Source organism: Camelus bactrianus, chromosome 7 (assembly GCF_048773025.1).
Source record: "Camelus bactrianus isolate YW-2024 breed Bactrian camel chromosome 7, ASM4877302v1, whole genome shotgun sequence".
Classification (NCBI taxonomy): Eukaryota; Metazoa; Chordata; class Mammalia; order Artiodactyla; family Camelidae; genus Camelus; species Camelus bactrianus.
The window spans coordinates 10,841,230-10,984,589 of record NC_133545.1 but is presented as its reverse complement, the minus strand read 5'-3'; the positions used below and the strand labels follow the sequence as shown (position 1 = coordinate 10,984,589).

Sequence of the window (143,360 nt, the reverse complement as noted above, 5' to 3'; positions counted from 1 at the left end):
TAATACTGATGGCCCTTAAGAAAGCTGCCTTAATTCAAGTCCTCTAAGAAGCTGATACCAAGCTTGGGTTAGTCTTGCGAGGGATTTATTAGAGAAAATGGCTGTGGGAGAAAATGGGAGGCGGCTGGGAGATGGAGATCTGTGACCCTGACGGGAAGGAGTGAGGTAGGAAAAGGAGGCAAAGAGAGGAAGGAAGGAAAGCAGGTCTTAGGCTGCAGCACAGTTCTAAGAAATGGCAGCAAAGCTGGGCAGATCCTTAAGGCAAAGGAGAGCTATGAAGCTCTGTGTCCTTGTGGCCCGCCTCTCGCCCTAGCCCGCTGCTTCAGGGCCAGGGCAGAGACAGGGATGCACTTCCCTTGAAATGATACCCCTGCTCTCTGAGTGGGTCCCTGGGTGGGGTAGGATGCCCTGGTCTTCTTGACTTGCCCCTCCCAGCGTGGACTCTCCATGCTATGAGCAAGCCAGGAAGAGGAAGGCTGGGGACTCGTCTTCTTGGCCCACTGTTCCTGGAGTAGAGAGTCCACGCTATGAGTGGGTGCTGGGTGGAAGAAGGGACCCCAGACCTCGGGGCTGTAATGGCCAGAAACAGAATTTCTACACTGCAGGGCTGGTGGGGATGAGAGGGCCTGGCAGCCTGTCCCTCCCTGGGGAGAACCTGGGGGATCCCTGAGTTCTGGACCACATCCACGTGGGTTAGAGCTCCTGCCACAGAGCTTGGGCTGGTGGAGGCGGGGAGTCATGGCTCAGAAGCCACCGACTCTCACTGCTCCTCCTGAGATTTAGTAGATTGTCTTGAGTGACTGTTTCTCCATTTGCTGTATGCTCGTAGGATAATTTTCGGAGGTTTTAAATGCTTGTTCCTAAATTTTCAGGTTACGGTTTTTTCTCTGGAAATCAGATACTTAAAGCTCCTCCTGCTGCCATCTTGGAAGTGACTCTCACCCCAGTACAACCGTCTACGTAAAAGGCAGCCAGACCCCGGGCTGTGACTTGCCCACTCCTGCTCTAGCCTCATTTTGTCCCGCTACAAAAGGGTGACCATTCTGGGGATCCTGCTGAAGCTTTAAGCTTTTCTGCAGTCTCCCTCTATGTTTTTAAAGTTCCATCTACACAGACACAGCTTATTGCTGAGACAAAAATTGGTTTTGATCCCTGTGAAGATTTTCGGCGTTCTGCTGTGGCTCCTTCCTCTCTGGCGGTCTTCCTCACAGCTTCTAGCTGCCTTTGTTTCAACTTTTCACTTCTATCTCATCAACTCAGAAGATTTACAGGCTCTGTTTTTCCCTCCTCATTGTGTGTAGACACTGCCCCCATTTGTTTCTGACTTGAGACAAATCAGAGCCCTGTGCTGCCTGTTTTCCAGTGACTGAGTTGTGTCATATATTCCATTTGGTTTTCACTTGTGCAGAGCAGGATTCTAAATTTAATGGATAGATTTCAGTTCTGGGAACTGCAAATAAAAAATATTAAAAATCAAAGAATAAAATAAAAATAAAGAAAGGACAGGAAATAAGAATTGTAGTTGAAAATGATGTGAATGAAGTTGAAGGAAGAGAAATTTCCAGGACTTAGCACATAGTCGATAGTCAATACTGTCAAACGCTTCCAAGACAAGCAGGCAGAGAAGCGAACGTAAGTTCTTCCCCCGGTAAGTATACAATGCTAATCTTTAGGGAAATAACTTCCTAAGAGTATAAGGAATGGAAGTATTCCATGAACAAGTTGAAGGCGGCATCTGAAGGAGTGATTTCTCTGTGACAAAAGCAAGTGTGCCTTTATATAAAGACTGCTCGGTTCTAGGAAGTGGGCACGTCACAGAGAAGCTGCTCACCGGGAAGAAAGAACCTCGGAGAAAGCCACATGCCTCTGCTCTTTTCCTGATTCTGCCATGTGCCAAACGGTCCTCGGCCTCATGGTCCTTTGTCTCCTGGGTGCAGGTAAGTTCCTGTCCTGATCTTGTCAGCCCCCTGCTCGTAGCCTGTTGTCCATGTCAGCCGACTCCCTTAGGGACGAAGGCTCCAACTTCTGTGTGCTTTCTTCACAGGCTTCCTTGAAGCAGAAGTCACCCAGACTCCCGGGCACCTGGTCAAAGGGACAGGACAGAAAGCGGAAATGTACTGTGTCCCAAGAAAGGGACACAATTATGTTTGCTGGTATCAACAGATCCCAGCAAAAGAGTTCAAGTTCTTGATTTCCTTCCAAAATAATAATGAACTTGATAAAACAGGGATGCCCAAGGAGAGGTTTTCAGCTGTGTGCTACCAAAACTCATCCTGTACCCTGAAGATCCAGCCTGCGGCGCTGCAGGATTCAGCTGTGTATCTCTGTGCCAGCAGTGAATCCACAGTGGTAAGTATTAGCTGATCTTAATGCACAAACTCATCCTGGCCCAGCTCAGGAAGCAGGTGGTGTAGCAGGTTGAAAGAGGAAATAACAGAAACTAACTAGAGCTGTCATAAGCCATATGGAAATTTCTTGCAATGTTAAAGCATATCCTATGAAACCCCAAAACAAGAACATAGGATTTTCTCTGGAAGAAACCAGACTGAAGTCCTGAACCTGTGACATGGCACATTCGACAGCTCATTTCTTTTCCCACTGTGTTGGCTCCGTTTGTTCTCCCTTATTATAGACCGCCTCCTTCATTTCTTAAATTGCGTAGTTATGAGATGATTATAGATTCAGACGTCAGCCTTCCAGCCACATTGAGAAGGATCAGCCTTCTCTCATGCTAGATTACAAATCCAGAAAATAGGAAAAAAAAAAAAAGATTCTGTTTTGCTAAAAACTGTGCTTCTAGAAAACTCAACATTAGCCAAATGGGTTGAGTTATTTTGAACAACATGGCAGCTGAGAGTCTGTGACTTTGACCTTATGCATCAAGAATTCCAAAGAGTGGAGTTCAGTTCTCTAATTAGGGGCCAGGACACCCAAGAGATATCCACCACGTGGGAGGGGTGAAGGATAACTTGCTTTTGCTGGATACAAAAAACCTAGGAAAAGAGAAAGGATCAGAGGAGCGACCAAATCCTTAGTTTTTAGAATAATATCAGACCAAGTGAAGACTCTGGTTAATTTCTTTTTTAGGAGTTAAATCCAAGTCACACAAAAAGCGTGCTAATTTTAAGTGTGATAATGTCAGACCCCTCCTCCCCCCGGTCACTAATTAGCTTCTATGGAGTTGAGGAAGGAGACAGATGAATATGTATGTACTCAGTGGAAACACATCTGATGTGCAACTGCAAATTGATATGCAGACAGTTGAAAAGCCCTCAGGTGTGTGGTCCAAACTGTAGTGAGACAATAATTCCACATCAGTGTAGGTGAAAGCAGGCGTTGTGGCTTTACCCCTACCTAGGGAGATCCATGCAATTCTGTAGAGCAGATAAAGGATTCAAAACACCTCCTCTAAAATTTGATGATCTCTTTACAAAACTGATTATTTCTATGCCACCCACCACTCATCTCTAGAAAAGTTTGTATACTCTTCCCAGTCACATCTGCTCTTATTTCAGTATAAGCTGAACCCACTTGTCTTACTCCCAGAAGTCCAAATATACTTTTGTCCCAGGCAAAACTTCATTCGGACCCCTTGAAACAGCAGCTCAAAAGTGAATGTTCCTTACTGTCCATTTTTGCTCTTCTCCAAATCCAAGTCTTACTCAGTAACTAACCCCTTTGCTTTTGTCACAGAGGAGTCAGTGCTTTGAATGCCGTCTTCTGCTTTGGGGGGACTACTTCCATTCTTATGAAACTATTCTTCTGAGGACTAAAATTATATGCTTGCTGGGACAAAGACTTATTTCTGTTTCTCTGACTGGTGTGATCGCTTTGAAGCATTTGCCAATACTGACTATACCCTAAGCCCTGGGAAATTCTCCTCCCTCAGCTTCATTCACATTGTTTTCAATTTGGTTTCTTATTTCCTGTTGATTCTTTTTTTAAATGCAATTTCCAGGACCTAAATCTATCCATTAAATATTCCCTTTCCCAGGAACATTCTTCTTGTTCTATTTAAATTTTAACATGTAATTTAATAAAGTGGTCTCTCTTTTTTTTTTTTTTTAATTAGTTTAGCCTATTAAGAATCTCTACGCAAAAAAAAAAAAAAAAAAAAAAAAAAAAAAAGTGAGGTCTGAGACCACCTGCCTCACTGAGGGTTAGGGTAAGCAGGTAAATTCTAGGACAGAGTCAGAATTTCAGAGTCAGACTTTCTGGAGGTGAGTTATAGGAGTACATATTATTTTTCCAAGCCCCTGGCGATTTTTGTTCATATTAAAGGTTGAGACCTTTTACCAAGAGAAATTTGTAAGATTGATAAAATTACAATCCTAGTGTATGGCTCTACAATTTTCTTCTTGCTCTTACTTATTTTAAATTTTTTTGTTTTGCTTTTTTTGACTGGCGTATTGTTGATTTACAATGTTCCGTTAGTTTCTGGCTCTCGCGCTCCTGAAGCGTACGTTTGTGTCAGGTTTTAGTCCTTCCCTTCCAGCACTTCCCACCTGTCCTATCCCTAACCACTCTCCTCTTTTCCCTTTTTCCTTTTTCATATGATTTCCTCAAACTTCAACTTCCCTAAGAACCCTCACGTGAGACTGGAGCCTGTTTACATCCTCCATGTTACAAAATAAACAAGAGGTCCAACATTTGGACGAAGGAGTCCCCCTCTCCTGTAGGCGGTGCCCCCGCGGCTGGGGGTGTTGCCGAGAGAGCCCAGAACTTCCATTCCTCTTCGCTGATGAGCATCAGACACCATTGCTGGAAAGTTCATCCTGCCGCTGATCTTGCCGTGGACATCAGGCTCCTCTGGGTAACCCCCTGCCTCCTGGGGGAGGTGACATGTTTGATTAGTTCAATCAGCCATAAAGCTTTTTGTGGGATGAAGATGGAAAGAGGGGAGGCTTGGCACGTCCCAGCCCAAGCTCAGGAACTAAGACTCTGTCACTGGAAAACAGTAGAGATTTTTGAAAAACTGGACAAAATTTGTCATGTTAAATATTTATTGGTGCATACTTCTCTCTATTTCGTGCTCTGTAAGTCCTCTATTGTCTGCTTTAAATACAGAACTTTACTTAATCACCAAGACAAGCAAAGGAAACACTTTATTTTCAGCATAAGAAAACATGGTACCAGGAGTTCATTTCTTTTCTTAAACTAAAAAAAAAAAAAAAAAAAAAAAAGAGGGATGAAGAAAGAGAGAACCCAGTTCTGTCTCTGTCCGGCCAAAAGGGCTGTGATGTTTACACCGTGCTATGCTGATTCTTATTCCTTCTGGAATAATACTGGCTTTGTCCTCTGCCTAGTGCCCATGCAGGCAGGTACGGATGCCAGGACTGAAGACTCTGCAATAGGATATTGCAGAGACGGTGGAAATAGAGTTGGATAAATTGGTCTGGAATTTGAGAGATAGATCTGGTCCCCAACTATTGTTCATTAGAAACATCACCTCAAAGGTTTATCTCAGTGAATATTTTTTTTATTGAAGTATATTCAGTCTACAATGTTGTGTCAATTAGTGAATTTTTTTTTTTTAATTCTCATCACACAACAAATGCTGGGCACCTACAGAACACTGTTTATTATCATTTTCTTTGATGAAACAATTTCAGAAAATCAAAAGCAGACAGATGCAGGAAAGTCATTTCACATTCATGTGTACCAAGAAGTCCACCCGCACCAGGATGGAGTAGAAACCATGTGACTACAGCATTTTCTGCCTTTTGATTTTTACAAATTATTTCAAGCACTCCAGTCCCTCCCCTCCCCACCCAGGAGGAGGACCAGACAAACTGCTACGAAGATGCAGGAGGGGCAGTGACAGCGGCAAGGGGTTGGTGGTTAGAGGGTGTTGGAGGGACCACCAGATGAACCCCAGATCAGACCTGAGCGGGACTGCAGGAAGAAGCTTTCAAAGCATGCACACTCCTTTAAAAGCACCTGGCACGTGTTTTAGAGCGATCCTCTTCCGAATGTGCAGCTTCTGAGGGAAAAAAATAAATAAGTTAGGAAGAAGGCTCCTCTGGCACGTGAGTAGTGGGAAGGAAAAAAGAAGAAAAGGGGAGGGGGGACTTACAGAGTCCTGCAAAACAGAAGAGAGTCACAAAGTAAGAGGACTCACAACCCCCATCATGAAAAGCAACCAGCAAAGCTACAAAAGTGTCTCCACTTGCTCCAACAGTGGAAAAGGATACCATTAAGTTGAGCGTATTGTGAAACACCCAGCATCACAAAAATGAAGAGGAAGGTAAAATCCATGGACTAGAGGAAAATTCACACCTTTTACCCCTCCCCCCACCCCAAATAATCACGAGTCAGAAAATAATTCCAAGTCTATACACACAACAGAATTAAACACACTCAACAAGTAAAACCATGGGTTAAATCCACTCCACCTGCCTTCACTAATCACGGTCACCTTAACACTTGCATGTTCTCTAAGCAGCCTGTAGTCTGAACAGTAAGATGTTGGCCTGACTTAGTTCCCAGGAACTTGGTGTCTCAGCTGGGTCTACTTCAGCTCAGCTGGTTAAGGTGGGATGGGACCGGCCGCCCTCCCGCTGGGCATGCGCGGGGCGCCCCGTGACCTTTGACACACGCAGAGGCCGGCAGCTTAGTGAGGCCTGCGCAGAATGGTGCTCCCGCACCTGCCAATCACCTTTCCCCGCGCTCCCCACGCCCCACAGCGCCCTGCTGCTTTAGGCCTCATCCCATAAATACCGCAGCCCCTCGCTGTGCGGGGGGGAGGGGGTGAGGTTTTTTTTCTTCCGTGCTCTCTCTTTGTCTATCTTAAGAAGAAACTCTGCCTCAAGTCTCTGCGTCTCTGTTTTCTGTGCCTCGAGCAAGACAAAGCTAGTTCAGTAACAGGATAACCCAAGTATAACCAGAAGCTCAAAAATTAAGAACAGAAAGGGGGAAAGCAGGGAGACATTTTTTTAAAGGTTGATTGAACTCAGGAACTAGATCTTTCCTTTCTTTTCTTTCTTTTTCTTTAAAAGACAACTCTCTAAAGAAGTGAAGGAAGAACTAAACTAAAACGTGAAACTTAGGGATTGAAGGAAGGCAGGGAAACACCTAAGAGAACGAAAATGACAAGTAAAACCAGCCAGTGAGAAGGTGGTGAAATGAAAGGGGAGCCTTGGTGTGAAAGCAGGATGGGTCTGTACTAGTCCTTGCCTGTCCGCTCGCTGCGTCACAGGCCAATACCCAGCCTTGTTGAGAGACAAGGTACTGGGGCAAGGAATAGCAACTTTATTCAGAGAGCCAACAAACTGAGGAGGGAAAAGGGGAAGGGAGGCCGGAGGGCTTAAGATTAAAGGGTAAAGGTGGGTTGCAGGCTTCTTGGAGCCACCTGGCCTTAAGGAAAGCATAACATTTCTTTGTCCTGCTTATTCACGTGGGCGGGATCACAGGGCTCCTGCAAAACTCCGCATTGTTAGCTCTCATCAGTTGTTAGCAGCAGTTTTTACTTTACCTGTCTTCTCTCTGCTTATTTGCAAGGTTTCTAGGCTGAAAGAAACTTCTCTACAAGTAACAGAGCTAATCGGGGACTGCGGGATGGGAGCTTTCTTAAGGGAACTTAATGGGCTACTTAGGTACAAGCAACGTTTCTCTAGTGTTTAACTCTTGACCTGCAGGGCTAAAGTAGAAGAATATGAAGGCTGAAGAATGAGGGAGGCGCTTTCAAGAAGGTGTTAGTTGTCTTCTGTTCCAGTTCCCCGCTGTCACCACCGTTCCACAATCTTGTGGGGAAAGGGGGCAACAGCCACTCGTGCTGAATGGGGTGGAGGAAGGGGTGACTGTGGAGTGGAATTGATCAACCTGAAATTGAAAGTGTTCTTTGTGTCTGGTGTTTGCAGGTAGAGGGACCCCCCCCAAACCAAAAAAGCCCACCAAATGGGTAGACAAGGCTGCTTACCAAATATGTGGGTTCTTGCCCGCAGAGTGAGAAAGAATTTTCAAATGAGGCAGAAAGACAAAGTGAAAAACAGCTGCTTTTATTGCTTGGAGAGGGGAAAAAACGAAACACTCGAGTCGGGAGCCGTCTGCCAAGTAGCCGGTCAGGACAGCTCCAGCTCCCGGCCGGGCTGCGGGGTCGTTTATTACAAGGTCCTTCACCATGTCTTCATCCTGGTGGTGGCAGTTTCGTTCTGCTAGTCTCCATGCTCCCTCAGCTCAGCCCTGAAACAAAAGGCACTTAGCAGAAACTTAGGTGGGAACAAAGGAGGGGATATTGGGGAGTGTCTTTGGGATCTAAGGAGCCTGTTGTGAGATGAGAGAAATCTCCTGTTCCTCATCAGCGGGGCACTTCTTTCCCCTTGTTAACTGTCCAGGGTCAGTGAGCCTGCCTAGTCTCTGTCAAACATCGTTGTCACGTTTGCACTGTGATCTCTGGTTTTTGAACGACATACCCGCACTTAATGACAACACTGAGTAGGAGTTAGACAAGAATAACAATTAGTAAGAGGGACAGGCCAAGCTTAAAATACCCAAAAACATTGACTGGACCCTTTGTGGGACCCAGGAAAACAATGCAGAAAACCAGTCTGCCTGTTGAGACCCATTTTGATGGTCTGAAGGCTATTGTAGCCAAACTCCTGTCGAATTCTGCCAATGTGAGTTCTACATCAGAGAAAGAACTCACACAGGTGCACCATGTGGAGTTTGCTACCAAGAGGCCCCCTCCCTGCTCAGCAAGCATATAACCTAACGCATAGCAAGGACCCCTAATGGACAGCAGCTCCTGTCTGCTCTGTTCCCTACGCAGTCATGTGCCCGTGGCATATTTTCCTGACAACACACACATCTGTGTCCTTCTGGGGCACAGGCTACAAAACCGTGGAAGAGAATATCTACACGGCTGTCTCTAAACCAGGGATCAGCGTGATTAGCGCAGATCAGTAATGTACTTTCTCCCTTTATACCTCGCTGAAAGCGGAAATCCTCCTCACATTCTACATACTCAAAAGCATCTTTAATGAAATAAGGAAAAGAGGGTCACTAAATAAAAACACGGTGGTTTCATAGCATCATTTAGTAGATGTATCCACCAGACCCAATAGACTTTTCTTCGGGTGGTCTGGGGATTTCTAGACCAACACAGGGAGATACTGGAAAAATCATAAATGGGGTAAACTAGTGGGTTCCCATGATGACAAACAGAATGTGATTTGGGATGCCATATCCAGCTGTGAGATGGATTAGCAGAAGAGGCTACTGATGCAGGAAATTCTAAAAAGTATCTTTCCAAGCTGAGGGAAAGGAGGAAGTTCCCAGGAGGATAGTCAAAACACTTAGAGAATAACATGCTTTCCTTACGTACCTTTTTTTTTTTTTTTTTGAAGAGAAACTTTAAATCATTCAGAGGCTCTCCAGTCCACTGCCTGTTAGTTTCCTCCACCCTACAAGGCGCCCCTTGGCCCTCTGCTGTGGATGCTGCTTTTAACAGGTGTGGCGAAGCCACAGCTTAACCCCAGCTGCTTAACTGATGACTGTGCGGTCAGCAAGCCCTCATACGGCCCCCTCCGGTCCACTTCACAGCCAGCGGGTGGTTGGGTCCTTGCTTTTTCCAGCTTTTAAGGAGGATGAGGTGCCTGGGTTAGTTGAAAAGGGTGCAGGGTGACTTCAGTTGGAGAGACAGACCTGTTGGAATCAAAAAGTATAAACAGAAGTTAGTATAGTGGCCATCGATTTGACATAGTTAGCACCAGCTAGGTCCTTTAAAGCATCAATGATTTCCCCGCCTGGGCAGACACCTGGAATGGCCTGCCGTCCAAAATTTCAAAGGGGCTTAAGTTTGTTCCTGGGAGCCACTCTGATCCTTAGCAGGGCAATTGGCAAGGTCTCATCCCACACGAAACTAGTCTCTTGACTTTTTTTAGCAATGCTCTTTTCATGGATGACTTCTGTTTTCCCTGTTGATTGTGGTCTCCCAGGTGAATTAAGTTTCCAGTCAACACGCAATGCTTTAGACACTTGTTGGGTTATGCTGGAGACAAGCAGATCCGTTGTCACTTGGAAGGGGGCTCGGCAGTCCGATTGGGGGATGATTTCTGTAAGGAGGACTTTGCTTCAGAGACATTTTCTGCCCTGGTGGGATATGCCTCCACTCATCCCGAAAAAGTATCCATAAACACTAACAAGTATAAAGTTTACTGTGGCTCAGGGCATTTGACTGAAGTCTGTGCGTCAGTCCTCAGCGGGGCACTGTGTTCAGCTCCCATCTGCGAGGCATCTAGTGGCAGTCTTCGGGTTATTTTTAGATCGGATCGTGCAGTTCTGACTGACTTGCTGGACGGTCTCTTGAAGGTTAGGCCCTCTGATACACTCTGAGTCCATTGTGAGGTGGCCTCCCTCCCACGATGGGCACCGTCAGCAAAGTGTCGTTAACGCGGTGTTCAAAGGGGCGACAGGGATCAATACAATTCTTGTGCATGACATTTCCAGCCGGGCGAGGTGTGATCAAAAGTGAGACCCCACCCTTTGGCCCTTTCTTTGGCCCTTCTGAATGTTCTGGCTGATATTTTGACAAACCAATTTGCGGGAGCAGCGGACTCATCATGGCTTGGTGGTCACCTTCCTCTGCCACCTTCTTTGCCGCTTGGTTAGCTAACTGACTGCGTTTTTTATGAGTCTCACCTCTTTGGCCCGGGCAATGTTTATGGCCACTTGTGAGTGGTTGTGGTCCACTTCTAGCAGTGATGGGACTTCAGAAGCATGTTTTATGTCTTTATTATTTGAGGGAAAGAGGCCCCTCTCTTTTCCAGACTGCCTTGGGAGCACGTACTGCAGAGAATCCATCACAAGCCTGTCTATATATTTGCTCTCTTCCCTTTGGTGAGTAGGAGGGTCCTTGTCGGAGCAATGATGTCTGCCTTCTGAGCTGAGTTCCCCGAGGGCAGGGCCTCAATTTCTTCTAAGTTACCCCCGCATACCCAGTGTGTTGACTTCCTTGATCCGTGAACCTCCTCCCACTGATGACCAGTTCCAAAATTCAGCTCAGCCAGGGTTCATCTGTTAGGCCTGGTCTGCTGAAGTATGCAGTAGCTCGATGACAGGCAGGCAGTCAGCCATGCTCTGGGGATCATGCAGCATTCGTTGGGGCAATGTGGCTGGATTTAGAGGCAAAGTGACCTGCACTCTTACACTGGGATAGTCTGGGAGAGTGGCTTGATACTTTCCATTCTCCCAGAAGTCAGCCAATAGCCCCTCTTTTGTTCTAGTAAAGAAAGGACATGGTGAGGGACAGACACTGTGGTGGGTTGTCCCAGGGGTTAATTCTTGGATTCCTGAAGTATGCCACGAGTGACAGCCAAAGGCAAGAGGACCCTCCTTTAACTGTCTGATCTAGTTGTTTTCAGAAGTAGGCGACAGGTCGCAGGATGCGTCCCAGAGATTGAGTTAATACCCCAAGACTTACGCCCTGTTTTTCATGGATGTATAATTTGAAAGGGTTTTTCAAATCTGGTAGCCTCAAAGCTGGGGCTGAGATGAACTTTTTTATGGTTTCAAAGGCTGTTTGGCACTCTTTTAGAGCCTGGTAGAGGGACTTTAGTATGAGCTTCTAATTCTGTTGGATATAGATCCTGAATCCTGCCATTCCTTAAAAAAAAAAAAAACCCCTCCGTTGTCTGCGGCCTCGGGTACTCCTAACTCTGCAGTCGCCTGTTTTCTGTCAGGCAAAAGACCTCGTTGTCTCTGGGGAGAGCAAAACTCTGATAAGTGACCTGCTGCTTGACAAACCTGGGCCTTTTTCAAAGAGACTTTCCATCCACATTCAGCCGAACAGTTGAGAGTTTTAATGCTATTCTGTAGATGCTTTTCATGCGTGGCGCTCACTAGCAGCTCGTCATCCGCCCATCAGAGCAAGAGCCCTTCGTCTACTGTCAAGCTCCTGAGGTCCTTAGCCAGCACTGCTCCAAACTAAGGAGGAGAATTTTGAAACCCTGAGACTATCCAGCCACACTGTTGCGTTCCCGGTGTTTCTGGGGCCTGCCATTCAGAGGCAAAAAGCTACTGTAACTCTTCTGCAGTAGAGATGCAGAAAAAAAAAATCATCACAGGGTGCAGGTCTTGGACTAAATCATGAATGGCCCTCGAGTCTTGAACAAAGAGATACTCTGCTGCATTTGGCTTTTTAACCGGGAGGATGGGGGTGTTGTATGGGGACTTGCAAGATCTGATGAGTCCCATTTTAAAAAATCTCTCAAGAATTAGCTAGATTTCCTTTTCGTGTTTCAGAGGATAGCTTATGCTAGGAGTCCCAGCGTCCTTTCTCGATGGGATTTGTGTTGGCTTTGAGTTTTCAACCTTTCCTGAGGTACCATCAGGCCACACTTCTGGTCTTACCTTTTTGCAGACCTCAGGGCAAAGAAGTCTGTCTCCTTTTCTGGGAGAGCCATCTGTAGGTTTAAAATGTGTTCTGGCAGGACCCGTATATCAAGTTGTCCTGGTGAAAGTCTCACTTGTGCATTTAGCTTTACAAAGGAGATCTCGACCCAAGAGGGGACTAGGGCGTTCAGACGTATACAAGAAACTGTGTTTAAATGTCAGGTCTCTTAATTAACATTGCAATGGTTGTAAAAATGATAGGCTCTGTGCTTCTCCAGATACCCCAGTGATGGGGGTGTACTGGGATGTTCTGTGTACCATTTTGGTATTTAGCATGAAATGGGTTTCACCCACATCTGCTAGAAGGTCAATCAGTTTGCTCCCCACTGTCAGTTGTGCCTGGGGCTCCAGTGGGGATATTTGAATTGGGTGCTGCGCATCCTGGAGAGGCCCTGGGTTCCCTCATTTATGATCCAAGCGTTCCTCCCTCAATACCCTTTTCTCCTCCTCAGCCCTCTTTTCTTTTGTCTGGGACATTCCCTTTTCCAAGGTTCCTCCTCTCTACAGTCAGTGCACCTTTCCTTGCCTAGGGGGAACTTACCTTTCTTTTTGGGAATCCAATGCTGCAGTCAGAAAAGCGGCTCTTTTTTTTTTTTTTTTTTTTTTTTTTTTTTACCTTATGTTTTCTGCTTCTGTTCTCTGCTGTTGAATATCTTAAGAGCAATATCCACCAACCCAGAAGGATTGATTCCAAAGGCACCATCCAGTTTCTGTCACTTTCTCCTGATATCTGGAGCACTTTGTCCAATAAATCCATGTTTACCATTCTAGTGTTTGGGGCCTCAGGGTCTGCTTAGTGTAACGCCTGGTAAATTTTCCCCGAAACTCGGAGGGGTCTTCACTTGTTTATTGCTGAATCTCTTGAAATTTTTTAGGCACTTTTGGCTGGGTACCCCTTCCCAGAGTCCTGCCAGGATGGACTTACAGTAGTGCGTGGGGCATCCCTTCATTAGGGTCCAGTGTGGTTCAACAGTGGGTCCTGCCAAGCAGGCTTCAGGTGTGCCGTTTGGATCCACTCGGTGGCGCTCGTGCGCTACCTCTAGCCTTGTAGGTGACCATCATCTCATTGCCAGTAAGCATCATACTGAGACTATGAATGCCTGCCCATGAAGGGTGGTGGGTAGCGAAAACGAAAATAACAATTCTGTCCTTTGGAAAGGGTATTTTCTATAAGAAGTTCACTGTCCTTCCAGTTAAATAAATCAAAGGTTGGAAATGGACTGTGCTTCACAAAACCCAGCTGACTGGCTCTTCTTATTGAGGCTTTCTACAGGGTAATGGGAAATTGCCCTGCCCCAAAGGTGGCTCCTAGTCTGAACTGAGTGCCCTGATGGGTCTTAGATGATGACTGGAGACCAGGTCCCTTTGCTCCAGGAAATAATGCAGGATTTTCTGATTGATGCCTGTAAGGAGGGGGGAGCCAGTCCTGCCAGTTCCCAAGCTTCAGTGTCAGGGGTTGTGCTTCAGGGACAAGAGGCGATGGAAGGGATGGATGTCAGTTGCACAGGGGTGGTGGGAGCAGCTGCAGGGACAGCTGGCACGGCCCGAGGGGGATGTAAGGTTTGCAGCGACATATCCTCACTCTTGCTCTTTTCCCTGCTCTGCTGTAGAAGAGATTTTCTTGGGTTTCTTTTCGGATCTTTCTACCATAAGATGGCAACTGTATTTTTCTCATCCTGATGTTACAACATAAATGCTTGCACATAGGGAATTTTATCTTTCCCCCTACTCTTTCACAGAATAACTCTAATTGTAAGATTGTATCATAATTCAGAGAACCTTTCAGAGGCCACCATTCTTCAGATCCCAATGAATAATGTGGCCACACGTTGTTACAGTAAAATACCATCTGTTCCTTAGTCTTTAGGTTCATAGCTATAATCAGCACATTTTTCCAAAAAGCGACCTAGAGGGCTTTCCTTAGGGACAGATCAGACGTTCCCCATCTTTTAAAAACAAAGTCAAGAAAAACAAAACAGTGCCCCCCAAACCACATGCTAGCATCCAAAGAAACAAACAAACCAGATTGGGCAGAGTCTGACAGGGTACCCCCCCCACACACAAATGCAAAACCAGTGGGGCTTATTCTGGCGAGGAAAAAGGAAAAGCCCGGAGTGCAGGGGAGGGGAGTTTCTGGCTGTGTACGTGGAAGCAACTTACCTTTCTGCATTCAGTCCTTCGACTCCCAAATGGCAAGTCTTTGCTCCAACTGCTGAGCACCAGGGTGGCCGGCCCTGCTACAAGGACTTTTGAAGGAGGACCTGCAGCACAAGAGGTCCTGGAAGCTGCTAGGGGCTTGCCCAGCACGATTTCCCAGCCGGGGCCAGCTGGCCTCCAGCATCAAGACTCCTGGCTGGCTTGTCAACTTTTGTTAATGAGTCAGGCTCTTACCACTCGCTGCTCCACAGGTCAGTAAGTCAAGAGAGGTGTTGGGGCAAAGAAGAGCAACTTTATTCAGAAAGCCAGCACACTGAGAAGATGGCGGGCTAACGTCATAAAGAACCACCTTAATGTTGGGTAGGATTCAGGCTGCTTTTATTCCAAGGAAGAAGTGGGACGAGGGGGGTTTAAGACTAAACGGCGAAGGCGGGTTGCGGGCTGCTCAGAGCCACCTGGCCCTCAAGGAAAGCATAGCATGTCTTTGTTTTCTGCTTGCTATCCCAGGGCTCCTGCAAAACTTCCAGTTGTTAGCAGTTAGTTTCACTTGATCATTCTTCTCCTTGCTTATTCTAAGGTTTCTGGGCTGACAGCAAACTCATCTACAACAGGTAATAGCCACTTGGGACCACGGGGTCTTTCCTGAGGGGACTTAGTGAACTATTTGGGCCAATCAACGTTTCTCTAATGTTCAACCCTTGACGTGCCGAGCTAAAGCAATAAAACGCGTAGGCTGAGGAAGGGGGGCGGTTTCCAGGCGGTGGTAGTCCTCTTCCTCCGCTGCTGCAGGCCTGGAGCAGTACCTGGCAGCGAGGGGGTTAAACATACTCTCCGTTCTTGTGTGACAAGAGCATCTGTGTGCTCGTCCTCCTGTGAGCAAAAGTTACCATGACGAGGAAGGTGAACCCGTGAGCCAATCAGAGTGAAGCTCGGGCCTGGAATGTGGCAGTGCTGACAATCGGGCCAAAGTGCAGAGTCTGGGGAAGGAAGACACAAGGTGGTGGTGCCAGTGATTGAGAGCTCCGTTCTCAATCTCCTCATCTGCCAAACCGGGGAGACGGTCTGGAATATCTCCAGGATCCTATCCAAGTGTCCATTCTAGCCGTGTGACAAATTCTGCACATTAAGCCAAGGGGGAGCCCCAGGGCTAAGTTCCTTTCCTCATTTGTCTGGGCTTGGAGCTGGAGGGAGACGCCCTTCCCACTATGGGCAGCCCGGTGATCTACTGGGTGGCCCTCTGTCTCCTCTGAGCAGGTGAGTCGTGGCTTCAGGGAGCAAATTCCTGCCCCATAAGGTGCTGAGCTCCAGATCTAAGCCTCTCCCCGACAGCAGCAGCCCTGAGACACCCTCCGGGGCCTTGTTTCCAGAGCGACTCCCTTTCTTCCACAGGCACCGTGGATGGTGGAATCACACAGACCCCAAAATACGTGCTCAAAGAGGAAGGACGAGATGTGACCCTGGAATGTGAACAGGATTTTAATTATGACACCATGTACTGGTACCGACAGGACCCAGGACAAAGGCCGAGACTAATCTACTTCTCACTGTCTGCAAAGGATGTTCAGAAAGGAGACATGGCCGAAGGCTACAGTGCCTCTCGGGAGAAGAAGCCGCTCTTTCCTCTCACTGTGACGTTGACACAGAAGAACCAGACGGCTGTTTATCTCTGTGCCAGCAGTATAGACACAGTGAAGCAAAGCCACCTCCTCTTTGCACATAAATGTGTCCCAAGCCCTGCGTCCCCACCAGGTGGCGGGGCTTTTCTGTTTTTGATCCCCTGATCAGAACGCTTTCTTCCTCCTCAACCAGGCATCCAAAGCAGCGGCTGCATCAACACACTTTGTGCAATGGCACGATGCCTCAGAGAACCACCAAGCTGATTTTTAAATTACGTGTCTAAATCTGTCTACATCAGAAAGAGGGAGAGAGGAGAGGTTAATTTTACAATCCAGCTCTTTTTTACCAAATCGTGGAAAACAAAAATGAACACAAAATGGTCCCTTCCTTCGGAAAATTAATAAAAGCCCAGCGGGGAGAGAAACGTGTAGAAACACACTGTTACCGAGTATCATATACTGTGTGCATGCGTCAGAGGTGTGAGTGGAGTGTGCGAAATAGCACGGCCAGTTCTGTCTGGTGACATCAGGAAGGGCTTCAAAGAAAAGGCAGGATGTGAGATGAAACTCACACGGTGAGCAGGATTTCACGAGATGGACAAGCACGGACAGACTGACACGGGCTTAGGGAACCACGGCAGGAGAGAATCAGGAGATAAAAATCAGGAACAGATGATCACAGCCCCCACCCTGGAATATGGCAGTAGGAGAACATTTGGAAAAATGAGTGCAGCAACAACGTTGTTCAACAACATTGGGTTTCTAGCTCCGGTGGACCTTCCTTGGATGTGTGCAGAGAAACACCGAGGAGACTCATGTAACTGTACGCTTGGCACTTGGAAAAGAGTTGAGAGAGATATTTGCATGACTAATCAGCTGACAGGTGGTCAGTTTTATTTTGCAAACGGTCTCAGTGTCTTCTGTATATTTTCTCCCTCTGCGGTCTGCCACCCATCGAATTGGAAGACAAGTATTGTTAGTTCTTGGGACTTCATTTTTTCACAAATATTTATTTGATCGTATAATTCTGTTTCTAGCAATGAATGACAGACAGTCTATATTATTCAAACTGCATACAGAAGAAAATGCTGGACTAGTATATTTTAAAATAATTCTTGGAGGCATCCACGAGCCCCAGTCTCTTTGGTGTGGCCCTATGTCTCTTGGGACCAGCAATTTCTGGGGAAATGGAGGGAGCCCCTGACCATTACATATAAGCCTTGGCTCCAGGCATTTTGTTTGGATTCCCTTCTGAACCTCGCGTTAGCTCTGGCTTTCTTCTCCCACGTATTCCCCCATATATTTATACAAAGACCGAAATGCTGAGAAACAGAAGCGGGAAAGAGACACTCACCGCTGAATAGGATCTAAAACACTGAAATATGGTAGGAGGAGGACTCCAAGGCCCCCCCCCGCCGCCCCCTGCAGCCAGGGTTCTCTGAAATAGTAAGAAAGTTGTTGGAAATGAGATGGAACTAAAATGCTTTACTTTACCAGGGCATTGGCGTAAGATAGTCATGAAATAAATATTTCATTGAGAAGATGAGGAAGTGTCCTTATCAGTGTGAAGGAACACTGAGCTTCTAGCCTGGGATTTCTTATGCTCACCTTAGTTCTAGTGATTAGCCAAGACAACTCACGATTGTTATTTGAGGATATGTTACGGAAGGCAAGAATTACCTATGGTATCATTTAATATACACAAACACGCCCTCGTCCTTACAGAAGGCTAGGAAATTTGTTTCAGTCACTTCAATGATCTAGGTCTCCGTTTATGTTCTTTAAAATTAGGAGTCAAATTAGAACATCTGAGACCCTTCCAGCAATGCTGGTATGGTTCTTTGATTGAAAGAGTGATGGGTCATTCTAAGTGAAGTAAGCCAGAAAGAGAAATAAAAATACCATATGAGATCTCTCATATGTGGAATCTTAAAAAAAAGAAAAGGAAAGAAAGACAAATGAACAAATACAAAACAGAAACAGACTCATAGACATAGAACACAAACTTGTTGCCGGGGGAGAGGGGTGGGAAGGGACAGACTGGGAGTTCAAAACTTGCAGATACTGACAGGTGTATACTTAGAACAGATAAACAAGTTTATACTGTACAGCACAGGGAAATGTATACAAGATCTTGTGGTAGCTCACGGTGAAAAAGCATGTGACAATGAATATATGCATGTTCACTTATAACTGAAAAATTGTGCTCTGCACTGGAAATTGACACAACATTGTAAACTGACTATAACTCAATAAAATAAAATGTTTTTAAAAAGTGATGGACCCTGCAGCATTGGCGACGATGACCACCAGGGGGCAGGATACAGCACCCTCAGGGTTAGGCCGGCTGTCATCCATCCTCCTAGGGGTGGAGAAGGGAAGATTGAGGGGCAAGGTCAGACCTTTCTTCAGAGGCGTGGTGCGAGGCCGGCACCTGAAGATGCTGCTGTTCCTGCTGCTTCTGGGGCCTGGTATGAGCCTTATTATCTGAGGAGCTTGGGCGAGTGTGCACACGAGCTGGCTTGGGTGATCGGTAGCCAGACTCCGGGTTGTTGATGCTGATCAAGGTGGTGGGGGGAGGGGGGCAGCCATGCTGTCTGGAGGTGCAGAGGGTAAGGCGACAAGGCACCAGTCAGGGGAGATGGGGGATCATGATCCTAGGAAGTAGGACGGGAAGATTGCACACAACAAACAGGATTCCCTGGAAGCGGGGAGAAAGGTGAGGGCGCGAGGCTGTGATGTTCTGCCTGGCCCTGCTGGCCTCTCTCATCTCCTTGACCTCTGTTTCCGCAGGCTCTGGGCTTGGCGCTCAGGTCTCTCAACATCCGAGCAGGGCTATCCGTGAGAGGGGAGCCTCTGTGACGTTCCAGTGCCGTGCAGAGGACTTTCAGGCCACGATTATGTTTTGGTATCGTCAGTTCCCGGAACAGGGCCTCACGCTGATAGCAACTTCTAACCAGGGCTCCAATGCCACGTACGAACAAGGTTTTACCAAGGACAAGTTTCCCATCAACCATCCAAGCCTAACGTTTTCATCTCTGACGGTGACGAGCGTGCGCCCTGCAGACAGCAGCCTCTACTTCTGCAGTGCTAGTGACACAGCGCTGGGCGGAGATCAGAGACCCAAACAAGAATCCTGCAACAGCCCCTCTCCCCGACCCCGCCGAATGCAGGGAGCCCTGTGGAAAGGGGGCGTGGGAGAGAAAAACCACAGGCTCTCTGACTGAGACATCTGTGAGCGTGAGCGTGTACAGAGAAAAAAAAATATCTGGGTACGGAGTGTGGAGAAGGTTTGGTGTTTGAGAACCAGCAATATGGGAAAGGACCTGGGTCTATAAGTGGCCGACTGACATGGAATTTCCCTGGGCTGAAAATGATAAAGCCTGGGTTTTTTTCCCCTGACTCTACCATATGGTAATCATATGTTCTTAGATAAATCAACACATAATCCTATGGGTAGATTTCAAAATGCTTCTATAAAACACTGTGCATTTTTGTAATAAGTGTTGGCACTAGTCTCTCCAAGACAATTCAGCGTTGTCTTGTCAACATCCCAGGCCTGCAAGATAAACAGAATCATAAGGCAGCCAAGCAGAGATACTGACTCAGGAAAGAATTCAGTGATGTGCTATATATAGTGCTGTGGTTGATGAAGGGATGGGTTAAGGCCGGGTGGGGTGCACCCTCTACACCTCGGTACGGAGCATGCCAAAAACCTTCACAGAGAAGGTGTTGGTTGAGCTGTCGCCCAACGAAGGTGTCAGAGGGAAGAGAAGGCAGAGGGAGTAAATAAAAGACTTCAGACCTGTCTACAAAGCCAGCGATTTCTATCAGAAGCCACAAGATAGTAAGAAGAGCGTTGAATGTAAAGCCGTCAGAAAAATCCTTTCCCAGGAAAAACCATACATTGATCACAACTCTTATATGACCCAAGAAAAATAAGCGAAAGATATTAACATATATTTAATTGAAGAATCATCTATGATCAATAAACACATGAGATATTTGACTTCACTGGTGATCAGGAAAATGTGAAGCAAGACACAAAGATACGTTAAGTTTATATCCATTTGATTAGCAAAATATAAAAAGCTTAGAAATAAAACCTGTTAGAGAGGGTATGGTTCCACAAGATTACTGGTGGGAGCGTAAGTGATGCAAACAACTGGGAAGCCCTTTGGCATTATCTCACAGAGTTGATCGTTCCTTTGTTCCAGCAGCCAGCAGCTCCACTACATCTGACATATGCGCATCAGATGACATAAATGCAAAAGCATTCTAAGCAGTACTATTCATGATGGAACCAAGGCACACATGCATTGATAAGAAAGTGAATGACTAAACAGTAGCACATCCATGTGATGGAAAACGATATACACCAGTCAAAACGAATGGTGAACAAAGTTATAGGTCATCTTGGCGATATAATATGAGGTGCAAAAACTCACCCTGATAAGATTTTGTAAAGCATGATGTATTTTATATAAAGCTAAAACCAACTAAATCAAGCAAATTATTTTCATGACCACAAATAGATCAGAACAAAATCATATTAAAAGAAAAGCAAGAAATAGCTGTTGTTGCGTGAGCTGGCTTTTCCCAGCTCCCAGAAGCCGCTGGTGCACATCCTCCCGACTTCAGTGTCGGTGGCATCACGCTGATGGCTTGAAATCAGCCGTAGTGGGGCTGCGTGCAGCACAGCAATCCAGGGTTCTTGATTTACTCTCCTCCAGGGAGCTGGCTGTCAAATATTTCTCAACACTCACTGGCAAGGAGGATTGACCCGAGTTCAGAATGATGTTTGTTCCTGAATTATTTATTTTGGAGCAGGGGAAGAGGTAATTAGATTATTATTTACTTTTAATGGACGTACTGGGGATTGAACCCAGGACCTTGTGCCTGCTAGGCACACGCTCTACTGCTGAGCTCCACCTCCCCCACCCCCGGAATGATATTTAATACGGGGCTTGGACTGGGAGTGGCAGGAGCTGGGATGCGCTAAACTTCAGTATTGTCAAGGTCTACCTCGCACGTCACTGGACGAGTCAGGTAACTAGTATATTTGAATAAATAAAAGAATGTGCATGATAAACAGTGCCTCTGTGTTATTAGCCACGGCTTAAGATTAATCAAATCCTGTGCCTATGAGATCAAAAAGGAGAGAAAATTAACAACAGAAGAGATGAGAGTCCGTGGAAGGGGAGGATGGAGGGTATTGTGTCGTGAGAACCAGGGAGGTGGCTCGTGGACACTAAGTGTGAACATGAAGGCGTGAACACTAGACCTTGACCCTGACCAGAGTGGAACTGAACGGAATGACTTGATCAGCTGCTTTACTGGGACTCCATTCTGGAACATGGAAAGCAACTGGACTACTTTTGAGTGACAAATAGTCAATTTCAAATAGTCTTCAAATATTTTAGTGGTTTTTTAAAATCTGTAATTATCTCTGGTTCCTTTTTTAAAAAAAGTTAACATTCTTTGGTTTTCCTAACAAAAATGAACTGTGGCTAACTTACTACAGGTGGTGAGAATTGAAGCCTCTATTACCATATATTTAATGGTTATTGGACTTTTGGGAAAAGTATGAGAAAACACTAAATATTATTCTTAATGATTTACATCAAGATTTGTGTGTAATTTACAAAAACATTACTTTCTCCTCATAACAAGGGGCAAAAAACTCTTAAAGATTCTTAGAAAGATTTTAGTCTACATTAATTTTGAGGGATGTCGAAGAATGTGATATGGAATTTAACATAAAATTTAATAGGAGACATTGAGGTTCTTTTGTAGATAATTTGTTTTTAGAACAGTCTTAGGTTCAGCAAAATTCAGCACAAGGTACAGCCATTTCTCATTTTCTCATTTATCCCTTGCCCTGGGCTTGAGGTTTTAACTACTTAACTTCTGTAGTAATTAATGTTTGTTCTTGCTGTGTGTGTGTACACTGCTTTTTTTTTTTTTTAAACCATCCTGGCTACATTTGTGAAAAAACATTGGACAGTGTGGAAAGGGCTGAGGCAGAGAACAGAGTCAGCCCCTGCAGTGACCCGGGCAGGCGAAGCTAAGACAGTGGTGGCTGTGGTAATAGAAATACTGAAAAATGAGAAATTTAAAACAATTAGGAAATAAGGAAGAAAATCAAAGGACTTGGTAATTGATTAGACACGAGAGGCAATAAATGGGGAGGATGGGGAGGACTATCACACCCAGATGGACTCGGAGGATCGAGGGGGAAGGTTTCATGATTTATTTAACACTGGGCGTTACTTTGAGACAGAAATCTGACCAGAAGTATGCAGAAAGCAGTTGTATGTTCAAGACAGGGACTCAGTGGAACTGGATGAAGGTAAAAATCCGGGACAATTTCCATAACTGGAAGAATGAAAGCGCATTTGATCCTTTGATGATAGAATATACAGAGAGCAGAGAACTTAGGACAGCGATCTAAGGAACCATGTTCACCTTGAATGTGGCCAGAAGAGGTTGAGAAGCAAATTATACTGATGAGCCACCAATAATACTGGATTAATGATGAATTGCGTCCCTAATTACTAGTAACAGATCTCTGCAGGACCCCAGCAGGTCAACACCCCGATGGCTGGTTCTGCTCTGATACTTGGGGTGCCTGGCTGCTACTGCTGCACAGTGTGGAACTGGCCACTGCCCACTGACCACAGAGGAGTTGAAGGCAGTGAGAGACCAGAGGGCATGGCATGAATGTGCCCCCTTGACCACTAGGGGGGGATGTGGGTCTCTGAAATACACCTGCGTGTCAGGAGCAAGCAAAGCCTTCCTCCACCTGAGATGAGTTGGTAGCGCCTTCGGGGCACTCAGGTCAGACACATTAGACACTGGCGGTGGAACCCTGCGTAATGACTAGTCAAATCCAGTTCACCTGCCTTCACTACTCAAGGGCACTTTAATTGTTGAATATATGTATATTTATGTATGACGGAGGCATTGTGCTGTACACTAGAAATGGCCACAACATTGTAAACTGACTATACCTCAATTAAAAAAAAACTTAAGACTTGCTGTCCTCTAAGTGGCATGTAGCCTAAATAATAAGACATTTGCCCAAGTTATTTTCCAGGAATATGGCGTCATTTGCTTGCTGCTCAGCTGAGCCCAGAGTCAGCTGTGTCTAGTTGGAGCTGAACTGGTGAAGGCTGGTTAGAACCAGTGACCTTCCAACTGGGCACATTTCCCCTTCGTGACCTTTTGCCTCAGGACCAAAGAGTCCATGCTCTTTTCATGCTAACCACCTCCGTTATGAACACGCAGAGGCGGGTGGCTTAGTCATGCCTGTGTAGAAAGACGATTCACACACTGCCTTCCAACCGCCTTTCCCCACCCTCCCCATGTGCCCTGTGTCTCAGACTATCCGGCTTCTTTATTCCTTGTCCCATAAATACTCCAAGCCCCTTGCCTTCGGAGAGGTGGATTGGAGATCTGTTCTCCCATCTCCTCACTCGGCTGCCTTGACAATAAACCCTATTTTAGCTGCAAACCTCAGCTTCTTAACATTTTGGCTCACTGTGCATAGGACAATATGACCCTGGTTCAGTAACAGATGGGAGAATGTTTGCAGATGTCCTGGGATGCCAGTAGACCCTTGAAATATCAGGATCTAATCTTGAAGTGTAACTCCCATACCATGTGCCACATATCCAGTACCTGTAGTTGTCCGGGTCAAACAAAATTGATAAGTATATAAATGCTACCACCATTTCTATTCAACATTGTGCTGAATTTTCAGCCTGTAGAATAAGAAAAAAAGGGGAGAATAAGAAAAGAAAGAAAAAAGATGACTAAAGGCAGATGACAAGTTTAGAAGACCCAAAGGAATCTAAAGAAGCATTGCATTACTTATAACAACATTTAATAAATTTACTGACTTTAACATAAATAAAGTCAGTTTATTTCTATATACTTGCAACAGTTAGATATATTTTTAAAGGGAGAGCATTTACCAACAGTAAAATTATATATTAAAAAACCCAAATCTATTAAAGACAAGCAAGACTTTAATTGAGAAAATTACTCAACTTCAGAGGAAGGCATTTTGAAAATCTGAAATAAGTGAAGATATATAGCATGATCATGAGTAAGTTAAAGCAATAGTAAAAGCATTCCGATTTTGCACTAACATCTGTGTATTCAGCGCAACACTGATCAAAATCATAAAAGATGTCATGAAATTTGATAAAAGGAATCTGAAATTTAAGTGGAAAAGAGAGGGAAGTTTAGAGCAGATAATACTAATGAAGTAAAAACTGAGGTGACTTTCCAATCATCAAATTATTTTATAATTTAAGATAATGAAAGACAAATGGACAAATGGGAACTAATGGATTTAAAAAAGGCCCATGCATATACAGGCACTTAATATATGATGGAGCCATCACTGCATGTCTGTAGGGGAATAATGCCATATACAGTACGGTCTTCGGGACAAGGGGTTAGCCACAGAAAGATTAATTTAAGCCACTTCTCTGCAGCATAAGCAAAAATAAATGCTAAAAGCATTAAATGCTTAAATGCAACATTCAATATGTTAACTGGTAAAATAAAAAATGGGAGTACATCTTTATGAACTTGGGCTATGGGAGTCTTGTTTATAAAGAATTAAGATGCATAACCTCCAAAAAAGAAAGATAGACTCTACCAAACTAGGAATATCAACAAAAAAACTTTACGAACAGTGAAAACACAAGCCACAAGTTGAAAAGATATTAACAACACTGGCAAAGTTTGGTATCCAGAATGTATAAGGAATTGTTACAAAGAATATCTAATCCCCCCAAAATGGACAAAGGGCAATGTATAGAAACACTAGTGGCCTACAAATATAAAAATGTGTCAGCCCCAAGGTGGGAAGGTGCAACTCAGTGGTAGAACATGTGCCTAGCATGCACAAGGTCCTGGGTTCAGTGCCCAGTACTTCCATCAAAATAAATAAATAACCCAATTTTCTCCCCCCCTAAAAAAGAAAAATATTGTTGCTGTTAATAGTGAGGTGTGTGCATTTTATTTAATTCTTATTTTGTGGTTTGCTTTATTCCTTTGATAACTATGTAAGTTTAAAAATCTAAAGCTCTAAACATTCTTCGAGACAATGAACAGTACATATTTGTGATTTTTTTTTAAATGTGCAGAAAAAAAGAATATTAAGTGTGCTTGAGTCCTAGAGGTGGAACACTAGAGAACACTCATGCATGTTGATGGGACTATTAATTCGGCTTAATTAATTTGGAAAGCATTTTGTCTTATTATGTAAAGCTGACATGGTGACCCTAATGCTTGATCTCAGCATTCCCAGGTACAGAGAAAATCTTGCACCTAAGTATGCAGAGAAATGTATAAGAATGCAGTCCTCTTTGCAGTAGCATTAAAAACTAGGAAAGAAAACTATGTGTATTAATTCAAAAATGGATAATAAGTTGTCCCAAAATAATACAATAGAATCCTAAATATTAGTGAAATAGAATTATCTCAAGTTATATGCAACAAAGAAATAAAAAAAAGTCACAGAAAAAATATGAACAGAATGATTCCCCTTAGATAAATTAGACATCCAACGGTAAATAATATCTAATTTGCAGATATTTACTTTTCATTACAGATTTTAGTATTTATGTAAGTGAATGAAAATAAACTTCAGGGTTATGGTTACCTGGACATGGTAGAAAAAAGAACAATAAAATCTACAAAAATAACCCAGGGGCTGAAAAATTCTTAGTGCTGACTTAAATACTACGCTGATTGGTTCAGGCAAAAACAAATTGCTTCCCTAGACGCACTGCATAGTCATCATAAATATTGTTTGTATAGCTCAAAATGTAGTTTTTAACTTGAAGTAGCTGCTGTGTGATTTTTGTAAGTGCAGTAGAAGTTGATAGATGTACAGCAAACTGGAGGGTTCACTGTCTAAGACAGGAGTAGGGAGGGGAGGAGACAAACTGACAGGTTAAAAAAGCAAATAAATTAAATGTGTATGGGTAAGTTATTTTAGTTTTAAAAAAATAATGAAAAAGCAGAGTCAGGAAAAAGTCAATAAAAGCAAATTGAAAGCCACATTAGTTGCATGACCAGCCCTCCCTGCCCTCGAGCCTATAAAATGTTTAGTTTCCTCTCCACAGGGACTGTGATGACATGGGAAGGGACCACGTCACAAGGACGTTGCTGATGGGGGATGAGGAGCCTTAGACAAAAAGCCACCTGCCCTGCTTTTTTCCTGAGCCAACCATGTACCACGGTCTCCTCTGCTGTGTGGCCCTTTTGTTCTGGGGAGCAGGTGAGTTCCTGCTGTGAACTTGTCAGATTCAAAATCCGGGACTTTCTCCTGTGGCTGCAGAATCAGGCTCCTCCTGGGCTTTGTCTCTACTTTCTGTCTCTTTCCCCCGCAGGCTCCATGGACACGGGGGTCACCCAGAGTCCTGGACATCTGGTCAGAGGAAAGGAACAGAGAGTAAAGATGGACTGTGTCCCCAAAGAAGGACATAATTACGTTTACTGGTATCGTAAGAAGCTAGAAGAAGCATTCGAGTTTTTGGTTTACTTACAGAATGGAGGAGACATTATGGAAGAGGCAGAAGGGTTTAAACAGCGATTTTCAGCTAAATGTCCCAAAAACTCACCCTGCAGCCTGGAAATCAACTCCACTCAGGCAGGGGACTCAGCGCGGTACTTCTGTGCCAGCAGTGAATCCACAGTGCTGAACGCTGGCTCTTCTTAGCACACAAACTCATCATGGGCCCAGCTCAGGAAATCAGTGGTGTATGAGGTGGAAAAGGAGTAACAGAAACCCAACTTGAAAGATATTAACCAGAAGGAGAAGCTGGTACATGGCAACTGTGGGTGAGCAGAAAGGGATGTTAGAACAGCTGATGGCACAGAAAGCCAGGGAAGGGGGAGGAAAGCGGTAAAGGGGCTCAGATTCCCCAGCGTGCGGGGCGTCAGGCAGAGGAAAGACACAGGGTATGAGCCTGATGGGTTTCTAACAATCTCTATGAGAAATGTAACTGTGTGGTTTTCCCCTCACAAAGCTGTACCTTCGGGAAGCTCGATGATCGGCAGGTGAACTTTCTTTCCTGGGGACCCTGATCCCCTGGCCCCGCACAATTCATGATCCAGACCCAGACTCTCCTTTGGGTTCATGACTGCTTCTCACAGCTGTCCCTGCCAGAGCAGCTGAGGGCGCTCTGCATCCCCCTCCCTCCTGATGAGCAGAAATGTACAAGGGAAAAGCATCCTTCAGGTATAACATAAGGGCAATGGGACACACCCATTTTAAGTTTATGTTTCATTAGATTTTGACAAATACTTTTACCCATGTAGCCAGCATGACAATCCAGACCCCGAACACTTCCCTCTCCCTGAAATGTGCCCCATGCTGCTCTGTCAAGGTCGTTAACTTCTCTCAGCATTGACTTGTGATGTAATTGAACATATCCTGCACATATTTTGTTGATATTTTCCTAAATTTACTTTAAGAAATGCATTCTGAATGTATTTTACTACTCATAAGGAATTTAATGATTAAAAGTATTTTCTGCCAAGACTTCACATTAGTCCACTTCAATTTAGTCTTTACATTTCTCAGCTGATGTCTGAGCCTCAGTATCTTATGGAAAAATACCTTCTCCAGAAAGAGTGTCACCGGCCACCACACCTGGGTCACAGCACCAGCCTCACTACCTGTGTGACCAACTGTTAGTCACTCTTTAATACAGACTATTAGTAATTCAATAGTGATAGAGTTAAAAGATGCCCCTTGCTTACGAAAATAAACCAGTCCATTAAGCACAGTAAGGAGCGTGTTTTACAGGGAGGCTCGTGGCCTGCAGTAAGGAAAGCGGGTGTCCCAGCTGTGCCGCTCAAGTCTGTGAATTCACTTCTTGTTCCTCCCGTGGGCCAGTTCAAGAGTTAATATTGTTAAAAGGTATATTTTATCCAAAGCAATCTACAGACTTAAAGCAACCCCTATCATAAGACCCATGACATTTTCACAAAACCAGCACAAAGACTCCTAAGATGTATATGGAACCACAGAGGACCCCGGAGAGCCATAGCAATCATGAGGAAAAAGCCCAAAGCCGAAGGTGCCACGCTCCCTGACTTCTGCCCGCTGTACAAAGATATAATCATCAAAATAGCGTGGTACTGGCCTAGAAACCGAGGCACAGGTCGATGGAACAGAGTAGAGAGGCCAGAAGTAAGCCCACACAAATATGGTTGATTAATCTGTGACAAAATACGCAGGAACATAAAATTGGCAAAAGACACTTTCTTCAGAAAGTGGTGCTGGGAAAACTGGCCAGCCACGTGTGAAAGAAAGAGGTGAGAACAGTTTCTCACAGCTTATATGAAAATAGACACAAAATAGATTAATGACTTGCATGTAAGGCCAAAAATCATAAAACGCTGAAAGGAAAACTTAGGGTACCCTTTGGCAAAAACTGCAGCAATATTTTTGTATCTGTCGCCTGAGGCAAAGGACACAAAAGCAAAAATAAACAAATGGGACTTAGTTAAGCTTGAGAGGTTTTAATAGCAAAGGAAACCATACACAAAATGAAAAGCCAACTCACAGAGTGGGAAAAGTGTATGCAAAGTGATGAGTGATAAGGGGTTAATATCCAAAATATATAAGCAGCTAATACTACTGAATATCCAAAAAAGTACCAATTGCAAAATGGGCAAGAGAGCTAATAGACACTTTTCCAAAGAAGACATACAGATGGCCAAGGGTCCCAGAGAAGGATGCTCAACACTGCTGTCATCACAGGGGCAAATCAAAGCCACAGTGAGATGTTACATCACACCTGTCAGATGGTATCATCAAAAATACCAACAAAGAATAGAAACCCTCCTCCTACGTTCATAAGCAGCAGAAGCTCGTAAGTCTTCTTTCTAAAAGCCAAAAAAAGCCTCAGCAACCATTACCTTCTGTCTCTATGGTTCTGTTACAGTTTCAGACTCATGGGAAAACTCTTTGAAGGGATCTGGCGTCTCTGGCCATGTTAGCCGGGCTCGGGCAGGGTATCGTGTGAACCCACTTATTACTCTCTGTGACACAGGGAGATCTGGTAGAATCACAGAGCAGCGCTTTAGAGCAAGTCATGTTTACAACGTCCTGCTAAAGATGAGCTGGGCTTCATTAGGCTCATGGAGAGGATTACCACAGCCAGATGGCTGAGAAGGACCAAGGGGAAAGACCATTTGGAACTTTGGCCACTAGGAGGGGATGTGGGTCTTTCTGTAAAAACACTTTTGGAGCTTAAAGAGCAAGCACAGACCTCCCCTCACCTGAGGTGGGAAGTCCTCAGATACTTCAGGGAACTCAAGTGACATACTTCAGGTCCCGGCTATGGAACCCTGGGTAACGATTAGTCAAATCCATTTCGCATGCCTTCTCGAATCAAGGTCTTTTTAAGACTTGCGTGTTCTCCAAGCTTCAAGTAAATCTAAACAACATGTTTGTTTGAGGTATTTTTCTGGAACCTGGAGTCAGCTACATCCAGCTGGGAGGAGCCAGAGTAAGCTGTGTCTAGTTGGATGTCAGATTGTTAAGACTGGTTAGAACCATGGACCCTCGACCTGGGTGTGCAAAATCAGGGGACCAAAACCTCGACCCTCGAATCCTGCTCAGAGTCTTCCCTTATGACTCTGCGGGGCTTCTAGCTCAGTTATGCCTGCGCAGGATGAGAGTTACCACATCTTTTTCAAATCACCTCTCCTCAAGATCTCCACGCTCCCCACACCTAAGGCAGATTTACTTCTTTATTCTTTATCACATGCATACCCTGCGCCTCTTGCTTTCAGGGAGGTGGATCTGAGTTCTGTTCTCGCATCACCTCGCTTGGCTGCCTTAGAGATAAATCTTTTCTCTGCTGCACACCTCAGCGTTTTGGCTTCTTGTTGGTCAGCTGAGATGAACCAGGTTCAGTAGCATCTGGGTGAATGATTTGCAAACATCCTGGGATGCCAATAGTTCCTTGAAATACCCAGGATCTAATCTTATCCTTTTAACCCCCATTGTGAGTAGCACATATCCTGTACTTCTAGTTGTCCTGGTCACACGTAATTGATAAATGAGCAGAAGAACGCCACCACCATTTCTGTTCAGCATTGTGCTGAAATCCCAGCTAACAAAACAAGACAAAGTGTGAAATGAGAAAAGGGAAAGTCAGTGATTATAGACAGATGACAAATACAGAAGACGCAAAGGAATGTAAAGAAGCATTGCATTACTTATCATATCATTTAATAAGTTAACTGAGTTTCATATAATATGAAAAGTCAACTTATTTCCATATACTAGCAACAGTGAAATATATATTTTCAAAAGGAGAGAGCAATTAAGAGTAACATACAGTATAAAATACAGAAACAAATATCATAGGATGAGTTAGACTTTAATTCAGAAAATTATTAAATTTTAGAGAACAGCATTTCAAAAATTTGAATTAAGTGAAGATATATGTCATGTCATGTAGAATTTAAACCAACAGGAAATGTATTCCAATTTCTGAACTATCATCTATGTGTTGAATGCAGCACTAATCAAAATTACAAGAGATATTTTCATGAAATTTGACAAAACCAATCTGATATTTAAATGGAGAAGAGAGAGAAGATTAGGGCAGATAATACTGAATTACAAAGTAAGGTGAATCCCCCTTTGTATCATCAAATTATTTTATAATTAAGGATACTGAAAAAGGCATAAATAAATGGACAAATGGAAAATAATAGATTTAAAATAGCACCAAACATAGAGAGGCACTTAATATATGCGAGAACCATCATGGCATGAATGCAGAGGAATGGCACAATATACAGTAAGATCTTCTGGGATGTGTGGTTATCCACAGAAAGACTAATTTTAAACAATATCTCCCTGTATAAGCAAAAATAAATTCTGAAAGGATTAAATGCTTAAATACAACACTTAAATTGTTCACTATTTGGTAAATCACATGGAAGTACACCTTTATGAAACTGCACTATGGGAGCATTTCTTATGAAGAATTAAAGAATGGATGCCCTCTCAAAAAAGAATGACAGATCTACTAAATTAGGAATGTCACCAAAAAACATAAAGAGTGTAAATTCAAGCCACAAATGGAAATATATTGGCAGCATATACAGCTAACAAAGTTATATATATTATTATATATTTTATATATATAAGTATATATTCTGGATATATAAGGAACTGTCATGAGTAAATAATAGCTAATCAACCAAAAGATACAGAGGCAAAGGACCGTGTACACAAAACACCAGTAGCCTATAAATATAAAAAACACAGTTGGACAACTTTAGCAATCATAAAAATGCAAACTACAACTATAGCGAGGTACTATTTTAAACTAGAAGATGGGCAAATAAAAGAATATTAAGTGTGAATGACTCAGAGGTGGAACACAAGAAAACACGCATGCCCTGTTGATGGAACTATGTATTTGTCTTAATTTAGAAAGCATTTTGTCTAATTATGTAAAGTTGACATGGGGACCCTAAGGCTCAATTTTTATATCTCAGGGATAGATACATATTACACCAGGGTATCTAAAGGAATGTACAAGAAGATTGTCCTGTTTGCAGTAGCCCCAAAATCTAGGGGAAAATCCTCGTGTGCATTCACTGGAGAATGAATAATAAATCTGTCAAAGGAATAGAATGGAAGCCTACATGTTAGTGAAAATGAATTCTCTGAAAGCATATGCCACAACATGAATTAATATCATAGACATAGTGTTGAAAACAAAGAATATGACAGAAAACAGTATGAGCAAAATGAACTCCCTTAGACACATTTCAAAGACAAACAACATTGAATAATAGGTATAAAAAGATTCTTACATAAGTGCAAGAACTGTAAGGAAAAGCAAGGGAATGAAAATATAAACTTCAGGGTCATGCTTACCTGGACGTGGTAGAGAAAGAACAATGAAATCTAGAAAAATAACAGAGTGGATGAAAATTTCTCAGTGATCATCTGATTCCTAAATTGACGGTTTCAAGCAAGAGCATTGATTTTGTTGTTTCCCTAGACGCATTGTATACTCATCGCATATATTGTTTTGTATACTTCAACATGCAGTTTTTAAAATTTAAAGTAGATTCTATCTGAGTTGTAAGTGCAGGAGAAGTTATGATTGACATACACCAAGCTGTATGGTTCATTGCCTGAGAAGCAAGAGTGGAGGCGAGGAGGGAAATTGACAAGTTAAGAGCAAATAAATTAATGATGTAAATGGTTTTATTTATTTATTTTTAATAATGAAAAAGCAGAGTCAGGAAAAAGGCAATAAAAAGCAGTTTGAAAGCCACACTAGTTGCATCACCAGCTTTCCCTGCCCTCCAGCCTATAAAATGGGTAGTTTCCTCTCCACGGGACTGTGATGACATGGGAAGGGACCACGTCACAAGGACGTTGCTGATGGGGGATGAGGAGCCTTAGACAAAAAGCCACCTGCCCTGCTTTTCCCCTGAGCCAACCATGTGCTTCAGTCTCCTCTGCTGTGTGGCCCTTTTGCTCTGGGGAGCAGGTGAGTTCCTGCTGTGAACTTCTCAGATTCCAGATCCAGGACTTTCTCCTGTGGCTGCAGAATCAGGCTCCTCCTGGGCTTTGTCTCCACTTTGTCTCTTTCCCCCGCAGGCTCCGTGGACACGGGGGTCACCCAGAGTCCTGGACATCTGGTCAGAGGAAAGGAACACAGAGCAAAGATGGACTGTGTCCCCATAAAAGGACATACTTTCGTTTACTGGTATCGTAAGAAGCTGGAAGAAGCGTTCGAGTTTTTGGTTTACTTACAGAATGAAGACATTGTGGAAAAGATAGCAGGATTTGAACAGTGATATTCAGCTAAATGTCCCAAAAACTCACCCTGCAGCCTGGAAATCAACTCCACTCAGGCAGGGGACTCAGCGCGGTACTTCTGTGCCAGCAGTGAATCCACAGTGCTGAACGCTGGCTCTTCTTAGCACACAAACTCATCATGTTCCCAGCTCAGGAAATCAGTGGTGTATGAGGTGGAAAAGGAGTAACAGAAACCCAACTTGAAAGATATTAACCAGAAGGAGAAGCTGGTACATGGCAACTGTGGGTGAGCAGAAAGGGATGTTAGAACAGCTGATGGCACAGAAAGCCAGGGAAGGGGGAGGAAGCGGTAAAGGGGCTCAGATGCCCCAGCATGCAGGGCGTCAGGCAGAGGAAAGACACAGGGTATGAGCCTGATGGGTTTCTAACAATCTCTATGAGAAATGTAACTGTGTGGTTTTCCCCTCACAAAGCTGTACCTTCGGGAAGCTCGATGATCGGCAAGTGAACTTTCTTTCCTGGGGACCCTGATCCCCTGGCCCCGCACAATTCATGATCCAGACCCAGACTCTCCTTTGGGTTCATGACTGCTTCTCACAGCTGTCTCTGCCAGAGCAGCTGAGGGCGCTCTGCAACCCCCTCCCTCCCAAACGCTGGGGTTGTCTGAGGTTTCAAGCAACCTTCAAGCATAACATACCCACAATTAAATGCACCATTTTTAAAGTATATATTTCAATACTTTTTGCAGGCTTTTACACTCATGTAACTAGCATGACAATCAAGACCCAGAACATTTCCCTCTCCTCTAATAGTGCCCTCATGCTGCTCTGTCAAGGTCTTTAACATCTCTCAACATTGCTTTGTATTTTTATCATACATGTCTTGCACTTTTTGGATTTTAAGAAATGTATTATGATTTTATTTTAATACTCATAAAGAATGTATTTATTTAAAGTCTTTTCTGCCAAGAATTCACGTTAGTCCACTTCACTTTAGTCTTTGCATTTCTCAGCTGATAGCTGAGCCTCAGTATCTACAGAAAAATACCTTCTCCAGAAAAAGTGTTCACCAGCAACCACACCTGGGTCACACCACCAGCCTCACTACCTGTGTGACCAACTGTTAGTACTGCTCTGTGTTTAAGTAAAATAGACAATTCAAACATGTTGAAAAAGTTATGGAACTTTGGCAGTGTGCACTTAAAAAGTCTCACTGTTTCCTTATGAAAGTAAACCTTTGAGTTAAGAGTACCGAAGGGAGTTATTTGACAGTGAAGCACATGACTTACAGAGATGAATTTCAGCGTCACAGCTCTGCTGGTCAGTCTGCGAGTTCTCTTCTTGTTCCTCTTGTGGGCCATTTCATCAGGTTTCTAGCCCTACAAGACAGTCATCTTTCTCCTTACTCTGCTATCGAATAAATCCGCTGTCCATTAGTTTTCAGTATCCAGATTGAAAATCTCCTCATTTTGACTGGGTCATTTTGAGTGCTTGTATTTAATATGGTTAGCAACATATTTGGATGAAAATGTCATTCTTGCTCTTTGCTCGACTTCTTTCTTCTACCCTGTTTCCTCCTTCCCTTTCTGGGTAATCATTTTTTTTTTTTATTGATTTTTGGTTTATCCTTTCATGGTTATTTCTGAAAATATACAAGCATTCCAGATATGAAATTATTGCATTAGAGGCATGGAAAGGGTGGAGGCTGTGAAATGTTTTGCAATACAGGAAACAGTGCTTAACAACATAACCTTTTTCGTTATTTACTCCTCGAGCTACCTCTGAAACATGACTCTCCTTAACAATGAATGCAATGAAGATCTTGAATCCACTAGAATTGTCTAAAATTCTGTCAACAAGAATAGTGCACATATAACTATTCACTGGGATCTGAAGTGTCTCAGAAATAGCACACATACCATCGTTGTAGGGGATGGTTTTAATGTATAGTCTCTGTCAATATTCTTACTGTTCCATTTGGGGGATGCTGTTTCTGATTACAGGGTTTCTCAGCACAAGCCTCATTCTTTCACGCAAGTGTATCTCTGCCACGTCGTGTCCCTGTCACTTTCTATCCCAGTAGTGCCCCTCGAGAGTCGCACATACATCTTAATAACAAAGATGATATGGACAACAGGGATGGTGAAAGTAACTGACGGTAAAGATGGTGTATAGAAAGATGCATACAGATAGTAAGTCACATTTCCAGGACTAGAATACAATCATAGTAAGTCCTGTTACTGTCATAATTTAGGTCTGTAAATCAGTCTAAAAAGAGTTTTTTTTAAATCAGGGCACCTTTAACAAATCTGAGGCAAAATATTTGAGGATACATCAACTTCCTAATCCTTCTTGTTCATGGATTTCAGTACAAAGAACATTCTGTTCTAAAGCAGAAATGTTTAACTTGGGACCCATGGACTTCCAAGGGGTGCAATAATAGAATTCAGGAATCCATAAATTTGATTGGAAAAAAATGTATCTTTATTTTCATTAATCTCTAACTAAAATACAGCATTTAGTTCATAATAGATGTCGTGAATACACCACAGCAGTGTTAGTAGAACCTGTGACAAAATCAATAATAGAAATCGCAGATATTTGCATAAATACATTTGCATATCAGTCCATTTGGTGCACATTACAGTTGATATTGAAGTCCCAGGTATTTTCATATCACATTACATAGAGTAAATATCATTACTCTCATCACTTGCTGCTTGGAAATCATGGCAGTTTTCAGAATCACCAGGATATATTTTATTAAATGAACTTTAAAAATGTTTATGATTTAATATATTATACATTTTATTTAAAATGTCTTGGTAACTGCACTTCAAAATAATTGGTTTCCTTTGTAATACTACGTGTTCTATTTTGAGTTTAAAAGACTTTTTCTGAGAAGGGGTTTCTAGGATTTACCAAAATGCCAAAGGAGTCCAAGTGTGAGGAATGCGGTCCTCAACTTTGTAGACTGAGAACCTCAAGACTGGGACCACTGGTTGGAAGAGAGCTGCCAGCTGGCATTGTTTCTCAGAGTTCTACCCTGTGGCCACACTCTCTAAAGATTCCCATTCTAAATCATCTATCAGTTCCTTTCCCCTTTTCCTCTCTGGTCTCTGTCTCTGTCTCACACACGCCTTTATTCTAGACGGTGGCAGCAACAGTCAGCCACCGGTTTCCAACCAAGTTTCATCATTAAAGTATCTTTTCTTACAGATGACCCCAGAAATAAAAATAAAGCAAACATTTGTCTACCAAAATAACATTTGATAAGAAATAATTAATCTATGATCACATTTTTGTTTATCTAAGATTCTCAAGAATAAATGATATTCTGCAATGAATGTATACTCACTGTATATACATTTCAGCTCAGCACTGGGAATAGTATTTTTGCTATCTTGCACAATCCTATGTCAATAAATGTCTGAATTTCCTTGACATGGTATTAACTTCCTCAATCCTGTGGATCAGATAACAGCTCCAGAAAATAATCATAGCAAACACAAAGACGGTGCTTATTCTGTGTTAAGAACCCCTCTAAATTCTTTATATGATATTCACAAGTTTCGAAGTAGATGCTCATTCTACCCATTTTACAGATGAGAAAATCAAATCCAAGGGAGGTTAAAGGACTTGCTCAGGGTTACACAGCTGCTAACCGGCAGGGCCAGGACTCAAGCCCAGGTTGCCTCCCAATTCCCCGCTCTAATCCGCCGCCACTGGGGGAGGGTGGGTATAGGGATCTTTGCTATTGACTGCAGTCGTCTCTACTCCATCTCTTCTATGTCAATTATTTATTATAAATGCAGAGGGTGGAGAGCACTGACCCCATCTTACAGCACAACATCTGAATCTCTTCTTGTGTTCGGAGTTTCCCCACTAACAGTATTGGTGGGAACAGCAGTCGGTGAGCAGGCAATAGACTGAAAATTGTAGGTATTTCCTAGTTTTCATCACAGCAAGTACACAGGCACGTGACCCTCTGAGTGTGGCTCTGACCAGGAAGTGGGGGATTCAATCTTCTCACCATGTGGGCACCTGTCCATTTAGAAGGGATATAAAGCGCTCCATAAGGCAGAAGAGACGATACAAATGTATTGATCTCTCTTAGTCTTATTTCTTCATCTGCAAAATCAGCTGTGACAGTCACCTTATAGCAATGACCAATTCTGCGTCTTGAGCCAGGGGGAGCCCGAGATCCCAGCCCCTTCCCTTGGCCTCTCTCAGACTCTGTGTCTGGAGCTTCACAAAGAGCCAGCCCTTGTCATGTGCAGCTGGGCCCTGTGCTACATGGCCCTCTGTCTCCTGGGAGCAGGTGAGCCCAACACGCATTCAGTACAATTCTACCCTGGATGTGCAGACCCTCACTCCGGCACTCTCTTCTCACCACATTGCCGGGCTCCCCTCTGGGCGTTATCCCCAGCCTCTGTATCTTTACCGTACAGGACCCACAGATGCTGAAATCTACCAGAGGAGATTCCTGCTTGCTGGAGCTGGACGGGATGTGACCCTGGAGTGCAAACAGAGTCTGAGATACAATGCCATGTACTGGTACCCGCAGGACCCGGGGCTAGGTCTGAGGCTGATTTATTACTCAACGGTTGAAAAGGATGTTCAGAGAGGAGACATATCTGAAGGCTACAGTGTCTCTCGAGAGGAGAAAGGACTGTTTCCTCTCACTGTGAAGCTGGCCCACATCAACCAAACAGCCTTGTACGTCTGTTCTGGCAGCGCACCACGGTGGAACACGGCCACCGCCCACCGGTGCACAAACCCGCTCCAGCCCTGCGGCCCCCACTACAGCCTCTACCTAAAATGTTTTAAATGTCCCTCTGCTCAGCATCCTTCCCTGCACTCTGCATTCTGAATCAATGACTCATGGACCTAGAGATGATCATACTGAGTGAAGTAAGACACACAGAGAAAGACAAATATCATATGATATCACTTACATGTGGAATCTAAAAAAAAAAATACAAATTCTATTTACAAACCAAAGACAGACTCACAGACGTAGAAAGCAAACTATGGTTATCAAAGGGGAAAGGGTGGGGAGGGATGAATTAGGGATTGAGGGTTAACAGACACCACATTATTATATATAAAATAAACAAGAACCTACTGTATAGCACAGGGAACTACATTCAATTTCTTGTAATAAGCTATAGTGGAAAAGAATCTGAAAAGAAAATATACATATTTATATTTATACATACACATATGTATGTATATGTATAACTGAATCACTTTGCTGTACACCTGAAACTAACACTGTAAATCAACTACACTTCAAAAAAAAATTAAAAAAAAAACACAGGGGAATAGACCCAGAGGATACATTTCAGCACTTTGGGGCCTCTGGTCTTTTAATCGCTCCTTATACATTCACTTATATTTTTCCTTGACATTTTCCTGTGTCCTGCCACTTTTCCAGATATAAAGGATAAAAAATTAAATAGAAAACAGAGTCGTTCTCCAAGGAGCTACTAGTCTAGTAAGAAAGTAATTATCAATTTGAATATAATTTAATACATTGTAATTTCATATATCGCAACATGATACACTATAACACTGCAATCAGAAGCTTTTTGGTTGCTCTGGGGAAGATATGACAGTTCTGCCTGGTGGTGGATCAGATGAAGCTAAGAGAATGTGAGCTTCACCAGATGGATGTCATTGCGTGTAGAACATTCCTATTAAAGAGAGTCACACTTGGCAGAATTGAAAGATGAGAAAGTACATGATCAACTGATGTGAATTTTATCCAACTGAACAAATTTGAGAGAGTTGATGGAATGAAGTTTCGGAACAAGGTGACTTTCTGGTTTCATGGATGTGAGTATAGAAATCTCTTGTGGGCTAATGCTCAAAAGATGGGACTGAAACGTGAGAGAAATACTCAGTTGTCATCAGCAGACAGGCGATCAACACAATTTTTCAATGGTCTCTAGAAGACTTTGGTTCCTTATAAAGGCACGAGTTCAATAAACGGGACCATGTTATCAGTAGCATTTCCCATCTGGATAGTAGAGTTTGAATTATTTATTGGATAATAAGATAAAAATTGGAAGTAGGCAGTTGTACATACAGATGTGAATAGAGCCTGGCTAGAGGTACAGGTTCTGTAGAACTCAGCACATCAAGAATTAAACTTTGGGGCCAGAAAAGTCCACCCAAAATACAGATTTCGGTTGAGATAAAATACTTGGAAACATAGATTATGGTATTGCGGTTCTTTAAGGAGATAAAAGAAGGCAGAAATGGACTATGTAGGGATTGATCAAGGTATAAAATCTTAAAAAAAAAAAAGGAAATTAAGAGAAAGTATGAGCTTTGGGTTGTCTAACGTTGATATTCATAAGAAAATGAAAAAAGTAAAGGTGATCAAAGCAGAAAAAGCCACAAACACTTCTTGGGTAACTTGTAGGAATAAGGGAACGGTCATATATTAGCTTATTCTGGACAGTAAGAGATTTTACACTGTAGTTTCTTCAGGACATCTTTAGAAAGACATGAGGCAGAGTTGAGCTTCTGATGAACCACCAAAGCAGGCAGCGGGAAGCCTCTGTAAAAGGAGTGTGGGTCTGTCTACCAATGGCTGATGCCAGAGGAGACTCTGAGGATGTGGAAGAAATAAAAGGTGTTGGAAAGAGGAGAGTGATGAGACACACAAATACTGTTCCCAACCAGGTATATTTCATGGGATATAGATATATAAATATATATATACATATATAAAGCTATATATATTATTCACATGTATATACAGATGTGAATGATATTCTAAACATAAACACCTGTATATCAGAAACAGATTTAGGAAATTAAATCAAACAAAGATATCAAATATACATACTTGGGAATAAATTGAGCAAAAGTAGTGAAAGTCCTCCACGAAAAGAAGAATATATATATGGCCTTATTAACACCATTAGAGAAGGCTTAAATAAGTGAAGACATCCTATATTTACAGGTTGGGTAGATTTGACAAGTTTAAAATGTCCATTTTTCCAAATTGATTTGTATACTTAACAGAATTCAATCAAACTCCCAATATGTTTTCGATAGAACTTGATAGGCTAAATCTAACTTTATATGATGCTGCAAGGGGCAGTGAGTAGCCAGGACACTCTTACAGTAGAAGATACAAGAGGGAGGACTGTAACAAGTGTTGAGAGTTATTGTAAAACCACACAAATAAAGGTACAGTGTGGCATGGGAACTGTGGGGTTTTCTCATGGATTTGTTTATATAGGTACACATACACACAGAGATAGTACCACAGAAGACACAGAATAGATTTTCAACAAATGGGGGTGGGACTATTGGTTCTGTATGTATGAAGAAAGATGAAACTGGCCACTTACCTCACAACAGCCAAAATCAATTCCAGCTGTGTTCAAAGCATAAACGTAGTAAAATCGTGAAACTAATGAACAAATTGACTGAAATGACTCTATCAAATTTAAGATATTTAATCCATCAAACTGAACTATGCAAGAGTGAACAAATAGCTCCATAGTGAGATATGATGATATTACTAGTTTTCTATCCATAGCCACACTTATATGTCCAAGATGTATATTACATTTATATGTCCAAGAAAGGCCGGTGTATAGAATTTATAAAGGACACCTACAAATTACTATAATTTTTTCTATATATTAGTGAGAAAAACAATAATAGAAAAATGTATAAAAAACACAAACAAGCACCTCACAAAAGAAGAAATTTATTTAGCCATTAAACATGTAAACATTGGTAAATTTCATTATGACTGAGTCTGCAAAGTGATGACATCACAAGAAGGTTGTTGATGGGGATTACAAAACCTCATCCTTTTGCTATATTGTTTCCACCATGGGCACCTGGTTCCTCTGCTCTGTAGCCCTTTGTCTTCTGGGAGCAGGTGAGTCCTAAGCATAAAAGAAAAATCTTGTCCTGGGTTTGCTAAGACCCAGACCCAAGTCTTGTCAGGTTCCCTTTCTGTCTATAGCTTCTGCTTCCTTGTCTTACAGGCTCTGTAGATGCCAGTGTCCCCCAGACTCCAGGACACTTGGTGTAAAGCAAAGGACAGACAGCAAACATGGATTGTGTTCCCCCAAAAGGACATACTTTTTTTAATTGGTATCAACAGATCCAGAAAAAAGAGTTGAAGTTTCTAATTTCCTTTCAGAACGAACGAGTTCTTGATCAAATCGAGTTAGTCAAGAAGCGAGTCTCAGCAGAATGCCCCCGAAACTCACCCTGCAGCCTGGAAATCCAGTCCTCTGAACCAGGAGACTCAGCACTGTATTTCTGTGCCAGTAGCCAACCCACAGCGCCAAAATGTTAGTTCCTCCTAGTGCACAAACTTATCAAGACCCAACTCAGGAAGCAGGTGATCTATTAGGTTGGAAGGACGTAACAGGAGTTCCCTGGAGCTAGCTTAAGCCACAGTGCAATCTAATACAAGGCTAAAGGGTGCTGAGCGGGAGCCAAGGAGTGATGGACAGACAATGATGAGATATACTAGGTATTAGCCCGCTTTTTTATTTTGAGCATTCAAATACCACCTTCCTATATGACGTCATCTGCATCCCAGACTCCAAAGAACCACTGGGCGTGGGGGAACCGGGGGTCTCTCTTCTCGAGCAGGCACATGTTATTATCTCTGTTACATGAATCTCACCTTGTTTTCTCCCTTTCCCAGTCCCCTGGGCATCCAGACTGTGGCCTCCCCTATTATCACTCATGTCTTTGTGAAGAATAGAAAAGCTTTTCTATCATTGCTGGCCCCAAGGCTACTCATCACTCCTCAACAGCCCCCTTTCATCTGAAAATGCTGAGAAAGTGCTTCATCCACTCAGCTGTGCTGTTTGCTCCCTGGAGTCAACTTGATTCAAACAAATTTCTTTCTCTCTCTTTTTTCTAAGTGGATTCTGCTGCACAGGGCAGCAAAAATTCACAAATTTTTCTTAAAGACTTTATATTTATCCACGTTATCTACTTTTAGAGCCAAATTCCATCCAGTACAATCATCGATTCTATTGCGCTCTTGATATGACAGCTAATTCTTTTAAATTTCACCAGTGTGGCAGAACAACTCCCATTCACTGAGGCTTAAAAGGGCTGAGAAACTTTTGGGGGCGCAACACAGAATTTCAGTCTCTGGGAACAGAGGGAAGAGTAAACGAGCCATGAAAAATGTATTTCAAAGAATGTGTGTAGTTATGGCAAGTTATAGATTTTTTTAAATGAAAAATATGAGAATGTTATATGCTCTATGGGGAGTAATTATTCATTGGATAAATTAAAACAAATTCCTGAGAAATAACTTTAGGGAAACAAATTTTAAGCATTTACCATAAAGATGAAAATAATGATTTTAGAAAAGAACAAAACCAACAACTTTGTAGGAAATGAGAACATGTGAATAGAAAATTTTTTTTCGTGTAAATTTGGAAAGGAATAATATTTGTGAGAAAGTGTTTAAGAACACTTTAAAAATGATTCAAGTTGTCCAGTTTGATAAAGAGCCCAGTCGGAGGGTTCCTTTTATAAACTACTTACAATGGTGTCAGTTTGACAATAGGAATCAAGAACCTTAAAAATGCAAAAGCATTATAGTAATTCTATCGTTATAATAAGAAAAACTTGGAAAGTTGGCTTCAGGTCAAAATGGACAGTTGTTACTTACTTGCCCTACACACAGAAGCCACTATGAAACCTGACAACAGTCTTAAGGCAGCAGTGTCCAGATATTGGACAGCAGGCAGGGGAGGGCTGTCAGCACTGAGAAGCGGAGACATACAAGTCCCTGCCTTGGTACAGTTCCTGGACCGCAGCGCAAGGGCGTGGAGACCAAGCCGAGCACAGGGGCCTCGCTGAGACCCGAGTTCAGGGCTGTGGAGGTGGCTGACTTTGTAGGGGAGGGGAAGCTGCTATGGAGAAGGGAGCTGTGCACAAACAGAGCTCCCAGTATTGCATGGGGTCCTCTTTATTATTTATTTATTTTTCATGGAGTCCTCTGTAGTCTTTGGGCAAATGGTAACAGTAGACGTCTACCAGACAGAGCCCCCCCAAGGCCTGGCAGAGAGCAGTTGCTGGGGAGCTGTGAGAGGAATGGAGGTTGTGGGGGTCATACAATCCAGGCAGACGGAACTCCTGAGCAGCCAGAGTGGACAGACTTTGCTGACACCCTGAGAATACACTTGGCACCGCCAGGGGGAAGCAGTCACACGTCGGGAGACGGGCCACCCAGGTCCTAGAGTGACAGCCATGCCAGAACTGCCCTAACGATGCTCAGCAAGCCTCAAAGGGATCCAGCTGATTTGCCAATAAATTCACTGCCTTTTAGAGAAAAGTACATCAGCACTCATTAAATAAAGCCAAAAAAAAATCTAGACTCTTAACAAGGTAGTATCCACAATTTGAATCACGCAACAACAAAGTGTTAGACTTGGGAATAAATGGGAAAATATGACCCAACGTAGGAAAAAATGGCAGCAGAAACCAACCATAAATAACACAGATGCTGGGAACTTCAGACAAGGATTTTCAAGGAGCTGTTACAAAAATATTCAAGGATTTAGAGGAAAATATGATCATAATTTGATTAATCGATAAAACTGATAAACCCGGAATAGTCAAGACAAAAAAGGAAAAAACACAAGTTACCATATCAATGATGCAAAGGAGATCATCTCCATAGATCCAGCAGACATTAAAATGGTAGAATATCTTAAGTATATGCCAATCAATTCTACAACTAGGTGAAGTGAAATTATTTGAAAAACGCAACTTATCATACTGACTAGAGATGAAATTAGGAATGTGAAGAACCTTATATGAAGGAAATTTAATTCTTCATCAAAAACATTCTTTCAAAGGAAACTAAAAACCTGAATTCCTTTCCTGGTGAATTTTTTCAAACATTTCAGGGGAAAAAATGCCAGCTTTACCTAACGTTTTTTCTTTTTAGAAAACAAGAAGTAGAAACAATTCATAACTCATTATATAAAACTAGCAAAACCCTAATGCCCAAATCTAAGATATTACAGAACGCTATCCTATATGACCATAGGTGAAAAGATTTTTCCCAACACGTTAACAAATCCAGCCCAAATGCATTTGTGTGACGTATGCATGTGTGTATGCGTATGTATCTGTGCATGTGATAATGCATCAGGACCCAGTGAGTTTACTGCAAGAGGCACAATGAGTTAGCGCTCAGAAATCAATGGGTGTCATCATGCTAGCAAAATAATGAAGAATAACCATTTCACCATCTCAATAGGTACTGAGAAAACAGTTGAAAAATCCAGTACTCTTTCAAAACGAACACTCTCAGCCCTGGTAATAGAAGAGAGCTTTCTCAATCTGATAGAGGCTATCAGTGAAAAATTTACAGCTACCACCCAGTGTAATGGTGAATATTGGACACATTCTTCCTATAATCAGGAACAAGGCATGACGTTTTCTCTCATTAGTTTTCTTCAACATTATATTGGAAGACATACACCATGTCATAGACCAACCAAAAATGAAATAATAATCCTAAATACTGTAAAAGAAGAGGTGAAATTATCACTATTTTTAGATTGTTTATAGTATGTAATATTCATTATATTATATATGTTTATAAATTTTTGTGTATTTATAAATTACAAATAAATTTATATTTATATGGAATTATTTATATAGTTTTTATAAAAATAGATTATTTATATAGAAATCAGTGATTCACAACTAGAAACAATCAGTGACTTTAGAAAGATCACAAGATACCACATCAAAATTAAAAATCAGATGTTTCTAGACTAGTTGCAAACAACTGAAAAATAAACTTTAGGAAACAATTCCATATACAATAGAATCAATAAATTTAGCAAATGATGTTCAATCAAAAACTACAAAACATCACAAATGGAAACTAAAGAAAATACTAAAAATGAAAAGATATATCCTGTTTATGGATTGAAGATTTTAAAGCATTACAATAGCAACTTTCTCAACAAATAATATTGAAACAAATGGATGATTACATGGGAAGGAATGGACTTTTCTGGTACCTAATCCCATGAACTAAAATCAATTTGAGATGGGTCATAGGACTAAGTGTCAAAGCTAAAACTACAAATCTTCTAGAAGAAAACACCCTTGAGAGTTGAAGGTAGACAAAATTTTCTTTTGACTGACTAGTGATAAAACATCATTTCTCCTTTGGCATCCTTTGTACCAGAGGACATTTGTTATATAGATTAATGATTCACAAATGAGAAGCGTGTTCTCATTGTCCCTAAGATCACCTCTGAACACACAGCACATATGTGGCAAGGAGCATGGTATGTGGGTAAGACCGAGAGGTCTGTGCTCTGCCTGTGGTGGAAGGTAAGTCAGAGGAAAAGTGGATTATAGATAAGGTTTGAGAGCCATATGAGCCGCCCAGAGTAGAGGGAATATTGGTCCATGCCAACAAGGACCTTCTTGGTTGCCCAGAAATTAGAATGTCTTTTTCAATTCCCTTCGCATCCGTTATGTATCTCTCCCATTCATTCCTCTGATAGTAGTCTCTCACTCCTCCTCAGGCATAGATTCTGCTCCCAGAATGATTTCTGCGTCTCCGCTCCTTGCCATGTGTCTACAGACTCCTCCTGTAGGACTCCACCGGACCTGACTCCTCTGTTCTCTCAACTGATGGGACCCCGCCCCCAATAACAGGTTATATTCAGCTCCCAAATCTCTCTTCACTCACATCATTGCCTTCAGCAGGGGGCAACAAAAAAGCATGCTTAAGAATTGCAAATGAGGGCAATTACATTTTCCCATTAAGGACAAGACCAAACTGATGATTTTTATTATAATGACCTTGTTTGTGTTCATTGAACCCAAGGATATAAAATTTATTGGAACAAGTCCACATATCTAGCGGTATTATTAATGGAAAACTGTACTCAGAAAGAGAGACAAGGGAGGGAATGTGTCATATGGAATGATGCACTGGCTGTAAAATGTGCTTGGGTGCTCCAAATAAATCAGGCACTGTGCAAAATAACACAGGAGAGAGAGAAGCAAACAGGGAATAAACAAGAGATGCCATGTGTTGATGATTATTGAAGCCAGGTAATGTGGGAACATGGAAGCTCATTATACTATTGTATGTACTCGGTATGTGTTAGAACATTTCATAATTGAAAGAAAAAATATTAAAAAGGAGATTTTTCCAATGTTATGTGCAGCAGGATTGACTGGTGTGAGATGCCATGATGTATCCATGGACCGGGGGGAGCCAGGACAAGACCAGGCTGCCAACTTTGCCTGTTACGACCGTCACACAGGATTTCACACCATTGTTGTCTCACTGTGCTGTTATTTGTAATTTGTTGCACTGAAATATTGAACACTTTCCTCCTAAAATCAGGAACAATTTATGTTATGCCAAAAATATTTCTTTAAGGAACCATTTACAGTTCATTCAAAATATGAGTGAAGATGTTAAGTATTGGTTTGAAATCCCAAACCCTACCCACATTGAGTGAGTGCCTTCCTGCAATGAGCTAATACTTTTAGCGGAGATCTGCATCTAGAAAATACTGACCAAAAAAGCAGCAGCCCTTAAAGAACACTGGCAACTGGAACAAAGTTATCGTGCTTCCCTTCTCTTTAAAAAAAAAAATCTCAACATTTATGATGAATATATTCAAATCACATAGATTACCTAGACCTGAGTTAGAAAAAATAAATGCAGGAAAAAAAAGAGAAATGTTACAGGGTCACAGCCTTCCAGTGAGACTAGACTCCTTTTATTTGAGAGGATTCTGACCTTTCTCTGTGCCCTATTCAGTTGGGATGGTGATGCTTCCTTGAACAACTGAAATAGAGAGGTTCTGAGAAGAGGGAGAGAGACTGCTTTCTGACAGATGGCAGAGAAGAACCAGGAAGCGGAAGGAGCAGGAGTTTCCGCATCCGCTGATAGGACACACACTAAGTAAGCCAAAGCACCACCCGCCAGACAAGTGCGGCACTGAAGGTTAGATCCTTGCGGGGTGTGGTGGGAAGGGGTGTGGTTGCATCTTTCTCTGAGACCCACTCAGTTGGGAGGGACAGTGACATCACCTACTGAATCCTTGCAGTTTCCTATTTCCATGTCCTGTTCCCCCAAACCTCAGAGCTGGAAACACCTCCATCCTGCCTCTCCCCACCATGGGCTCCATGCTCCTCTGCTGTGTGGCCTTTTGTCTCCTGGGAACAGGTGAGTTAGGGAAACATAAGGAATCCCTGCCTTAAATTTTCCGGGTCTGAAGCTTCTCCCTAGAGACTGTGGCAAGAGGAACCTGCACAGACTCCCTCCAGTTTCTGCCTTGTTTCCTCACAGGCTCCATGGATACTGGTGTTACTCAGACCCCACGGAATAGGATCACAAACACAGGAAACAGTGTTTTACTGGAATGTTTTCAGACTAAGGGTCACAATTATATGTACTGGTATCGACAAGACCCAGGACTGGGGCTCCGGCTGATCTTCGCTTCCTACAATGTCAATGATACCAACAAAGGAGAGCTCTCCAATGGCTATAGGGTCTCTCGTGCGGAGAAGGCGAAATTCTTCTTGTTCCTGGAGACTCCTGTCCCCAACCAGACAGCCCTTTACTTCTGTGCCAGCAGTTATTTGCACAGTGCTTCCTGCCCACCTGCGCTCTGCGCAGGAAGACCAGCACATTTGCTCAGGAGGGCTCAGAAGTCTTTCTGGATGCGAGTTGTAGGATCCTTCAAGGTCATTCTGTGCCTGGGTGAGCCTCCATCTGAACTCAGGGCCGCCTTGGGTTAGGGTTCCCAGGCCATGTGATGACTCCAAAAGCACAGGCTAGACTAGAGCTATCCTCTGACCCGCGCTACCTGTTCTGGTGGGGCTAGCCCAGTAGTGTCCTCCTAGGAGAATGAACCTGAGCATTCGGGAACACCATGATGACTTTCAATAAAAGCATCTCTTGTTGGCTCTTCTACAGTGTGGTTTTCAGTGGTCCTGTGGCACCTGTCTCCCTCTACCCACTCTGCATCATCCCCACCCATTCTGTCCCTGCTGGTGGCCCCTCTACCCTGCCAGCCTTTCTCAGTCCTGGGCCCTCCAGATCCTGCTGTTTAGCTCTATACGTGGTTGCCTTGATACCGAGAACAGACAGACTAGCTTGTTTTCTAAAACTTCATTCTAAGTAAATTTAATTACCGTTCAATTTGACTCAGAAGGTGGAGTTCAACTACCAGAGATAGTGATCTATAAAAATGATCTTTCATCTACTGCTCCATACTTGAATCTGTCCTGAGATTAATCTTAACCTGCAGGAGCAGAAAGACTTGTTTCATTTCCTGGATGTACTACTGAATTCAAAAAAATACGCCTACTGTCCAACATGGAGGCAAAGCTAGGAGCTTGGAGATTCCTCTTTCTCTCAAGGCATTGGAAAAAAAGACCCCGACTGCCCTGCAGGGCGAACCCTCTTAGGAGCCAGTGAACTGTGGGCACAAAGATACTCAATCAAGGACTGCCAAGCATGATGTAAGAGTCTGCCTGCGGACCAGGTTAAGCCTTCCTAATGTGCTTTCTCTTCTTACCGTGGAAGCCTCAGTTATTTGAACAGAAGAATCCACAGGATCTGGTGATGTTCAGGCACAAAGAATCAAATTGCTTTTGTTTTCTACCGCTTCTAACCTGGGCGGGGGGCGGGGGGGGGGTCATACCTCTTTTCTGTTTTGCAGTGCACTTCATGGGTTCTGTTTCATGTATTCCCTTGGGAAAAAAAGATCAGTGTTCTATGGAGTTTGGTTCCCAGCATTCTATACACACTTCACAAGCCATCTCACCTGTAATATAATTCTTCTCTCATGAGCTGTAACTGTTCCATTTTACAGTCTACTGGACATTTTTACTAGATTTCCCTGGACTTTTCTTCTGCCTTTTTTCCCCCTCAGTATAAATATTTACCCTTAACATTCCCATCCATGGCCATGACAATTTCTTACATGACTTCCTAAATGATAAATTCAGTCTTCTCAACACTTCCACCTGGATGGCCTACAATTCAAACTCAAGTAATTTATTGCTGAATTTATTGCCTCCCCGCCCCTACATGCATCCACTCTGGCCCATATACTGTACTTCTGTCTCAGTGAGTGGAATGATGGTTCTAAGTTCCTCTTTTCCATTAGTCCTCGCATTACATCCATTGATAAATCTATTACTTCTGTATTGCACATTGTCATCGATTCAGATTTCCTGGAAAATGGACTTTGCAAGGGACATTAGTGTTCAGGAAGATTATTAGAAAGTGCCCTTATGATCAACATGGGTAGAAGGGAAAAGAAGGAAGTTGCATGGGGCAGAGGAGAAGCTGGGCAGTCCTGCAGCCTCCACAAAGGCCTAAGCTGAGTCCACAGGGAGCTGGGAGGCGGAGGGGGCCCCTAGAATTACCCGAAGGGGAGGTGAGGAGGCCGGGTCTTATGCCCACATTCAGTGCAGCCACATTGGACACGATGGCCCTGAGAAGGGGGCTGCCCTCGGGGGAAGAGGGGTCCCTTTAGCCAAGACAACTCACAAGGAGGGCCGCCAGCCAGCAGCACGCCTAGGCGGCGGGGGAGATGGCCTTCATGCCTAAAGGGACAGCCCGGAGTCTCATCACGGTTTCTGACATGCACGCTTATCTGATTCAGCTGATCCTGTCTGTCTTCGTTGCTTCTACTTTACTGCAGGCCCTCATCACCTGTCACTTAGAAAAGATGCAGTGTTCTTCTCACTGGTCCGCCAGCCTCTTACTGCATCGGCTCTCCTCTGTCTTGGACAATCCCACCAGCCTGAGTGAGTCCAACGTTCTCCATAAAGCCCTCCATGAAGAGGTCTCTGTCTAAAAGTATGACCAAGTCTTCCAAATTCACTGCAGAATTTGAGAGTCCAGCTCTACTGACTGTTTCGTATTTCACTGAAGGGGACAAGCCGAATCACAGGGCCTCACCTTTGCAAAGGCTTCTCCTGTGTCTGAAGTGGGTCACTGCTGCTTGACCGCCTGGCTCACTCTTGCATGTCCTTTCATTCTTAGCTGTGAGATTAGCTTCTCCATAAAGGCTTTTCTGACTCCTACAGACAGGGAAGACTCGGCTCCTATCCATTCTAAAACTACCACAGTTGGTGTAGTCCTTCATAAATCACTTTATTCTCACCCTTCCTGAGACTGTGTTCTTTAGTTTGAGAGTGATGTCCCTCCAGTTTGACAGCCTTAGAACTGAGAACATTGTTTGATTTAGTGAAGAAAAAGTAGAAGGATGGGACAGAGGACAGGAGAGGGAAATAGACTCAAACACATCTCAAGTAGTTCAGGATTTTCTTCCAAATAACATGTTTTCTGAGCTCTGGTGGGTGTTTAAGTCCTCCACACACCCCCGACCTGCAAGTCCTTTAAGCACAATTATATAAGAAGACAAAGAAGACTAGAAAATGAGACAGGGTGTTTTTACTGGACCAAAAATGCATACAGATGTATGTAACAATTATCTCTGATGATTCCTGTATCCCTAATTGTTGACATTTAAAAATTCTCGTCAGCTGCTCCAGAGACTTCCCTCGCTGGACCGGAAAGGTGGGCACGCATGAGTCATTCCTGCACAGGCAACAAGGGGCACGTGGTTTATCCCTGCCTTCAAGCATCCCTTCCTCTGAGCAGGACCTGAGCCTCACTCATATCTACTCCCAACCCAAGATCTACCCCTCTCTATCTTCCTTCTTTCTTTAGCCATCTCTACCGCGAGATAAAGATTTTACACCCAGGCCCTGCTGAGAACTTTTATCGACTCATCAATCAATCCTAACATCTCCTCACACTTAGATCAACTGGAAGTCTCTCTCCTTCCTGTTTCTTTAAAATTCATCAGAAAGAATCTCTCCAGATCTCTCTCTAATCACCCATTCCACTTTTTTTTTCCAGCAGGAGGCAGTAAAGCTTCATTGATTTTTCTCTTCCTGGCCACTTCCTATTAATGGAAGACCAGCTTTCATAGTAAAAGCAAAGACCAAATGTCACCAATGATTTTAATGATTACCTTTATCTTAAGAGAGCCCCTAATAAGAGTATTTCAGGGTCTGTAAGTCAGAAGCGTTATATTCGTTCAGGACACAGGGGAGAGCAAGAGTGAGCAGGGACCTACCGGTGTTAATACATCCAAGAAAACTGAAGAGGTGATCCTTAAACAGTGGAGCTGTAATAGCCAAAATCCAAAAGCCCAGGTCAGCAGCCTGCAAGCAGGAGTTTTATTGGGTGTGTATCCTAGTGAACTGGGGCAGAGGCAGCAGACAAAGGGGGAAGGAAACCTGGGATTCATCTTCGTGGCTCAAAGTCACAGCTAAAAACTTTTCTCAAGATGACACGAGGAAAGAGAAAGGAGAGAGAAGAGTGTTTGTTTTGGATTCTGTTCATAGCAGCAGCATCCAAAAATGTTTAGCCAGTGTTACCCAAGTATGTATTGGAAAAAAGCTGCAGATCTGAATTTTCCATGCTGGCACGATTGGTAGTGCAGTTAAAGAAAGATGAACCTTGTACCATGGAGCCCAAGTTGATGAAGTGAGTGAAATCTGAACACCGAAAAGTGAGAAGCGAGACGGGGAACGTTGTGTGATTATCACGCAATAATAATACATTTTCTGAGAACCCGGTGAATGCCAGTTACTGCTTTCAGCCCTTCACGCGTGTTACCTAAGGGGTTGCCCCACTTAATCCTCGCCAGATGGTCCCTGCACCCCGTCTGACTGAGCCACGCTGCTCACCAAACGTTCTTCTGTCTCAGCTCTGCAGACTTCATTCCAGCCCGTTCCCCAGAACTCACCTCGAGCATCACTGCCTCTGCCGACCTCCCTGATCAGGTCAAGTCCTCCTATTACGAGCTTTTGAAGCGTTACCGTTCTCATCTTCGTTGCTTGTAATACAGGTGCAATTTTGTCAAAACAGAGACCTGAGTTAAGACCAGCAAAACATCTAGCCTTCTTTGGATGAGAGACGTGGACAAAAATATCAGTGCTCTGATGGGTAAAAGCGTCTAGACGACACTACGGTATCAACAGGACAGCTGCGGGGCCCAGAAGGACTACGTCATCGCAGTCTGAGCGACTTCATTAAGAGCCCGTCCCACTTCCCCAGAGCCGGGAGACACCCTTCTCACCCCGACTGTGCCATGGCCGTCAGGCTCCTCTGCTATGTGGCCCTTTCCCTTCTGGGTGCGGGTAAGTCATAGACACAGAATTCTCTAAAATCAGGAAGAAACATTTTTCTCTCTACTAGGCTTGCTTCTGGCTTCAGCATTCAGGCCCATCCTGGACTCAGCTGCCAATTTTATTCTGTATCTCTCAGGCCTCACAAATGCCGATGTTAACCAGACCCCAAGATACGCTGTCATAGGGACAGGAAAGAAGATTACTCTGGAATGTAATCAAGCCATGGACCACGAGAGCATGTACTGGTATCGACAAGACCCCGGAATGGAACCCCAGCTGATCCATTATTCACACGGGGTTAACACCACAGAGAAAGGAGATCGCCCCTCCGAGTCCACTGTCTCCAGAATAAGGAAGGACCAGTTTCCCCTGACGCTGGAGGCCACCAGCCCCTCACAGACATCTAGATACTTCTGTGCCAGCAGTGAATGCACAGCACTGCACAGGCACTTACAGACAGCACAAAAAAGGTCCTCGCAGAAGTGAGGAAGCCCCACCTTCATAAACCTCATCTCAAACTGCAGAAGCCACTGCAGGTGTCCACCGACTCCCCAGCCCTGAGCGGCCAGTGTGGTCTGAGCAGCAAGCTGGGAAGAGGGCTGTGCCCGGGTCGGCCTCGACCAAGCCGGGGGATGGTCCAGCCGCGGTCGGACTGCCCCGTCCCCTGCGCCCTCCTGCACCGCCCTGCTGAGGCCGGCACCAGTTGTGTCCAGCAAGATAAGTGGGATGGTATTTGACGGTTGCCTCATGGCGACCTGCAGGGGAGGAAACAGGAAACGCTTCCTTTGATTTTCTCCACAGACCGTCATCTCTGGTTAACGGTTCCTTCCTCACGTAAAGCGTGTTACTTCACACACAGCGGCTCAAAAGCCTTTTCCTTTCCCACGCAGTCCCTCTTCTCAGCCCTCGGGTCCTCACTCCGTGGCTTTGAACACTGAAATCACAGAAGGACGTGAACTGATGATTTTCACAATCCTACCTCGAAATGAATGGAGTTTTAACTAAATCTACATGAGACACAAGGAACAGAAATTGTAGTTGCAAAGAAAACCCTCCAAAAGCTTCCCTGTATTTAGCCCTGGACCCCTTTGGAGACCGTCCTGGCCATTGGGAAGCTACTCCACAGATCAGTGCTTCTTGCTTGGACACACCGAATCTTGCAGAACTGGGCCTGCATCCACACAAGGCCAGACCCGGGACCGTGAATAACTCTGCTGTTACTCAGGCAGCGGATGAAAGTCCCGCTGTCGGCACTGGGGCCCTCTGTCCCCTGAGAAGAAGTGGCTGCTGGCCCAGATGTGAACCCCCCCGTCTTGAGGTTTCCGGAGAGCAAAGCCAGGCGGAGTCTTTGTCTTGGTCTCTTCTCTGAAGGGGCTCAGCCTGTGAGAAAACGATCCATAGAACAAGATACGTATTTGACTGTAAAGGACACCACTTGGTTATCTTTCTTTACGTTTGAACCCCACAGTACTGTCCACTCCTTTGCAGTCCTTCGTGTGGGCTCTTCCTCTTCTCTTCCTTCTTTTATCCTGATTTCTGGACTTTTTATTCTTGTCTTCTCGATCTGCACGTGCATCTTGGATAATATTATCCAATCCACGATTCACATTGCATCTCTCGTTAGTTCCAAGCTAGTTCTGTGAACCATCTACTAGGTATTCCCACATTCCTAATTTATAGGTTCCTCAGCTCAGCTTATTCCCCGCAGGGCTCATCACCCTCTGTTGTAGGCGCCCGAACCAGCGAAATCGGGGAGCCGTGTCTTCTACGGTCAGGTGTTTTGACGCGACGCCTGGAGGGTTACGAATCCTTCTGTATGTTCAAGATCTTGTAGTAACTTTCAATGAAAAAAATATGAAAATGAATATACATATGTATATGCATGGCTGGGACATTATGCCGTACAGCAGAAATTGACATGTTGTAATTGACTGTACTTCAATTTAAAAAGTTTAATTAATTTAATTTTTTTTAAAAAAGAACGCTTCTTCCCTGCCTCTTGTCCTCTTCCACCTTTTCCTCCTCATTGCCACTAGAGTGACATGCATAATACACAAATCTGATCATTCTCCCAGCCCCTTCACACATTCTCTATGCTTCTCTTTTACATTCATGGTAAAATTTAGATATCTTAACCTGACACAAAGGTATTTCACAGTCTGGACTCTGGAGATCTAGCTGGCCTTCAGTCCCCTCACCCCTGCTGGTTTTCATTCCAGCATCACTGAACCGATGCTCTCTGACCCCCTCTGAGCCTTTGCACGAGCTGTCTCTCCACCTTCCGTGGTCTACTCTTCTCATCTGCAGGGCTCACTCCTACAGTTCCAGTCATCACTGTCCTGACACAAGAAGTCTTCATCTGTTTCAGTCCAGCCCCGTGTTCCAAATAGCAGTATGGGAGGCTTCCCTCACCACTGTCTGTCTTATTTTCCCAAACAGAGTCTCTTTGGGCTACTGGTTTTCCTGATACATTTTGAATAAGAATGGTCACAGGGCATAAGTCAGACAGAAACAAAGCAGAGCAAAGTCTCAGAGGGTGGACGGATGTCTGTCCTGCTGGGTAGTGTTGGGGGTGATGCTGGATGCCGAGGCAGTAAAATCCTCGCTGTACTCAGGTAGGAGAAAGATGTAGTTTGGGTTCTGATGCCGATGATGGTGAGTGCTTCTTAAACAGATGCCGGGTGAACTGCTGGATTCATGGCAAAGAAGTGAGTGAGCTGTTCTATGAGCAGCTACCACTTGTACACAGCCAACACCAAGCCTCCCTCTGCTACAAAAACAGCAGCTCCTGCTCCTCTTGCACACTTTCATTGAAGGGTAAAGACGAGGAGGAGGAGAAACTTATCTTCCTTTGCAGCTATTCACATCCTCCCTCAACTGTGCTTTCCAGCTGTACTGAACCTTTTCTAAACTCCAAAAATGTCATAAGCCCCTGGACTTTTCCTATGCTGGTCCCTCTGTCTAGTCTACCAGAGAATTATTTCTTTTCCTACAAATCTTACTTAAAACCACACCACTTCTGTGAAGTCCTCCCTTCCTTCCCAGAAAGATAAATCATTCATTTTCTCTGTGGTCCTACATCAATTTAAAGAAACCCCAACTTTTGTCCTTATAATCCAGCTTGAAATGTTGGCCCCATCTCACTCCTCACAGGCAAGCATGGCCTTGGAGAGACTGGACTTCATATCCTTTTACGTTGTAACCCCAGGATCCAGGACTGTTGAGATATACTGGACGCAAAACTAGAAGCTTCATGAGAGCAGAGGCGTTTTTGGGTTCATGCTTGTATCCCAGTGTCTGATCGTAGCTCTGGCACATAGTAGCTGTTCAATAAAAATGTATTCAACAAACAAAAAAAGAGTCAAATATATTTTCCTGGAATTGACCCTGAATTTGTGCCCCACTATTCTCTACTCACCCCCAAAATTATTCGTTGCTCCAGTCTCCCATGTCCCAGGTCTCATTCTCCTCCCTAATTGAGTGAACGAAAACCCTGTTGTAAAGCAGCTTAAAATGGGAGGCTGATGGAGACACCTCTGTGGAGAGGGCTAAAAAAGAGGCATGGAATAAAGACAATATTTTATTCTGGTGATTTCAGTTTGAAGGGTGGATAACCCCAGAATTGGCCCACTTCTGTAAATGTCATACCTGCACAGGTTCAGGGATAGAATCTTCCAGCAGGGCACTCCACACTGATCCCTGGGCTCAGAGGAGGGCAGTTCTCCTAGGAGAATCCCCTCCCTGCCACTGGAGGGGCCATCAGAGTGGCAGGCATCAGCTTGGTGCTACTGTTGAATTTCAGGCAGTTGGGGGATAGCTTACTAAGTGTCATTTAGTTATAGAAGCTGGAGTAAATTGAAAAATAATTCCCATAGTAAGAAGTCTCCAGTCAAACTCTTTAAAAGAGAGAGAAAATAGAGAGGAATATACAGAGTAGAAAATCTTGAAAATTTCATCATTAACAGTTGAAAGTACGGGTTTTGGAATTAGACTATCCAGTTAATTTCTAGTTTTACCAAGTTACTTAACCTGTCTAAAGACAATTTCCTAGTCTAGAAAGTGGAGTGAATAATTCGGGACTCCCAGGTTTTATTTAGTCAAGAAAATGAATGCAGATTGCCTAATATAATCCCCAGCACAAAATTAGACTCAATAATAAATGATGATGTTAGTAGCAGTACAACTCGTTACCAATTTGAAAGCTAAATTTGAAGGAGTGATTACTGTGTACGAGGCATTGTTATAACCACTTAACATATTAACTCATTTAATCCTTACAGCAACTCTATAAGGTACATACTTTTAATAAAACAAATTACAGATCATAAAATTGAGGCACAAACCAAGTCACTCGCTTCCCCAAGATGAGAGTAAGTAACAGAACCAGCATTCAGATCTAGGCAGTCTCCCTCTGGAACCTTCATGTTATCCACTTACTTTGCTGCAGTGGTAGTTGTTAGGGCGTGTCATGGATGAAGAACTGAGTCTGCGTGAGAAAGAATGCAAGGGAATAGCAAGTATTAACCGAAAAGAGTGATTGTTTTCCCCAATCTGAATTGGTCGGGAAAGTCGAATGCCTAGTGGCTCTCTGTGAAAGGCAGGGAAGACACCACCTCTGTAGATGTGGGGCTGTGGGTGTGGGCGGAGACAGTGACATCACAGGCAAGCAACCGATGGGCTGTTGACAGCTGGAGGAAAACCTGTTCCTTCTCCTATCCTGCCACGAGGCTCAGGCTCTCAGTTTATCTCTTGGAAGTGGATGAGGTCTTGGAGCACAAGGGGAATTCAGACCCTAGGATTTCTAGGCACCAGCACAGGGTTTTTGTTTGTTTTTGTCATGCTCAAAACATTGGGCTTCCTGATGGACACAGTTTGTACCTTCTGCATCCTTTTCCCACAGGTCACCTGGAGGTTAGAGTAATCCAGAACCTAGAGAAGAACAGGGGGGAAGCTTTTCTGGAATGTCTTTCAGACTTTGGTCATGACAGAATGTTCTAGTGCATCCACGACCCAGCACTGGGGCTGCGGCTGACCCCCTGCTCACTTGTTGGGGGCAGCACTGAAAAAGGTTCCCTGCTGAGTGTCTCCCAGAAGAAGGAGGGTTTCTTCCAGGTCCTAGAGACATCCTCACACTTCTGTGCTAGCAGTTTATCTATAGTAATTCACTGCCACATCCTAGGTGACCTAGAATTTGTGGAAAAAAAACCTTCCTAGAAATAATGTCAAATTGCAGAAAGTCACATCAATGACATTTGGGCTTCAGTTCATCTGTGGTGATGAGCATCCCACAATTTCCCTAAAATGCTTTTTTTCCCAAAGCAAGCATTGTTCAGAGCAGTTGGGAGACAGCTGCTGAAAGTCCTTACATCAGCATTTGTCCATACCCACTTCCATCGGTGGAAGCTCTGCTAAGATGAGTTGCTACAGCATATGAAATCCTCTCTGAACGTGCTCTGGGCACCTACGAGATTTTCCTAAATTTGTGTACGTCTGGTTGCTTCGTTCCCTTCCCCACACCTTTTCACTCCCTTAAGCATCAGCCTAAAGGAAAAAGAGAGGACGTAGGATTATGTGCAAAGCACAGAGGTTGGAAAGCACATACAGTGTTTGTGGAAAAGAATAACATTAGGCTGGCTAAAGAGACGAGAGTACTTTTAGAGTGAAAGTCGAGGTTGGACATAAGGACAAAATGGAAAAGAGTTCCAGAAGTGTTCCGAGAAAACACTCAAGGGTCCAGGGAACACACATCAATTTACCACAATAGTCCAGAGAAAATTCAAAAGATGTAAAACCCCCATATTACAAAAGATAAGGGAAATCAGAAAAGTCACAGAGGCAAATCCTGCCATGCTAATTCTTCAAGGGAAGGGCGTAAACAGTCATGTGACCTGGATAAATGAAATTATCACATTCAGTCAAGTCTAAGAGGCTTTGCGATGCTTTCTGAAGCAGTGAGGGAGGAGGGCGTGGTCTCGGGCCAGGAAGTGGGTGAAAAGTGTTGGCATCAGAGACTTAGTTCAGCCCAGGAGCAGACAGTGTTCTCCATCTGCTGCCACCATGAGCAACAGGCTCCTCTGCTGTGCTCTTATCTTTCTCATCAGAGCAGGTGAGTCCTGAGCAGAGGTCAGGAATCCTTGTCACTGGCTTCCCAGGCTCCGGCAGCAAAATGTTTCATCAAGAAGGCAGCACTCATCTCCGCTCCCCAGGCTGTTTCTATTTGATCCCTGCTTTGTCTCCCACAGGCCTCAAAGAAGCTGCAGTCACACAGTCCCCAAGACACAGAATCCTGAAGACAGAACAGAAATTAACTCTCCAGTGTTCACAGAGGATGAATCATTATTCAATGTACTGGTACCGCCAAGACCCAGGATTTGGGCTGCGGCTGATCTATTACTCAACTGGTACCAGAACTACTAAGCAAGGAGATGTCCCTGAGGGGTATCATGTCTCTCGAGAAGATCAGGCCGATTTCCCCCTGACCCTGCAGTCAGCCAGCACCAACCAGACATCTGTGTACTTCTGCGCCAGCAGTGAATCCACAGCGCTGCACGGCCACATCCTCTCCGCACAAAAAGAGAGGCAAACGGAGGAGTGAGGGGGTGCTGTCCTCAAGATTCCTGACCCCGACTAGAAGTTTCCTCAGAAGCCTGCACTGAAGCCCTGCCTTTGACCTTAATATTCTTTGCTTCCCTTTTCCCATTCTTGTCTAAATCACTCTCTCTATTCTAATCAAAGTCTTTGCCCTTCTTTGGTATTGTACTAGACTAAAGGATATTAACCCAACGTGAATATTTTCTAAGACCAACTTCAGTTTTCAGGTTCAGCTGTAAGAAAATTTTGATGAAACTGAATTCTGTTCAATTAAGTCAAGAAAGGAGAAAAAAAAAAAGCCAAAGATTCTTCCATGAGTGTCTCAATGAGTAACCATGTTGGATGGGGAGATAGGGTACTGGGACTTCCTCAGACATGCAGTGGCCTGAGCATAAGTAAAAGCGGATGCAACGGTAGTGAAAAGTTGTCAGACAATGTGTGGGTTTAGGAAGAACTTGGTGTGTGTGTGAGAGGGAGCGGAGAGGGGTGAGAAAGAAATGAAATGTGTTTGTCTTCAGGGATTATCCGGGAGCAGAACTTTCACTGTACAGTCCCCAAGGGAGGATGCTGGGTGCCAGCCAGCTGTCTTAGTTTTCTATTGCTGGGTAAAAAATCACTGCAATTAGGCAGGTCAAAACATCACCCACTTATCATGTCATGGCTCTGTGTGTCGGAAGTCCTGGATGGGAGGGACTGGGTTCTCTGCTCAAGGTCTCATGAGATTAAAATCAAGGTGTCATCTGGCAGCATTCTCTCTGGAGCCCCGCTCCTCCACCCAGCTCATCCCTATGACTGGCAGGACTCAGCTCCTTGTGGTGCTGGGACTAGAGACCCGGTTTCCTTGTTGGCTGTCACTGGGGAATTGCTCCTACGTCTTGACTATTATAAATAGTGCTGCTATGAACATTGGGGTGCATGTATCTTTTCAACCTGGAGTTTCTTCTGGATATATGCCCAGGAGTGGGGCTGCTGGATCATATGGTAATTTCACTTTTAGTTTTTTTAAAGGACAGGGGATGCCATTTTCAAAGGTAGATGCTACCAGTTTCTGTTCTTGACACGCTCCAGTTTTGCAAATGCCTCATCTCCACAGGTTTAGGATCAGAATGTTCCAGCAGGGAGCCCCGCAGTCATTGCTAGCCTCAGGGATGGACTATTCTGTTGGGAAGAGATCCTTCCTGTGATTTGACAGTCAATAGCCAACACGGTGTGCATGGTCACTGCTAAGGAGCACAGAGCCACCAGGGTGACCCAAGGAGTCACCCTCCAAATAGCAGGAGATTGGAATTTGTTCCTGCTACTGAGAATATCAAAGAAGTCCATTGGCTTTCCAGCTTTCTTTCCACTGTGAGGTGACCACACAAACACACTCAAGCACGCAGAGGGAAAGGTTGGGGTGGAGGGCGGATGGAGATGTGGAGAGACAGAGAAAGAAAAGAATGCTCTCCCTTGATCCTTGAATCTTCTAGGTACACCAGAGTCCCTGTGCACCAGCAGTTTATCAACGCAGCCACATCCTCTGCACAAAAGTGGAAAACCCAAGACACGTAGTGACCCTGCCTTCCCCAGCTCCCCCACCCACACAAGAACACCCAGAGCCCTGCCTGCCAGGTTATCATCCTTTCCTCTGCTTTTCCCGCCTTAGTTGCTTTCTTACCACATCTCCCCACTAATTTTTAGTGTTGGTGATTATAATTGTCTTCTGTTGCTGCTACAACAAGTAACCACATACTTAATGGCTTAAAACAATACAAATTTATTATCTTACAGTCCTGGAGGTCCGAATTCCAACATGGGTCTCACTCAACTAAAATCAGAAAATTGGCAAGGCTCCATTCTTCTCTGAAGGCTCTTGGACAGAATCAGATTTCCTTGCCCTGTGGTTCGCTTTCTCTAGCTTCAAAGTCAGCAATGTTCCTTCTCTGACTCTTCTTCCACGCTCCCGTCTCCCTCAACACAGCTGGGAAAGGTTCTCCGCTCTGAAGGACACACATGATTAGACTGGGCCTCCCTGGATAACCCACGCTACTGTCTACAGCTCAAGGTCAGCCGATAGGCAACCTCAACTGCATCCACAACCTTCCTTCCCTTTTGCAATCTAAACATTCACAGGTTGGGGGGATTAGGACTTGAGCATCTTTAAGGGGCCATTAGTCTGCCTACTGCTGGGATAGTCCACTAGAGGGCGTTAACATATTACTTAATATACACTTGCATTTCAGACACTGATAAAACAAGTGTACATAAAATTGGATACTATATGACCAATTAAAAGAAAACTCAGTACTAAAATCTCACAAGGTCTTTCGAAGGTTACTCATATAGTATAGAAAAATATACAGGGTAGAATGACTTCCTCAGAAGCAAAAACGGCCTGAGGATAAGTAAAACAGGATTTGAAGTGTGGTGAAAATTCTATAGTCTGTGTCTGGGTTCAGGATCACCCACAGGAAAACAAATATGGCTGTATAATTAAAGGGACAGATGTGTCCTTCCTACAGGGGTTTTAAAGAAACGGTTCCTCAGTTGGATAAAGGCAGACATACTTACTGTTGTCAAGAGACTGTCATCCAAGAAGGATGGAGGAGAGACGCAGCAGGTGTACTGAGCAGTGTCTCAGAGGAGGAGGCTGAGAGCAGGCACTGAAGACCTGCAGGGTAAGACACACGGGGATGGACAGTGTAGAGCAGAATGCCTTACATCAATGTGCAAAATGTGGAGGAGACGTTTCAGAGCTCCTGGCCACCTGGAGGATTCTCTCTTCTTCCCAGTCCCTTTGTTAGGGACACAGGAGCCTGGCCCGCATTGGGGAAGTGAAGTTCCCCAAACTCTTGGCTGTGGTGGCCTTGGGAAGGAGAGATCAGAGGGAAGGGAAGTTTCCAGGAAAGAAGGGTGGGAAGATACAGCAACTGGCTTCTAAGTACAAACATACTGGGGACTCAGCTCAGCAGTATCACTTTAGGGTCTTGGTTGATGTTGAAGAAGAAAGAAGAGACCAGAGCAGCCTCACAGTCCATGGCATAGGGAGGCGAGAAGCAGGTGTCTGAGGAGAGGGAATTAGCCAGTGGGGGAGGGTAGGAATATAGAAGCAGCAGCCTCCTAAATCTTGGGTTAATCTAATATGGAAAATGCTTGGGATAAAGTACAAGTCTCTGAGTTGTAATTGTCCACCTCTACGATGTTGGAAGTACCACGGAACCTGGGAGAATCCAATGGACAGGAGCATAAATAGATCCTTCTGTTTTGTGGATGTGGGTAAGCTGTGAAAGATTTCTACAGATGCAGTTTGGGATGACAAGGTATTACTAGGTAATACAAAATTATTTACTGAGGCAGCTTCTTGAGAATGAAAACTGCTGGGGGTTTTTTCTTGAGAGTACCTGGACCCGTAGCTAGGGTATGGAGGACTGGCCAGGACAACATGAACACCTAGGATGGAAGTAGAACCAGGTTTGCTCCCTACAGCCTTTTCCAGAAAGGATTGGTGCAGAAATATAGAAAGAAAGAACTCTCCTCCTTAGAGTAGGGTTAATGTCACGACTCCCTCACTCCCATGGATTGTTAGAGCCAAATGTCCACCTGAAGGGGACTGGGGCCAGAAAGCCACCTCTGAGATTCGACGGCAGCCCAAGAACTGGGATGAGAACCCACTTCTTGTCTGGAGATAATAACGATTTAGCAAAATACAGAGGGGCTCGGTGAAGCTCTAGCTGTGGTGGGAAGCAATTAGGAGCACGGGGCAGTCTCCTTCCCTCTCCTCCTCCGCCCCTCTCAAGAATACTTCGATTCCAACATAGCCCAAGAAGAGCTCAAGGGAGTTAAAGGGGGGAAATATTCTGGGCAGCCCCAGGGAAGTTATCTCAATGCAGGAAGGGCACAGAGACCCAGAAAGTGGAGCCATCTGTGAGCTGCTGGAGGAGCTAAGATGATGCGGGGACACCCGAGTCACCGGCAGAGCTCCGCATGGCTGGGAGCAGAGCAGAAAAGCACAGACTGGCTTAACGATTCTCCAGGGACAGAAACCCTCCCTGTGGAGCCCCGTCTGGAGACCACAAGCAAGCAAAGCCACACGCCCCAAGCAGCAAAGAAACTGAGTTTGCTGGTATAAAGGTGAGGTTGCTGCAGAAGGCAGGTGTCGCCTCTGCCTCTCACAGCCCCTTTAAGAGGAGAGAGAGGAGGAAAGGGAAGAAAGATACATCCAACACCAGCCTTCAGGAAAGCAGTTATTCACATTCGTGACTAAGTTTAAGCTGCTAACGAGAAAAGAGCCCTGGGTCTAGGATCTTGAACTGGATACAGACCAATAAAATAATCCATGACGGGGATTTGGCTAAATTTTCACACAAGACTCTTTTAAAAGGTCGTGGCTGAAAAATATGTCCATGGCCATACAAAGACAGGAATATACTTGTAATTTTTCTGCGGAGTAGAAATGAGAGGTAGAAACCTAGAAAAAGTGTAGTTCTGATGATAGCATGTTTCACGTTCTCATATTTCTAAGTGATGATCAAATACGTTACACCAGTTTCCATCTTAGAGATCCAAAATATTTTTCAACTTTGACAAAAAAGGTGCTAACAAGAAGCTGTCAAATGCACAGAAACCAGCAGCCTCCCAGGAGGGCGAGGAAAATGGCAGGGATCACAAGCCTCCCCAGCCCAGGCTGGCCAGGACAGTCGCCTGGTTTACACTTCTGGTTTCCCTAGAAGGAAAGGGGTGTTGCATCTCTCGGGAAATTGAGGGCCAAGTAGCTGCAGAGAAAGAGACATCACAGAAACCAACTAGAGCCCCCAGCGCTGGCAGACGCCTGAGTGACACTGCCATGGGCCCCCGGCTCCTGGGCTGGGTCCTGCTTTGGCTCCTGGGAGCAGGTGAGACCCAGAGCCCGAGGGCAACCTCGCCTGTAGCTTGCAGGTCTTAGCTCGAGCCCTTTCCTAAGGGCTGCAGCATCAGGTGCCTCCTCGGCTGCCTCTAGCTCTGTCTCCTTCCCCCACAGGCCCCGTGGAAGCCGACGTGACCCAGAGCCCCACACACCGCATCACAGAGACCAGGAAGAAGCTGACAGTGACTTGTTCTCAGAATATGAACCATGAGGCTATGTACTGGTATCGACAAGACCCAGGGCTGGGTCTCAGGCTGATCTACTTCTCACGGAATGTTAATTTTACTGAAAAGGGAGATATCCCTGATGGGTACACTGTTTCTCGGAAAGAGAAGAAGGATTTCTCCCTGACCCTGGAGTCGGCCAGCATCACCCAGACCTCCTTGTACCTCTGCGCCAGCAGCGTATCCACAGCGCGGCGCAGCCAGCTGCTGTCTGCACAAGAAGGGCAGCCACGAGGGCAGGGAGGCGCCTCCCGTGGGAGGCCCCACCCAACCAAAAGGAAAAACTTCCCCCGTCATCTGTGCCCACAGAAGTCCTTCCCTGACTCCCCAGCTGTGGGGACTCTGAGCAACGCAGCCCCTGTGCAACGTGCCCTCCGCTCATTTCTGGCGCCAACGAGCTTTTCAAAGCAGGCCCAGCTAACTGCGTTAAGTCTAGCACCAGGGGTAAGGCTTTCCTTTCCTAGAAAAAGACTTTTGCACACACTGCCATCCTTTCTCCTTACTGAGGATCGTTGTTACCCAAACTGAACATTGTGTTTTCAGTTCACTCACTTAACAAAACTTCACCCCACATTTCAAGTCCTCTTCTTACAAGTCTTGTAGCTTGGAGGAACAGCACGTTCTGAGTTGTTTACTAAATCTGTTATCTCATTTTCCTCATCTCAGCAAATGGTCTGCCATCCCCCCAAATGCCCAAGCCAAAGGTGGAGAAGTCGTCCCCATCATCTCTTGGATACTCCCTTCCCACCCCTAATGTACCCTCCCTGCACACTTCTAAGTATTAAACTCCTTGCAAGTTTTACTAGCTTTTCTTATCCTCACTGATAACACTGTGGTCCAGCAAATGCTGCCTCTCGCCTGGATTCCTTAACCACCATCCAAATTGCTACCTGCCCCCACCCACAAAGTACTCTGGAGCTTAAAATTCATCAGCGTCTTTCATTAACTTGGCTGACATCTGAAGTTTATGTTACTTTACAAGCCTCTCAACAACTCCACGATGCGGTCTTTGCACCTGTCTCCCTTCCTTAACGTGAACGTCCCTTTTCCTTCAGTTACACAGCTGCCTTCCGCTCTACAACCCTCCTTGGGACCTGAACATGTCCTACGCTGACTCACCCCTGGGTCTTCACCAAGAATGTTCCCTCTACCTGGACACCTAATTAATGATTTCTCTACATACCAATTCAGAGTCATTTCCTCCAGGAAGATTTCTTTGAATCCCTGACTGAATTAGTTCTTCTCTGTGCTCTAATGACAGCCTGAACATCAATCCTCAGGGCAGTTAACATACTCGATTGTTTGCTGTTTAAAACGTACATGAATAAATGTTGGAGTTAATGAGAGCAGCGACTATGCTTATATTGGGTACTTTTTTTTAATCTCCATACTCACCAGAGTGCCTGAGGAGTGCGGGGTTAATGAATGAAGGATCAGTCATACCATCTTCCCAACACCCCTCTGACTAGTCCAGGATCTGAGCCCCCTGCAGAGTCCTCACCCACCCATACTTTGGGGAGATTCCACGGGTTTTCACGTGGGAATGCAAACAAGATGAATCACGTACTCGAGTAGTGTTTAATTCTTTCTCTACGCCAGCCCTGGTTTACTCTGTGCTATACATCACCCCGAAAAGGATGTTGCCTCTCTTGGGTACCACGACATCCATGGCATTCTTTCCTTTTTCTGTTGGACCCTAAAATACTTGCCGGCCGCTGCTGATGCTTCTGCTCTGTACCATTTCATTTACCAAGCAAGGCAATAAGCAGACCCTAGTATTGCTCCCCGTGCGCTCCATCATCACTCCCAGGTATAGTTTCCTGCGGAGTGGCATCTCTGTTGATGAAGTGCGCGAGGAAACCTTTTGCTCAGCCTTTGCCTTTTCCTTCTCTGTGTTGGAGGGGCAGGACTGCAAGTCTGTGTCTTGATCCCCAGTGTCTTACTGAGGCTTTAGTGCAAAGGTTCATTCAACTACATACATCATTCACCAGTCAGTAAAATAGTAATTTTCACCTGGAACAAGAGCACGCAGAGAACCTCATCCAACGTACAAAGTCTGGCAACACAACTCAGCGTAGAATCTGCTCATCTTTCCAAGAATGACGGCTGTCTTACTGGGTCCGTCTACCCTGCCAGACCCCTGTCTCCACCCTGACTTTAAGGTGAGCTCTCTCTCCTGGGAGCATCTCATGTGATTATCAGCATAGGCTTCCAGTGGACCATTCTCTCTTTTCAAAAGACTTACCCAGACATTTCAGAATTTTAAAAATTGCTGCCCCTTAGGTCCAACCTTTTATCATATTCTCAATGTTAATAGAATTGTACTAATTAAGTCAAAGATGTCAGTAGAGGTGATAAGACCAAAGACTGTTCCCTGTGAAAGAGTCTACATGCAATAACTACATGTGGGATCCACGACCACAAAGTCTTCTCTGGAGTTTCACGTATAATTAATTCTGGGTTGCGGGAGTTTTCAAAGCCCATCATTTTATGTTGCATCTGCTCCATTACAGCCCACATATTAATACAGTCCGCGAGGCTTCAGTGGCATTGGCTTCTAAAGAGGCCTGTGTTTGAAGCTTTACGGGAAATTCAGGATCACACAAGCGCTGTCGTATAACCACCATCGTGCTTGTCATAACCTAGAGTTACCGTCCCCGGGTCCGGACTTCCCCATGGAAGTAGAGTGATAGGGAATCGAACGTCTCTTGCAGGCATTAACTAGCGGTGTTACCGGTTTCTGTAAATGATCCTCATTGGTACTGATGTCCCTTTTGTTTTTCATTATTGCTTCTCAACCATTTCTATCTCTTCTAAAAAAACAGTGTTAATTTCTGGTGCACAGCACAGTAATTCATTTGTAGGTATATATTACTTTTCATATTGTTTTTCATTATAGGCCATTGCAAGGTATTTTTTAATATTTTTATTGAAGTCTAGTCAGTTTACGATGTTGTGTCAGTTTCTGGTGTACAGCACAATGCTTCAGTGATACACGAAACTACATATATTCGTTTTCATATTCCTTTTCACCATAAGCTACTACAAGATATCAGTTATAGTTCCCTGTGCTATACAGTATAAACTTGTTTATCTATTTTATATATACCAGTCAGTATCTGCAAATCCCGAACTCCCAATTTATCCCTCCCCTTTTCTTTTACCGAAAGAATTTCTTGTTTTTTAATTGAGTTTGTTACTTTTATCCATCAATCATAGGTAAACTTTTGATGGCTACAAAAGCCCTGAAAAAATGTTATGGACCTAGAATGTATGATCTGATCTCATTTGCATGTATTGTGCTTCCCTTCACAGGCACAAAGAAAGTAAAAGAAAACCAAATAGGTAATTTATTTATTCTGGTAGGGATGCTTAAGATAAACTGTCAAAGGGGAAATACTTTGCAGATTAATACATAGTACATAAAATTATTTAAGAACAATTAATAAAAGTCCCATTTAATTTCATATATGCTTTTTAAAATTGAAGTCTAGTTGACTTAAAATACTATATTAGCTTCAGGTGTACAACATCGTAATTCAATAATTTATAGATTACTCACCATACAAAGTTATCATAAAATATTGACTTCATTCCCTGTGCTGTGTATTACATCCCTGTGACGTATTTATGTATAAATTCCCCACCTTTGGATCTCCAGAGTCTCTATTAAGCTGACTCGCGATGTTGCTGTTAATCGTCCTTGCTCCCCAGACTCAGAGCCCTCAGACAGACCCCGACTCAGTGCTTTCTTCTTGGCCTCCACTCCGCTGCTTCCTAAACTTCAGGCGGGGCAAGAAGCCTGCAGCTGAAGTTGATTCCTTTGTATTCCAGGAAAATGATAGCCATAAACATTTCCAAACTGATCAACGAAACATATTGTGTTGCGTGGCTGGCTGAATAATGACCCCCAGTGCCACTTCCCCCGCAAAGACCCCCATCCCATGTCCCCATCCCTGGAACCTGTGACTGTTGCCTTAGACGGCAAAGATGGACTTTACAAGTGTGATTAAGATCTTAAGGAGAGATTATTCCAGGTTATCCGGCTGGGCCCTAATGCAATCGATCGTACCCCTGTAAGAGGGAGGCAGAGGGGACTTGACACGCTGGAAGAGGAGAATGCGACGTGATGACGGAGGTAGAGATGGAACACAGATGAGGTTAATACCTACTTAAATGCATAAACAGGCCGATTTTTATGGGTATCAGGTTTTCATCACCCCTCAAGGGGGTGATTTTTTTATGGAGAAAATTTGTTCTTTCCTAGAGGGAGCTCCTGAGACGGTGGACAGCGGCTAACACGGTGATGTCACTGCCAGGCCACACCTAGGGGGCCACCAGGATATGAATTTGCTTTCATTTCTGCTCACCCTCGCAAGGCCTCTCACCTGGAAAAGATCTCATTTTTATCTGGACCCTGCCATGGTTTCCAGGCTTCTCAGCTTGGTGTCCCTTTGCCTCCTGGGAGCAAGTGAGTCCTTAGAAATTTGAAAATCTCCACTTTGCCCTTTTCCTAGTCCATTCTTGTCATGTATTCTATGTTCTCGTCTCTTCCCCCAGGACACCTGTTGGCTGGAGTCGCTCAGTTCCCCAGCCACAGGGTCATAGAGAAGAAACAGGCCGTGAGTGTGAGATGCGACCCGGTTTCTGGACATGAGTATCTTGTTTGGTACCAACATGCTGTGGGGAAAGAGATGAAGTTTCTGATGTCCTTCCTAAGAGACACTGTACGGGATGCATCGGGGATGCTCAAAGACCGATTCTCTGCCGAAAGGACTGAAGGGACGTATTCCACTCTGAAGGTCCACCCTGCAGAGCCAGAGGACTCGGGGGTTTACTTCTGTGCCAGCAGCCTAGACACAGTGCTTCAGTGTCGCGTCCTTGCTGTGCAAAACCACATCCGCCCTGTCTCCTCTCAGCATGGGCAGCCCTAAACAAGAGTCTTTCCCACTGCCTCCTCCCCCCAGGGAGAGAAGAGAGGAAAAGCTAGAATTAACTCTTGAAAGACCAGAGTACTTCCAGAAAATCTGGATGGGGAGATTTGTGATTTGGGGGATTTTGGGGGCTCCTTACATAGAACTCAGTCTATGCAAATGTATTTAATCTATTTTTTTAAATATGTGTGTGTTATGCTGGTGTAAGTCACAGCAGGTTTCTTGCCTGTCTTGCTGCTCGGATGTAAGAGCGATTGTGACCATGCTTATGGCAACATCTTTACGTGCCTTTTTATCACAGGATAAACAAGTCTCCCTGATGGAAATACAAATAGTGAATCAAAATGCATTTACTCCAGCTGTGCAGGTTGCCCCCTGACAATGGTGGAAATGCGGATAATGAGTTTAAGTTAGCATAGATTGGTTTAGCAGAAATCTACTTCCAAGTATTTTTATCCTCATCTTTGGAAACTTCATTTGGTTGTAGCTACTGGGGTTGCTTTGGAAGGCTGAAATACTCTGGTATCAAGGCTTAAATGGGGGAAATGTCTTGGTGTCTTGATGTCTTTTTTGTTGTTGCTGCTAATGGCAGTACTGGGGATTGAGCCCAGGACCATGTGCATGCTAGGCACGTGCTCTGCCTCTGAGCTATACCACCCCCACCTCCCAAATACTTTTAAAAATCCCTTTTTAGAGTGGAATAGCCAGGTCAGTTGTTACAGATAAAGTCAGCTTTCCTTTATCCATTGTGTCTGATTTCTTAGTGTGAAAAGCACGGGTCAGCACTCTATACAGATGTGTGTCCGCCAGTCCTGGACATTTCTGAGGTCACTTCCAGTTGTTGCAATAGGGCGCTGGCATTCTTAGTGAGGCTTATCGGGGCCCTGGTGTTGCGGTGGCCGGAGGGTTCTGGCTCTGGTAGGAGCAGAATGAGGAGCCAGATACATTTCTAAGCCCTAGCATCTCTCTCCTTCGCAGATTTCCTCCAGCCAGTGTAGGAAGGCTGCTTGGAGGCACTTTTCTATCGGCCACAAGGAGGTATTCTGGTGTCACTGATGGACAAAAGTTATAGAGCATTTCCTAGTTACTCTCTGAAAAGTGGATATACATGGGGGGATTCCAGGGCTTGATGCCTGTATGAAGGTCAGGCTACTTTGCAGACATCAGTCATCCACCCGTGTTGGGAACAGCAAAACACAAAGTCACTATCACAACAGGTTTCTAAGTGAGCCTTCAGCAAAAATTGCTGATGCGATGAGGAACCTCGAAACTGCCTTATAGGATGAAGGAAACGAGGACTGAGCAGGGGAAGCCTGGATGGACCTGCGGCAAATAGAGGAACAGAGGCAAGTCAGGGTCCACCACAGCACTTCCTTCCTGACCCAGCTGAGCCCAGCGCCTCTGCCCAGCAGGAAGCCGTGGACAGTGTCACAGCAAGCAGGGCCCTTGCCGTGCTGCAATCAACAGCAGCATCACAGGCGCATCCGCCTATGAGGGACCAGGGATGCAGTGAAGTCCCACCTCCCAGGCCAGAGACCAGAGTGCTGAACAGACAGATGCCTCAGTCCTGTTCTGGCCCTGCCATGGGTCCCAGGCTTCTCCACTGTGTGGCCCTTTGTCTCCTTGGAGCAGGTGAGTCCTGGTCAGAAAGGACATCTCTGACTAACGCTATTTCGTCCCCAGCTCTGTGGCAGCAACGTTACTCTCCTTTACTGTCTCAGCATCTTCCTCCTCTCCTTGCAGGTCCCGTGGGTGCCATGGTCAACCAGACCCCAAGATACTGGGTGACCAGGACGGGAAAACCAGTGACCCTGAATTGTTCTCAGACTCTGAATCATGATACCATGTACTGGTACCAACAAAAGCCCAGCCAACCACCAAAACTGCTGCTTTACTACTACGATACACAGTTAAACAGGGAAACCGACACCTCTGACAATTTCCAGTCCAGGCGGCTCAACACCTCTTCCTGTTCTCTGGACATCCGCTCGGCAGGCGTGGGGGACTCGGCCATGTATCTCTGTGCCAGCAGTAGAGACACAGAGCTGAAGGGTTCCCTCCCCTCTGTTCATAAACCTCTCTGTTTCCCAGATCCAAGGGTCTTGTGAAGACCTCCCTCCCTTCTTACAACCACAGGAGGAATTGGGTTTGTGACTGTCGTGATCGCCTTTGTAGATAGAAGTGGGGCATAAACCTACAGAAACCATCAACAGTTATGCCAAGAGTGGGAAAAGTGGTTCCTCTTATCCGACGTTCAGTTTGTGGTAATTTCCCAGGACACCTTAATCACCCGTTCGGTTCTCTTCAGTAGATAAATAGGAACTTTCTTCCTTTGGTTTTTGTTTGTTTGTTTGTTTAATCTAAGTTGGAGAGTTAGAAACATGTTGACAGGCCCAGGTGAGAGGTTGCCCCACTCTCACGAATCCCTGCGTTTAGGGGAAGAAACTGCCCTCGTAGGCATGCTAATGTGGTCTCAGAGTTTTCTCATCAAGTAGGGAAAATGAGAACTGCTAAAATTTGTGCCAGATTTGAAGACAAGTGACTCACCTGGAGCATGCATTATTCACAATGTATTTAACTATCCTGCCGGATACAGATCTGTCTCTGAACCATTTAAGTGGAATCAATAGGACTTATATCAAAAGCTAGAAGCAGTGCTATGGAAGATATATTGAAATGACTAGAGTTTGCCCTCTGTTTTTCATGTTAATAAATAATATCAAATGCTGCAGCTCGTCTGGAAAAAAAAAAAAAAAAAAAAGACTCCTGCAATCGACCAGAACAACTTTCTAAAGGCCGATACGTGACTTACACCCTTTACTAGACTGAAACATTTATGATGGCTGATTGAATACATGGATGCAGGAGTGAGTACAGTTCACCCCTGGGAGAAGGAATTGGCATTGGTGAGCGATGCCGGACTCAGAAGATGAGGATGTGTGCCCGCTTTAATTTTGAGGAACACGTACATGGTCCGACTGTGCAGTAGTTATTCCGTCGCCACATATGCTCACGAGCAACACCACAAGCTTCCAAGTCTCTCATCAAGAGGCCGAGAGGTGCTGCCCAGCATCCAATTCTGGTGCTGTTAAGTGAAAACCAGGGCAGCTATAAACTGTCAGCTGGGCTAACGACCCTCTAACTTCAATGTCCTGCTTTCCACACATTTGCAACCCTTTGCCTACTAATGATTAAAGCTTGTGTCTCTTTATTCTTCTGCCTAGATTAAAATTTTTTCTTCTATAAAATTAAGTATTCAGGCCAGGTTTCTCTGGGGTCTCTTCTCACTTACCCTATTTCCCGGATACAGCCTATGTATAAAACGGATGTATCTTGAGTGAATGGCCAAAGCATTCCACCAGGGGGCGGAGGAGCCCGCCCTCCGATTCTGTAAACACGCCACATCCTCGCAAATACAAGGAGAGAAATGAAGAGAACAGACACGTCTCTTTTCTGGTCCAGATGAAGGGAAGGTGAGACCCGGGACTGGAGATACAGATGCTCTTGCTGTTCCGGGTGCCCCGTCTGATCCTCATACGTGGACGGTTTTGGGAGATGTGATGGGGGAGGAGAAGAGGGAAAGGGGCTGCCGATGTGGTCGATATGGTTTGCTGTCGATAAGCAGAGTGGCAGGGAACTGTCTTGTCCTCCAGGGCGTGTGACGGTCACTAAAAATGTGAGGACACATTTAGGGAAGGAGGGAATGAAATTCTTGGGGGAATCTGATAGAAAAAATGGGAGGTTGTGATGTTGGATGCTCTGAGAGTTTGGAGACAGCAAAGGAGAAAGAATAAAATAAAAAAAAATTTTTATTGTGGTCAGAACACTTAACATGAGCTTTACCTTCCTCACAAAACTGTAAGTACAATATGGTGTATACATACAGCTGAAGGGAAGGAAATGCTGCAATTCAAGACAACACAGATAAACCCTGAGGACATTACGCTGAGCGATAAGCCAGTCACAGAAGGACAGGCGCTACGTGATTCCATTTATCCAGGGGTCAGTGGTTTCTTCTGCGGTTCTGAGTCATCCCACGTTTGGCCTCCTCTGCCTTCTCTCATTTACATTCAGCAATGTCATTTCCCAGCAGTCAAACCAGGGAATCTTGGAAGAGAGAGCTTCTGTGCAGATCCAGTGCCATCAGATGGGCTTACAGGAACCAACTATTTTCTGGACTATCATTTTATTTGTTACGAATATCTGTTATTTCAGCGGAGTTTAATACTGATGGCCCTTAAGAAAGCTGCCTTAATTCAAGTCCTCTAAGAAGCTGATACCAAGCTTGGGTTAGTCTTGCGAGGGATTTATTAGAGAAAATGGCTGTGGGAGAAAATGGGAGGCGGCTGGGAGATGGAGATCTGTGACCCTGACGGGAAGGAGTGAGGTAGGAAAAGGAGGCAAAGGGAGGAAGGAAGGAAAGCAGGTCTTAGGCTGCAGCACAGTTCTAAGAAATGGCAGCAAAGCTGGGCAGATCCTTAAGGCAAAGTAGAGCTATGAAGCTCTGTGTCCTTGTGGCCCGCCTCTCGCACTAGCCCGCTGCTTCAGGGCCAGGGCAGAGACAGGGATGCACTTCCCTTGAAATGATACTGCTGCTCTCTGAGTGGGTCCCTGGGTGGGGTAGGATGCCCTGGTCTTCTTGACTTGCCCCTCCCAGCGTGGACTCTCCATGCTATGAGCAAGCCAGGAAGAGGAAGACTGGGGCCTCGTCTTCTTGGACTACTGTTCCTGGAGTAGAGAGTCCACGCTATGAGTGGGTGCTGGGTGGAAGAAGGGACCCCAGACCTCGGGGCTGTAATGGCCAGAAACAGAATTTCTACACTGCAGGGCTGGTGGGGATGAGAGGGCCTGGCAGCCTGCCCCTCCCTGGGGAGAACCTGGGGGATCCCTGAGTTCTGGACCACATCCACGTGGGTTAGAGCTCCTGCCACAGAGCTTGGGCTGGTGGATGCGGGGAGTCATGGCTCAGAAGCCACCGACTCTCACTGCTCCTCCTGAGATTTAGTAGATTGTCTTGAGTGACTGTTTCTCCATTTGCTGTATGCTCGTAGGATAATTTTCAGAGGTTTTAAATGCTTGTTCCTAAATTTTCAGGTTACGGTTTTTTCTCTGGAAATCAGATACTTAAAGCTCCTCCTGCTGCCATCTTGGAAGTGACTCTCACCCCAGTACAACCGTCTACGTAAAAGGCAGCCAGACACCGGGCTGTGACTTGCCCACTCCTGCTCTAGCCTCATTTTGTCCCGCTACTAAAGGGTGACCATTCTGGGGATCCTGCTGAAGCTTTAAGCTTTTCTGCAGACTCCCTCTATGTTTTTAAAGTTCCATCTACACAGACACAGCTTATTGCTGAGACAAAAATTGGTTTTGATCCCTGTGAAGATTTTCGGCATTCTGCTGTGGCTCCTTCCTCTCTGGCGGTCTTCCTCACAGCTTCTAGCTGCCTTTGTTCCAACTTTTCACTTCTATCTCATCAACTCAGAAGATTTACAGGCTCTGTTTTTCCCTCCTCATTGTGTGTAGACACTGCCCCCATTTGTTTCTGACTTGAGACAAATCAGAGCCCTGTGCTGCCTGTTTTCCAGTGACTGAGTTGTGTCATATATTCCATTTGGTTTTCACTTGTGCAGAGCAGGATTCTAAATTTAATGGATAGATTTCAGTTCTGGGAACTGCAAATAAAAAATATTAAAAATCAAAGAATAAAATAAAAATAAAGAAAGGACAGGAAATAAGAAATGTAGTTGAAAATGATGTGAATGAAGTTGAAGGAAGAGAAATTTCCAGGACTTAGCACATAGTCGATAGTCAATACTGTCAAACGCTTCCAAGACAAGCAGGCAGAGAAGCGAACGTAAGTTCTTCCCCCGGTAAGTATACAATGCTAATCTTTAGGGAAATAACTTCCTAAGAGTATAAGGAATGGAAGTATTCCATGAACAAGTTTAAGGCGGCATCTGAAGGAGTGATTTCTCTGTGACAAAAGCAAGTGTGCCTTTATATAAAGACTGCTCGGTTCTAGGAAGTGGGCACGTCACAGAGAAGCTGCTCACCGGGAAGAAAGAACCTCGGAGAAAGCCACATGCCTCTGCTCTTTTCCTGATTCTGCCATGTGCCAAACGGTCCTCGGCCTCATGGTCCTTTGTCTCCTGGGTGCAGGTAAGTTCCTGTCCTGATCTTGTCAGCCCCCTGCTCGTAGCCTGTTGTCCATGTCAGCCGACTCCCTTAGGGACGAAGGCTCCAACTTCTGTGTGCTTTCTTCACAGGCTTCCTTGAAGCAGAAGTCACCCAGACTCCCGGGCACCTGGTCAAAGGGACAGGACAGAAAGCGGAAATGTACTGTGTCCCAAGAAAGGGACACAATTATGTTTGCTGGTATCAACAGATCCCAGCAAAAGAGTTCAAGTTCTTGATTTCCTTCCAAAATAATAATGAACTTGATAAAACAGGGATGCCCAAGGAGAGGTTTTCAGCTGTGTGCTACCAAAACTCATCCTGTACCCTGAAGATCCAGCCTGCGGCGCTGCAGGATTCAGCCGTGTATCTCTGTGCCAGCAGTGAATCCACAGTGGTAAGTATTAGCTGATCTTAATGCACAAACTCATCCTGGCCCAGCTCAGGAAGCAGGTGGTGTAGCAGGTTGAAAGAGGAAATAACAGAAACTAACTAGAGCTGTCATAAGCCATATGGAAATTTCTTGCAATGTTAAAGCATATCCTATGAAACCCCAAAACAAGAACATAGGATTTTCTCTGGAAGAAACCAGACTGAAGTCCTGAACCTGTGACATGGCACATTCGACAGCTCATTTCTTTTCCCACCGTGTTGGCTCCGTTTGTTCTCCCTTATTATAGACCGCCTCCTTCATTTCTTAAATTGCGTAGTTATGAGATGATTATAGATTCAGACGTCAGCCTTCCAGCCACATTGAGAAGGATCAGCCTTCTCTCATGCTAGATTACAAATCCAGAAAATAGGAAAAAAAAAAAAAAGATTCTGTTTTGCTAAAAACTGTGCTTCTAGAAAACTCAACATTAGCCAAATGGGTTGAGTTATTTTGAACAACATGGCAGCTGAGAGTCTGTGACTTTGACCTTATGCATCAAGAATTCCAAAGAGTGGAGTTCAGTTCTCTAATTAGGGGCCAGGACACCCAAGAGATATCCACCACGTGGGAGGGGTGAAGGATAACTTGCTTTTGCTGGATACAAAAAACCTAGGAAAAGAGAAAGGATCAGAGGAGCGACCAAATCCTTAGTTTTTAGAATAATATCAGACCAAGTGAAGACTCTGGTTAATTTCTTTTTTAGGAGTTAAATCCAAGTCACACAAAAAGCGTGCTAATTTTAAGTGTGATAATGTCAGACCCCTCCTCCCCCCGGTCACTAATTAGCTTCTATGGAGTTGAGGAAGGAGACAGATGAATATGTATGTACTCAGTGGAAACACATCTGATGTGCAACTGCAAATTGATATGCAGACAGTTGAAAAGCCCTCAGGTGTGTGGTCCAAACTGTAGTGAGACAATAATTCCACATGAGTGTAGGTGAAAGCAGGCGTTGTGGCTTTACCCCTACCTAGGGAGATCCGTGCAATTCTGTAGAGCAGATAAAGGATTCAAAACACCTCCTCTAAAATTTGATCATCTCTTTACAAAACTGGTTATTTCTACGCCACCCACCAATCATCTCTAGAAAAGTTTGTATACTCTTCCCAGTCACATCTGCTGTTATTTCAGTGTAAGCTGAACCCACTTGTCTTACTCCCAGAAGTCCAAATATACTTTTGTCCCAGGCAAAACTTCATTCGGACCCCTTGAAACAGCAGCTCAAAAGTGAATGTTCCTTACTGTCCATTTTTGCTCTTCTCCAAATCCAAGTCTTACTCAGTAACTAACCCCTTTGCTTTTGTCACAGAGGAGTCAGTGCTTTGAATGCCGTCTTCTGCTTTGGGGGGACTACTTCCATTCTTATGAAACTATTCTTCTGAGGACTAAAATTATATGCTTGCTGGGACAAAGACTTATTTCTGTTTCTCTGACTGGTGTGATCGCTTTGAAGCATTTGCCAATACTGACTATACCCTAAGCCCTGGGAAATTCTCCTCCCTCAGCTTCATTCACATTGTTTTCAATTTGGTTTCTTATTTCCTGTTGATTCTTTTTTTAAATGCAATTTCCAGGACCTAAATCTATCCATTAAATATTCCCTTTCCCAGGAACATTCTTCCTGTTCTACTTAAATTTTAACATGTAATTTAATAAAGTGGTCTCTCTTTTTTCTTTTTTTTAATTAGTTTAGCCTATTAAGAATCTCTACGCAAAAAAAAAAAAAAAAAAAAAAAAAAAGTGAGGTCTGAGACCACCTGCCTCACTGAGGGTTAGGGTAAGCAGGTAAATTCTAGGACAGAGTCAGAATTTCAGAGTCAGACTTTCTGGAGGTGAGTTATAGGAGTACATATTATTTTTCCAAGCCCCTGGCGATTTTTGTTCATATTAAAGGTTGAGACCTTTTACCAAGAGAAATTTGTAAGATTGATAAAATTACAATCCTAGTGTATGGCTCTACAATTTTCTTCTTGCTCTTACTTATTTTAAATTTTTTTGTTTTGCTTTTTTTGACTGGCGTATTGTTGATTTACAATGTTCCGTTAGTTTCTGGCTCTCGCGCTCCTGAAGCGTACGTTTGTGTCAGGTTTTAGTCCTTCCCTTCCAGCTCTTCCCTCCTGTCCTATCCCTAACCACTCTCCTCTTTTCCCTTTTTCCTTTTTCATATGATTTCCTCAAACTTCAACTTCCCTAAGAACCCTCACGTGAGACTGGAGCCTGTTTACATCCTCCATGTTACAAAATAAACAAGAGGTCCAACATTTGGACCAAGGAGTCCCCCTCTCCTGTAGGCGGTGCCCCCGCGGCTGGGGGTGTTGCCGAGAGAGCCCAGAACTTCCATTCCTCTTCGCTGCTGAGCATCAGACACCATTGCTGGAAAGTTCATCCTGCCGCTGATCTTGCCGTGGACATCAGGCTCCTCTGGGTAACCCCCTGCCTCCTGGGGGAGGTGACATGTTTGATTAGTTCAATCAGCCATAAAGCTTTTTGTGGGATGAAGATGGAAAGAGGGGAGGCTTGGCACATCCCAGCCCAAGCTCAGGAACTAAGACTCTGTCGCTGGAAAACAGTAGAGATTTTTGAAAAACTGGACAAAATTTGTCATGTTAAATATTTATTGGTGCATACTTCTCTCTATTTCGTGCTCTGTAAGTCCTCTATTGTCTGCTTTAAATACAGAACTTTACTTAATCACCAAGACAAGCAAAGGAAACACTTTATTTTCAGCATAAGAAAACATGGTACCAGGAGTTCATTTCTTTTCTTAAACTAAAAAAAAAAAAAAAAAAGAGGGATGAAGAAAGAGAGAACCCAGTTCTGTCTCTGTCCGGCCAAAAGGGCTGTGATGTTTACACCATGCTATGCTGATTCTTATTCCTTCTGGAATAATCTTGGCTTTGTCCTCTGCCTAGTGCCCATGCAGGCAGGTACGGATGCCAGGACTGAAGACTCCAGCTATAGGATATTGCAGAGACGGTGGAAATAGAGTTGGATAAATTGGTCTGGAATTTGAGAGAGAGATCTGGTCCCCAACTATTGTTCATTAGAAACATCACCTCAAAGGTTTATCTCAGTGAATGTTTTTTTTATTGAAGTATATTCAGTCTACAATGTTGTGTCAATTAGTGAATTTTTTTTTTTTAATTCTCATCACACAACAAATGCTGGGCACCTACAGAACACTGTTTATTATCATTTTCTTTGATGAAACAATTTCAGAAAATCAAAAGCAGACAGATGCAGGAAAGTCATTTCACATTCATGTGTACGAAGAAGTCCACCCGCACCAGGATGGAGTAGAAACCATGTGACTACAGCATTTTCTGCCTTTTGATTTTTACAAATTATTTCAAGCACTCCAGTCCCTCCCCTCCCCACCCAGGAGGAGGACCAGACAAACTGCTACGAAGATGCAGGAGGGGCAGTGACAGGGGCAAGGGGTTGGTGGTTAGAGGGTGTTGGAGGGACCACCAGATGAACCCCAGATCAGACCTGAGCGGGACTGCAGGAAGAAGCTTTCAAAGCATGCACACTCCTTTAAAAGCACCTGGCACGTGTTTTAGAGCGATCCTCTTCCGAATGTGCAGCTTCTGAGGGAAAAAAAGTAAATAAGTTAGGAAGAAGGCTCCTCTGGCACGTGAGTAGTGGGAAGGAAAAAAGAAGAAAAGGGGAGGGGGGACTTACAGAGTCCTGCAAAACAGAAGAGAGTCACAAAGTAAGAGGACTCACAACCCCCATCATGAAAAGCAACCAGCAAAACTACAAAAGTGTCTCCACTTGCTCCAACAGTGGAAAAGGATACCATTAAGTTGAGCGTATTGTGAAACACCCAGCATCACAAAAATGAAGAGGAAGGTAAAATCCATGGACTAGAGGAAAATTCACACCTTTTACCCCCTCCCCCCACCCCAAATAATCACGAGTCAGAAAAAAAAAAATTCCAAGTCTACACACCCAACAGAATTAAACACACTCAACAAGTAAAGCCATGGGTTAAATCCACTCCACCTGCCTTCACTAATCACGGTCACCTTAACACTTGCATGTTCTCCAAGCAGCCTGTAGTCTGAACAGTAAGATGTTGGCCTGACTTAGTTCCCAGGAACTTGGAGTCTCAGCTGCGTCTACTTCAGCTGAGCTGGTTAACTCAGGGACCGGCCACCCTCCCGCTGGGCATGCGCGGGGCGCCCCGTGACCTTTGACACACGCAGAGGCCGGCAGCTTAGTTATGCCTGCGCAGAATGGTGCTCCCGCACCTGCCAATCACCTTTCCTGGCGCTCCCCACGCCCCACAGCGCCCTGCTGCTTTAGGCCTCATCCCATAAATACCGCAGCCCCAAGCTGTGCGGGGGGGAGGGGGTGAGGGTTTTTTTCTTCCGTGCTCTCTCTTTGTCTATCTTAAGAAGAAACTCTGCCTCAAGTCTTGGCGTCTCTGTTTTCTGTGCCTCGAGCAAGACAAAGCTAGTTCAGTAACAGGATAACCCAAGTATAACCAGAAGCTCAAAAATTAAGAACAGAAAGGGCAAAAGCAGGGAGACATTTTTTTAAAGGTTGATTGAACTCAGGAACTAGATCTTTCCTTTCTTTTCTTTCTTTTTCTTTAAAAGACAACTCTCTAAAGAAGTGAAGGAAGAACTAAACTAAAACGTGAAACTTAGGGATTGAAGGAAGGCAGGGAAACACCTAAGAGAACGAAAATGACAAGTAAAACCAGCCAGTGAGAAGGTGGTGAAATGAAAGGGGAGCCTTGGTGTGAAAGCAGGATGGGTCTGTACTAGTCCTTGCCTGTCCGCTCGCTGCGTCACAGGCCAATACCCAGCCTTGTTGAGAGACAAGGTACTGGGGCAAGGAATAGCAACTTTATTCAGAGAGCCAACAAACTGAGGAGGGAAAAGGGGAAGGGAGGCCGGAGGGCTTAAGATTAAAGGGTAAAGGTGGGTTGCAGGCTTCTTGGAGCCACCTGGCCTTCAAAGAAAGCATAACATTTCTTTGTCCTGCTTGTTCACGTGGGCGGGATCACAGGGCTCCTGCAAAACTCCGCATTGTTAGCTCTCATCAGTTGTTAGCAGCAGTTTTTACTTTACCCGTCTTCTCTCTGCTTATTTGCAAGGTTTCTAGGCTGAAAGAAACTTCTCTATAAGTTAAGTAACAGAGCTAATCGGGGACTGCAGGATGGGAGCTTTCTTAAGGGAACTTAATGGGCTACTTAGTTACAAGCAACGTTTCTCTAGTTTTTAACTCTTGACCTGCAGGGCTAAAGTAGAAGAATATGAAGGCTGAAGAATGAGGGAGGCGCTTTCAAGAAGGTGTTAGTTGTCTTCTGTTCCAGTTCCCCGCTGTCACCACCGTTCCACAATCTTGTGGGGAAAGGGGGCAACAGCCACTCTGGCTACTTTGAGCTGAATGGGGTGGAGGAAGGGGTGACTGTGGAGTGGAATTGATCAACCTGAAATTGAAAGTGTTCTTTGTGTCTGGTGTTTGCAGATAGAGGGGCCCCACCAAATGGGTAGACAAGGCTGCTTCCCAAATATGTGGGTTCTTGCCCGCAGAGTGAGAAAGAATTTTCAAATGAGGCAGAAAGACAAAGTGAAAAACACCTGCTTTTATTGCTTGGAGAGGGGAAAAAACGAAACACTCGAGTCGGGAGCCGTCTGCCAAGTACCCGGTCAGGACAGCTCCAGCTCCCGGCCGGGCTGCGGGGTCGTTTATTACAAGGTCCTTCACCATGTCTTCATCCTGGTGGTGGCAGTTACATTCTGCTAGTCTCCATCCTCCCTCAGCTCAGCCCTGAAACAAAAGGCAATTAGCAGAAACTTAGGCGGGAACAAAGGAGGGGATATTGGGGAATGTCTTTGGGATCTAAGGAGCCTGTTGTGAGATGAGAGAAATCTCCTGTTCCTCATCAGCGGGGCACTTCTTTCCCCTTGTTAACTGTCCAGGGTCAGTGAGCCTGCCTAGTCTCTGTCAAACATCGTTGTCACGTTTGCACTGTGATCTGTGGTTTTTGAACGACATACCCGCACTTAATGACAACACTGAGTAGGAGTTAGACAAGAATAACAATTAGTAAGAGGGACAGGCCAAGCTTAAAATACCCAAAAACATTGACTGGACCCTTTGTGGGACCCAGGAAAACAATGCAGAAAACCAGTCTGCCTGTTGAGACCCATTTTGATGGTCTGAAGGCTATTGTAGCCAAACTCCTGTCGAATTCTGCCAATGTGAGTTCTACATCAGAGAAAGAACTCACACAGGTGCACCATGTGGAGTTTGCTACCAAGAGGCCCCCTCCCTGCTCAGCAAGCATATAACCTAACGCATAGCAAGAACCTCTAATGGACAGCAGCTCCTGTCTGCTCTATTCCCTACGCAGTCATGTGCCCGTGGCATATTTTCCTGACAACACACACATCTGTGTCCTTCTGGGGCACAGGCTACAAAACCGTGGAAGAGAATATCTACACGGCTGTCTCTAAACCAGGGATCAGCGTGATTAGCGCAGATCAGTAATGTACTTTCTCCCTTTATACCTCGCTGAAAGCGGAAATCCTCCTCACATTCTACATACTCAAAAGCATCTTTAATGAAATAAGGAAAAGAGAGTCACTAAATAAAAACACGGTGGTTTCACAGCATCATTTATTAGATGTATCCACCAGACCCAATAGACTTTTCTTCGGGTGGTCTGGGGATTTCTAGACCAACACAGGGAGATACTGGAAAAATCATAAATGGGGTAAACTAGGGGGTTCCCATGATGACAAACAGAATGTGATTTGGGATGCCATATCCAGCTGTGAGATGGATTAGCAGAAGAGGCTACTGATGCAGGAAATTCTAAAAAGTATCTTTCCAAGCTGAGGGAAAGGAGGAAGTTCCCAGGAGGATAGTCAAAACACTTAGAGAATAACATGCTTTCCTTATGTACCTTTTTTTGTTTGTTTTTTTTGAAGAGAAACTTTAAATCATTCAGAAGCTCTCCAGTCCACTGCCTGTTAGTTTCCTCCACCCTAGAGGGCGCCCCTTGGCCCTCTGCTGTGGATGCTGCCTTTAACAGGTGTGGCGAAGCCACAGCTTAACCCCAGCTGCTTAACTGATGACTGTGCGGTCAGCAAGCCCTCATACGGCCCCCTCCGGTCCACTTCACAGCCAGTGGATGGTTGGGTCCTTGCTTTTTCCAGCTTTTAAGGAGGATGAGGTGCCTGGGTTAGTTGAAAAGGGTGCAGGGTGACTTCAGTTGGAGAGACAGACCTGTTGGAAGCAAAACGTATAAACAGAAGTTAGTATAGTGGCCATCGATTTGACATAGTTAGCACCAGCTAGGTCCTTTAAAGCATCAATGATTTCCCCGCCTGGGCAGACACCTGGAATGGCCTGCCGTCCAAAATTTCAAAGGGGCTTAAGTTTGTTCCTGGGAGCCACTCTGATCCTTAGCAGGGCAATTGGCAAGGTCTCATCCCACGCGAAACTAGTCTCTTGACTTTTTTTAGCAATGCTCTTTTCATGGATGACTTCTTTTCTATTTTCCCTGTTGATTGTGGTCTCCCAGGTGAATTAAGTTTCCAGTCAACACGCAATGCTTTAGACACTTGTTGGGTTATGCTGGAGACAAGCAGATCCGTTGTCACTTGGAAGGGGGCTCGGCAGTCCGATTGGGGGATGATTTCTGTAAGGAGGACTTTGCTTCAGAGACATTTTCTGCCCTGGTGGGATATGCCTCCACTCATCCCGAAAAAGTATCCATAAACACTAACAAGTATAAAGTTTACTGTGGCTCAGGGCATTTCACTGAAGTCTATGCGTCAGTCCTCAGCGGGGCACTGTGTTCAGCTCCCATCTGCGGGGCGTCTAGTGGCAGTCTTCAGGTTATTTTTAGATCGGATCGTGCAGTTCTGACTGAGTTGCTGGATGGTCTCTTGCAGGTTAGGCCCTCTGATACACTCTGAGTCCATTGTGAGGTGGCCTCCCTCCCGCGATGGGCACCGTCAGCAAAGTGTCGTTAACGCGGTGTTCAAAGGGGCGTCAGGGATCAAAACAATTCTTGTGCGTGACATTTCCAGCCGGGCGAGGTGTGATCAAAAGTGAGACCCCACCCTTTGGCCCTTTCTTTGGCCCTTCTGAATGTTCTGGCTGATATTTTGACAAACCAGTTTGCGGGAGCAGCGGACTCATCATGGCTTGGTGGTCACCTTCCTCTGCCACCTTCTTTGCCGCTTGGTTAGCTAACTGACTGCGTTTTTTATGAGTCTCACCTCTTTGGCCCGGGTAATGTTTATGGCCACTTGTGAGTGCTTGTGGTCCACTTCTAGCAGTGACGGGATTTCAGAAGCATGTTTCATGGTCTTTATTATTTGAGGGAAAGAGGCCCCTCTCTTTTCCAGACTGCCTTGGGAGCACGTACTGCAGAGAATCCATCACAAGCCTGTCTATATATTTGCTCTCTTCCCTTTGGTGAGTAGGAGGGTCCTTGTCGGAGCAATGATGTCTGCCTTCTGAGCTGAGTTCCCCGAGGGCAGGGCCTCAATTTCTTCTAAGTTACCCCCACATACCCAGTGTGTTGACTTCCTTGATCCGTGAACCTCCTCCCACTGATGACCAGTTCCAAAATTCAGCTCAGCCAGGGTTCATCTGTTAGGCCTGGTCTGCTGAAGTATGCAGTAGCTCGATGACAGGCAGGCAGTCAGCCATGCTCTGGGGATCATGCAGCATTCGTTGGGGCAATGTGGCTGGATTTAGAGCCAAAGTGACCTGCAGTCTTACACTGGGATAGTCTGGGAGAGTGGCTTGATACTTTCCATTCTCGCAGAAGTCAGCCAATAGCCCTTCTTTTGTTCTAGTAAAGAAAGGACATGGTGAGGGACAGACACTGTGGTGAGTTGTCCCAGGGGTTAATTCCTGGATTCCTGAAGTATGCCACGAGTGGCAGCCAAAGGCAAGAGGACCCTCCTTTAACTGTCTGATCTAGTTGTTTTGAGAAGTAGGCGACAGGTCGCAGGATGCGTCCCAGAGATTGAGTTAATACCCCAAGACTTACGCCCTGTTTTTCATGGATGTATAATTTGAAAGGGTTTTTCAAATCTGGTAGCCTCAAAGCTGGGGCTGAGATGAACTTTTTTATGGTTTCAAAGGCTGTTTGGCACTCTTTTAGAGCCTGGTAGAGGGACTTTAGTATGAGCTTCTAATTCTGTTGGATTTAGATCCTGAATCCTGCCATTCCTTAAAAAAAAAAAAACCCCTCCGTTGTCTGCGGCCTCGGGTACGCCTAAGTCTGCAGTCGCCTGTTTTCTGTCAGGCAAAAGACCTTGTTGTCTCTGGGAGAGAGCTAAACTCTGATAAGTGACCTGCTGCTTGACAAACCTGGGCCTTTTTCGAAGAGACTTTCCATCCACATTCAGCCGAACAGTTGAGAGTTTTAATGCTATTCTGTAGACGCTTTTCATGCGTGGCGCTCACTAGCAGCACGTCATCCGCCCATCAGAGCAAGAGCCCTTCGTCTACTGTCAAGCTCCGGAGGTCCTTAGCCCGCACTGCTCCAAACTAAGGAGAATTTTGAAACCCTGAGACTATCCAGCCACACTGTTGCGTTACCGGTGTTTCTGGGGCCTGCCATTCAGAGGCAAAAAGCTACTGTAACTCTTCTGCAGTAGAGATGCAGAAAAAAAAAAAAAAATCATCTTTCAGTCCCCAAACTGAGAGCCAGCTGCATTCTCCCAGAATAGTTGTGAGCAGGCTGTATCACAGGGTGCAGGTCTTGGACTAAATCATGAATGGCCCTCAAGTCTTGAACAAAGAGATACCCTGCTGCATTTGGCCTTTTAACCGGGAGGATGGGGGTGTTGTATGGGGACTTGCAAGATCTGATGAGTCCCATTTTAAAAAATCTCTCAAGAATTAGCTAGATTTCCTTTTCGTGTTTCAGAGGATAGCTTAGGCTAGGAGTCCCAGCGTCCTTTCTCAATGGGATTTGTGTTGGCTTTGAGTTTTCAACCTTTCCTGAGGTACCGTCAGCCCACACTTCTGGTCTTACCTTTTTGCAGACCTCAAGGCAAAGAAGTCTGTCTCCTTTTCTGGGAGAGCCATCTGTAGGTTTAAAATGTGTTCTGGCAGGACCCGTATATCAAGTTGTCCTGGTGAAAGTGTCACTTGTGCATTTAGCTTTACAAAGGAGATCTCGAACCAAGAGGGGACTAGGGCGTTCAGACGTATACAAGAAACTGTGTTTAAATGTCAGGTCTCTTAATTAACATTGCAATGGTTGTAAAAATGATTGGCTCTGTGCTTCTCCAGATACCCCAGTGATGGGGGTGGACTGGGATGTTCTGTGTACCATTTTGGTATTTAGCATGAAATGGGTTTCACCCACGTCTGCTAGAAGGTCAATCAGTTTGCTCCCCACTGTCAGTTGTGCCTGGGGCTCCAGTGGGGATATTTGAATTGGGTGCTGCGCATCCTGGAGAGGCCCTGGGTTCCCTCATTTATGATCCAAGCGTTCCTCCCTCACTACCCTTTTCTCCTCCTCAGCCCTCTTTTCTTTCGTCTGGGACATTCCCTTTTCCAAGGTTCCTCCTCTCTACAGTCAGTGCACCTTTCCTTGCCTAGGGGGAACTTACCTTTCTTTTTGGGAATCCAATGCTGCAGTCAGAAAAGCGGCTCTTTTTTTTTTTTTACCTTATGTTTTCTGCTTCTGTTCTCTGCTGTTGAATATCTTAAGAGCAATATCCACCAACCCAGAAGGATTGATTCCAAAGGCACCATCCAGTTTCTGTCACTTTCTCCTGATATCTGGAGCACTTTGTCCGATAAATCCATGTTTACCATTCTAGTGTTTGGGGCCTCAGGGTCTGCTTAGTGTAACGCCTGGTAAATTTTCCCCGAAACTCGGAGGGGTCTTCACTTGTTTATTGCTGAATCTCTTGAAATTTTTTAGGCACTTTTGGCTGGGTACCCCTTCCCAGAGTCCTGCCAGGATGGACTTACAGTAGTGCGTGGGGCATCCCTTCATTAGGGTCCAGTGTGGTTCAACAGTGGGTCCTGCCAAGCAGGCTTCAGGTGTGCCGTTTGGATCCACTCGGTGGCGCTCGTGCGCTACCTCTAGCCTTGTAGGTGACCATCATCTCATTGCCAGTAAGCATCATACTGAGACTATGAATGCCTGCCCATGAAGGGTGGTGGGTAGCGAAAACGAAAATAACAATTCTGTCCTTTGGAAAGGGTATTTTCTATAAGAAGTTCACGGTCCTTCCAGTTAAATAAATCAAAGGTTGGAAATGGACTGTGCTTCACAAAACCCAGCTGACTGGCTGTTCTTATTGAGGCTTTCTACAGGGTAATGGGAAATTGCCCTGCCCCAAAGGTGGCTTCCGGTCTGAACTGAGTGCCCTGATGGGTCTTAGATGATGACTGGAGACCAGGTCCCTTTGCTCCAGGAAATAATGCAGGATTTTCTGATTGATGCCCATAAGGAGGGGGGAGCCAATCCTGCCACTTCCCATGCCTCAGTGTCGGGGGTTGGGCTTCAGGGACAAGAGGCGATGGAAGGGATGGATGTCAGTTGCACAGGGGTGGTGGGAGCAGCTGCAGGGACAGCTGGCACGGCCCGAGGGGGATGTAAGGTTTGCAGCGACATATCCTCACTCTTGCTCTTTTCCCTGCCCTGCTGTAGAAGAGATTTTCTTGGGTTTCTTTTCGGATCTTTCTACCATAAGATGGCAACTGTCTTTTTCTCATCCTGATGTTACAACATAAATGCTTGCACGTAGGGAATTTTATCTTTCCCCCTACTCTTTCACAGAATAACTCTAATTGTAAGATTGTATCATAATTCAGAGAACCTTTCAGAGGCCACCATTCTTCAGATCCCAATGAATAATGTGGCCACACATTGTTACGGTAAAATACCATCTGTTCCTTAGTCTTTAGGTTCATAGCTATAATCAGCACATTTTTCCAAAAAGCGACCTAGAGGGCTTTCCTTAGGGACAGATCAGACGTTCCCCATCTTTTAAAAACAAAGTCAAGAAAAACAAAACAGTGCCCCCGCAAACCACATGCTAGCATCCAAAGAAACAAACAAACCAGATTGGGCAGAGTCCGACAGGGTACCCCCCCACACACAAATGCAAAACCAGTGGGGCTTATTCTGGCGAGGAAAAAGGAAAAGCCCGGAGTGCAGGGGAGGGGAGTTTCTGGCTGTGTACGTGGAAGCAACTTACCTTTCTGCATTCAGTCCTTCGACTCCCAAATGACAAGTCTTTGCTTCAACTGCTGAGCACCGGGGGGGCCAGCCCCTGCTCCAAGGACTTTTGAAGGAGGACCTGCAGCACAAGAGGTCCTGGAAGCTGCTGGGGGCTTGCCCAGCACGATTTCCCAGCCGGGGCCAGCTGGCCTCGAGCAGCAAGACTCCTGGCTGGCTTGTCAACTTTTGTTAATGAGTCAGGCTCTTACCACTCGCTGCTCCACAGGCCAGTAAGTCAAGAGAGGTGTCGGGGCAAAGAAGAGCAACTTTATTCAGAAAGCCAGCACGCTGAGAAGATGGCGGGCTAACGTCCTAAAGAACCACCTTAATGCGGGGTAGGATTCAGGCTGCTTTTATTCCAAGGAAGAAGTGGGACGAGGGGGGTTTCAGACTAAACGGCGAAGGCGGGTTGCGGGCTGCTCGGAGCCACCTGGCCCTCAAGGAAAGCATAGCATGTCTTTGTTTTCTGCTTGCTATCCCAGGGCTCCTGCAAAACTTCCAGTTGTTAGCAGTTAGTTTCACTTGATCATTCTCATCCCTGCTTATTCTAAGGTTTCTAGGCTGACAGCAAACTCATCTACAACAGGTAATAGCCACTTGGGACCACGGGGTCTTTCCTGAGGGACTTAGTCAACTATTTGGCACAATCAACGTTTCTCTAATGTTCAACCCTTGACGTGCCGAGCTAAAGCAATAAAACGCGTAGGCTGAGGAACGGGGGCGGTTTCCAGGCGGTGGTAGTCCTCTTCCTCCTCCGCTGCAGGCCTGGAGCAGTACCTGGCAGCGAGGGGGTTAAACATACTCTCCGTTCTTGTGTGACAAGAGCATCTGTGTGCTCGTCCTCCTGTGAGCAAAAGTTACCATGACGAGGAAGGTGAACCCGTGAGCCAATCAGAGTGAAGCTCGGGCCTGGAATGTGGCAGCGCCGACAATCAGGCCAAAGTGCAGAGTCTGGGGAAGGAAGACACAAGGTGGTGGTGCCAGTGATTGAGAGCTCCGTTCTCAATCTCCTCATCTGCCAAACCGGGGAGACGGTCTGGAATATCTCCAGGATCCTATCCAAGTGTCCATTCTAGCCGTGTGACAAATTCTGCACATTAAGCCAAGGGGGAGCCCCAGGGCTAAGTTCCTTTCCTCATTTGTCTGGGCTTGGAGCTGGAGGGAGACGCCCTTCCCACTATGGGCAGCTCGGTGATCTATTGGGTGGCCCTCTGTCTCCTCGGAGCAGGTGAGTCGTGGCTTCAGGGGGCAAATTCCTGCACCATAAGGTGCTGAGCTCCAGATCTAAGCCTCTCCCCGACAGCAGCAGCCCTGAGACGCCCTCCGGGGCCTTGTTTCCAGAGCGACTCCCTTTCTTCCACAGGCACCGTGGATGGTGGAATCACACAGACCCCAAAATACGTGCTCAAAGAGGAAGGACGAGATGTGACCCTGGAATGTGAACAGGATTTTAATTATGACACCATGTACTGGTACCGACAGGACCCAGGACAAAGGCCGAGACTAATCTACTTCTCACTGTCTGCAAAGGATGTTCAGAAAGGAGACATGGCCGAAGGCTACGGTGCCTCTCGGGAGAAGAAGCCGCTCTTTCCTCTCACTGTGACGTTGACACAGAAGAACCAGACGGCTCTTTATCTCTGTGCCAGCAGTATAGACACAGTGAAGCAAAGCCACCTCCTCTTTGCACATAAATGTGTCCCAAGCCCTGCGTCCCCACCAGGTGGCGGGGCTTTTCTGTTTTTGATCCCCTGATCAGAACGCTTTCTTCCTCCTCAACCAGGCATCCAAAGCAGCGGCTGCATCAACACGCTTTGTGCAATGGCACGATGCCTCGGAGAACCACCAAGCTGATTTTTAAATTACGTGTCTAAATCTGTCTACATCAGAAAGAGGGAGAGAGGAGAGGTTAATTTTACAATCCAGCTCTTTTTTACCAAATCGTGGAAAACAAAAATGAACACAAAATGGTCCGTTCCTTCGGAAAATTAATAAAAGCCCAGCAGGGAGAGAAACGTGTAGAAACACACTGTTACCAAGTATCATATACTGTCTGCATGCATCAGAGGTGTGAGTGGAGTGTGCGAAATAGCACGGCCAGTTCTGTCTGGTGACATCAGGAAGGGCTTCAAAGAAAAGGCAGGATGTGAGATGAAACTCACACGGTGAGCAGGATTTCACGAGATGGACAAGCACGGACAGACTGACACGGGCTTAGGGAACCACGGCAGGAGAGAATCAGGAGATAAAAATCAGGAATAGATGATCACAGCCCCCACCCTGGAATATGGCAGTAGGAGAACATTTGGAAAAATGAGTGGAGCAACAACGTTATTAAACAACATTGGGTTTCTAGTTCCGGTGGACCTTCCTTGGATGTGTGCAGAGAAACACCGAGGAGACTCATGTAACTGTACGCTTGGCACTTGGAAAAGAGTTGAGAGACATATTTGCATGACTAATCAGCTGACAGGTGGTCAGTTTTATTTTGCAAACGGTCTCAGTGTCTTCTGTATATTTTCTCCCTCTGCGGTCTGCCACCCATCGAATTGGAAGACAAGTATTGTTAGTTCTTGGGACTTCATTTTTTCACAAATATTTATTTGATCGTATAATTCTGTTTCTAGCAATGAATGACAGACAGTCTATATTATTCAAACTGCATACAGAAGAAAATGCTGGACTAGTGTATTTTAAAATAATTCTTTTAGGCATCCACGAGCCCCAGTATCTTTGGTGTGGCCCTATGTCTCTTGGGACCAGCAATTTCTGGGGAAATGGAGGGAGCCCCTGACCATTACATATAAGCCTTGGCTCCAGGCATTTTGCTTGTATTCCCTTCTGAACCTCGCATTAGCTCTGGCTTTCTTCTCCCACGTATTCTCCCATATATTTATACAAAGACCGAAATGCTGAGAAACAGAAGCGGGAAAGAGACACTCACCACTGAATAGGATCTAAAACACTGAAATATGGTAGGAGGAGGACTCCAAGCCCCCCCCCCGCCGCCCCCTGCAGCAGGGTTCTCTGAAATAGTAAGAAAGTTGTTGGAAATGAGATGGAACTAAAATGCTTTACTTTACCAGGGCATTGGCGTAAGATAGTCATGAAATAAATATTTCATTGAGAAGATGAGGAAGTGTCCTTATCAGTGTGAAGGAACACTGAGCTTCTAGCCTGAGATTTCCTATGCTCACCTTAGTTCTAGTGATTAGCCAAGACAACTCACGATTGTTATTTGAGGATATGTTACGGAAGGCAAGAATTACCTATGGTATCATTTAATATACACAAACACGCCCTCGTCCTTACAGAAGGCTAGGAAAGTTGTTTCAGTCACTTCAATGATCTAGGCCTCCGTTTATGTTCCTTAAAATTAGGAGTCAAATTAGAACATCTGAGACCCTTCCAGCAATGCTGGTATGGTTCTTTGAAAGAGTGATGGGTCATTCTAAGTGAAGTAAGCCAGAAAGAGAAAGAAAAATACCATATGAGATCGCTCATTGTGGAATCTTAAAAAAAAGAAAAGTAAAGAAAGACAAATGAAGAAATACAAAAGAGAAAGCAACTCATAGACATAGAATACAAACTTGTTGCCAGGGGAAAGGGGTGGGAAGGGACAGACTGGGAGTTCAAAACTTGCAGATACTGACAGGTGTATACTTAGAACAGATAAACGAGTTTATACTGTACAGCACAGGGAAATGTATACAAGATCTTGTGGTAGCTCACGGTGAAAAAGCATGTGACAATGAATATATGCATGTTCACTTATAACTGAAAAATTGTGCTCTACACTGGAAATTGACACAACATTGTAAACTGACTATAACTCAATAAAATAAAATGTTTTTAAAAAGTGATGGACCCTGCAGCATTGGTGACGATGACCACCAGGGGGCAGGCTAGAGCTCCCTCAGGGTTAGGCCAGCTGTCATCCATCCTCCTAGGGGTGGAGAAGGGAAGATTGAGGGGCAAGGTCAGACCTTTCTTCAGAGGCGTGGTGCGAGGCCGGCACCTGAAGATGCTGCTGTTCCTGCTGCTTCTGGGGCCTGGTATGAGCCTTATTATCTGAGGAGCTTGGGCGAGTGTGCACACGTGCTGGCTTGGGTGATCGGTAGCCAGACTCCGGGTTGTTGATGCTGATCAAGGTGTGTGTGTGTGGGGGGCAGCCATGCTGTCTGGAGGTGCAGAGGGTAAGGCGACAAGGCACCAGTCAGGGGAGATGGGGGATCATGATCCTAGGATGTAGGACGGGAAGATTGCACACAACAAACAGGATTCCCTGGAAGCGGGGAGAAAGGTGAGGGCGCGAGGCTGTGATGTTCTGCCTGGCCCTGCTGGCCTCTCTCATCTCCTTGACCTCTGTTTCCGCAGGCTCTGGGCTTGGCGCTCAGGTCTCTCAACATCCGAGCAGGGCTATCCGTGAGAGGGGAGCCTCTGTGACGTTCCAGTGCCGTGCAGAGGACTTTCAGGCCACGACTATGTTTTGGTATCGTCAGTTCCCGGAACAGGGCCTCACGCTGATAGCAACTTCTAACCAGGACTCCAATGCCACATACGAACAAGGTTTTACCGAGGACAAGTTTCCCATCAACCATCCAAGCCGAACATTTTCATCTCTGACGGTGACGAGCGTGAGCCCTGCAGACAGCAGCCTCTACTTCTGCAGTGCTAGTGACACAGCGCTGGGCGGGGATCAGAGACCCAAACAAGAATCTTGCAACAGCCCCTCTCCCCGACCCCGCCGAATGCAGGGAGCCCTGTGGAAAGGGGGCGTGGGAGAGAAAAACCACAGGCTCTCTGACTGAGACATCTGTGAGCGTGAGCGTGTACAGAGAAAAAAATATCTGGGTGTGGAGTGTGGAGAAGGTTTGGTGTTTGAGAACCAGCAATATGGGAAAGGACCTGGGTCTATAAGTGGCCGACTGACATGGAATTTCCCTGGGCTGAAAATGATAAAGCCTGGGTTTTTTTCCCCTGACTCTACCATATGGTAATCATATGTTCTTAGATAAATCAACACATAATCCTATGGGTAGATTTCAAAATACTTCTATAAAACACTGTGCATTTTTGTAATAAGTGTTGGCACTAGTCTCTCCAAGACAATTCAGCGTTGTCTTGTCAACATCCCAGGCCTGCAAGATAAACAGAATCATAAGGCAGCCAAGCAGAGATACTGACTCAGGAAAGAATTCAGTGATGTGCTATATATAGTGCTGTGGTTGATGAAGGGATGGGTTAAGGCCGGGTGGGGTGCACCCTCTACACCTCGGTACGGAGCATGCCAAAAACCTTCACAGAGAAGGTGTTGGTTGAGCTGTCGCCCAACGAAGGTGTCAGAGGGAAGAGAAGGCAGAGGGAGTAAATAAAAGACTTCAGACCTGTCTACAAAGCCAGCGATTTCTATCAGAAGCCACAAGATAGTAAGAAGAGCGTTGAATGTAAAGCCCTCAGAAAAATCCTTTCCCAGGAAAAACCATACATTGATCACAACTCTTATATGACCCAAGAAAAATAAGCGAAAGATATTAACATATATTTAATTGAAGAATCATCTATGATCAATAAACACATGAGATATTTGACTTCACTGGTGATCAGGAAAATGTGAAGCAAGACACAAAGATATGTTAAGTTTATATCCATTTGATTAGCAAAATATAAAAAGCTTAGAAATAAAACCTGTTAGAGAGGGTATGGTTCCACAAGATTACTGGTGGGAGCGTAAGTGATGCAAACAACTGGGAAGCCCTTTGGCATTATCTCACAGAGTTGATCGTTCCTTTGTTCCAGTAGCCAGCAGCTCCACTACATCTGACATATGCGCATCAGATGACATAAATGCAAAAGCATTCTAAGCAGTACTATTCATGATGGAACCAAGGCACACATGCATTGACAAGAAAGTGAATGACTAAACAGTAGCACATCCATGTGATGGAAAACGATATACACCAGTCAAAACGAATGGTGAACAAAGTTATAGGTCATCTTAGCGATATAATATGAGGTGCAAAAACTCACCCTGATAAGATTTTGTAAAGCATGATGTATTTTATATAAAGCTAAAACCAACTAAATCAAGCAAATTATTTTCATGACCACAAATAGATCAGAACAAAATCATATTAAAAGAAAAGCAAGAAATAGCTGTTGTTGCGTGAGCTGGCTTTTCCCAGCTCCCAGAAGCCGCTGGTGCACATCCTCCCGACTTCAGTGTCGGTGGCATCACGCTGATGGCTTGAAATCAGCCGTAGTGGGGCTGCGTGCAGCACAGCAATCCAGGGTTCTTGATTTACTCTCCTCCAGGGAGCTGGCTGTCAAATATTTCTCAACACTCACTGGCAAGGAGGATTGACCCGAGTTCAGAATGATGTTTGTTCCTGAATTATTTATTTTGGAGCGGGGGAAGAGGTAATTAGATTATTATTTACTTTTAATGGACGTACTGGGGATTGAACCCAGGACCTTGTGCCTGCTAGGCACACGCTCTACTGCTGAGCTCCACCTCCCCCACCCCCGGAATGATATTTAATACGGGGCTTGGACTGGGAGTGGCAGGAGCTGGGATGCGCTAAACTTCAGTATTGTCAAGGTCTACCTTGCACGTCATTGGACGAGTCAGGTAACTAGTATATTTAAATAAATAAAAGAATGTGCATGATAAACAGTGCCTCTGTGTTATTAGCCACGGCTTAAGATTAATCAAATCCTGTGCCTATGAGATCAAAAAGGAGAGAAAATTAACAACAGAAGAGATGAGAGTCCGTGGAAGGGGAGGATGGAGGGTATTGTGTCGTGAGAACCAGGGAGGTGGCTCGTGGACACTAAGTGTGAACATGAAGGCATGAACACTAGACCTTGACCCTGACCAGAGTGGAACTGAACGGAATGACTTGATCAGCTGCTTTACTGGGACTCCATTCTGGAACATGGAAAGCAACTGGACTACTTTTGAGTGACAAATAGTCAATTTCAAATAGTCTTCAAATATTTTAGTGGTTTTTTAAAATCTGTAATTATCTCTGGTTCCTTTTTAAAAAAAACTTAAGATTCTTTGGTTTTCCTAACAAAAATGAACTGTGGCTAACTTACTACAGGTGGTGAGAATTGAAGCCTCTATTACCATATATTTAATGGTTATCGGACTTTTGGGAAAAGTATGAGAAAACACTAAATATTATTCTTAATGATTTACATCAAGATTTGTGTGTAATTTACAAAAACATTACTTTCTCCTCATAACAAGGGGCAAAAAACTCTTAAAGATTCTTAGAAAGATTTTAGTCTACATTAATTTTGAGGGATGTCGAAGAATGTGATATGGAATTTAACATAAAATTTAATAGGAGACATTGAGGTTCTTTTGTAGATAATTTGTTTTTAGAACAGTCTTAGGTTCAGCAAAATTCAGCACAAGGTACAGCCATTTCTCATTTTCTCATTTATCCCTTGCCCTGGGCTTGAGGTTTTAAGTACTTAACTTCTGTTAAGTTTGTTAATTAATGTTTGTTCTTGCTGTGTGTGTGTACACTGCTTCTTTTTTTTTTTTAAACCATCCTGGCTACATTTGTGAAAAAACATTGGACAGTGTGGAAAGGGCTGAGGCAGAGAACAGAGTCAGCCCCTGCAGTGACCCGGGCAGGCGAAGCTAAGACAGTGGTGGCTGTGGTAATAGAAATACTGAAAAATGAGAAATTTAAAACAATTAGGAAATAAGGAAGAAAATCAAAGGACTTGGTAATTGATTAGACACGAGAGGCAATAAATGGGGAGGATGGAGAGGACTATCACAGCCAGATGGACTCGGAGGATCGAGGGGGAAGGTTTCATGATTTATTTGACACTGGGCATTACTTTGAGACAGAAATCTGACCAGAAATATGCAGAAAGCAGTTGTATGTTCAAGACAGGGACTCAGTGGAACTGGATGAAGGTAAAAATCCGGGACAATTTCCATAACTGGAAGAATGAAAGCGCATTTGATCCTTTGATGATAGAATACACAGAGAGCAGAGAACTTAGGTCAGCGATCTAAGGAACCATGTTCACCTTGAATGTGGCCAGAAGAGGTTGAGAAGCAAATTATACTGATGAGCCACCAATAATACTGGATTAATGACGAAGTGCGTCCCTAATTACTAGTAACAGATCTCTGCAGGACCCCAGCAGGTCAACACCCCGATGGCTGGTTCTGCTCTGATACTTGGGGTGCCTGGCTGCTACTGCTGCACAGTGTGGAACTGGCCACTGCCCACTGACCACAGAGGAGGTGAAGGCAGTGAGAGACCAGAGGGCATGGCATGAATGTGCCCCCTTGACCACTAGGGGGGGATGTGGGTCTCTGAAATACACCTGCGTGTCAGGAGCAAGCAAAGCCTTCCTCCACCTGAGATGAGTTGGTAGCGCCTTCGGGGCACTCAGGTCAGACACATTAGACACTGGCGGTGGAACCCTGCGTAATGACTAGTCAAATCCAGTTCACCTGCCTTCACTACTCAAGGGCACTTTAATTGTTGAATATATGTATATTTATGTATGACGGAGGCATTGTGCTGTACACTAGAAATGGCCACAACATTGTAAACTGACTATACCTCAATTAAAAAAAAACTTAAGACTTGCTGTCCTCTAAGTGGCATGTAGCCTAAATAATAAGACATTTGCCCAAGTTATTTTCCAGGAATACGGCGTCATTTGCTTGCCGTTCAGCTGAGCCCAGAGTCAGCTGTGTCTAGTTGGAGCTGAACTGGTGAAGGCTGGTTAGAACCAGTGACCTTCCAACTGGGCACATTTCCCCTTCGTGACCTTTTGCCTCAGGACCAAAGAGTCCATGCTCATTTCATGCTAACCACCTCCGTTATGAACACGCAGAGGCGGGTGGCTTAGTCATGCCTGTGTAGAAAGACGATTCACACACTGCCTTCCAACCGCCTTTCCCCACCCTCCCCATGTGCCCTGTGTCTCAGACTATCCGGCTTCTTTATTCCTTGTCCCATAAATACTCCAAGCCCCTTGCCTTCGGAGAGGTGGATTGGAGATCTGTTCTCCCATCTCCTCACTCGGCTGCCTTTACAATAAACCCTATTTTAGCTGCAAACCTCTGCCTCTTAACATTTTGGCTCACTGTGCATAGGACAATATGACCCTGGTTCAGTAACAGATGGGAGAATGTTTGCAGATGTCCTGGGATGCCAGTAGACCCTTGAAATATCAGGATCTAATCTTGAAGTGTAACTCCCATACCATGTGCCACATATCCAGTACCTGTAGTTGTCCGGGTCAAACAAAATTGATAAGTATATAAATGCTACCACCATTTCTATTCAACATTGTGCTGAATTTTCAGCCTGTAGAATAAGAAAAAAAGGGGAGAATAAGAAAAGAAAGAAAAAAGATGACTAAAGGCAGATGACAAGTTTAGAAGACCCAAAGGAATCTAAAGAAGCATTGCATTACTTATAACAACATTTAATAAATTTACTGACTTTAACATAAATAAAGTCAGTTTATTTCTACATACTTGCAACAGTTAGATATATTTTTAAAGGGAGAGCATTTACCAACAGTAAAATTAAATATTAAAAAACCCAAATCTATTAAAGACAAGCAAGACTTTAATTGAGAAAATTACTCAACTTCAGAGGAAGGCATTTTGAAAATCTGAAATAAGTGAAGATACATAGCATGATCATGAGTAAGTTAAAGCAATAGTAAAAGCATTCCGATTTTGCACTAACATCTGTGTATTCAGAGCAACACTGATCAAAATCATAGATGTCATGAAATTTGACAAAAGGAATCTGAAATTTAAGTGGAAAAGAGAGGGAAGTTTAGAGCAGATAATACTAATGAAGTAAAAACTGAGGTGACTTTCCAATCATCAAATTATTTTATAATTTAAGATAATGAAAGACAAATGGAGAAATGGGAACTAATGGATTTAAAATAGGCCCATGCATATACAGGCACTTAATATATGATGGAGCCATCACTGCATGTCTGTAGGGGAATAATGCCATATACAGTACGGTCTTCGGGACAAGGGGTTAGCCACAGAAAGATTAATTTAAGCCACTTCTCTGCAGCATAAGCAAAAATAAATGCTAAAAGCATTAAATGCTTAAATGCAACATTCAATATGTTAACTGGTAAAAAAAAAAAAAATGGGAGTACATCTTTATGAACTTGGGCTATGGGAGTCTTGTTTATAAAGAATTAAGATGCATAACCTCCAAAAAAGAACGATAGACTCTACCAAACTAGGAATATCAACAAAAAAACTTTACGAACAGTGAAAACACAAGCCACAAGTTGAAAAGATATTAACAACACTGGCAAAGTTTGGTATCCAGAATGTATAAGGAATTGTTACAAAGAATATCTAATCCCCCCAAAATGGACAAAGGGCAATGTATAGAAACACTAGTGGCCTACAAATATAAAAATGTGTCAGCCCCAAGGTGGGAAGGTGCAACTCAGTGGTAGAACATGTGCCTAGCATGCACAAGGTCCTGGGTTCAGTGCCCAGTACTTCCATCAAAATAAATAAATAACCCAATTTTCTCCCCCCCTAAAAAAGAAAAATATTGTTGCTGTTAATAGTGAGGTGTGTGCATTTTATTTAATTCTTATTTTGTGGTTTGCTTTATTCCTTTGATAACTATGTAAGTTTAAAAATCTAAAGCTCTAAACATTCTTCGAGACAATGAACAGTACATATTTGTGATTTTTTTTTAAATGTGCAGAAAAAAAGAATATTAAGTGTGCTTGAGTCCTAGAGGTGGAACACTAGAGAACACTCATGCATGTTGATGGGACTATTAATTCGGCTTAATTAATTTGGAAAGCATTTTGTCTTATTATGTAAAGCTGACATGGTGACCCTAATGCTTGATCTCAGCATTCCCAGGTACAGAGAAAATCTTGCACCTAAGTATGCAGAGAAATGTATAAGAATGCAGTCCTCTTTGCAGTAGCATTAAAAACTAGGAAAGAAAACTATGTGTATTAATTCAAAAATGGATAATAAGTTGTCCCAAAATAATACAATAGAATCCTAAATATTAGTGAAATAGAATTATCTCAAGTTATATGCAACAAAGAAATAAAAAAAAGTCACAGAAAAAATATGAACAGAATGATTCCCCTTAGATAAATTAGACATCCAACGGTAAATAATATCTAATTTGCAGATATTTACTTTTCATTACAGATTTTAGTATTTATGTAAGTGAATGAAAATAAACTTCAGGGTTATGGTTACCTGGACATGGTAGAAAAAAGAACAATAAAATCTACAAAAATAACCCAGGGGCTGAAAAATTCTTAGTGCTGACTTAAATACTACGCTGATTGGTTCAGGCAAAAACAAATTGCTTCCCTAGACGCACTGCATAGTCATCATAAATATTGTTTGTATAGCTCAAAATGTAGTTTTTAACTTGAAGTAGCTGCTGTGTGATTTTTGTAAGTGCAGTAGAAGTTGATAGATGTACAGCAAACTGGAGGGTTCACTGTCTAAGACAGGAGTAGGGAGGGGAGGAGACAAACTGACAGGTTAAAAAAGCAAATAAATTAAATGTGTATGGGTAAGTTATTTTAGTTTTAAAAAAATAATGAAAAAGCAGAGTCAGGAAAAAGTCAATAAAAGCAAATTGAAAGCCACATTAGTTGCATGACCAGCCCTCCCTGCCCTCGAGCCTATAAAATGTTTAGTTTCCTCTCCACAGGGACTGTGATGACATGGGAAGGGACCACGTCACAAGGACGTTGCTGATGGGGGATGAGGAGCCTTAGACAAAAAGCCACCTGCCCTGCTTTTTTCCTGAGCCAACCATGTACCACGGTCTCCTCTGCTGTGTGGCCCTTTTGTTCTGGGGAGCAGGTGAGTTCCTGCTGTGAACTTGTCAGATTCAAAATCCGGGACTTTCTCCTGTGGCTGCAGAATCAGGCTCCTCCTGGGCTTTGTCTCTACTTTCTGTCTCTTTCCCCCGCAGGCTCCATGGACACGGGGGTCACCCAGAGTCCTGGACATCTGGTCAGAGGAAAGGAACAGAGAGTAAAGATGGACTGTGTCCCCAAAGAAGGACATAATTACGTTTACTGGTATCGTAAGAAGCTAGAAGAAGCATTCGAGTTTTTGGTTTACTTACAGAATGGAGGAGACATTATGGAAGAGGCAGAAGGGTTTAAACAGCGATTTTCAGCTAAATGTCCCAAAAACTCACCCTGCAGCCTGGAAATCAACTCCACTCAGGCAGGGGACTCAGCGCGGTACTTCTGTGCCAGCAGTGAATCCACAGTGCTGAACGCTGGCTCTTCTTAGCACACAAACTCATCATGGGCCCAGCTCAGGAAATCAGTGGTGTATGAGGTGGAAAAGGAGTAACAGAAACCCAACTTGAAAGATATTAACCAGAAGGAGAAGCTGGTACATGGCAACTGTGGGTGAGCAGAAAGGGATGTTAGAACAGCTGATGGCACAGAAAGCCAGGGAAGGGGGAGGAAAGCGGTAAAGGGGCTCAGATTCCCCAGCGTGCGGGGCGTCAGGCAGAGGAAAGACACAGGGTATGAGCCTGATGGGTTTCTAACAATCTCTATGAGAAATGTAACTGTGTGGTTTTCCCCTCACAAAGCTGTACCTTCGGGAAGCTCGATGATCGGCAGGTGAACTTTCTTTCCTGGGGACCCTGATCCCCTGGCCCCGCACAATTCATGATCCAGACCCAGACTCTCCTTTGGGTTCATGACTGCTTCTCACAGCTGTCCCTGCCAGAGCAGCTGAGGGCGCTCTGCATCCCCCTCCCTCCTGATGAGCAGAAATGTACAAGGGAAAAGCATCCTTCAGGTATAACATAAGGGCAATGGGACACACCCATTTTAAGTTTATGTTTCATTAGATTTTGACAGATACTTTTACCCATGTAGCCAGCATGACAATCCAGACCCCGAACACTTCCCTCTCCCTGAAATGTGCCCCATGCTGCTCTGTCAAGGTCGTTAACTTCTCTCAGCATTGACTTGTGATGTAATTGAACATATCCTGCACATATTTTGTTGATATTTTCCTAAATTTACTTTAAGAAATGCATTCTGAATGTATTTTACTACTCATAAGGAATTTAATGATTAAAAGTATTTTCTGCCAAGACTTCACATTAGTCCACTTCAATTTAGTCTTTACATTTCTCAGCTGATGTCTGAGCCTCAGTATCTTATGGAAAAATACCTTCTCCAGAAAGAGTGTCACCGGCCACCACACCTGGGTCACAGCACCAGCCTCACTACCTGTGTGACCAACTGTTAGTCACTCTTTAATACAGACTATTAGTAATTCAATAGTGATAGAGTTAAAAGATGCCCCTTGCTTACGAAAATAAACCAGTCCATTAAGCACAGTAAGGAGCGTGTTTTACAGGGAGGCTCGTGGCCTGCAGTAAGGAAAGCGGGTGTCCCAGCTGTGCCGCTCAAGTCTGTGAATTCACTTCTTGTTCCTCCCGTGGGCCAGTTCAAGAGTTAATATTGTTAAAAGGTATATTTTATCCAAAGCAATCTACAGACTTAAAGCAACCCCTATCATAAGACCCATGACATTTTCACAAAACCAGCACAAAGACTCCTAAGATGTATATGGAACCACAGAGGACCCCGGAGAGCCATAGCAATCATGAGGAAAAAGCCCAAAGCCGAAGGTGCCACGCTCCCTGACTTCTGCCCGCTGTACAAAGATATAATCATCAAAATAGCGTGGTACTGGCCTAGAAACCGAGGCACAGGTCGATGGAACAGAGTAGAGAGGCCAGAAGTAAGCCCACACAAATATGGTTGATTAATCTGTGACAAAATACGCAGGAACATAAAATTGGCAAAAGACACTTTCTTCAGAAAGTGGTGCTGGGAAAACTGGCCAGCCACGTGTGAAAGAAAGAGGTGAGAACAGTTTCTCACAGCTTATATGAAAATAGACACAAAATAGATTAATGACTTGCATGTAAGGCCAAAAATCATAAAACGCTGAAAGGAAAACTTAGGGTACCCTTTGGCAAAAACTGCAGCAATATTTTTGTATCTGTCGCCTGAGGCAAAGGACACAAAAGCAAAAATAAACAAATGGGACTTAGTTAAGCTTGAGAGGTTTTAATAGCAAAGGAAACCATACACAAAATGAAAAGCCAACTCACAGAGTGGGAAAAGTGTATGCAAAGTGATGAGTGATAAGGGGTTAATATCCAAAATATATAAGCAGCTAATACTACTGAATATCCAAAAAAGTACCAATTGCAAAATGGGCAAGAGAGCTAATAGACACTTTTCCAAAGAAGACATACAGATGGCCAAGGGTCCCAGAGAAGGATGCTCAACACTGCTGTCATCACAGGGGCAAATCAAAGCCACAGTGAGATGTTACATCACACCTGTCAGATGGTATCATCAAAAATACCAACAAAGAATAGAAACCCTCCTCCTACGTTCATAAGCAGCAGAAGCTCGTAAGTCTTCTTTCTAAAAGCCAAAAAAAGCCTCAGCAACCATTACCTTCTGTCTCTATGGTTCTGTTACAGTTTCAGACTCATGGGAAAACTCTTTGAAGGGATCTGGCGTCTCTGGCCATGTTAGCCGGGCTCGGGCAGGGTATCGTGTGAACCCACTTATTACTCTCTGTGACACAGGGAGATCTGGTAGAATCACAGAGCAGCGCTTTAGAGCAAGTCATGTTTACAACGTCCTGCTAAAGATGAGCTGGGCTTCATTAGGCTCATGGAGAGGATTACCACAGCCAGATGGCTGAGAAGGACCAAGGGGAAAGACCATTTGGAACTTTGGCCACTAGGAGGGGATGTGGGTCTTTCTGTAAAAACACTTTTGGAGCTTAAAGAGCAAGCACAGACCTCCCCTCACCTGAGGTGGGAAGTCCTCAGATACTTCAGGGAACTCAAGTGACATACTTCAGGTCCCGGCTATGGAACCCTGGGTAACGATTAGTCAAATCCATTTCGCATGCCTTCTCGAATCAAGGTCTTTTTAAGACTTGCGTGTTCTCCAAGCTTCAAGTAAATCTAAACAACATGTTTGTTTGAGGTATTTTTCTGGAACCTGGAGTCAGCTACATCCAGCTGGGAGGAGCCAGAGTAAGCTGTGTCTAGTTGGATGTCAGATTGTTAAGACTGGTTAGAACCATGGACCCTCGACCTGGGTGTGCAAAATCAGGGGACCAAAACCTCGACCCTCGAATCCTGCTCAGAGTCTTCCCTTATGACTCTGCGGGGCTTCTAGCTCAGTTATGCCTGCGCAGGATGAGAGTTACCACATCTTTTTCAAATCACCTCTCCTCAAGATCTCCACGCTCCCCACACCTAAGGCAGATTTACTTCTTTATTCTTTATCACATGCATACCCTGCGCCTCTTGCTTTCAGGGAGGTGGATCTGAGTTCTGTTCTCGCATCACCTCGCTTGGCTGCCTTAGAGATAAATCTTTTCTCTGCTGCACACCTCAGCGTTTTGGCTTCTTGTTGGTCAGCTGAGATGAACCAGGTTCAGTAGCATCTGGGTGAATGATTTGCAAACATCCTGGGATGCCAATAGTTCCTTGAAATACCCAGGATCTAATCTTATCCTTTTAACCCCCATTGTGAGTAGCACATATCCTGTACTTCTAGTTGTCCTGGTCACACGTAATTGATAAATGAGCAGAAGAACGCCACCACCATTTCTGTTCAGCATTGTGCTGAAATCCCAGCTAACAAAACAAGACAAAGTGTGAAATGAGAAAAGGGAAAGTCAGTGATTATAGACAGATGACAAATACAGAAGACGCAAAGGAATGTAAAGAAGCATTGCATTACTTATCATATCATTTAATAAGTTAACTGAGTTTCATATAATATGAAAAGTCAACTTATTTCCATATACTAGCAACAGTGAAATATATATTTTCAAAAGGAGAGAGCAATTAAGAGTAACATACAGTATAAAATACAGAAACAAATATCATAGGATGAGTTAGACTTTAATTCAGAAAATTATTAAATTTTAGAGAACAGCATTTCAAAAATTTGAATTAAGTGAAGATATATGTCATGTCATGTAGAATTTAAACCAACAGGAAATGTATTCCAATTTCTGAACTATCATCTATGTGTTGAATGCAGCACTAATCAAAATTACAAGAGATATTTTCATGAAATTTGACAAAACCAATCTGATATTTAAATGGAGAAGAGAGAGAAGATTAGGGCAGATAATACTGAATTACAAAGTAAGGTGAATCCCCCTTTGTATCATCAAATTATTTTATAATTAAGGATACTGAAAAAGGCATAAATAAATGGACAAATGGAAAATAATAGATTTAAAATAGCACCAAACATAGAGAGGCACTTAATATATGCGAGAACCATCATGGCATGAATGCAGAGGAATGGCACAATATACAGTAAGATCTTCTGGGATGTGTGGTTATCCACAGAAAGACTAATTTTAAACAATATCTCCCTGTATAAGCAAAAATAAATTCTGAAAGGATTAAATGCTTAAATACAACACTTAAATTGTTCACTATTTGGTAAATCACATGGAAGTACACCTTTATGAAACTGCACTATGGGAGCATTTCTTATGAAGAATTAAAGAATGGATGCCCTCTCAAAAAAGAATGACAGATCTACTAAATTAGGAATGTCACCAAAAAACATAAAGAGTGTAAATTCAAGCCACAAATGGAAATATATTGGCAGCATATACAGCTAACAAAGTTATATATATTATTATATATTTTATATATATAAGTATATATTCTGGATATATAAGGAACTGTCATGAGTAAATAATAGCTAATCAACCAAAAGATACAGAGGCAAAGGACCGTGTACACAAAACACCAGTAGCCTATAAATATAAAAAACACAGTTGGACAACTTTAGCAATCATAAAAATGCAAACTACAACTATAGCGAGGTACTATTTTAAACTAGAAGATGGGCAAATAAAAGAATATTAAGTGTGAATGACTCAGAGGTGGAACACAAGAAAACACGCATGCCCTGTTGATGGAACTATGTATTTGTCTTAATTTAGAAAGCATTTTGTCTAATTATGTAAAGTTGACATGGGGACCCTAAGGCTCAATTTTTATATCTCAGGGATAGATACATATTACACCAGGGTATCTAAAGGAATGTACAAGAAGATTGTCCTGTTTGCAGTAGCCCCAAAATCTAGGGGAAAATCCTCGTGTGCATTCACTGGAGAATGAATAATAAATCTGTCAAAGGAATAGAATGGAAGCCTACATGTTAGTGAAAATGAATTCTCTGAAAGCATATGCCACAACATGAATTAATATCATAGACATAGTGTTGAAAACAAAGAATATGACAGAAAACAGTATGAGCAAAATGAACTCCCTTAGACACATTTCAAAGACAAACAACATTGAATAATAGGTATAAAAAGATTCTTACATAAGTGCAAGAACTGTAAGGAAAAGCAAGGGAATGAAAATATAAACTTCAGGGTCATGCTTACCTGGACGTGGTAGAGAAAGAACAATGAAATCTAGAAAAATAACAGAGTGGATGAAAATTTCTCAGTGATCATCTGATTCCTAAATTGACGGTTTCAAGCAAGAGCATTGATTTTGTTGTTTCCCTAGACGCATTGTATACTCATCGCATATATTGTTTTGTATACTTCAACATGCAGTTTTTAAAATTTAAAGTAGATTCTATCTGAGTTGTAAGTGCAGGAGAAGTTATGATTGACATACACCAAGCTGTATGGTTCATTGCCTGAGAAGCAAGAGTGGAGGCGAGGAGGGAAATTGACAAGTTAAGAGCAAATAAATTAATGATGTAAATGGTTTTATTTATTTATTTTTAATAATGAAAAAGCAGAGTCAGGAAAAAGGCAATAAAAAGCAGTTTGAAAGCCACACTAGTTGCATCACCAGCTTTCCCTGCCCTCCAGCCTATAAAATGGGTAGTTTCCTCTCCACGGGACTGTGATGACATGGGAAGGGACCACGTCACAAGGACGTTGCTGATGGGGGATGAGGAGCCTTAGACAAAAAGCCACCTGCCCTGCTTTTCCCCTGAGCCAACCATGTGCTTCAGTCTCCTCTGCTGTGTGGCCCTTTTGCTCTGGGGAGCAGGTGAGTTCCTGCTGTGAACTTCTCAGATTCCAGATCCAGGACTTTCTCCTGTGGCTGCAGAATCAGGCTCCTCCTGGGCTTTGTCTCCACTTTGTCTCTTTCCCCCGCAGGCTCCGTGGACACGGGGGTCACCCAGAGTCCTGGACATCTGGTCAGAGGAAAGGAACACAGAGCAAAGATGGACTGTGTCCCCATAAAAGGACATACTTTCGTTTACTGGTATCGTAAGAAGCTGGAAGAAGCGTTCGAGTTTTTGGTTTACTTACAGAATGAAGACATTGTGGAAAAGATAGCAGGATTTGAACAGTGATATTCAGCTAAATGTCCCAAAAACTCACCCTGCAGCCTGGAAATCAACTCCACTCAGGCAGGGGACTCAGCGCGGTACTTCTGTGCCAGCAGTGAATCCACAGTGCTGAACGCTGGCTCTTCTTAGCACACAAACTCATCATGTTCCCAGCTCAGGAAATCAGTGGTGTATGAGGTGGAAAAGGAGTAACAGAAACCCAACTTGAAAGATATTAACCAGAAGGAGAAGCTGGTACATGGCAACTGTGGGTGAGCAGAAAGGGATGTTAGAACAGCTGATGGCACAGAAAGCCAGGGAAGGGGGAGGAAGCGGTAAAGGGGCTCAGATGCCCCAGCATGCAGGGCGTCAGGCAGAGGAAAGACACAGGGTATGAGCCTGATGGGTTTCTAACAATCTCTATGAGAAATGTAACTGTGTGGTTTTCCCCTCACAAAGCTGTACCTTCGGGAAGCTCGATGATCGGCAAGTGAACTTTCTTTCCTGGGGACCCTGATCCCCTGGCCCCGCACAATTCATGATCCAGACCCAGACTCTCCTTTGGGTTCATGACTGCTTCTCACAGCTGTCTCTGCCAGAGCAGCTGAGGGCGCTCTGCAACCCCCTCCCTCCCAAACGCTGGGGTTGTCTGAGGTTTCAAGCAACCTTCAAGCATAACATACCCACAATTAAATGCACCATTTTTAAAGTATATATTTCAATACTTTTTGCAGGCTTTTACACTCATGTAACTAGCATGACAATCAAGACCCAGAACATTTCCCTCTCCTCTAATAGTGCCCTCATGCTGCTCTGTCAAGGTCTTTAACATCTCTCAACATTGCTTTGTATTTTTATCATACATGTCTTGCACTTTTTGGATTTTAAGAAATGTATTATGATTTTATTTTAATACTCATAAAGAATGTATTTATTTAAAGTCTTTTCTGCCAAGAATTCACGTTAGTCCACTTCACTTTAGTCTTTGCATTTCTCAGCTGATAGCTGAGCCTCAGTATCTACAGAAAAATACCTTCTCCAGAAAAAGTGTTCACCAGCAACCACACCTGGGTCACACCACCAGCCTCACTACCTGTGTGACCAACTGTTAGTACTGCTCTGTGTTTAAGTAAAATAGACAATTCAAACATGTTGAAAAAGTTATGGAACTTTGGCAGTGTGCACTTAAAAAGTCTCACTGTTTCCTTATGAAAGTAAACCTTTGAGTTAAGAGTACCGAAGGGAGTTATTTGACAGTGAAGCACATGACTTACAGAGATGAATTTCAGCGTCACAGCTCTGCTGGTCAGTCTGCGAGTTCTCTTCTTGTTCCTCTTGTGGGCCATTTCATCAGGTTTCTAGCCCTACAAGACAGTCATCTTTCTCCTTACTCTGCTATCGAATAAATCCGCTGTCCATTAGTTTTCAGTATCCAGATTGAAAATCTCCTCATTTTGACTGGGTCATTTTGAGTGCTTGTATTTAATATGGTTAGCAACATATTTGGATGAAAATGTCATTCTTGCTCTTTGCTCGACTTCTTTCTTCTACCCTGTTTCCTCCTTCCCTTTCTGGGTAATCATTTTTTTTTTTTATTGATTTTTGGTTTATCCTTTCATGGTTATTTCTGAAAATATACAAGCATTCCAGATATGAAATTATTGCATTAGAGGCATGGAAAGGGTGGAGGCTGTGAAATGTTTTGCAATACAGGAAACAGTGCTTAACAACATAACCTTTTTCGTTATTTACTCCTCGAGCTACCTCTGAAACATGACTCTCCTTAACAATGAATGCAATGAAGATCTTGAATCCACTAGAATTGTCTAAAATTCTGTCAACAAGAATAGTGCACATATAACTATTCACTGGGATCTGAAGTGTCTCAGAAATAGCACACATACCATCGTTGTAGGGGATGGTTTTAATGTATAGTCTCTGTCAATATTCTTACTGTTCCATTTGGGGGATGCTGTTTCTGATTACAGGGTTTCTCAGCACAAGCCTCATTCTTTCACGCAAGTGTATCTCTGCCACGTCGTGTCCCTGTCACTTTCTATCCCAGTAGTGCCCCTCGAGAGTCGCACATACATCTTAATAACAAAGATGATATGGACAACAGGGATGGTGAAAGTAACTGACGGTAAAGATGGTGTATAGAAAGATGCATACAGATAGTAAGTCACATTTCCAGGACTAGAATACAATCATAGTAAGTCCTGTTACTGTCATAATTTAGGTCTGTAAATCAGTCTAAAAAGAGTTTTTTTTAAATCAGGGCACCTTTAACAAATCTGAGGCAAAATATTTGAGGATACATCAACTTCCTAATCCTTCTTGTTCATGGATTTCAGTACAAAGAACATTCTGTTCTAAAGCAGAAATGTTTAACTTGGGACCCATGGACTTCCAAGGGGTGCAATAATAGAATTCAGGAATCCATAAATTTGATTGGAAAAAAATGTATCTTTATTTTCATTAATCTCTAACTAAAATACAGCATTTAGTTCATAATAGATGTCGTGAATACACCACAGCAGTGTTAGTAGAACCTGTGACAAAATCAATAATAGAAATCGCAGATATTTGCATAAATACATTTGCATATCAGTCCATTTGGTGCACATTACAGTTGATATTGAAGTCCCAGGTATTTTCATATCACATTACATAGAGTAAATATCATTACTCTCATCACTTGCTGCTTGGAAATCATGGCAGTTTTCAGAATCACCAGGATATATTTTATTAAATGAACTTTAAAAATGTTTATGATTTAATATATTATACATTTTATTTAAAATGTCTTGGTAACTGCACTTCAAAATAATTGGTTTCCTTTGTAATACTACGTGTTCTATTTTGAGTTTAAAAGACTTTTTCTGAGAAGGGGTTTCTAGGATTTACCAAAATGCCAAAGGAGTCCAAGTGTGAGGAATGCGGTCCTCAACTTTGTAGACTGAGAACCTCAAGACTGGGACCACTGGTTGGAAGAGAGCTGCCAGCTGGCATTGTTTCTCAGAGTTCTACCCTGTGGCCACACTCTCTAAAGATTCCCATTCTAAATCATCTATCAGTTCCTTTCCCCTTTTCCTCTCTGGTCTCTGTCTCTGTCTCACACACGCCTTTATTCTAGACGGTGGCAGCAACAGTCAGCCACCGGTTTCCAACCAAGTTTCATCATTAAAGTATCTTTTCTTACAGATGACCCCAGAAATAAAAATAAAGCAAACATTTGTCTACCAAAATAACATTTGATAAGAAATAATTAATCTATGATCACATTTTTGTTTATCTAAGATTCTCAAGAATAAATGATATTCTGCAATGAATGTATACTCACTGTATATACATTTCAGCTCAGCACTGGGAATAGTATTTTTGCTATCTTGCACAATCCTATGTCAATAAATGTCTGAATTTCCTTGACATGGTATTAACTTCCTCAATCCTGTGGATCAGATAACAGCTCCAGAAAATAATCATAGCAAACACAAAGACGGTGCTTATTCTGTGTTAAGAACCCCTCTAAATTCTTTATATGATATTCACAAGTTTCGAAGTAGATGCTCATTCTACCCATTTTACAGATGAGAAAATCAAATCCAAGGGAGGTTAAAGGACTTGCTCAGGGTTACACAGCTGCTAACCGGCAGGGCCAGGACTCAAGCCCAGGTTGCCTCCCAATTCCCCGCTCTAATCCGCCGCCACTGGGGGAGGGTGGGTATAGGGATCTTTGCTATTGACTGCAGTCGTCTCTACTCCATCTCTTCTATGTCAATTATTTATTATAAATGCAGAGGGTGGAGAGCACTGACCCCATCTTACAGCACAACATCTGAATCTCTTCTTGTGTTCGGAGTTTCCCCACTAACAGTATTGGTGGGAACAGCAGTCGGTGAGCAGGCAATAGACTGAAAATTGTAGGTATTTCCTAGTTTTCATCACAGCAAGTACACAGGCACGTGACCCTCTGAGTGTGGCTCTGACCAGGAAGTGGGGGATTCAATCTTCTCACCATGTGGGCACCTGTCCATTTAGAAGGGATATAAAGCGCTCCATAAGGCAGAAGAGACGATACAAATGTATTGATCTCTCTTAGTCTTATTTCTTCATCTGCAAAATCAGCTGTGACAGTCACCTTATAGCAATGACCAATTCTGCGTCTTGAGCCAGGGGGAGCCCGAGATCCCAGCCCCTTCCCTTGGCCTCTCTCAGACTCTGTGTCTGGAGCTTCACAAAGAGCCAGCCCTTGTCATGTGCAGCTGGGCCCTGTGCTACATGGCCCTCTGTCTCCTGGGAGCAGGTGAGCCCAACACGCATTCAGTACAATTCTACCCTGGATGTGCAGACCCTCACTCCGGCACTCTCTTCTCACCACATTGCCGGGCTCCCCTCTGGGCGTTATCCCCAGCCTCTGTATCTTTACCGTACAGGACCCACAGATGCTGAAATCTACCAGAGGAGATTCCTGCTTGCTGGAGCTGGACGGGATGTGACCCTGGAGTGCAAACAGAGTCTGAGATACAATGCCATGTACTGGTACCCGCAGGACCCGGGGCTAGGTCTGAGGCTGATTTATTACTCAACGGTTGAAAAGGATGTTCAGAGAGGAGACATATCTGAAGGCTACAGTGTCTCTCGAGAGGAGAAAGGACTGTTTCCTCTCACTGTGAAGCTGGCCCACATCAACCAAACAGCCTTGTACGTCTGTTCTGGCAGCGCACCACGGTGGAACACGGCCACCGCCCACCGGTGCACAAACCCGCTCCAGCCCTGCGGCCCCCACTACAGCCTCTACCTAAAATGTTTTAAATGTCCCTCTGCTCAGCATCCTTCCCTGCACTCTGCATTCTGAATCAATGACTCATGGACCTAGAGATGATCATACTGAGTGAAGTAAGACACACAGAGAAAGACAAATATCATATGATATCACTTACATGTGGAATCTAAAAAAAAAAATACAAATTCTATTTACAAACCAAAGACAGACTCACAGACGTAGAAAGCAAACTATGGTTATCAAAGGGGAAAGGGTGGGGAGGGATGAATTAGGGATTGAGGGTTAACAGACACCACATTATTATATATAAAATAAACAAGAACCTACTGTATAGCACAGGGAACTACATTCAATTTCTTGTAATAAGCTATAGTGGAAAAGAATCTGAAAAGAAAATATACATATTTATATTTATACATACACATATGTATGTATATGTATAACTGAATCACTTTGCTGTACACCTGAAACTAACACTGTAAATCAACTACACTTCAAAAAAAAATTAAAAAAAAAACACAGGGGAATAGACCCAGAGGATACATTTCAGCACTTTGGGGCCTCTGGTCTTTTAATCGCTCCTTATACATTCACTTATATTTTTCCTTGACATTTTCCTGTGTCCTGCCACTTTTCCAGATATAAAGGATAAAAAATTAAATAGAAAACAGAGTCGTTCTCCAAGGAGCTACTAGTCTAGTAAGAAAGTAATTATCAATTTGAATATAATTTAATACATTGTAATTTCATATATCGCAACATGATACACTATAACACTGCAATCAGAAGCTTTTTGGTTGCTCTGGGGAAGATATGACAGTTCTGCCTGGTGGTGGATCAGATGAAGCTAAGAGAATGTGAGCTTCACCAGATGGATGTCATTGCGTGTAGAACATTCCTATTAAAGAGAGTCACACTTGGCAGAATTGAAAGATGAGAAAGTACATGATCAACTGATGTGAATTTTATCCAACTGAACAAATTTGAGAGAGTTGATGGAATGAAGTTTCGGAACAAGGTGACTTTCTGGTTTCATGGATGTGAGTATAGAAATCTCTTGTGGGCTAATGCTCAAAAGATGGGACTGAAACGTGAGAGAAATACTCAGTTGTCATCAGCAGACAGGCGATCAACACAATTTTTCAATGGTCTCTAGAAGACTTTGGTTCCTTATAAAGGCACGAGTTCAATAAACGGGACCATGTTATCAGTAGCATTTCCCATCTGGATAGTAGAGTTTGAATTATTTATTGGATAATAAGATAAAAATTGGAAGTAGGCAGTTGTACATACAGATGTGAATAGAGCCTGGCTAGAGGTACAGGTTCTGTAGAACTCAGCACATCAAGAATTAAACTTTGGGGCCAGAAAAGTCCACCCAAAATACAGATTTCGGTTGAGATAAAATACTTGGAAACATAGATTATGGTATTGCGGTTCTTTAAGGAGATAAAAGAAGGCAGAAATGGACTATGTAGGGATTGATCAAGGTATAAAATCTTAAAAAAAAAAAAGGAAATTAAGAGAAAGTATGAGCTTTGGGTTGTCTAACGTTGATATTCATAAGAAAATGAAAAAAGTAAAGGTGATCAAAGCAGAAAAAGCCACAAACACTTCTTGGGTAACTTGTAGGAATAAGGGAACGGTCATATATTAGCTTATTCTGGACAGTAAGAGATTTTACACTGTAGTTTCTTCAGGACATCTTTAGAAAGACATGAGGCAGAGTTGAGCTTCTGATGAACCACCAAAGCAGGCAGCGGGAAGCCTCTGTAAAAGGAGTGTGGGTCTGTCTACCAATGGCTGATGCCAGAGGAGACTCTGAGGATGTGGAAGAAATAAAAGGTGTTGGAAAGAGGAGAGTGATGAGACACACAAATACTGTTCCCAACCAGGTATATTTCATGGGATATAGATATATAAATATATATATACATATATAAAGCTATATATATTATTCACATGTATATACAGATGTGAATGATATTCTAAACATAAACACCTGTATATCAGAAACAGATTTAGGAAATTAAATCAAACAAAGATATCAAATATACATACTTGGGAATAAATTGAGCAAAAGTAGTGAAAGTCCTCCACGAAAAGAAGAATATATATATGGCCTTATTAACACCATTAGAGAAGGCTTAAATAAGTGAAGACATCCTATATTTACAGGTTGGGTAGATTTGACAAGTTTAAAATGTCCATTTTTCCAAATTGATTTGTATACTTAACAGAATTCAATCAAACTCCCAATATGTTTTCGATAGAACTTGATAGGCTAAATCTAACTTTATATGATGCTGCAAGGGGCAGTGAGTAGCCAGGACACTCTTACAGTAGAAGATACAAGAGGGAGGACTGTAACAAGTGTTGAGAGTTATTGTAAAACCACACAAATAAAGGTACAGTGTGGCATGGGAACTGTGGGGTTTTCTCATGGATTTGTTTATATAGGTACACATACACACAGAGATAGTACCACAGAAGACACAGAATAGATTTTCAACAAATGGGGGTGGGACTATTGGTTCTGTATGTATGAAGAAAGATGAAACTGGCCACTTACCTCACAACAGCCAAAATCAATTCCAGCTGTGTTCAAAGCATAAACGTAGTAAAATCGTGAAACTAATGAACAAATTGACTGAAATGACTCTATCAAATTTAAGATATTTAATCCATCAAACTGAACTATGCAAGAGTGAACAAATAGCTCCATAGTGAGATATGATGATATTACTAGTTTTCTATCCATAGCCACACTTATATGTCCAAGATGTATATTACATTTATATGTCCAAGAAAGGCCGGTGTATAGAATTTATAAAGGACACCTACAAATTACTATAATTTTTTCTATATATTAGTGAGAAAAACAATAATAGAAAAATGTATAAAAAACACAAACAAGCACCTCACAAAAGAAGAAATTTATTTAGCCATTAAACATGTAAACATTGGTAAATTTCATTATGACTGAGTCTGCAAAGTGATGACATCACAAGAAGGTTGTTGATGGGGATTACAAAACCTCATCCTTTTGCTATATTGTTTCCACCATGGGCACCTGGTTCCTCTGCTCTGTAGCCCTTTGTCTTCTGGGAGCAGGTGAGTCCTAAGCATAAAAGAAAAATCTTGTCCTGGGTTTGCTAAGACCCAGACCCAAGTCTTGTCAGGTTCCCTTTCTGTCTATAGCTTCTGCTTCCTTGTCTTACAGGCTCTGTAGATGCCAGTGTCCCCCAGACTCCAGGACACTTGGTGTAAAGCAAAGGACAGACAGCAAACATGGATTGTGTTCCCCCAAAAGGACATACTTTTTTTAATTGGTATCAACAGATCCAGAAAAAAGAGTTGAAGTTTCTAATTTCCTTTCAGAACGAACGAGTTCTTGATCAAATCGAGTTAGTCAAGAAGCGAGTCTCAGCAGAATGCCCCCGAAACTCACCCTGCAGCCTGGAAATCCAGTCCTCTGAACCAGGAGACTCAGCACTGTATTTCTGTGCCAGTAGCCAACCCACAGCGCCAAAATGTTAGTTCCTCCTAGTGCACAAACTTATCAAGACCCAACTCAGGAAGCAGGTGATCTATTAGGTTGGAAGGACGTAACAGGAGTTCCCTGGAGCTAGCTTAAGCCACAGTGCAATCTAATACAAGGCTAAAGGGTGCTGAGCGGGAGCCAAGGAGTGATGGACAGACAATGATGAGATATACTAGGTATTAGCCCGCTTTTTTATTTTGAGCATTCAAATACCACCTTCCTATATGACGTCATCTGCATCCCAGACTCCAAAGAACCACTGGGCGTGGGGGAACCGGGGGTCTCTCTTCTCGAGCAGGCACATGTTATTATCTCTGTTACATGAATCTCACCTTGTTTTCTCCCTTTCCCAGTCCCCTGGGCATCCAGACTGTGGCCTCCCCTATTATCACTCATGTCTTTGTGAAGAATAGAAAAGCTTTTCTATCATTGCTGGCCCCAAGGCTACTCATCACTCCTCAACAGCCCCCTTTCATCTGAAAATGCTGAGAAAGTGCTTCATCCACTCAGCTGTGCTGTTTGCTCCCTGGAGTCAACTTGATTCAAACAAATTTCTTTCTCTCTCTTTTTTCTAAGTGGATTCTGCTGCACAGGGCAGCAAAAATTCACAAATTTTTCTTAAAGACTTTATATTTATCCACGTTATCTACTTTTAGAGCCAAATTCCATCCAGTACAATCATCGATTCTATTGCGCTCTTGATATGACAGCTAATTCTTTTAAATTTCACCAGTGTGGCAGAACAACTCCCATTCACTGAGGCTTAAAAGGGCTGAGAAACTTTTGGGGGCGCAACACAGAATTTCAGTCTCTGGGAACAGAGGGAAGAGTAAACGAGCCATGAAAAATGTATTTCAAAGAATGTGTGTAGTTATGGCAAGTTATAGATTTTTTTAAATGAAAAATATGAGAATGTTATATGCTCTATGGGGAGTAATTATTCATTGGATAAATTAAAACAAATTCCTGAGAAATAACTTTAGGGAAACAAATTTTAAGCATTTACCATAAAGATGAAAATAATGATTTTAGAAAAGAACAAAACCAACAACTTTGTAGGAAATGAGAACATGTGAATAGAAAATTTTTTTTCGTGTAAATTTGGAAAGGAATAATATTTGTGAGAAAGTGTTTAAGAACACTTTAAAAATGATTCAAGTTGTCCAGTTTGATAAAGAGCCCAGTCGGAGGGTTCCTTTTATAAACTACTTACAATGGTGTCAGTTTGACAATAGGAATCAAGAACCTTAAAAATGCAAAAGCATTATAGTAATTCTATCGTTATAATAAGAAAAACTTGGAAAGTTGGCTTCAGGTCAAAATGGACAGTTGTTACTTACTTGCCCTACACACAGAAGCCACTATGAAACCTGACAACAGTCTTAAGGCAGCAGTGTCCAGATATTGGACAGCAGGCAGGGGAGGGCTGTCAGCACTGAGAAGCGGAGACATACAAGTCCCTGCCTTGGTACAGTTCCTGGACCGCAGCGCAAGGGCGTGGAGACCAAGCCGAGCACAGGGGCCTCGCTGAGACCCGAGTTCAGGGCTGTGGAGGTGGCTGACTTTGTAGGGGAGGGGAAGCTGCTATGGAGAAGGGAGCTGTGCACAAACAGAGCTCCCAGTATTGCATGGGGTCCTCTTTATTATTTATTTATTTTTCATGGAGTCCTCTGTAGTCTTTGGGCAAATGGTAACAGTAGACGTCTACCAGACAGAGCCCCCCCAAGGCCTGGCAGAGAGCAGTTGCTGGGGAGCTGTGAGAGGAATGGAGGTTGTGGGGGTCATACAATCCAGGCAGACGGAACTCCTGAGCAGCCAGAGTGGACAGACTTTGCTGACACCCTGAGAATACACTTGGCACCGCCAGGGGGAAGCAGTCACACGTCGGGAGACGGGCCACCCAGGTCCTAGAGTGACAGCCATGCCAGAACTGCCCTAACGATGCTCAGCAAGCCTCAAAGGGATCCAGCTGATTTGCCAATAAATTCACTGCCTTTTAGAGAAAAGTACATCAGCACTCATTAAATAAAGCCAAAAAAAAATCTAGACTCTTAACAAGGTAGTATCCACAATTTGAATCACGCAACAACAAAGTGTTAGACTTGGGAATAAATGGGAAAATATGACCCAACGTAGGAAAAAATGGCAGCAGAAACCAACCATAAATAACACAGATGCTGGGAACTTCAGACAAGGATTTTCAAGGAGCTGTTACAAAAATATTCAAGGATTTAGAGGAAAATATGATCATAATTTGATTAATCGATAAAACTGATAAACCCGGAATAGTCAAGACAAAAAAGGAAAAAACACAAGTTACCATATCAATGATGCAAAGGAGATCATCTCCATAGATCCAGCAGACATTAAAATGGTAGAATATCTTAAGTATATGCCAATCAATTCTACAACTAGGTGAAGTGAAATTATTTGAAAAACGCAACTTATCATACTGACTAGAGATGAAATTAGGAATGTGAAGAACCTTATATGAAGGAAATTTAATTCTTCATCAAAAACATTCTTTCAAAGGAAACTAAAAACCTGAATTCCTTTCCTGGTGAATTTTTTCAAACATTTCAGGGGAAAAAATGCCAGCTTTACCTAACGTTTTTTCTTTTTAGAAAACAAGAAGTAGAAACAATTCATAACTCATTATATAAAACTAGCAAAACCCTAATGCCCAAATCTAAGATATTACAGAACGCTATCCTATATGACCATAGGTGAAAAGATTTTTCCCAACACGTTAACAAATCCAGCCCAAATGCATTTGTGTGACGTATGCATGTGTGTATGCGTATGTATCTGTGCATGTGATAATGCATCAGGACCCAGTGAGTTTACTGCAAGAGGCACAATGAGTTAGCGCTCAGAAATCAATGGGTGTCATCATGCTAGCAAAATAATGAAGAATAACCATTTCACCATCTCAATAGGTACTGAGAAAACAGTTGAAAAATCCAGTACTCTTTCAAAACGAACACTCTCAGCCCTGGTAATAGAAGAGAGCTTTCTCAATCTGATAGAGGCTATCAGTGAAAAATTTACAGCTACCACCCAGTGTAATGGTGAATATTGGACACATTCTTCCTATAATCAGGAACAAGGCATGACGTTTTCTCTCATTAGTTTTCTTCAACATTATATTGGAAGACATACACCATGTCATAGACCAACCAAAAATGAAATAATAATCCTAAATACTGTAAAAGAAGAGGTGAAATTATCACTATTTTTAGATTGTTTATAGTATGTAATATTCATTATATTATATATGTTTATAAATTTTTGTGTATTTATAAATTACAAATAAATTTATATTTATATGGAATTATTTATATAGTTTTTATAAAAATAGATTATTTATATAGAAATCAGTGATTCACAACTAGAAACAATCAGTGACTTTAGAAAGATCACAAGATACCACATCAAAATTAAAAATCAGATGTTTCTAGACTAGTTGCAAACAACTGAAAAATAAACTTTAGGAAACAATTCCATATACAATAGAATCAATAAATTTAGCAAATGATGTTCAATCAAAAACTACAAAACATCACAAATGGAAACTAAAGAAAATACTAAAAATGAAAAGATATATCCTGTTTATGGATTGAAGATTTTAAAGCATTACAATAGCAACTTTCTCAACAAATAATATTGAAACAAATGGATGATTACATGGGAAGGAATGGACTTTTCTGGTACCTAATCCCATGAACTAAAATCAATTTGAGATGGGTCATAGGACTAAGTGTCAAAGCTAAAACTACAAATCTTCTAGAAGAAAACACCCTTGAGAGTTGAAGGTAGACAAAATTTTCTTTTGACTGACTAGTGATAAAACATCATTTCTCCTTTGGCATCCTTTGTACCAGAGGACATTTGTTATATAGATTAATGATTCACAAATGAGAAGCGTGTTCTCATTGTCCCTAAGATCACCTCTGAACACACAGCACATATGTGGCAAGGAGCATGGTATGTGGGTAAGACCGAGAGGTCTGTGCTCTGCCTGTGGTGGAAGGTAAGTCAGAGGAAAAGTGGATTATAGATAAGGTTTGAGAGCCATATGAGCCGCCCAGAGTAGAGGGAATATTGGTCCATGCCAACAAGGACCTTCTTGGTTGCCCAGAAATTAGAATGTCTTTTTCAATTCCCTTCGCATCCGTTATGTATCTCTCCCATTCATTCCTCTGATAGTAGTCTCTCACTCCTCCTCAGGCATAGATTCTGCTCCCAGAATGATTTCTGCGTCTCCGCTCCTTGCCATGTGTCTACAGACTCCTCCTGTAGGACTCCACCGGACCTGACTCCTCTGTTCTCTCAACTGATGGGACCCCGCCCCCAATAACAGGTTATATTCAGCTCCCAAATCTCTCTTCACTCACATCATTGCCTTCAGCAGGGGGCAACAAAAAAGCATGCTTAAGAATTGCAAATGAGGGCAATTACATTTTCCCATTAAGGACAAGACCAAACTGATGATTTTTATTATAATGACCTTGTTTGTGTTCATTGAACCCAAGGATATAAAATTTATTGGAACAAGTCCACATATCTAGCGGTATTATTAATGGAAAACTGTACTCAGAAAGAGAGACAAGGGAGGGAATGTGTCATATGGAATGATGCACTGGCTGTAAAATGTGCTTGGGTGCTCCAAATAAATCAGGCACTGTGCAAAATAACACAGGAGAGAGAGAAGCAAACAGGGAATAAACAAGAGATGCCATGTGTTGATGATTATTGAAGCCAGGTAATGTGGGAACATGGAAGCTCATTATACTATTGTATGTACTCGGTATGTGTTAGAACATTTCATAATTGAAAGAAAAAATATTAAAAAGGAGATTTTTCCAATGTTATGTGCAGCAGGATTGACTGGTGTGAGATGCCATGATGTATCCATGGACCGGGGGGAGCCAGGACAAGACCAGGCTGCCAACTTTGCCTGTTACGACCGTCACACAGGATTTCACACCATTGTTGTCTCACTGTGCTGTTATTTGTAATTTGTTGCACTGAAATATTGAACACTTTCCTCCTAAAATCAGGAACAATTTATGTTATGCCAAAAATATTTCTTTAAGGAACCATTTACAGTTCATTCAAAATATGAGTGAAGATGTTAAGTATTGGTTTGAAATCCCAAACCCTACCCACATTGAGTGAGTGCCTTCCTGCAATGAGCTAATACTTTTAGCGGAGATCTGCATCTAGAAAATACTGACCAAAAAAGCAGCAGCCCTTAAAGAACACTGGCAACTGGAACAAAGTTATCGTGCTTCCCTTCTCTTTAAAAAAAAAAATCTCAACATTTATGATGAATATATTCAAATCACATAGATTACCTAGACCTGAGTTAGAAAAAATAAATGCAGGAAAAAAAAGAGAAATGTTACAGGGTCACAGCCTTCCAGTGAGACTAGACTCCTTTTATTTGAGAGGATTCTGACCTTTCTCTGTGCCCTATTCAGTTGGGATGGTGATGCTTCCTTGAACAACTGAAATAGAGAGGTTCTGAGAAGAGGGAGAGAGACTGCTTTCTGACAGATGGCAGAGAAGAACCAGGAAGCGGAAGGAGCAGGAGTTTCCGCATCCGCTGATAGGACACACACTAAGTAAGCCAAAGCACCACCCGCCAGACAAGTGCGGCACTGAAGGTTAGATCCTTGCGGGGTGTGGTGGGAAGGGGTGTGGTTGCATCTTTCTCTGAGACCCACTCAGTTGGGAGGGACAGTGACATCACCTACTGAATCCTTGCAGTTTCCTATTTCCATGTCCTGTTCCCCCAAACCTCAGAGCTGGAAACACCTCCATCCTGCCTCTCCCCACCATGGGCTCCATGCTCCTCTGCTGTGTGGCCTTTTGTCTCCTGGGAACAGGTGAGTTAGGGAAACATAAGGAATCCCTGCCTTAAATTTTCCGGGTCTGAAGCTTCTCCCTAGAGACTGTGGCAAGAGGAACCTGCACAGACTCCCTCCAGTTTCTGCCTTGTTTCCTCACAGGCTCCATGGATACTGGTGTTACTCAGACCCCACGGAATAGGATCACAAACACAGGAAACAGTGTTTTACTGGAATGTTTTCAGACTAAGGGTCACAATTATATGTACTGGTATCGACAAGACCCAGGACTGGGGCTCCGGCTGATCTTCGCTTCCTACAATGTCAATGATACCAACAAAGGAGAGCTCTCCAATGGCTATAGGGTCTCTCGTGCGGAGAAGGCGAAATTCTTCTTGTTCCTGGAGACTCCTGTCCCCAACCAGACAGCCCTTTACTTCTGTGCCAGCAGTTATTTGCACAGTGCTTCCTGCCCACCTGCGCTCTGCGCAGGAAGACCAGCACATTTGCTCAGGAGGGCTCAGAAGTCTTTCTGGATGCGAGTTGTAGGATCCTTCAAGGTCATTCTGTGCCTGGGTGAGCCTCCATCTGAACTCAGGGCCGCCTTGGGTTAGGGTTCCCAGGCCATGTGATGACTCCAAAAGCACAGGCTAGACTAGAGCTATCCTCTGACCCGCGCTACCTGTTCTGGTGGGGCTAGCCCAGTAGTGTCCTCCTAGGAGAATGAACCTGAGCATTCGGGAACACCATGATGACTTTCAATAAAAGCATCTCTTGTTGGCTCTTCTACAGTGTGGTTTTCAGTGGTCCTGTGGCACCTGTCTCCCTCTACCCACTCTGCATCATCCCCACCCATTCTGTCCCTGCTGGTGGCCCCTCTACCCTGCCAGCCTTTCTCAGTCCTGGGCCCTCCAGATCCTGCTGTTTAGCTCTATACGTGGTTGCCTTGATACCGAGAACAGACAGACTAGCTTGTTTTCTAAAACTTCATTCTAAGTAAATTTAATTACCGTTCAATTTGACTCAGAAGGTGGAGTTCAACTACCAGAGATAGTGATCTATAAAAATGATCTTTCATCTACTGCTCCATACTTGAATCTGTCCTGAGATTAATCTTAACCTGCAGGAGCAGAAAGACTTGTTTCATTTCCTGGATGTACTACTGAATTCAAAAAAATACGCCTACTGTCCAACATGGAGGCAAAGCTAGGAGCTTGGAGATTCCTCTTTCTCTCAAGGCATTGGAAAAAAAGACCCCGACTGCCCTGCAGGGCGAACCCTCTTAGGAGCCAGTGAACTGTGGGCACAAAGATACTCAATCAAGGACTGCCAAGCATGATGTAAGAGTCTGCCTGCGGACCAGGTTAAGCCTTCCTAATGTGCTTTCTCTTCTTACCGTGGAAGCCTCAGTTATTTGAACAGAAGAATCCACAGGATCTGGTGATGTTCAGGCACAAAGAATCAAATTGCTTTTGTTTTCTACCGCTTCTAACCTGGGCGGGGGGCGGGGGGGGGGTCATACCTCTTTTCTGTTTTGCAGTGCACTTCATGGGTTCTGTTTCATGTATTCCCTTGGGAAAAAAAGATCAGTGTTCTATGGAGTTTGGTTCCCAGCATTCTATACACACTTCACAAGCCATCTCACCTGTAATATAATTCTTCTCTCATGAGCTGTAACTGTTCCATTTTACAGTCTACTGGACATTTTTACTAGATTTCCCTGGACTTTTCTTCTGCCTTTTTTCCCCCTCAGTATAAATATTTACCCTTAACATTCCCATCCATGGCCATGACAATTTCTTACATGACTTCCTAAATGATAAATTCAGTCTTCTCAACACTTCCACCTGGATGGCCTACAATTCAAACTCAAGTAATTTATTGCTGAATTTATTGCCTCCCCGCCCCTACATGCATCCACTCTGGCCCATATACTGTACTTCTGTCTCAGTGAGTGGAATGATGGTTCTAAGTTCCTCTTTTCCATTAGTCCTCGCATTACATCCATTGATAAATCTATTACTTCTGTATTGCACATTGTCATCGATTCAGATTTCCTGGAAAATGGACTTTGCAAGGGACATTAGTGTTCAGGAAGATTATTAGAAAGTGCCCTTATGATCAACATGGGTAGAAGGGAAAAGAAGGAAGTTGCATGGGGCAGAGGAGAAGCTGGGCAGTCCTGCAGCCTCCACAAAGGCCTAAGCTGAGTCCACAGGGAGCTGGGAGGCGGAGGGGGCCCCTAGAATTACCCGAAGGGGAGGTGAGGAGGCCGGGTCTTATGCCCACATTCAGTGCAGCCACATTGGACACGATGGCCCTGAGAAGGGGGCTGCCCTCGGGGGAAGAGGGGTCCCTTTAGCCAAGACAACTCACAAGGAGGGCCGCCAGCCAGCAGCACGCCTAGGCGGCGGGGGAGATGGCCTTCATGCCTAAAGGGACAGCCCGGAGTCTCATCACGGTTTCTGACATGCACGCTTATCTGATTCAGCTGATCCTGTCTGTCTTCGTTGCTTCTACTTTACTGCAGGCCCTCATCACCTGTCACTTAGAAAAGATGCAGTGTTCTTCTCACTGGTCCGCCAGCCTCTTACTGCATCGGCTCTCCTCTGTCTTGGACAATCCCACCAGCCTGAGTGAGTCCAACGTTCTCCATAAAGCCCTCCATGAAGAGGTCTCTGTCTAAAAGTATGACCAAGTCTTCCAAATTCACTGCAGAATTTGAGAGTCCAGCTCTACTGACTGTTTCGTATTTCACTGAAGGGGACAAGCCGAATCACAGGGCCTCACCTTTGCAAAGGCTTCTCCTGTGTCTGAAGTGGGTCACTGCTGCTTGACCGCCTGGCTCACTCTTGCATGTCCTTTCATTCTTAGCTGTGAGATTAGCTTCTCCATAAAGGCTTTTCTGACTCCTACAGACAGGGAAGACTCGGCTCCTATCCATTCTAAAACTACCACAGTTGGTGTAGTCCTTCATAAATCACTTTATTCTCACCCTTCCTGAGACTGTGTTCTTTAGTTTGAGAGTGATGTCCCTCCAGTTTGACAGCCTTAGAACTGAGAACATTGTTTGATTTAGTGAAGAAAAAGTAGAAGGATGGGACAGAGGACAGGAGAGGGAAATAGACTCAAACACATCTCAAGTAGTTCAGGATTTTCTTCCAAATAACATGTTTTCTGAGCTCTGGTGGGTGTTTAAGTCCTCCACACACCCCCGACCTGCAAGTCCTTTAAGCACAATTATATAAGAAGACAAAGAAGACTAGAAAATGAGACAGGGTGTTTTTACTGGACCAAAAATGCATACAGATGTATGTAACAATTATCTCTGATGATTCCTGTATCCCTAATTGTTGACATTTAAAAATTCTCGTCAGCTGCTCCAGAGACTTCCCTCGCTGGACCGGAAAGGTGGGCACGCATGAGTCATTCCTGCACAGGCAACAAGGGGCACGTGGTTTATCCCTGCCTTCAAGCATCCCTTCCTCTGAGCAGGACCTGAGCCTCACTCATATCTACTCCCAACCCAAGATCTACCCCTCTCTATCTTCCTTCTTTCTTTAGCCATCTCTACCGCGAGATAAAGATTTTACACCCAGGCCCTGCTGAGAACTTTTATCGACTCATCAATCAATCCTAACATCTCCTCACACTTAGATCAACTGGAAGTCTCTCTCCTTCCTGTTTCTTTAAAATTCATCAGAAAGAATCTCTCCAGATCTCTCTCTAATCACCCATTCCACTTTTTTTTTCCAGCAGGAGGCAGTAAAGCTTCATTGATTTTTCTCTTCCTGGCCACTTCCTATTAATGGAAGACCAGCTTTCATAGTAAAAGCAAAGACCAAATGTCACCAATGATTTTAATGATTACCTTTATCTTAAGAGAGCCCCTAATAAGAGTATTTCAGGGTCTGTAAGTCAGAAGCGTTATATTCGTTCAGGACACAGGGGAGAGCAAGAGTGAGCAGGGACCTACCGGTGTTAATACATCCAAGAAAACTGAAGAGGTGATCCTTAAACAGTGGAGCTGTAATAGCCAAAATCCAAAAGCCCAGGTCAGCAGCCTGCAAGCAGGAGTTTTATTGGGTGTGTATCCTAGTGAACTGGGGCAGAGGCAGCAGACAAAGGGGGAAGGAAACCTGGGATTCATCTTCGTGGCTCAAAGTCACAGCTAAAAACTTTTCTCAAGATGACACGAGGAAAGAGAAAGGAGAGAGAAGAGTGTTTGTTTTGGATTCTGTTCATAGCAGCAGCATCCAAAAATGTTTAGCCAGTGTTACCCAAGTATGTATTGGAAAAAAGCTGCAGATCTGAATTTTCCATGCTGGCACGATTGGTAGTGCAGTTAAAGAAAGATGAACCTTGTACCATGGAGCCCAAGTTGATGAAGTGAGTGAAATCTGAACACCGAAAAGTGAGAAGCGAGACGGGGAACGTTGTGTGATTATCACGCAATAATAATACATTTTCTGAGAACCCGGTGAATGCCAGTTACTGCTTTCAGCCCTTCACGCGTGTTACCTAAGGGGTTGCCCCACTTAATCCTCGCCAGATGGTCCCTGCACCCCGTCTGACTGAGCCACGCTGCTCACCAAACGTTCTTCTGTCTCAGCTCTGCAGACTTCATTCCAGCCCGTTCCCCAGAACTCACCTCGAGCATCACTGCCTCTGCCGACCTCCCTGATCAGGTCAAGTCCTCCTATTACGAGCTTTTGAAGCGTTACCGTTCTCATCTTCGTTGCTTGTAATACAGGTGCAATTTTGTCAAAACAGAGACCTGAGTTAAGACCAGCAAAACATCTAGCCTTCTTTGGATGAGAGACGTGGACAAAAATATCAGTGCTCTGATGGGTAAAAGCGTCTAGACGACACTACGGTATCAACAGGACAGCTGCGGGGCCCAGAAGGACTACGTCATCGCAGTCTGAGCGACTTCATTAAGAGCCCGTCCCACTTCCCCAGAGCCGGGAGACACCCTTCTCACCCCGACTGTGCCATGGCCGTCAGGCTCCTCTGCTATGTGGCCCTTTCCCTTCTGGGTGCGGGTAAGTCATAGACACAGAATTCTCTAAAATCAGGAAGAAACATTTTTCTCTCTACTAGGCTTGCTTCTGGCTTCAGCATTCAGGCCCATCCTGGACTCAGCTGCCAATTTTATTCTGTATCTCTCAGGCCTCACAAATGCCGATGTTAACCAGACCCCAAGATACGCTGTCATAGGGACAGGAAAGAAGATTACTCTGGAATGTAATCAAGCCATGGACCACGAGAGCATGTACTGGTATCGACAAGACCCCGGAATGGAACCCCAGCTGATCCATTATTCACACGGGGTTAACACCACAGAGAAAGGAGATCGCCCCTCCGAGTCCACTGTCTCCAGAATAAGGAAGGACCAGTTTCCCCTGACGCTGGAGGCCACCAGCCCCTCACAGACATCTAGATACTTCTGTGCCAGCAGTGAATGCACAGCACTGCACAGGCACTTACAGACAGCACAAAAAAGGTCCTCGCAGAAGTGAGGAAGCCCCACCTTCATAAACCTCATCTCAAACTGCAGAAGCCACTGCAGGTGTCCACCGACTCCCCAGCCCTGAGCGGCCAGTGTGGTCTGAGCAGCAAGCTGGGAAGAGGGCTGTGCCCGGGTCGGCCTCGACCAAGCCGGGGGATGGTCCAGCCGCGGTCGGACTGCCCCGTCCCCTGCGCCCTCCTGCACCGCCCTGCTGAGGCCGGCACCAGTTGTGTCCAGCAAGATAAGTGGGATGGTATTTGACGGTTGCCTCATGGCGACCTGCAGGGGAGGAAACAGGAAACGCTTCCTTTGATTTTCTCCACAGACCGTCATCTCTGGTTAACGGTTCCTTCCTCACGTAAAGCGTGTTACTTCACACACAGCGGCTCAAAAGCCTTTTCCTTTCCCACGCAGTCCCTCTTCTCAGCCCTCGGGTCCTCACTCCGTGGCTTTGAACACTGAAATCACAGAAGGACGTGAACTGATGATTTTCACAATCCTACCTCGAAATGAATGGAGTTTTAACTAAATCTACATGAGACACAAGGAACAGAAATTGTAGTTGCAAAGAAAACCCTCCAAAAGCTTCCCTGTATTTAGCCCTGGACCCCTTTGGAGACCGTCCTGGCCATTGGGAAGCTACTCCACAGATCAGTGCTTCTTGCTTGGACACACCGAATCTTGCAGAACTGGGCCTGCATCCACACAAGGCCAGACCCGGGACCGTGAATAACTCTGCTGTTACTCAGGCAGCGGATGAAAGTCCCGCTGTCGGCACTGGGGCCCTCTGTCCCCTGAGAAGAAGTGGCTGCTGGCCCAGATGTGAACCCCCCCGTCTTGAGGTTTCCGGAGAGCAAAGCCAGGCGGAGTCTTTGTCTTGGTCTCTTCTCTGAAGGGGCTCAGCCTGTGAGAAAACGATCCATAGAACAAGATACGTATTTGACTGTAAAGGACACCACTTGGTTATCTTTCTTTACGTTTGAACCCCACAGTACTGTCCACTCCTTTGCAGTCCTTCGTGTGGGCTCTTCCTCTTCTCTTCCTTCTTTTATCCTGATTTCTGGACTTTTTATTCTTGTCTTCTCGATCTGCACGTGCATCTTGGATAATATTATCCAATCCACGATTCACATTGCATCTCTCGTTAGTTCCAAGCTAGTTCTGTGAACCATCTACTAGGTATTCCCACATTCCTAATTTATAGGTTCCTCAGCTCAGCTTATTCCCCGCAGGGCTCATCACCCTCTGTTGTAGGCGCCCGAACCAGCGAAATCGGGGAGCCGTGTCTTCTACGGTCAGGTGTTTTGACGCGACGCCTGGAGGGTTACGAATCCTTCTGTATGTTCAAGATCTTGTAGTAACTTTCAATGAAAAAAATATGAAAATGAATATACATATGTATATGCATGGCTGGGACATTATGCCGTACAGCAGAAATTGACATGTTGTAATTGACTGTACTTCAATTTAAAAAGTTTAATTAATTTAATTTTTTTTAAAAAAGAACGCTTCTTCCCTGCCTCTTGTCCTCTTCCACCTTTTCCTCCTCATTGCCACTAGAGTGACATGCATAATACACAAATCTGATCATTCTCCCAGCCCCTTCACACATTCTCTATGCTTCTCTTTTACATTCATGGTAAAATTTAGATATCTTAACCTGACACAAAGGTATTTCACAGTCTGGACTCTGGAGATCTAGCTGGCCTTCAGTCCCCTCACCCCTGCTGGTTTTCATTCCAGCATCACTGAACCGATGCTCTCTGACCCCCTCTGAGCCTTTGCACGAGCTGTCTCTCCACCTTCCGTGGTCTACTCTTCTCATCTGCAGGGCTCACTCCTACAGTTCCAGTCATCACTGTCCTGACACAAGAAGTCTTCATCTGTTTCAGTCCAGCCCCGTGTTCCAAATAGCAGTATGGGAGGCTTCCCTCACCACTGTCTGTCTTATTTTCCCAAACAGAGTCTCTTTGGGCTACTGGTTTTCCTGATACATTTTGAATAAGAATGGTCACAGGGCATAAGTCAGACAGAAACAAAGCAGAGCAAAGTCTCAGAGGGTGGACGGATGTCTGTCCTGCTGGGTAGTGTTGGGGGTGATGCTGGATGCCGAGGCAGTAAAATCCTCGCTGTACTCAGGTAGGAGAAAGATGTAGTTTGGGTTCTGATGCCGATGATGGTGAGTGCTTCTTAAACAGATGCCGGGTGAACTGCTGGATTCATGGCAAAGAAGTGAGTGAGCTGTTCTATGAGCAGCTACCACTTGTACACAGCCAACACCAAGCCTCCCTCTGCTACAAAAACAGCAGCTCCTGCTCCTCTTGCACACTTTCATTGAAGGGTAAAGACGAGGAGGAGGAGAAACTTATCTTCCTTTGCAGCTATTCACATCCTCCCTCAACTGTGCTTTCCAGCTGTACTGAACCTTTTCTAAACTCCAAAAATGTCATAAGCCCCTGGACTTTTCCTATGCTGGTCCCTCTGTCTAGTCTACCAGAGAATTATTTCTTTTCCTACAAATCTTACTTAAAACCACACCACTTCTGTGAAGTCCTCCCTTCCTTCCCAGAAAGATAAATCATTCATTTTCTCTGTGGTCCTACATCAATTTAAAGAAACCCCAACTTTTGTCCTTATAATCCAGCTTGAAATGTTGGCCCCATCTCACTCCTCACAGGCAAGCATGGCCTTGGAGAGACTGGACTTCATATCCTTTTACGTTGTAACCCCAGGATCCAGGACTGTTGAGATATACTGGACGCAAAACTAGAAGCTTCATGAGAGCAGAGGCGTTTTTGGGTTCATGCTTGTATCCCAGTGTCTGATCGTAGCTCTGGCACATAGTAGCTGTTCAATAAAAATGTATTCAACAAACAAAAAAAGAGTCAAATATATTTTCCTGGAATTGACCCTGAATTTGTGCCCCACTATTCTCTACTCACCCCCAAAATTATTCGTTGCTCCAGTCTCCCATGTCCCAGGTCTCATTCTCCTCCCTAATTGAGTGAACGAAAACCCTGTTGTAAAGCAGCTTAAAATGGGAGGCTGATGGAGACACCTCTGTGGAGAGGGCTAAAAAAGAGGCATGGAATAAAGACAATATTTTATTCTGGTGATTTCAGTTTGAAGGGTGGATAACCCCAGAATTGGCCCACTTCTGTAAATGTCATACCTGCACAGGTTCAGGGATAGAATCTTCCAGCAGGGCACTCCACACTGATCCCTGGGCTCAGAGGAGGGCAGTTCTCCTAGGAGAATCCCCTCCCTGCCACTGGAGGGGCCATCAGAGTGGCAGGCATCAGCTTGGTGCTACTGTTGAATTTCAGGCAGTTGGGGGATAGCTTACTAAGTGTCATTTAGTTATAGAAGCTGGAGTAAATTGAAAAATAATTCCCATAGTAAGAAGTCTCCAGTCAAACTCTTTAAAAGAGAGAGAAAATAGAGAGGAATATACAGAGTAGAAAATCTTGAAAATTTCATCATTAACAGTTGAAAGTACGGGTTTTGGAATTAGACTATCCAGTTAATTTCTAGTTTTACCAAGTTACTTAACCTGTCTAAAGACAATTTCCTAGTCTAGAAAGTGGAGTGAATAATTCGGGACTCCCAGGTTTTATTTAGTCAAGAAAATGAATGCAGATTGCCTAATATAATCCCCAGCACAAAATTAGACTCAATAATAAATGATGATGTTAGTAGCAGTACAACTCGTTACCAATTTGAAAGCTAAATTTGAAGGAGTGATTACTGTGTACGAGGCATTGTTATAACCACTTAACATATTAACTCATTTAATCCTTACAGCAACTCTATAAGGTACATACTTTTAATAAAACAAATTACAGATCATAAAATTGAGGCACAAACCAAGTCACTCGCTTCCCCAAGATGAGAGTAAGTAACAGAACCAGCATTCAGATCTAGGCAGTCTCCCTCTGGAACCTTCATGTTATCCACTTACTTTGCTGCAGTGGTAGTTGTTAGGGCGTGTCATGGATGAAGAACTGAGTCTGCGTGAGAAAGAATGCAAGGGAATAGCAAGTATTAACCGAAAAGAGTGATTGTTTTCCCCAATCTGAATTGGTCGGGAAAGTCGAATGCCTAGTGGCTCTCTGTGAAAGGCAGGGAAGACACCACCTCTGTAGATGTGGGGCTGTGGGTGTGGGCGGAGACAGTGACATCACAGGCAAGCAACCGATGGGCTGTTGACAGCTGGAGGAAAACCTGTTCCTTCTCCTATCCTGCCACGAGGCTCAGGCTCTCAGTTTATCTCTTGGAAGTGGATGAGGTCTTGGAGCACAAGGGGAATTCAGACCCTAGGATTTCTAGGCACCAGCACAGGGTTTTTGTTTGTTTTTGTCATGCTCAAAACATTGGGCTTCCTGATGGACACAGTTTGTACCTTCTGCATCCTTTTCCCACAGGTCACCTGGAGGTTAGAGTAATCCAGAACCTAGAGAAGAACAGGGGGGAAGCTTTTCTGGAATGTCTTTCAGACTTTGGTCATGACAGAATGTTCTAGTGCATCCACGACCCAGCACTGGGGCTGCGGCTGACCCCCTGCTCACTTGTTGGGGGCAGCACTGAAAAAGGTTCCCTGCTGAGTGTCTCCCAGAAGAAGGAGGGTTTCTTCCAGGTCCTAGAGACATCCTCACACTTCTGTGCTAGCAGTTTATCTATAGTAATTCACTGCCACATCCTAGGTGACCTAGAATTTGTGGAAAAAAAACCTTCCTAGAAATAATGTCAAATTGCAGAAAGTCACATCAATGACATTTGGGCTTCAGTTCATCTGTGGTGATGAGCATCCCACAATTTCCCTAAAATGCTTTTTTTCCCAAAGCAAGCATTGTTCAGAGCAGTTGGGAGACAGCTGCTGAAAGTCCTTACATCAGCATTTGTCCATACCCACTTCCATCGGTGGAAGCTCTGCTAAGATGAGTTGCTACAGCATATGAAATCCTCTCTGAACGTGCTCTGGGCACCTACGAGATTTTCCTAAATTTGTGTACGTCTGGTTGCTTCGTTCCCTTCCCCACACCTTTTCACTCCCTTAAGCATCAGCCTAAAGGAAAAAGAGAGGACGTAGGATTATGTGCAAAGCACAGAGGTTGGAAAGCACATACAGTGTTTGTGGAAAAGAATAACATTAGGCTGGCTAAAGAGACGAGAGTACTTTTAGAGTGAAAGTCGAGGTTGGACATAAGGACAAAATGGAAAAGAGTTCCAGAAGTGTTCCGAGAAAACACTCAAGGGTCCAGGGAACACACATCAATTTACCACAATAGTCCAGAGAAAATTCAAAAGATGTAAAACCCCCATATTACAAAAGATAAGGGAAATCAGAAAAGTCACAGAGGCAAATCCTGCCATGCTAATTCTTCAAGGGAAGGGCGTAAACAGTCATGTGACCTGGATAAATGAAATTATCACATTCAGTCAAGTCTAAGAGGCTTTGCGATGCTTTCTGAAGCAGTGAGGGAGGAGGGCGTGGTCTCGGGCCAGGAAGTGGGTGAAAAGTGTTGGCATCAGAGACTTAGTTCAGCCCAGGAGCAGACAGTGTTCTCCATCTGCTGCCACCATGAGCAACAGGCTCCTCTGCTGTGCTCTTATCTTTCTCATCAGAGCAGGTGAGTCCTGAGCAGAGGTCAGGAATCCTTGTCACTGGCTTCCCAGGCTCCGGCAGCAAAATGTTTCATCAAGAAGGCAGCACTCATCTCCGCTCCCCAGGCTGTTTCTATTTGATCCCTGCTTTGTCTCCCACAGGCCTCAAAGAAGCTGCAGTCACACAGTCCCCAAGACACAGAATCCTGAAGACAGAACAGAAATTAACTCTCCAGTGTTCACAGAGGATGAATCATTATTCAATGTACTGGTACCGCCAAGACCCAGGATTTGGGCTGCGGCTGATCTATTACTCAACTGGTACCAGAACTACTAAGCAAGGAGATGTCCCTGAGGGGTATCATGTCTCTCGAGAAGATCAGGCCGATTTCCCCCTGACCCTGCAGTCAGCCAGCACCAACCAGACATCTGTGTACTTCTGCGCCAGCAGTGAATCCACAGCGCTGCACGGCCACATCCTCTCCGCACAAAAAGAGAGGCAAACGGAGGAGTGAGGGGGTGCTGTCCTCAAGATTCCTGACCCCGACTAGAAGTTTCCTCAGAAGCCTGCACTGAAGCCCTGCCTTTGACCTTAATATTCTTTGCTTCCCTTTTCCCATTCTTGTCTAAATCACTCTCTCTATTCTAATCAAAGTCTTTGCCCTTCTTTGGTATTGTACTAGACTAAAGGATATTAACCCAACGTGAATATTTTCTAAGACCAACTTCAGTTTTCAGGTTCAGCTGTAAGAAAATTTTGATGAAACTGAATTCTGTTCAATTAAGTCAAGAAAGGAGAAAAAAAAAAAGCCAAAGATTCTTCCATGAGTGTCTCAATGAGTAACCATGTTGGATGGGGAGATAGGGTACTGGGACTTCCTCAGACATGCAGTGGCCTGAGCATAAGTAAAAGCGGATGCAACGGTAGTGAAAAGTTGTCAGACAATGTGTGGGTTTAGGAAGAACTTGGTGTGTGTGTGAGAGGGAGCGGAGAGGGGTGAGAAAGAAATGAAATGTGTTTGTCTTCAGGGATTATCCGGGAGCAGAACTTTCACTGTACAGTCCCCAAGGGAGGATGCTGGGTGCCAGCCAGCTGTCTTAGTTTTCTATTGCTGGGTAAAAAATCACTGCAATTAGGCAGGTCAAAACATCACCCACTTATCATGTCATGGCTCTGTGTGTCGGAAGTCCTGGATGGGAGGGACTGGGTTCTCTGCTCAAGGTCTCATGAGATTAAAATCAAGGTGTCATCTGGCAGCATTCTCTCTGGAGCCCCGCTCCTCCACCCAGCTCATCCCTATGACTGGCAGGACTCAGCTCCTTGTGGTGCTGGGACTAGAGACCCGGTTTCCTTGTTGGCTGTCACTGGGGAATTGCTCCTACGTCTTGACTATTATAAATAGTGCTGCTATGAACATTGGGGTGCATGTATCTTTTCAACCTGGAGTTTCTTCTGGATATATGCCCAGGAGTGGGGCTGCTGGATCATATGGTAATTTCACTTTTAGTTTTTTTAAAGGACAGGGGATGCCATTTTCAAAGGTAGATGCTACCAGTTTCTGTTCTTGACACGCTCCAGTTTTGCAAATGCCTCATCTCCACAGGTTTAGGATCAGAATGTTCCAGCAGGGAGCCCCGCAGTCATTGCTAGCCTCAGGGATGGACTATTCTGTTGGGAAGAGATCCTTCCTGTGATTTGACAGTCAATAGCCAACACGGTGTGCATGGTCACTGCTAAGGAGCACAGAGCCACCAGGGTGACCCAAGGAGTCACCCTCCAAATAGCAGGAGATTGGAATTTGTTCCTGCTACTGAGAATATCAAAGAAGTCCATTGGCTTTCCAGCTTTCTTTCCACTGTGAGGTGACCACACAAACACACTCAAGCACGCAGAGGGAAAGGTTGGGGTGGAGGGCGGATGGAGATGTGGAGAGACAGAGAAAGAAAAGAATGCTCTCCCTTGATCCTTGAATCTTCTAGGTACACCAGAGTCCCTGTGCACCAGCAGTTTATCAACGCAGCCACATCCTCTGCACAAAAGTGGAAAACCCAAGACACGTAGTGACCCTGCCTTCCCCAGCTCCCCCACCCACACAAGAACACCCAGAGCCCTGCCTGCCAGGTTATCATCCTTTCCTCTGCTTTTCCCGCCTTAGTTGCTTTCTTACCACATCTCCCCACTAATTTTTAGTGTTGGTGATTATAATTGTCTTCTGTTGCTGCTACAACAAGTAACCACATACTTAATGGCTTAAAACAATACAAATTTATTATCTTACAGTCCTGGAGGTCCGAATTCCAACATGGGTCTCACTCAACTAAAATCAGAAAATTGGCAAGGCTCCATTCTTCTCTGAAGGCTCTTGGACAGAATCAGATTTCCTTGCCCTGTGGTTCGCTTTCTCTAGCTTCAAAGTCAGCAATGTTCCTTCTCTGACTCTTCTTCCACGCTCCCGTCTCCCTCAACACAGCTGGGAAAGGTTCTCCGCTCTGAAGGACACACATGATTAGACTGGGCCTCCCTGGATAACCCACGCTACTGTCTACAGCTCAAGGTCAGCCGATAGGCAACCTCAACTGCATCCACAACCTTCCTTCCCTTTTGCAATCTAAACATTCACAGGTTGGGGGGATTAGGACTTGAGCATCTTTAAGGGGCCATTAGTCTGCCTACTGCTGGGATAGTCCACTAGAGGGCGTTAACATATTACTTAATATACACTTGCATTTCAGACACTGATAAAACAAGTGTACATAAAATTGGATACTATATGACCAATTAAAAGAAAACTCAGTACTAAAATCTCACAAGGTCTTTCGAAGGTTACTCATATAGTATAGAAAAATATACAGGGTAGAATGACTTCCTCAGAAGCAAAAACGGCCTGAGGATAAGTAAAACAGGATTTGAAGTGTGGTGAAAATTCTATAGTCTGTGTCTGGGTTCAGGATCACCCACAGGAAAACAAATATGGCTGTATAATTAAAGGGACAGATGTGTCCTTCCTACAGGGGTTTTAAAGAAACGGTTCCTCAGTTGGATAAAGGCAGACATACTTACTGTTGTCAAGAGACTGTCATCCAAGAAGGATGGAGGAGAGACGCAGCAGGTGTACTGAGCAGTGTCTCAGAGGAGGAGGCTGAGAGCAGGCACTGAAGACCTGCAGGGTAAGACACACGGGGATGGACAGTGTAGACCAGAATGCCTTACATCAATGTGCAAAATGTGGAGGAGACGTTTCAGAGCTCCTGGCCACCTGGAGGATTCTCTCTTCTTCCCAGTCCCTTTGTTAGGGACACAGGAGCCTGGCCCGCATTGGGGAAGTGAAGTTCCCCAAACTCTTGGCTGTGGTGGCCTTGGGAAGGAGAGATCAGAGGGAAGGGAAGTTTCCAGGAAAGAAGGGTGGGAAGATACAGCAACTGGCTTCTAAGTACAAACATACTGGGGACTCAGCTCAGCAGTATCACTTTAGGGTCTTGGTTGATGTTGAAGAAGAAAGAAGAGACCAGAGCAGCCTCACAGTCCATGGCATAGGGAGGCGAGAAGCAGGTGTCTGAGGAGAGGGAATTAGCCAGTGGGGGAGGGTAGGAATATAGAAGCAGCAGCCTCCTAAATCTTGGGTTAATCTAATATGGAAAATGCTTGGGATAAAGTACAAGTCTCTGAGTTGTAATTGTCCACCTCTACGATGTTGGAAGTACCACGGAACCTGGGAGAATCCAATGGACAGGAGCATAAATAGATCCTTCTGTTTTGTGGATGTGGGTAAGCTGTGAAAGATTTCTACAGATGCAGTTTGGGATGACAAGGTATTACTAGGTAATACAAAATTATTTACTGAGGCAGCTTCTTGAGAATGAAAACTGCTGGGGGTTTTTTCTTGAGAGTACCTGGACCCGTAGCTAGGGTATGGAGGACTGGCCAGGACAACATGAACACCTAGGATGGAAGTAGAACCAGGTTTGCTCCCTACAGCCTTTTCCAGAAAGGATTGGTGCAGAAATATAGAAAGAAAGAACTCTCCTCCTTAGAGTAGGGTTAATGTCACGACTCCCTCACTCCCATGGATTGTTAGAGCCAAATGTCCACCTGAAGGGGACTGGGGCCAGAAAGCCACCTCTGAGATTCGACGGCAGCCCAAGAACTGGGATGAGAACCCACTTCTTGTCTGGAGATAATAACGATTTAGCAAAATACAGAGGGGCTCGGTGAAGCTCTAGCTGTGGTGGGAAGCAATTAGGAGCACGGGGCAGTCTCCTTCCCTCTCCTCCTCCGCCCCTCTCAAGAATACTTCGATTCCAACATAGCCCAAGAAGAGCTCAAGGGAGTTAAAGGGGGGAAATATTCTGGGCAGCCCCAGGGAAGTTATCTCAATGCAGGAAGGGCACAGAGACCCAGAAAGTGGAGCCATCTGTGAGCTGCTGGAGGAGCTAAGATGATGCGGGGACACCCGAGTCACCGGCAGAGCTCCGCATGGCTGGGAGCAGAGCAGAAAAGCACAGACTGGCTTAACGATTCTCCAGGGACAGAAACCCTCCCTGTGGAGCCCCGTCTGGAGACCACAAGCAAGCAAAGCCACACGCCCCAAGCAGCAAAGAAACTGAGTTTGCTGGTATAAAGGTGAGGTTGCTGCAGAAGGCAGGTGTCGCCTCTGCCTCTCACAGCCCCTTTAAGAGGAGAGAGAGGAGGAAAGGGAAGAAAGATACATCCAACACCAGCCTTCAGGAAAGCAGTTATTCACATTCGTGACTAAGTTTAAGCTGCTAACGAGAAAAGAGCCCTGGGTCTAGGATCTTGAACTGGATACAGACCAATAAAATAATCCATGACGGGGATTTGGCTAAATTTTCACACAAGACTCTTTTAAAAGGTCGTGGCTGAAAAATATGTCCATGGCCATACAAAGACAGGAATATACTTGTAATTTTTCTGCGGAGTAGAAATGAGAGGTAGAAACCTAGAAAAAGTGTAGTTCTGATGATAGCATGTTTCACGTTCTCATATTTCTAAGTGATGATCAAATACGTTACACCAGTTTCCATCTTAGAGATCCAAAATATTTTTCAACTTTGACAAAAAAGGTGCTAACAAGAAGCTGTCAAATGCACAGAAACCAGCAGCCTCCCAGGAGGGCGAGGAAAATGGCAGGGATCACAAGCCTCCCCAGCCCAGGCTGGCCAGGACAGTCGCCTGGTTTACACTTCTGGTTTCCCTAGAAGGAAAGGGGTGTTGCATCTCTCGGGAAATTGAGGGCCAAGTAGCTGCAGAGAAAGAGACATCACAGAAACCAACTAGAGCCCCCAGCGCTGGCAGACGCCTGAGTGACACTGCCATGGGCCCCCGGCTCCTGGGCTGGGTCCTGCTTTGGCTCCTGGGAGCAGGTGAGACCCAGAGCCCGAGGGCAACCTCGCCTGTAGCTTGCAGGTCTTAGCTCGAGCCCTTTCCTAAGGGCTGCAGCATCAGGTGCCTCCTCGGCTGCCTCTAGCTCTGTCTCCTTCCCCCACAGGCCCCGTGGAAGCCGACGTGACCCAGAGCCCCACACACCGCATCACAGAGACCAGGAAGAAGCTGACAGTGACTTGTTCTCAGAATATGAACCATGAGGCTATGTACTGGTATCGACAAGACCCAGGGCTGGGTCTCAGGCTGATCTACTTCTCACGGAATGTTAATTTTACTGAAAAGGGAGATATCCCTGATGGGTACACTGTTTCTCGGAAAGAGAAGAAGGATTTCTCCCTGACCCTGGAGTCGGCCAGCATCACCCAGACCTCCTTGTACCTCTGCGCCAGCAGCGTATCCACAGCGCGGCGCAGCCAGCTGCTGTCTGCACAAGAAGGGCAGCCACGAGGGCAGGGAGGCGCCTCCCGTGGGAGGCCCCACCCAACCAAAAGGAAAAACTTCCCCCGTCATCTGTGCCCACAGAAGTCCTTCCCTGACTCCCCAGCTGTGGGGACTCTGAGCAACGCAGCCCCTGTGCAACGTGCCCTCCGCTCATTTCTGGCGCCAACGAGCTTTTCAAAGCAGGCCCAGCTAACTGCGTTAAGTCTAGCACCAGGGGTAAGGCTTTCCTTTCCTAGAAAAAGACTTTTGCACACACTGCCATCCTTTCTCCTTACTGAGGATCGTTGTTACCCAAACTGAACATTGTGTTTTCAGTTCACTCACTTAACAAAACTTCACCCCACATTTCAAGTCCTCTTCTTACAAGTCTTGTAGCTTGGAGGAACAGCACGTTCTGAGTTGTTTACTAAATCTGTTATCTCATTTTCCTCATCTCAGCAAATGGTCTGCCATCCCCCCAAATGCCCAAGCCAAAGGTGGAGAAGTCGTCCCCATCATCTCTTGGATACTCCCTTCCCACCCCTAATGTACCCTCCCTGCACACTTCTAAGTATTAAACTCCTTGCAAGTTTTACTAGCTTTTCTTATCCTCACTGATAACACTGTGGTCCAGCAAATGCTGCCTCTCGCCTGGATTCCTTAACCACCATCCAAATTGCTACCTGCCCCCACCCACAAAGTACTCTGGAGCTTAAAATTCATCAGCGTCTTTCATTAACTTGGCTGACATCTGAAGTTTATGTTACTTTACAAGCCTCTCAACAACTCCACGATGCGGTCTTTGCACCTGTCTCCCTTCCTTAACGTGAACGTCCCTTTTCCTTCAGTTACACAGCTGCCTTCCGCTCTACAACCCTCCTTGGGACCTGAACATGTCCTACGCTGACTCACCCCTGGGTCTTCACCAAGAATGTTCCCTCTACCTGGACACCTAATTAATGATTTCTCTACATACCAATTCAGAGTCATTTCCTCCAGGAAGATTTCTTTGAATCCCTGACTGAATTAGTTCTTCTCTGTGCTCTAATGACAGCCTGAACATCAATCCTCAGGGCAGTTAACATACTCGATTGTTTGCTGTTTAAAACGTACATGAATAAATGTTGGAGTTAATGAGAGCAGCGACTATGCTTATATTGGGTACTTTTTTTTAATCTCCATACTCACCAGAGTGCCTGAGGAGTGCGGGGTTAATGAATGAAGGATCAGTCATACCATCTTCCCAACACCCCTCTGACTAGTCCAGGATCTGAGCCCCCTGCAGAGTCCTCACCCACCCATACTTTGGGGAGATTCCACGGGTTTTCACGTGGGAATGCAAACAAGATGAATCACGTACTCGAGTAGTGTTTAATTCTTTCTCTACGCCAGCCCTGGTTTACTCTGTGCTATACATCACCCCGAAAAGGATGTTGCCTCTCTTGGGTACCACGACATCCATGGCATTCTTTCCTTTTTCTGTTGGACCCTAAAATACTTGCCGGCCGCTGCTGATGCTTCTGCTCTGTACCATTTCATTTACCAAGCAAGGCAATAAGCAGACCCTAGTATTGCTCCCCGTGCGCTCCATCATCACTCCCAGGTATAGTTTCCTGCGGAGTGGCATCTCTGTTGATGAAGTGCGCGAGGAAACCTTTTGCTCAGCCTTTGCCTTTTCCTTCTCTGTGTTGGAGGGGCAGGACTGCAAGTCTGTGTCTTGATCCCCAGTGTCTTACTGAGGCTTTAGTGCAAAGGTTCATTCAACTACATACATCATTCACCAGTCAGTAAAATAGTAATTTTCACCTGGAACAAGAGCACGCAGAGAACCTCATCCAACGTACAAAGTCTGGCAACACAACTCAGCGTAGAATCTGCTCATCTTTCCAAGAATGACGGCTGTCTTACTGGGTCCGTCTACCCTGCCAGACCCCTGTCTCCACCCTGACTTTAAGGTGAGCTCTCTCTCCTGGGAGCATCTCATGTGATTATCAGCATAGGCTTCCAGTGGACCATTCTCTCTTTTCAAAAGACTTACCCAGACATTTCAGAATTTTAAAAATTGCTGCCCCTTAGGTCCAACCTTTTATCATATTCTCAATGTTAATAGAATTGTACTAATTAAGTCAAAGATGTCAGTAGAGGTGATAAGACCAAAGACTGTTCCCTGTGAAAGAGTCTACATGCAATAACTACATGTGGGATCCACGACCACAAAGTCTTCTCTGGAGTTTCACGTATAATTAATTCTGGGTTGCGGGAGTTTTCAAAGCCCATCATTTTATGTTGCATCTGCTCCATTACAGCCCACATATTAATACAGTCCGCGAGGCTTCAGTGGCATTGGCTTCTAAAGAGGCCTGTGTTTGAAGCTTTACGGGAAATTCAGGATCACACAAGCGCTGTCGTATAACCACCATCGTGCTTGTCATAACCTAGAGTTACCGTCCCCGGGTCCGGACTTCCCCATGGAAGTAGAGTGATAGGGAATCGAACGTCTCTTGCAGGCATTAACTAGCGGTGTTACCGGTTTCTGTAAATGATCCTCATTGGTACTGATGTCCCTTTTGTTTTTCATTATTGCTTCTCAACCATTTCTATCTCTTCTAAAAAAACAGTGTTAATTTCTGGTGCACAGCACAGTAATTCATTTGTAGGTATATATTACTTTTCATATTGTTTTTCATTATAGGCCATTGCAAGGTATTTTTTAATATTTTTATTGAAGTCTAGTCAGTTTACGATGTTGTGTCAGTTTCTGGTGTACAGCACAATGCTTCAGTGATACACGAAACTACATATATTCGTTTTCATATTCCTTTTCACCATAAGCTACTACAAGATATCAGTTATAGTTCCCTGTGCTATACAGTATAAACTTGTTTATCTATTTTATATATACCAGTCAGTATCTGCAAATCCCGAACTCCCAATTTATCCCTCCCCTTTTCTTTTACCGAAAGAATTTCTTGTTTTTTAATTGAGTTTGTTACTTTTATCCATCAATCATAGGTAAACTTTTGATGGCTACAAAAGCCCTGAAAAAATGTTATGGACCTAGAATGTATGATCTGATCTCATTTGCATGTATTGTGCTTCCCTTCACAGGCACAAAGAAAGTAAAAGAAAACCAAATAGGTAATTTATTTATTCTGGTAGGGATGCTTAAGATAAACTGTCAAAGGGGAAATACTTTGCAGATTAATACATAGTACATAAAATTATTTAAGAACAATTAATAAAAGTCCCATTTAATTTCATATATGCTTTTTAAAATTGAAGTCTAGTTGACTTAAAATACTATATTAGCTTCAGGTGTACAACATCGTAATTCAATAATTTATAGATTACTCACCATACAAAGTTATCATAAAATATTGACTTCATTCCCTGTGCTGTGTATTACATCCCTGTGACGTATTTATGTATAAATTCCCCACCTTTGGATCTCCAGAGTCTCTATTAAGCTGACTCGCGATGTTGCTGTTAATCGTCCTTGCTCCCCAGACTCAGAGCCCTCAGACAGACCCCGACTCAGTGCTTTCTTCTTGGCCTCCACTCCGCTGCTTCCTAAACTTCAGGCGGGGCAAGAAGCCTGCAGCTGAAGTTGATTCCTTTGTATTCCAGGAAAATGATAGCCATAAACATTTCCAAACTGATCAACGAAACATATTGTGTTGCGTGGCTGGCTGAATAATGACCCCCAGTGCCACTTCCCCCGCAAAGACCCCCATCCCATGTCCCCATCCCTGGAACCTGTGACTGTTGCCTTAGACGGCAAAGATGGACTTTACAAGTGTGATTAAGATCTTAAGGAGAGATTATTCCAGGTTATCCGGCTGGGCCCTAATGCAATCGATCGTACCCCTGTAAGAGGGAGGCAGAGGGGACTTGACACGCTGGAAGAGGAGAATGCGACGTGATGACGGAGGTAGAGATGGAACACAGATGAGGTTAATACCTACTTAAATGCATAAACAGGCCGATTTTTATGGGTATCAGGTTTTCATCACCCCTCAAGGGGGTGATTTTTTTATGGAGAAAATTTGTTCTTTCCTAGAGGGAGCTCCTGAGACGGTGGACAGCGGCTAACACGGTGATGTCACTGCCAGGCCACACCTAGGGGGCCACCAGGATATGAATTTGCTTTCATTTCTGCTCACCCTCGCAAGGCCTCTCACCTGGAAAAGATCTCATTTTTATCTGGACCCTGCCATGGTTTCCAGGCTTCTCAGCTTGGTGTCCCTTTGCCTCCTGGGAGCAAGTGAGTCCTTAGAAATTTGAAAATCTCCACTTTGCCCTTTTCCTAGTCCATTCTTGTCATGTATTCTATGTTCTCGTCTCTTCCCCCAGGACACCTGTTGGCTGGAGTCGCTCAGTTCCCCAGCCACAGGGTCATAGAGAAGAAACAGGCCGTGAGTGTGAGATGCGACCCGGTTTCTGGACATGAGTATCTTGTTTGGTACCAACATGCTGTGGGGAAAGAGATGAAGTTTCTGATGTCCTTCCTAAGAGACACTGTACGGGATGCATCGGGGATGCTCAAAGACCGATTCTCTGCCGAAAGGACTGAAGGGACGTATTCCACTCTGAAGGTCCACCCTGCAGAGCCAGAGGACTCGGGGGTTTACTTCTGTGCCAGCAGCCTAGACACAGTGCTTCAGTGTCGCGTCCTTGCTGTGCAAAACCACATCCGCCCTGTCTCCTCTCAGCATGGGCAGCCCTAAACAAGAGTCTTTCCCACTGCCTCCTCCCCCCAGGGAGAGAAGAGAGGAAAAGCTAGAATTAACTCTTGAAAGACCAGAGTACTTCCAGAAAATCTGGATGGGGAGATTTGTGATTTGGGGGATTTTGGGGGCTCCTTACATAGAACTCAGTCTATGCAAATGTATTTAATCTATTTTTTTAAATATGTGTGTGTTATGCTGGTGTAAGTCACAGCAGGTTTCTTGCCTGTCTTGCTGCTCGGATGTAAGAGCGATTGTGACCATGCTTATGGCAACATCTTTACGTGCCTTTTTATCACAGGATAAACAAGTCTCCCTGATGGAAATACAAATAGTGAATCAAAATGCATTTACTCCAGCTGTGCAGGTTGCCCCCTGACAATGGTGGAAATGCGGATAATGAGTTTAAGTTAGCATAGATTGGTTTAGCAGAAATCTACTTCCAAGTATTTTTATCCTCATCTTTGGAAACTTCATTTGGTTGTAGCTACTGGGGTTGCTTTGGAAGGCTGAAATACTCTGGTATCAAGGCTTAAATGGGGGAAATGTCTTGGTGTCTTGATGTCTTTTTTGTTGTTGCTGCTAATGGCAGTACTGGGGATTGAGCCCAGGACCATGTGCATGCTAGGCACGTGCTCTGCCTCTGAGCTATACCACCCCCACCTCCCAAATACTTTTAAAAATCCCTTTTTAGAGTGGAATAGCCAGGTCAGTTGTTACAGATAAAGTCAGCTTTCCTTTATCCATTGTGTCTGATTTCTTAGTGTGAAAAGCACGGGTCAGCACTCTATACAGATGTGTGTCCGCCAGTCCTGGACATTTCTGAGGTCACTTCCAGTTGTTGCAATAGGGCGCTGGCATTCTTAGTGAGGCTTATCGGGGCCCTGGTGTTGCGGTGGCCGGAGGGTTCTGGCTCTGGTAGGAGCAGAATGAGGAGCCAGATACATTTCTAAGCCCTAGCATCTCTCTCCTTCGCAGATTTCCTCCAGCCAGTGTAGGAAGGCTGCTTGGAGGCACTTTTCTATCGGCCACAAGGAGGTATTCTGGTGTCACTGATGGACAAAAGTTATAGAGCATTTCCTAGTTACTCTCTGAAAAGTGGATATACATGGGGGGATTCCAGGGCTTGATGCCTGTATGAAGGTCAGGCTACTTTGCAGACATCAGTCATCCACCCGTGTTGGGAACAGCAAAACACAAAGTCACTATCACAACAGGTTTCTAAGTGAGCCTTCAGCAAAAATTGCTGATGCGATGAGGAACCTCGAAACTGCCTTATAGGATGAAGGAAACGAGGACTGAGCAGGGGAAGCCTGGATGGACCTGCGGCAAATAGAGGAACAGAGGCAAGTC

General features: G+C 44.2%; 9 long non-coding RNA genes and 6 gene segments (V, D, J or C); 10 read left to right on the top strand and 5 right to left on the bottom strand.

Moving 5' to 3' along the window:
- Positions 1–7,432: 7,432 nt before the first annotated feature.
- On the bottom strand, positions 7,433–26,944 carry LOC141578120 (uncharacterized). Its single transcript, XR_012508045.1, has 3 exons — positions 26,810–26,944; positions 14,551–16,004; positions 7,433–9,642 (listed from the first exon to the last, which is right to left on the bottom strand). It is a non-coding gene; the product is annotated as an uncharacterized LOC141578120 (long non-coding RNA).
- Positions 18,451–24,602, top strand: LOC141578109 (T cell receptor beta variable 20-1-like). The segment is given in 2 exon segments: positions 18,451–18,634; positions 18,957–24,602. Coding segments are annotated over 2 exon segments (603 nt in total).
- A 5,781-nt stretch (positions 26,945–32,725) lies between the features above and the next one.
- Positions 32,726–56,818, bottom strand: LOC123617298 (uncharacterized). The gene is made up of 11 exons (XR_012508032.1): positions 56,676–56,818; positions 55,887–56,134; positions 55,657–55,786; positions 52,736–55,561; positions 51,854–52,270; positions 51,179–51,266; positions 48,725–50,634; positions 36,361–40,924; positions 34,292–34,381; positions 33,070–33,283; positions 32,726–32,879 (listed from the first exon to the last, which is right to left on the bottom strand). It is a non-coding gene; the product is annotated as an uncharacterized LOC123617298 (long non-coding RNA).
- Positions 56,819–58,295: 1,477 nt separating this feature from the next.
- On the top strand, positions 58,296–58,833 carry LOC123618041 (T cell receptor beta variable 6-1-like). The segment is given in 2 exon segments: positions 58,296–58,344; positions 58,481–58,833. Coding segments are annotated over 2 exon segments (402 nt in total).
- Positions 58,834–58,849: 16 nt separating this feature from the next.
- LOC141578123 (uncharacterized) lies at positions 58,850–61,468 on the top strand. The gene is made up of 3 exons (XR_012508048.1): positions 58,850–60,440; positions 60,600–60,873; positions 61,331–61,468. It is a non-coding gene; the product is annotated as an uncharacterized LOC141578123 (long non-coding RNA).
- Positions 61,469–63,651: 2,183 nt separating this feature from the next.
- On the top strand, positions 63,652–65,098 carry LOC141578238 (T cell receptor beta variable 27-like). The segment is given in 3 exon segments: positions 63,652–63,700; positions 63,826–64,115; positions 64,991–65,098. Coding segments are annotated over 3 exon segments (447 nt in total).
- A 2,024-nt stretch (positions 65,099–67,122) lies between these two features.
- LOC123614662 (uncharacterized) lies at positions 67,123–68,635 on the top strand. Of its 2 annotated transcripts, XR_012508040.1 has the most exons (4): positions 67,123–67,280; positions 67,973–68,095; positions 68,203–68,406; positions 68,496–68,635. It is a non-coding gene; the product is annotated as an uncharacterized LOC123614662 (long non-coding RNA). The 2 variants fall into 2 exon arrangements; XR_006722109.2 differs by lacking the exon at positions 67,123–67,280 and having other exon boundaries at positions 67,455–68,095.
- Positions 68,636–70,984: 2,349 nt separating this feature from the next.
- On the top strand, positions 70,985–92,289 carry LOC141578110 (T cell receptor beta variable 16-like). The segment is given in 4 exon segments: positions 70,985–72,342; positions 74,892–75,028; positions 75,136–75,440; positions 92,089–92,289. Coding segments are annotated over 4 exon segments (522 nt in total).
- LOC141578118 (uncharacterized) lies at positions 81,064–100,082 on the bottom strand. The gene is made up of 4 exons (XR_012508043.1): positions 99,948–100,082; positions 87,689–89,142; positions 82,405–82,727; positions 81,064–81,263 (listed from the first exon to the last, which is right to left on the bottom strand). It is a non-coding gene; the product is annotated as an uncharacterized LOC141578118 (long non-coding RNA).
- A 3,557-nt stretch (positions 100,083–103,639) lies between these two features.
- Positions 103,640–110,473, bottom strand: LOC141578119 (uncharacterized). Its single transcript, XR_012508044.1, has 4 exons — positions 109,499–110,473; positions 107,430–107,519; positions 106,208–106,421; positions 103,640–106,017 (listed from the first exon to the last, which is right to left on the bottom strand). It is a non-coding gene; the product is annotated as an uncharacterized LOC141578119 (long non-coding RNA).
- Positions 110,474–111,034: 561 nt separating this feature from the next.
- LOC141578113 (uncharacterized) lies at positions 111,035–129,956 on the bottom strand. Its single transcript, XR_012508033.1, has 8 exons — positions 129,814–129,956; positions 129,025–129,272; positions 128,795–128,924; positions 125,874–128,699; positions 124,992–125,408; positions 124,317–124,404; positions 121,863–123,772; positions 111,035–114,062 (listed from the first exon to the last, which is right to left on the bottom strand). It is a non-coding gene; the product is annotated as an uncharacterized LOC141578113 (long non-coding RNA).
- Positions 129,957–131,433: 1,477 nt separating this feature from the next.
- On the top strand, positions 131,434–131,971 carry LOC141578237 (T cell receptor beta variable 6-1-like). The segment is given in 2 exon segments: positions 131,434–131,482; positions 131,619–131,971. Coding segments are annotated over 2 exon segments (402 nt in total).
- A 16-nt stretch (positions 131,972–131,987) lies between these two features.
- On the top strand, positions 131,988–134,606 carry LOC141578122 (uncharacterized). The gene is made up of 3 exons (XR_012508047.1): positions 131,988–133,578; positions 133,738–134,011; positions 134,469–134,606. It is a non-coding gene; the product is annotated as an uncharacterized LOC141578122 (long non-coding RNA).
- Positions 134,607–136,789: 2,183 nt separating this feature from the next.
- LOC141578236 (T cell receptor beta variable 27-like) lies at positions 136,790–138,236 on the top strand. The segment is given in 3 exon segments: positions 136,790–136,838; positions 136,964–137,253; positions 138,129–138,236. Coding segments are annotated over 3 exon segments (447 nt in total).
- Positions 138,237–140,260: 2,024 nt separating this feature from the next.
- LOC141578115 (uncharacterized) lies at positions 140,261–141,773 on the top strand. Of its 2 annotated transcripts, XR_012508039.1 has the most exons (4): positions 140,261–140,418; positions 141,111–141,233; positions 141,341–141,544; positions 141,634–141,773. It is a non-coding gene; the product is annotated as an uncharacterized LOC141578115 (long non-coding RNA). The 2 variants fall into 2 exon arrangements; XR_012508038.1 differs by lacking the exon at positions 140,261–140,418 and having other exon boundaries at positions 140,593–141,233.
- The last annotated feature ends 1,587 nt before the right edge of the window (positions 141,774–143,360 follow it).